Source organism: Urocitellus parryii, chromosome 4 (genome assembly GCF_045843805.1).
Source record: "Urocitellus parryii isolate mUroPar1 chromosome 4, mUroPar1.hap1, whole genome shotgun sequence".
Taxonomy (NCBI): Eukaryota; Metazoa; Chordata; class Mammalia; order Rodentia; family Sciuridae; genus Urocitellus; species Urocitellus parryii.
In genome coordinates, this window is record NC_135534.1 from 30,267,374 (window position 1) to 30,411,552 (window position 144,179).

General features: G+C 44.5%; 1 protein-coding gene across 2 annotated transcripts; it reads left to right on the forward strand.

Moving 5' to 3' along the window:
• The first annotated feature begins 25,147 nt into the window (after positions 1-25,147).
• Positions 25,148-101,720, forward strand: Pamr1 (peptidase domain containing associated with muscle regeneration 1). 2 transcript variants are annotated; one of them, XM_026404587.2, is made up of 12 exons: positions 25,148-25,340; positions 46,339-46,515; positions 53,738-53,866; positions 67,404-67,521; positions 69,023-69,240; positions 71,837-71,944; positions 89,474-89,524; positions 92,234-92,446; positions 94,142-94,208; positions 97,172-97,404; positions 98,353-98,645; positions 100,701-101,720. In XM_026404587.2, the coding sequence occupies exons 1-12, from the start codon at positions 25,268-25,270 to the stop codon at positions 101,235-101,237; spliced, it is 2,217 nt and encodes a 738-aa protein (XP_026260372.2). In that variant the 5' UTR covers positions 25,148-25,267; the 3' UTR covers positions 101,238-101,720. The 2 variants fall into 2 exon arrangements, with proteins under 2 accessions (XP_026260372.2, XP_026260378.2); XM_026404593.2 differs by lacking the exon at positions 89,474-89,524.
• The last annotated feature ends 42,459 nt before the right edge of the window (positions 101,721-144,179 follow it).

The following is a 144,179-nucleotide window of genomic DNA, read 5'->3' on the forward strand; positions in this document are numbered from 1 at the left end:
AAGGCCCCAGCTTAAATAGGCGCTCACACACTGGGGGGAATCAGAGAAGGCTCCTGGAGCAAATGGTGCCTAACCTGAGCCCTGAAGGATTAGAGAGAAAATGGAGCAGGAAGAGAATTTGGAGGAAGAAGCAGGCAGCTGGTGCAGAGGCCCAGGACAAGTCAAAGTCAGCTTTTTTGAGAAACAGAAAGGCTGGGAGACAAAGGGCCGAGGCCCCAGGGGATTTTAGCTATGTTAATGCACTTGGACCACAATCCTGGGGACAATAGGAGGCCTGGAAGGATTTAGATTGGGAGGATTGAGGATTAACTGCTTGAAGGTAGAGAAGGAAAGATCTGGCCCTTTGGAGAAGGAATGGGGGTGGGGCTGAGGCAGCCGGCTGGGAGACCAGTTGTAGGAGTCAGGTGTGAGATTATTTCAATGAACCTAAAATCAAAGTCTAGTAGTGCCTACTGGGGGAGAAACCTCTCTCCCTCCACCCTTGGTAGTTGGCCTGGGCTTATCTTCCCCAGGCTCCCATCCTTTCTCTTGGTGTCTGCAGAGGACTGGTTTCTGGACTCCCACCCCGACCCGACCCCAGGATACCAAGATGCTGGATGCATGTATAATGCATGTATAATATTTGCACATAATCTATGAGCATCCTCCCCAGTACTTTAAATCAACCGTCGATTACTTGAAATACCTAATATAATGTAAATGCTTTGCAAATAGTTGTTATACTGCATTATTTGGGGCATCGTGATGGAGAAGAAAAGTCTATGTTTGGCACAGATACAAAATTTTTTTTCCAGATATTGGGGCTGGGGTTGTAGCTCTGTGGTAGAGCACTTGCCTTGCACATATGAGGCCCTGGGTTCACACCACATAAAAACCAGTAAATAAAATAAAGGTATTGTGTTTATCTACAACTAAAAAAGATTAAAAATATTTTCTTTTTTCCAAATATTTTCCATCGGGGGCTGGTTGAATGGAAGGATGCAGAACCGTGGACAGGGAGGGCCTCTGCCACCCTTCCCTCCTCCCGGTTCATCCCCCTTCCCACACCTCAGTGGCCTCCAGCCTGATCACCATGTATTTCATCCGTGCCCCCTCATTTCCCTCCTGACTCCCCTCTGATCTCTTGACCTCCCAGCGGCAATTGTAGAGATAAATCTGTGGGCTTTCTGGCTGGGGTGCTGGGGGGCTGGGTCTTCTTTCTGGCTCTGACCTGATACTCTCCCTGAGCTCAGCAGGACAGAGACGGCAGCTTCACCCTGGCCAGGGACAGGGAAGGGCAGCAGTGAGGAGATCGGTTTGTTGGAAGGTCTTGTAGACTTGAAGCAGGAAAGAGTTCTGTCTTATCTGACAGCTGTCAGCTGTCGTCTCCTCGGTTCTCAGCCTTCAATCACCTCGGGGCTTTGCTTGTTTGTTTTAAGTGCTTGCTTCCTACTCCTAGAGATCCTGATTTAATGGCTAGAGGAAGAATCCAGGCCTCCTTTATTTAGTTCTCAAAGCTGCCCTGGTGGTTGTCATGTGCAGACAGGATGGAGACCCACAGCTCTGTTAGCACCAGGATTCGGAGACATGCTGCCATGTGACAGGGTGTCCGAGCTATGTCAGCTGTGGCCGTCTTGCTGGGCGGACTGTGGGCAGATTGTAGCTTCTTTGAGTCTCATCTGTTTATTCCCTTGTGAAATTCAAGGGGGGGTCAATGTCAAGCACGCACTTGTGTCACCTGGTACCTAGTGCCTGCTGGAGTTTGGAGAGTCCTCAGAAGTCCAGGTCTTAGAGGCTTGATCTTCAGCTCTGTTTTAAGGGGAGGGGGTGACCTGGGCATAATCCCAGCAGCTCCAGAGACTGAGGCAGGAGGATTGCGAGTTCAGAGCCAGCCTTAGGAACAGCGAGGCACTAAGCAACTCAGTGAGACCCTGTCTCTGAATAAAATACAAAATAGGGCTGGGGATATGGCTCAGTGGCCAACTGTCCCTCAGTTCAATCCCTGGTAACCCCACCCAAAAAAAGTGGGGGAAGGTGGTGAAATGTAAAGAGGCGGGGACGAGTGAGAGGTTTGAGGCCATTGGGGGCGTGCTACGGAAGGTGATTAGTGGGACCTGGTCTCCTCCCTGTCCTTCTTCTTTTTCCACTCATAGCCATGAGGTGAAGAGTCTTCCTCAACCACATTTTCCCACCATGATGTTCTGCTTCACCACAGGCCCCAAAGTAATGGGGCTAAGTAATTAGCCATGATCTGAAACTAGGAACCTAAATCAACCTTTCTTCTTTATAAGTTGATTATTTCCTGGTGTTTGTTACAGTATTGGAAAGCTGACCAACACAGTGCCTGGACATGTGCACTGACTGGTTATTTTTCTTCGTATGTTTTCAACTCAAGCCTTGCTCCGTCCTTCCAGTGTTCTTTTCACACCCAGCTGCTTTGGTCTGAGGTACATGATCAGATTTCTTACACTGGTCTGTGAGAGGACATGTACTAAATGAGGGAGAAAGTACAGGGTTAAAACTTTTACAAAGTGATAAAACAGATTAAATTTGTCTCCAGGATATTTCCTCTTCCTGTGTCCTAAGGTTTATAGACAGGATTTGAGGCCAATGGAAGTACTTTAGTACCAAGCAGGCAGCCCTAGGGAAAATGGAGAGAGAATTCTTCTGGAAAAAATTTTCCTTTAGTAAGTGCCTTCAAGCCCATTGTGAAGTCAGACTTTCTGCAGCTTTCCTGTTGGAGTGGGTTCCACTGGGCTCCAGGCGCATGCATGGTCCTGGGGCCCTGTGTGGTCTTCTAGGAGTACGCTGGGTCACTGCTGCTTTTCTTCTTGCTTCCTCTGGGTGTGATTAAGGAGGTTAAGGATATCCACCATGCCAGGAGGTGAGTGGTTCCTCCCGCTCACAGCTCTGCCAAGAACTCCAGCCCCATATTCCCAATCTTGCAGATGTGTTTTGCTGGGCACAGTGGAAATGTCAGCAGAGAATGGAAAAGCCAGTGCACACTCATCACCACTCCAGGAAAAATAGCTTGCGACACACTTTCACGGTGAAAAGAACGGTGTGTGTGTGTGTGTGTGTGTGTGTGTCTTTAAAGATCTGGGACTCAGCTGGGTGTGGTGGCACAGGCCTGCAATCCCAACTACTTGGGAGGCTGGGGAAGGAGGATTACCAGCTTTGGCAACTTAATGAGACCTTGCCTCAAAAAAAAAAAAAAAAAAAAAGAAAGAAAGAAAGAAAGAAAGAAAGAAAGAAAAAGGGCAGAGGATGTACCTGGGTGGTAGAGTGCTTGCCTAGAGTTTGTGAGACCCCAGGTTCAATCCCTAGTATTTGAAAAAAAAAATGGGGGTCTGGATGAGACAGGATGCAGTGCTTTAGGACTGCTTAAATAGAGTCCAGAGAGAGGCTCAGAGAACCAAGTTGTGGTGGATGGGGGCAGTCTAAGCTGCAATGGAATTCTAACCCAGAGAATCTTGAGGTGGCTTTTCATGAAGATGGGCTCTCCATCAAGACAGAAAATAAACAAGGGTTTCAAAGATGAGCCCTAAACGGATAAGTCAAAGGATCTAGCAGCAATTCAACTTCTGAAAGTTAACACTGTTTTAAGAAGCAATACAATTATCCCAAATTTTAAATGCTGTGACAGCACCTGGAAATTCTACACATTGAATCACTTAATTCAACAAATGACAGCCATCCGAATCAGCATCTGTTATGGTTGGAATATGAGGTGTCCCCCAAAAGCTCACATGTGAGACAAGGCAACCTTGAAGGCTTGGAAGAGAAATGATTGGGCTTTTGATTTAATCTAATCAGCTAGTCTAATCCCCATGGGATTAATTGAGCTGTGGCTGGAGGAGGCTGGTTTTGGCTGGAGGGAGACCTTCATTGGGGGCGTGACTATGGGTATGAATTTGAATCTGGTGAGTGCTGTGTCTCTACTCTGCTGCTTCTGATCATCATGTAGCTGCTTCCTTCTGCTGTCTATGGGTGGAGATCTCCGAAACTATGAGCCCCTGAATAACTCTTTCTCCTCTACAATTGTGCTGGTTGGATCCTTAGGTCGTGGCAGCAACAAAGCTGACTAAAATAGCATCTATTTGTCACGTTTCACCACTAATCAAAGGGCAGACCTCCTGTATTACAGTGTTGATTGATGATTGAATCATTCCTCACTTTATGTAGGAGACTTTATGTAGCATGATCCAGGGCAGGTAGCCTCAGGGATTTAACTGGGTGTCCTGGTGAGTTGAATGACCCGTTCACTCTACAAAGAAGATTTATTGCAAAATTAAAAGCTATCATAGCTTCATATTAATTATTAACAATTATAAAAGTTATTTCAACTTTAATTTTTATTGTTTCCATTAAACTGTGTTTAACGATGGTTAATCATCTTTCCTGACCCAATCTGGCAACACAGTGAATGGGGTAAAAGATGTCAAGTGTTAAGCACAGTGTCAAATGTTTAGAAAGCAGACAAGAAACCATGGTCTTCATTTTATCATGGGGAAACTATGGTTTTCCCAAAAGACAAACGCATTTGAAAAAAACTTAATTTGTCCCAAAGAGGAATAAAGATGGCGTTAGCATTCTGGTTTGTTGTGATTATCTGGGGAGGACAGTGATGACAGTATCCATGAAGTCCAGGTTTAGATAATCATTGGCACTGTTGTCTCTGATTGGTTTTGTCCTTCCATGAATGAATGATATCAGCAGCCACTGCTGAAACTATTATTAGAAATGTGAGTACTGGCAGGAATAGTGGTAGGACTGACTGTCATTAGAGTTGGCATGAATTGTTCCGGCTTGCCCAAGGTCTCAGCTGCTCCCTGCTTTTGGTAACAGCTAGATTTTCTTTTGGAAAATTGTTCCCCTCACTGGATCTGGTCTTGGTAGGCATGTGGAAGTGTACACCTTCCTCTGGTGAATGACTAACACATCTCCCTGATGGAGCTGATGTTTCCTGAGAACCACATTGTGAAGATAATATCATTAGTTCCTGAGACGTATAGCTGGGGCCATTCAACTCACTCTCTGATTCTATCACTCAATAAATTTTGTTTTTTCCTAAGTTACCGGAGGTGATCTGCTTTGCTTAGTAGTCAAAGGACCCTAAGTAGTACTTGGGAGGTAACATTAGTCAGAGTAGCTATAATTGTCATTGTTCTCATTTTCAAAGCCACAGAAGTACTAACTTTAGTATTTATCATGAGATGGGCATATTCCAAGCATATCTTACTGCATTCTCCTAAAAACCCTGTGAGGTACCAGACAGACACACATCATGGCCCCCCACACACACACACCTTTTTTTTTTTTTTTTGGTACTGGGGATTGAACTCAGGGAAACTTAACCATTGAGCCACATCCCCAGACCTTTTTTGTATATATATATTTTTTTTAGAGACAGGGTCTCACTGAGTTGCTTAGCGCCTTCCTAAGTTGCTGAGGCTGACTTTGAACTCACAATCCTCCTGCTTCAGCCTCCCGAGCCCTGGGATTACAGGCATGCACCACTGCACCCAGTTTATCTCCCCCTTTTGCAGATGAGAAAACGGTGGCTTAGGAAGATCAAGTAACTTATCTGTAGCTGGTAAAAGAAGAAGCCAAGATTCAAATATAGCATCTCCAACTGTGGTCCTTACGTTCTCCATCACACAACTGCTTCTCTATTAAATGATGCGATGCAACGTGTCTGGCCCTAGTCACCTTACGCCAGTCATCTTGTTTACCTTTCACAAAAACGACTAAGTTTTGGTATGAGATCAGATTGCATCTGTGCAAATGAGGAAACGGGCTCAGGTGGGCTAGGTACTTTGGGCAGGTTCACTCGGCTACTAAAATCCCCCTGGAAGCCATCAAGCCCAGAAAGGTCTGAGCCTAGCAGGAGAGGAGAGGATGAAGAAAAAGACCTGGTCTGCTCAGTCTTAACCTCACTCACTTTGTAGAAGAAAAGAAACTTTAAAAGATGCGGTGAATCCAGTTTCCCTTGGAAGATTCCCAGGAGGCTTCTGCAGAAAGGGAAAACTTCCTTGTACTGAGATAACTTTGAAAACCTCGTATCTAGGCCAGCATTTTTTTTCTTCTTCTTCTTCTTCTTTCTGTCTTTCTGCTTTGAGAATTCCAGGCCTGATTAGGTCATGCTCTGGACTTGAGTCGGCCAAGGGCCATGGTTTCAATCACTGTGCTCCCAATGACCTTACAAGAACATCTTAAGAGGATAAATCTATTTGTTTTACACTGAGATAATGGAAAATAAAGCTACTCCTGCTCTGCTCCGGGAGACCTTGCCTGCCAAGCGGGTTTTCATAACATACTTCTACAGTTGATTTATCTTCTCTGAAAAGTGAGACTTCAAAACCAAAAAATAAGAAACATTTAGTAGTACTCATGCCAAAAAGAATAATGAGAGCCATGAGTGTTGTCCCAGACCCTGTTACCAAAATAAGCAGCTGATATGTTTCCAGACATGGGGACAAAGACCCCAGATTCCAAGAAGTCTGGAGGAACTTTCAGTCACCATATTTATAGGTCTTTGTCAGGAAATGAGTGATTGGAAGTCACTTCTGTGGCTGCTGTTTGGCCTCCACCCTCCCCACCAGATCCCACTGGTATTTTTGGATCCCACCTCCAAACTCCTTGGTCAAGAGGAGTTGGAAATTGGAAGTTTGGACCCAGGAGGTGGACAGGGGCCATTTGAGAGATTATCTGGCCAGGATGGTTGTCTAGAGGACGCTGATGGGGGCGGTGTGATGTACAATCAAGGAGATGGCAGAAGAGTTATGTGGTTATTGCCTGGTCCTCTGTAGACATTATTTATAGACTGTTAAGGTCTGTAAATAAGTCAAAAATAACACCTGGTATTTTGCCAGAGGAATGTTGGAGTTCGTAAACAAGTTTGGATGGTGCCTGGCAAAATGCCAGAGGGAGTGGTTTGAGAAGTAACAAAAGTGAGCCATTAAGTGTGGAGATTCCTTATTGGTTGATTGATGTATCTAGTTTATGCTAATTAAGATAAGCTGTGCAAAATGTATAAATAGCTCTGTTGTCCTACAATAAACGGCTCCTATTCCTGCTGCATCAATCTACAGAAGTTATTCGTCACCCCCGGCTATTTTGCTGCAGCCGGAATGCGGCAATAGACTGAAACTTTTTTTTTTTTTTAACAGTGTTTAGAAGCATAGAAGAGTGCAATTGTCATGAACTCTTATTCTGTTCTGTAAAATGGGGCAAACTAGTGCCTCCCTCAGATTAGAAGGAGAATTACATGAGATTCCATGCATGCAAAGTGCCTGGCTTAGGGTTAAGCGGTCAATATTTTCACCTTATTCCCAGATGCCACCATCTCTGCACACTGGTCTGCCTTCAGGGACTAATGACCTATTGGTATTATTTCTAAATTCTTTCCTGCACTACCATTCTATTGCCTAGTAGGAAATTCAATTCTGTTGCTACTCTTATGTATTAAGTATCTATTGCTGCGTTAGAAATTACCCTAAAACATAGTACCTCAAAACAATAAAGGTGTATTTCCGCACATGGGTTCTGAGAGTCAGAGATCTGAAAGTGGCTTAGCTCTATAGTTCTTTTACAGGCTTTCTCATGAGGTTGCAGCGGAAGGTGTTGCCTGGGGCTATGGCTTCTAAAGACTTGAACCAGGGCCAGAGGATCCATTTCCAAGATGCCTCTGAATGGCAGCAGAATATGCCACTCTGAACCTGCCTCTTTGGTGTATGAATTATTCTGAGCTGAAGGCAATTGAGAAACAGAACTCTGTGCCCTCCCCTATTTGCCTAAAAAGCAGGACATGAATTTGCAAAGGTGTCCTCCCGCTCCTCTCTACTAAAGAGCCATAAATTAATCACCAGAGACAACTCCAGACTTTTATCAGTCTGGATGGCAACCAGAGGAATCTACATAACAAAACTTACTAGCCCCTATCTCTCTCATTAGCTCCCTCCTATATTTTTTTTTTCCTACAATTTTCTACCACTGGGAACTCAAAGTCTTTTTCCTTTGTCTTGCCACTTCTCTACAAATATGTTATGCTTCAGATATGAGGGGGCCCCCGCAAGGCTCCTGTGTTAATGCAGGGATATTCAGAGGTAGAAATATTACATTATGAGAGCTGTAACCTCATCAGTTCATCCTAGTTGGAATGGGCTAACTGGGTGGTAACTGTAGGCAGGTGGGGTGTGGTTGGAGGAGTTGGGTCGTGTACTCTGGAAGCCTGCATCTTCCCAGGGGCCCCTTCCCCTTTCTCTCTGCTTCCTGGCTGCCATGAGTAGAGCAGCCTTCCTTCCCTGAGTCCTTGTGCCATGATGTACTACCTCACCTTGGGCCCAGAGGAATGGATTTGGCTGACCATGGACTGAGCCTCTGAAATGGTAAGCCAAAACGAACTCTCCCCCCTCTAAGTTGTCATTGTATTTTGGTCACAGCAATGACAAACACAAAATGCCAATGAACACAAGATGGGTAGAGGGAGGACAGCTTTCTTATCCCCTCCAATTTACTTGCCTGGTGGCTTTCAGGAGGCTGTAGTTCCTGGTGAGTCACGGTGAGTCTTTCCACAGGGCCGTTTGGGACACAAGGACCCCAGTGTGCATGTGATCTGAGAGCACCGATGGAGGTGGCAGTGTCTTTCATAATCTAATCTCAGAAGTGCTCTGCATCTCTGTGCAAGTCTGCGACTGGCAGGAGATGGAGATCACGGGACACCACCTGGCAAGCTAGCAATCCCACCCCCTTAAGTTATACCAGGTCCTTAACACGCCTAAGAGCTCTGCTTACTTCCTCAGCCTCAACGCTGCATAAGATGCTCCCCAATGACCTCCAGCTTCAGTTGACACTGGTTCTGTCCTCATTTCATCCTCTGTACCTTGTTCCTTCCCAGCATGCCTTTCAACCATGGCTCTCTGTACCTAGACACTCATGGCTCAATGAGTCTCGTCACCCATTATATTATCTCATGGATTCTTCTTGTTTGTATAAAGCTCAGCTCTGCCAACACTTCATCCAGGAAGACTTCCTGGTTCCCTAAAATGGGTCCAGACTTCTGATCACACGGGCTGTGTTGGTGACATCTGACACATCCACTATTAAGCAGATGCCTCCCTTAGAGGAGTGCATGTTCTGACGCCCTCTCTTGGGGTTGCCAGCAGGGAGCAGAGACCATAAAGTTAGCCTCAGATTTCAAGTTTTTTTCACTCAGAATTCTGGATCCAGACTCTTCTTCACTGTCACCACCCCCTCCTCCTTCTCTTCCTTTATTTTTTTTTTTTTAAACTGAGGATGGAATCCAGGGGCACTGTCTTAGTCAGCTTTTCATTACTGTGACCAAAACACTTGAAAAGAACAACTTAGAGAAGAAAAAGTTTACTTTGGCTCATGGTTTCAGAGGTCTCAGTTCATGGTCAGCCAACGCCATCACTCTGGGCCCAAGTAAGTCAGAACGTCATTGTGGAAGGGCATCGTGAAGGAGCACTGCTCTGCTCATGGTAGCCCCCAACAGAGAAACCCCAAGGGCACACCCCCGTGACCCACTTTCTCCAGTCATGCCTCACCTGCCTACGGTTAGTCCATCTGAATTAATCCATCAAATGGATGAATCCACTGACTAGCTTACAGCTCTAATAATCCAATCACTTCATCCCTGGACATTCCTGTGTTAACACAGGAGCTTTCGGGGGACATCTCATATTCAAACCATTAGCAGGCCCTTTACCACTGAGTTATATCCCCACCCTTTTAATTTTTTATTTTGAGACTTATGCTAAGTTGCCGGGGCTGCCCTTGAACTTGCAATCCTCCTGCCTCAGCTTCCCGATTCACTGGGATTATAGGGGTGCACCACAGCGCCTGGCTAGGGTCCAGACTCTGAATGACCACCTTTACTCTTCATTCCTAGAGAGAGAAAAATAGCTGTTATTGTGCCTTGTGCTTATACAAGGCGCTTTTGATTAGTTCTAAAAATAGAATCAGACACATTTTCCAGACTGAGCATCTAGCCTATAATTTTGCTTCCAGGCACCCTACATTGATTACCAGAAAGCCCTCTTTATTACTTTTTCCCTCATCAGTTTGATTTCTTTCTTTCTTTTTTCTTTTTCTCTTTCTTTCTTTCTTTTTTTGATAATAAGCACAGAAGTTTAAAAGTCACCAGCAACACTATTTGTCACAGGGTTTCTTTGACAATTGAGATCTGCTTCTAGAATTCATTGGGGGAGAGACATTCTTATTTTTACCTGGAGCTGTGGTTTGGCATACCAAAGGAGCTGCTCGGAGTTCAGCTCTTATTCCGGTCCTCTTCTCCCCTACTGAACACATATTTGCCATCCCCACCTCCCTCCCTCCCTCCCTCTCTCTCTCTCTCTCTCTCTCTCTTACTCACACACATTATTTTGATGTATTTGCTGCAGTGGTGTGAATTACAGTTCATAGATATATGTGTGCTTGTATATATGTTGGGGGGCTGTGGAAAAGTCTTAGCTTGAGCCTAAAATGGAATTCCCATCTGTAGAAGTGGCAGGGGGACCATCAGGAGGTGATTTGCAGGAAGGCTCTCCCACCCCGCTAGCTGAGAGAAACGAGAGGGCCTGGACCAACAATGAAGTCAGCCTTGCAACGCACCTGAGTCCTGTAAATAGGGGGCTTGTGGGGAAGAAAATGAAAAAGTTTTTGCACCATAGACTGGGATCCTTGAGGGCACAAGCAGGGCCTTTTCCAAGTCTGGACAATCCCATGTGGGGAAGAGGGACAATTTCCCCCTTCTGAATGGACCAGAGGAACCTCATGGCATCTGGAGGCCCAGCAGCTGTGGGAGTAGGGCAGGCAGCACCCTGACCGTGGACTCTGGCACAATAGAGATGGACTGGGGCCAGCAGCAGCTGGGAGCACACATTGTGAACTTTAGCTGTAGGCGACACGGGTGAGTGGGGTGGGAGAAGATAAAAGCCAGTGACTGCCTTGTGTCTGTGGTGACTGGTGGTTGATGATCCCTGGGGGATCAGACATAGATCTCATGGCAGGTTGGTGTTCTCTGGGGTCCTATAGGAAAAAGAGCCAATGGCATGTGGGAATGGCTGTGATGGGCCACTGGTTTCTAGGTTTCTATCTACAGATCAGAGAAACCTGAGAAACTCAGGTGTACACACACACACACACATCGCGAACAGACTCAGGCGGTACCTGAGATCAATGGTCCACTTCACTCCTTTCCTTTCCTTTACAGGAAGGACTAGGCAGGAGCCCAGACAGAAAGCCTGGTTTTCCCAGGGTAGACAGATGGAGAGCTCTCAGATGAAGAGCTGAGCTGTATCCTTGCTACTCCTGGTACCTAGGAGAGTCTGGGGGAACTTACAAGTATCACTGACATTTCCTCAAGCCCACTGTGACCGAAGGCAGATTGATGCTTAGAAAAAGAAAAAAACACACAACAAAACAGGGTACCAGGTTGGCTGACGACATGTGGTGTGACCAGAGGACAGAAGGCAGTCAGCCCACCTGAGATCTCCCCTGAGGGCTCACCCTGGACTCAGGCATGTTTTCCACCAAAGGTATCTTTTGGCTTGAAGCTGCGGACGTAGCGATTATCCTTAGCAAAGAAGGCGCACTCCCAGGGACCCGGGTTCCTCTCGTGAGAGCTGGGAGGGAGGTTGGAGACGGAGGCTGGAGTTTACAGCACTCTCAGCGATGGCGTCATCTCTGAGTGGGAGAGGACTAGAGGGGAGGTCCCTGGGATGGCAAGAAAGGTGAACATGAAGTGAGGACGGAGAGAAAGTGGAAGGCAGTGAAAACATGGGCCACTTCCCAGTTTTACCTGGAGGTCCCAGCCTATGTCCCATGCTTCCTTCAGGTAGGGGACCCTGGTTTCAAATGGTCTTATGGCCATCAGTTCTGTGCTCAAAAAACCCCTTTTCCTGTTTAGTGACTTTCTTGTCTGACCTCATGTTTAGGTTCTAGACCTTGGTTCCCTGTAGAAAGTAGAGGGGAAAGAGGAGAAGGAGAAGAAGAGGGGTAGAGGTGACCAAAGGAAAAGAAAAGGGGAAGAGAGAATGAGAGAGGGGAGAAGAGGAGAGGAGAGGAGAGAAGAGAGACAAATATGTGAAAGAAATTGAGAAACGAACACACACACACACACACACACACACACACACAGAGAACCATAGACCTGCAAAGAGAAAGAGCAGGTGAGGGCAGTAAATTGCTTCCAGGGTGTAAGGAACCAAATACACCCACTTTAAAGACCTTCTGGGGCCACTGTTTAATGCCTCCAGCCTTCTGGCCTCTTACCTAACTCCCAGGAGAGCTCCTTGCCTCTGGAAACCAGCATGATTTACCAGCCCCCCTGGGCGCCTGGCCAGACGGCCACCCTGCAATCACCGCATACAGGCTGACCCCAAGTTGCCCTCCTTTGTGCACATGGCCCAGCAGGTGGATCTGAATTTCTAATGACCACAGGCACCTGCATTTCCTTGAAGCACTTGCCATGATGATGGAGAACAGACTCAGGCGGTACCCAGGAGGAAGGGCCCAGGGAGGAAATGGGAGAGATGGACTTGGAGGCATGAAATATCATGGAAAGTGTAGACCTTGTTAAATTTCATTGACTGTTTACATTTCCCTGGCTGCATTCCACTGGTTACCTGCCCAGAAACAGGATTGGAAACACAAATCTTAAATGAGATCAGATTTTCCAATGAAATATGATAAGGGGGAAAAAAGAGTCCACAGGCAAATCTCAGGTAAATGGATCCGGTCCACTGGGGGACATTCATGAGGAGCCCGATGTCAACACTGCCCTGGTCCGGTCTGACTTATGGGCCTCCTGAGGTTCTGGGGAGCCCACTGTGAAGGAGGAGGGGCAAAGGAGGTTTGAAAAACCCAAGGGAGGCATGCACAGAGTTGGATTTATGGGGACCCCTGCCGGATCCCTCCTGACCTCTAACTCCTTTGGAGAATGGCACACTTTCCTGGTGACAATCCTGTTGCAGGTCATGGAGACTCAAGATTGAAAGTTTCAGGTCCATGATCCAGCCAGCAGGCAGAGGGAGAAGAGAAGAGGGCTGCAAATCCTAAAGCCCTCAAGAGGCAACACTACTCCTGCTGCTCCTGCTAAGCTGTCTAGCAGAGAGTAACCCTTTCATTCCCAAGGAGCAGGCCTTGAAATCTTCCTGAGTAAGCCAGGTCCGTCTACAGATGCCAGCTCCCAAGGGTCCCTTGTTGCTGCTTGAAGGAAACACTGTTCCCTGCTAAAACTCTTCAGGATTCTCCTTCAGAGCCCATTGAAAGACTTTTCCCCTCTATTAATATGTCAGCCTGTGACTTTACAGGAAGTGACATCTGTTCCACTGAGTCCTTACTGTTCAAAAGGGAGTCCACAGACCAACATCATTGGCACCGTTTGGAATCTTGTTAGAAAGACAGATTCTGTGGTCCCCATCCTCTCGTGACCATGTGGCTGACGGGGAGCTGTGGCTAGCTGCCACCGCCCAGCGTCACAAGAGAGTATCTTACTGCATATCGCCAGCACAGGAGAAGATCCAAATTCAAAATTTGAAGTTTGGGGTCCAGTGAATTCACATCACTTTCACATCATCATCATCAAGTCAAAGTGTTGTGAGTCGAAACATCCTAGTTCAGGGGCCACCTGTCCTTGGCTGTTCGTGCCTCCTCCAGGAAGGCTGCTTTCTTTCCACCACTGTCACATTCTTTGGTCTCACTTGGTGCCCACTCCCATCTGCTTCTACTCCCATCCATATTCCTCTTCTCAAACCTTCTTGCCTCCAACCATTCAGTTCATGGCAGGCTCCTGATCAGCCAGCAAGGCCCCTCACCACTGCCCAAATGCCTCTATGCCTATCTTGCCTCAAGCCACTTCTTCTACTCAAAGTGGGTAATGAGGGGCACCTCTTAAAGCCCCACCCATTGGCTCAGCACTGTCTTCCAGCCCATTCTGAATGTGGCTGTAATGCACCTGCCATCCATCGCAGCTGGCACTCACATACTCACGCCTAACCCTTAAGCCAAGCTTGGGGTTTGCCTCCTTCAGCTGGTTGTATTGGGAACTCCCCAGTGGTATCATCATTGGTACCAGCTGAGAGCGGGGCTCTGGAAAACACTGGAGGATGGCCTGGGCCAAGGGTTTCTGCTTATGAAATTTGACTGTGCCATCTGGTCTTGCTTAGGCTCAATTCTGGATGGACCATTTCTATCTAAGGATGGGCTACCTACTGTGGGTCTGTGTAATTTTATGACATGGAGAACCTTCTGGAACTCAGTTCATGATGGGAAGTTCCATACTTAAGGTCACTTGGTATCGAATGTCAAGGTTACACCAGTGCCAGAAGCCATCTATGAGCTGTGGGTAAACTGAGTGACGTTGGAACCATTAGTCAGGGAAGCCTGGTATCAGGAACTTCCCGTAGGAGCCCACTAATTCGAGGATGTCTGATTCATGTGGTGCCCTGCCTAGCTCACTGCTCAAGCTCTAACAGCCTCCCGGAGATGGGTGTGTCTTGCTAAAATGCTAATCCACCTGTTTGCTGCTAGACTTCTGCTACACGGAGAAGCAAGCATGGAATAAAGACTCCCCCGGCTGAACCATTATCTCTGCCTTTGATATACTCCCCCTTAAATAAAGAATCAGAGCCATTGTTCAGTTGTTCAGTTCAAGCTCCTATCAGGACTGGAAGACCTACCAGATGCTCCTCTTTTTATATCTAATTTCTGGCTCTGTCTTTATTTTTTACTGATTATTACAGACTTTTTAGTTTCCCCAAGCAACTCACTCACCTCCTGGGCAGGAACCTGCTTTGTTGGGGTGGTAGATACCTTGATAATCACCAGAGTCTAGTAACATTCCAAGATTTGTTCCTCAAAAGGCATATAATTCTGCACTGCAGAGGGCATGACGGTGGTCCAGAACTTCAGGTGCTCATGCTGATTCTCCCACTGGAACTTTCCATGAGATACATACTGCATCTCTCCCTGTCATTGACACTTTCAATGCCAGACAGTTGGCCCAAGCACATGCTCCAAGTAGCAGGCTATCTTGTACTTCAGCCTGGACAGATCAGGTCCAGGTTCCTTTCTTGCTCTAGGTCCCACACAAAGTTGTAACCTTTCAAATTTTCTCAAATAAGGGTCAGAGTAACATTGTTAGGCATAAAAAGTGTGTTTCTTTCGGAACCCAATTCAAAGAGGTCTACTTTGTTCTTTGTGATAGGAGATGCAAGTTACAGCAATTTATCTTTTACTCTGAGCAGGATTTCACATCGTGCTTCTCATCACTCAATCCCTAATAATTGTGTAATTGTGTCAGTGTGCCGTTCTCCTGCATCCTCACAGGATTTCTCTCCACCATCTGAAGTGAATTGCTTTACCCCACTGTGTTAGCCACCTCTTTCTAACCACCATCCTTCTGGAATATGATACTGAGTTTTTTTTTTTTTTCTATTACTGGGGATTGAACCCAGGGAGCTCTAACACTGAAATACATCCCTTTCCCTTTTTATTTTATTTTGAGACAGGATCTTGCTAAGTTGCTGAGGCTGGCCTCAAATTTGTGATTCTTCTGCCTCAGCCTCCTGAGTTGCTGGGATTACAGGTGTGTTCCACCACATCTGGGGTGATATTGGTTTTGATTCACTGTTTTGGGGAGGGAGTGACAGTTTCATAGGTTTTTACACTGTACCCTCACTGACGGGGCTGGGGGTCAGGGGTGGGGTGGGGGCTGCCTGGGAAGAATATGGCCTCAGCTTTAAGACAGGAGTTAGGTCTCTTTGGCGTTGGCTTCAGAAGGCTCACACACACCTTGGAATTGTAAGCAAAAATTAGTGTGTGTGTGTGTATTTCTCTAGAATCCATAGCTGCTCACTAAATTCTCAGGTGACTCTCTGATGCCCCGAAGCTGATGTTGCACTTGATATGCAGCTTCACTGATCTTCAGCGTTTCTCCGCTTGGCATTCTCTCTTGCTTAAAGGATTGTAGATGATGCACTCCTTGCCAGCTGCTCTGGCCTCCTTTGTGAGCCTCAAGCACACCAAAGCCATTCAGGCTCAGGGTCTTTGCATGTCTGTCCCCTGGGCCTGGAATGCATCCTTCTCAGAAGCCCCAGTGGCTGTCTTTTTTTTTTTTTTAACTTCAGGTTTCAGTTTATATGTCACCTTCTCAGAGAGGCCTGCCCTGATTCCACAAGTTATAGGATTCCATCACCTTCCAGTTTTCATCTGCACTGTCCCCAGAGGTCCATGTGTTGAAGGCTCGTTCTTCGCGCAGCATGGTGTCAATGGGAGGTGGTGGAGCCTTTAAGAGGTGGAGCCTAGGGGGAGGAAATTAGGTCATTGTGAGTGTTCCCTTGAAGATGTTGGAACCCCATCCCTTTCTTTACTCTGTTTCCTAGCCACCATAAGGTGAACAGTTCTCCTCTTTCACATGTTCCTGCCATGATATACTGCACTATCACAGGCCCAAAGCAACAAGACATACTTGTCCAAGTGACCATGAACTGAAACCTCTGACACTGTGAGCCAAAATAAACTTTACCTCCTTGTAAGTTGATTTACCTCAGGCATTTGTTACAGTAACGGAAAGCTGATCAATACACCCTGTTTCATTTCTAACATGGCACTTTGACCATCCTGTCTGTCTTTGCTATGTATCTTTGTCCAGTAGTGTGTAAGCACCATGAAAACAAGAACCATTCTGCCTTTTCCACCTGCTATTCCCACTGCCTAGAAGAGGGCCTGGCACATGGTAAATACTCAAAATATTTACTTTAATACATGAATAAGTGCTTGTCTTCTCTACCCATTGCAAAATATTTTCCCTTACATATTCCTCTTACGTCTTCTTTATAGCCTTATAAAATGTAGACAATCCAAACATACAAAAATGTTCAGACAATGATCTATGTACTTGCCTCCAAGATGAAACAGAGGTTAAAATTTTGCTTCAGTAACTTCAGATTTATCCTTTGTTTCTTTTATATTTTAACTAAAATTTCATACCCTGTGTTTAGCTCTGTCCTTTCCTTTCAGTGGTAGCTGCTATCTTGAAGGTGAAGAATGCCATTTTAAAATATGTTTTAATAGTTAAATGATATGTTTGTGTTCATAAACCATAAATGTGATTTTTCTTTGTTCTGAGCTTTTGGATAAATTCTTGCATGCATCATCTTTTGGTCATTTGGTCTCGGATATTGAACAGTGCTGCTGAGCCACAGAATTAAACAATGCTGGGACCAACCTTCCTACTTACAGTTACAGGACATAATAAAGTTACTTGTTATTTCAACCACGGAGTTGGATTTGCTGTTATGCATAGCTGGAAGCCTCCTGACTGTCAGAGTCTCACTCTCCTAACCTTTCCCAGGGTTGAGTCCTTAAGCTGTGGCCAGGCCAGCCGTTTTGATTTGACCGTGGGTCTACCCAGGTAGAGACAATTTTCTTTTCTCTTCTTCCACATTTCCCAGTTCAGAAGCTTTTGTATTTGTAATTGGTTGCTGTGTGCTCTGATCTGACGGTTTGTGCCCCTTTACATGTTGAAGTGGTTTTAATGAGATGGTAGGGGGAGGTGGAGATTTGGGGAAGTGATAAGGTCATGAAGGTGGAGCCCTCATGAGTGGGATTAGTGCCCTTATAAGGAATTGTCTTGTTCCATTTGGACTGATAGCACAAACACACCTGAGCCTGGGTAGTTTTTAAGCAATAGAAAAAATTTGTTGTCCAAAGGGCTGAAGGCTGAGAAGTTGAAGAGCAAAGTGCCAATGGACTCATGGCCTGGTGGGGCCCACTCTCTGCTGAGACAGTGAGCAAACCCCCTCAGGCCCTTTGGAGAGGGCACTGATCCATTCAGGAAGGCTCTGCTCTCAAGACCTCATCGTGCGCAAAGGCCCCAGCTCCTTATACCACCACCACATTGGAAATTAGGTTTCAACCTAAGAAACCTAATTTAGGAGGAAACAAACACTCAGACCACAACAGGGGTTGAAGAGATCAGACTTCTTCCCTTCCGCGGCGTGAGGAAATACCTAGAGGGGACCCGCCATGAACCAGATGTAAGCACTCATCAAACCCTAAATCTTGATGTTGGCCTTCCTAGCCTTTGGGACTGAAAGAAACAAATTTCTGTTGTTTATAAGTCAACCTATTTATGGTATTTTGTTCTTGCCACCTAATGGACTAAGACACTGTGTAACACATTTTAGTGGCATAAAACAAAGTGGATGATCTCACCCAGTTTCTGAGGATCAGGAATCTAGGAGCATCGTAGCTGCATGGTTCTGGCTAAGCAATCTCTCATGAAGTATGTTGCTGGCTAGAGCCATGGCCCAGGGTCATTCATGCGACAGCTTTCAGGAGAGTTCAGTTCCTTTCCATAGGGCAGCTCACACAACGTGGCAGCTGGCTTTCCCCAGAGCATGTCACTGTGCACCGGTCCACACCCTTGTGACCATTACACTGGGAGGTATCTAAAATGACTCTCACTGTCATGTTCCACAGTGCCCCTCAGATCAAGTCACTTCTGCCCACCCTATTGGATGGAGGATGCAGAAGGGGCTTATCCCCCAGTACAATCTGGACCCACCACTGTCTGCCCCTCAGATTGCTTCTCATGGCCCTTAGAATAAAGTTACTGTTTTCAAGGTTTGCATATAGCCCATCTCCAGAACATGTTCTATTCTAATTCTTTATTCTCTACTCTCTTCCCTTTTTTTTCTTTAGGTCTGACATTCAATGTCCCTTTTTCAGGGAAGCTTTTCTGACCCTCACACCCTGTTACCACCTTCCAGAATGTTCTGTCCTCTCTTGTGTTACTTGTCACATTTGCTTGATGTATAATTCCCATCCAGTCTGTGAGTCTGCAAGGTAAGGGATCATGTAGATTGTATTCAGAGCCCTATCCCCAGGACCTGAAATGATGCACACAGTAGGCATGCAGTAAACTATACTAAGTGAAGATGAATGATGTTTACCTGATTGATATTTTTTCTCAGTGTCCTTTACTTCCTTCCATAGATAGAGAAAAGTTGCTTTATATGCAAACCCTTCTTATCCCATTGAACCAGACATTCAGTGTGAGATCTCCTCAGGGGATTTTCTGGATCCTGGGCAGCTTCCAATTGGAACAGGCCTCTCAGTTTTATCCTCAAGTAAATTCCCCCCTCTGCCTCTGGACATCCAGCTGGAAGCATACATGTCTAAGGCAATATATTTTTCAGATGCGCATTTGCCTCATATCAATATAGAAACATAATCTAACTTAATTGACAATATCTAGTTTAATTTTGGCCAACTATTTGAAGGGAGGGTATTTTTGAAAACCCCAAGGTAAGATGTTCATAGATAACAGTAATAGTCAACATCGATGGAGCTCCTCCTGTATATACCAGCCTCATTTTAATATTTTCACCAAAATGATAAGGTGGCTATTATCCTTTTTATGGATGATGAAGCTGGGACCCAGAGGGCCAGTGAATTTGCCTGAGTCCACATGTCCAGTAGGGAGTAGAGCCCTGATCCATACTGGGTCTGGGACTACAGGGTCCTTTAGTGTATCACCATGCCCACCCCCGCAGCATTGCCTTCTCTGGGAGTTATTTTCTTTTTTATATCCTTCCCTCCCCCTGATGGATCACCTGGTTTTATCTCTTGGGCTTTCCACTTGGATCATGAACAAACTTTTTGCCAGTGTTATTTATAAAACTGTGCAGTTCAGTTGCATAACAGATAGTTTTTTTTTTTTTTAAATGAAGTTCATAAATATCCATATGGAAGCCAAGACCAGGTTTCCCCTGGCGATTCAGGAGCACATTGACTGTGAAGCATAGAAGCTCACAGACTTTTAGCAATTTGCATGAAGAATGACACACAGTCAGAAGAATGTGGCCAGAGAAAGAACCACAGACCTCCTTACCCCTTTGCGTGGTTCCCCAGTGGAAAGAGAGTGGAGCTGAGCCAGACCTGGAGGCAGAACATGGCTGCCTGTTGTGTAGGTGAACAGCCGGGATTCATTAGGGCTGGAGACTACCTCCGTGGGGCCAGCTAGGGCAGCTGTGGTGGAAGGGCCACAGCCCTTCTGTCTTTTTCACAGTGCCACCCTTCTCTGTCCCTGGCCCTGCTTGACTTGAGCTTTGTGTTTTGTGCAGTTGGTGAAAACCAAACTTAATTACCAGACGTCTGGGACGCCTCTCAGTTCGCAGACCCCTCTACCCAGACTCTTGCCTCCGGCTCTCCCAGTGTGCGGTTGCTGCTAGCTGCTGATCTGCAGAAGTTACAGCTGGGGAACCGTTGGCATCCACAAAGACCGCCTTCTCTGCTGTTCTCCCTGGGAAGCCACATGCTACCAGCCTCCCTGGTGGCAATGGAAAAGAGGACAGATTTTTTTCAGAGTCTCATCCTTTCAAGTGAAAATTAGTGAGTATTATAACTTGAATTAAATGGGTTCCCTGACTCCATCGACTGCAGAAATTGTTGGTTTCTAGATGCTGATTGTAAGGGATAATTCTTAATTCCAGGTATCAGTCTCTGCTTCCCAGCATGCTTCTTGGCCTTTCCCACCCATAGGCTTTCATGTGATTTGCTCTTCCCTGGAGTGTTTGTAGGAGGTAAAGGGAGGAGGAGGAGGAGATCAGCATCAGGGAAACAGCTAACATTGACTGAATATCTATTCTATTTTAGGTACTGTTCTGAGCTCTTTACTCCAACCTTATACAGGCAGGTACCCTTATTTTTTCCCACTTAGCAAAAGCAAAAACTAAGTCCATCATAGGTGAAATAACATGCCCAGGTGTTTGTAAGTGGTAAGGGGTCTGTCTGGATTCAGAACTAGCTAGCATGTGCTAATTAAGCATTCGGGAGAGTCCTGCAAGTGTGCACGGTGCAGGTTATAGCTTGGAGCCAACAACTGTACGTATGTACAAAATCACTTTCCCCAAATCTAAGAAATACTTCGTCAATTTTTCAATTTTATCTTATGAAAATGAATGAATCTAAGAGAGTTGGAGTTTGCCCGAACAAGGCTAGGGGATGCCTCTGACTCCACAAACTGCAGGCAAAAATGTTGCATATAATTTTGAGAAGTTCAAAGTCCCTCTAAAGTACTTCTTCTAAGGGACCCCATGGAACTCCCAGATTAAGAAACTGTGACTTGGAGCAATATTAAACTTGATCAATATGAGAAACTGATTTGATATAATAGGAACAGAGGAAGCTAAAAACTCAGGTAGGAAAATAGAAATTTGTGTAGGATTGTATGGCTTCAGGTGGACTTTCCTGTTTCAGAGTCACAGCTTCCCTGACCCTCTCCCAGCTCAGGGATTATTTGGATTTCTACAAAGTAATAGTAGATCACTGCTTTGAGTTCTTTGAAGAGATGAGTCCACTCCTTTGTAGAGTATCTTTCTGACAGTTTCCAGGTTGCCTAACCCTAGAAAATTTGCAAACTCAAATTAGTGACACAAACAGCAAGCAGACTCCTGTGGAGATTCCAGGAACACAAGAAAGGGCCTGATTTTAGGTCTCTAAACCTGGGACTTTCTTAGCCAATCAGCTTTATAGGGGAGGAAAAAAAAATCCTTAAACATCTGTGGTTTACTGCAATCCTGTAAATTAGACTAGCAAAAGACAGATTAACAAGAGAAAAACATTAATTTAGAGAGGAACAAAGACTTTTATGCATGGGAACAAGTACTGATGAATAACTTAAAAAGGTGGTGAGGATTTGGGGTAGCATCTTAGCTTAACAATAGCATCTTAACAAAAGAACAACATTTGTAGAGAGGTGGTAAGAGAAGGAAAAGGATTTTGAACTTCCTGACAAATATATGGAGAACTCTTGGATAATAAGTGCTAGTCAGTAAGGTTTGCTGTGTAGATTCTTCGTGGGCTGATAAAGGGTCCAGAGTTGTCTCTGGTGATTAACTTTCTTTCTTCCTAGTGGAGAGAGAAGGTGCGGGACACCTTTATAAGTGATGCTCTAATTTTAAGCAAACAGGGAAGGTACAAGGGCTTTTTCTCAACTGGCTTCAGCTCAAAAGAATTCTAAAGCCAAAGTGGCATGTTTTGAGTGACATGTTCTGCTGCCCTTCAGCAGAAGTCACCCTGTCAGGGGAACGATTGCCCCAGGGATGAGGCTGCTGGGCACTGATGCCAGGAGGCTGTGTGTGGAGGAGGTGGGAGAAGGAAGCAATGCTCTCAGTTTGTGGTAGAGTCCTGAGAGACTATAAGTCCCACAGTGTTTGGAAACAAAGTCACCTCCAAATCACTGCCATCACCAAAGGACCCGGAAACGTTGACCAGAAATAAATGACCCTTTATCTCAGCTGCACCCCTTAGATGCCTTGTCTTTGCTATTTTCCTTTTTTTTTGAAGGCTACTCTTTGTGCTTGTTTTATTCAGATTTTCCCTGGACAAAGAATTTGAAGGTGAGTGTTATGGTTTGGATGTGAGGTGTCCCCCAAAGCTCACATGTGAGACAATGCAAGAATGTTCAGAGGAGAAATGATTGGGTTGTAAGAGTCTTAACCCAATTAGTCAGTTAATTCTGTGACAGGGATTCACTGGTAACTGAAGTGGTAGGGTGTGGCTGGAGGAGGTGGGAATCGGGGTGTGGCTTTGGAGAATATATTTGTATCAGGTGAGTGGAGTCTCTGTCTGCTTGCTGATCATGATGTGAGCTGCTTCCCTCTGCCACTCTCTTCTACCATGATGTCCTGCCTCACCTCCAGCCCCAAGGAATGGAGCCTGTTGTTTATGTATTGAGACTTCTGAAACTGTGAGTCCCCAAACTTTTCTTCCCCTAAAATTACTCTGGTCAAGTCCTTTAGTCACATCAGTGAAATAGTTGACTAAAACAGTGAGGATTTTCTCTGGGCATCCTTAGGACAGATAATACAGATGACAGTTAATATTTATTGTGATGGCACATGCCACAATCCCAGGGACTCAAGAGACTGCGGTAGGAGGATTGCAAGTTTGAGCTGAGTCTTGGTAATATATCAAGATTCTGTTTGAAAATAAATAATAAAAATGGCTGGGGATGTAGCTCTGTGTTCAGTCCCTGGGTTTAGTCCCAGTAGTGGAAAAAAAACAAAAAACTGTACAGCTAGAATGTGCTAGGCACTCTGCTACAGGCCTTCCATGCATAAACTCATTTAACTTTTCTAGTGACCAAGAAAGTGGGTTTGATTATTATTTCCATTTTGTAGAGAAGAACACAGATTCAGAGAGTTAGTTAGCTTGCTTGAAGTCACGCAGTCAGATAGTGGGGACTTCAGGATTTGAACCCAGGGCTCTGAGTGCTGAGTGCTTGCTTCTGGTCACTTCATTGCAGGGTGCTCCTAGCAGGACTGGGAGTTTAGCAACTCCTCCTTAATGAAGCCATTTGTTTCAGGGTTCCCACCTTTCCAAACCTGCCCAGAGCCCTGGGCTTTCACCCTCCCTCAGGTTTTTCTTACTTTCTTTTCCATTCCACTTCAAATGCTTGCTCTTTACTTTGGACCTTCAACAATAGTTGACGATCACTTACCTTCCTGGGGGGCTTACCTTGGGCTCACTCCTAAATCATCAGCACCCTCCAACAACTTAAAAGAATAAATTGAAACACTGTGGTGGCACTCAGAATCTTCAATCTCTACATCCATTTGTCTCTAATCTTCAGTTGGCTTTTGTCTATGGTTGGTTTTGTTCTGTATGTCTCTATATAACTGTCTTTTATCATCTATCTGTCTCCTTATTTATCAAAATTGCTTAAAAGGCATTTTAGTGGTAGGTCTTGCCATGGATCTTTTGGGGGAAAGTACAAATGCAAATTATGACCTACACTTATAAACACCCACCATTTACTAGTGGCATCAGCCAAGTTCCTAGATAGTCCTTTTTTTATTCCCCTCTCTGGCTTGTGATAGGTCTTTCTTAGACTTCAGGCCAAGCCTCTCTGCTCTAGGAAGCTTTCTCACTAGTCCTGGCTTGAAATGGTCACCTGCTTCTCCTGATTTTGGCTTTTAAATCTGGTAGTACAAACTGGGACCAGCTATGGTCCAAGGCCCAATTCCACATTAGACCTGGGCATATCTTGCTTTGCCATGTCCAGCTGAGTGATATTGAGCAGGTCAGTTAATCCTCTGAGTCTCCATTTCTGCATCTGTGATATACAGATAATACTACCTACTGTACATGACTATAATGATTAAATACAATTCTGTATAGACAGAGGTGTACCTAAAATATTTGAATACAATTTTATAAGGGCAACATTGTAAGAATCTGTATAGCCCTAGTGGCTTGGACAACAGCCTCTGGATCTGGTTGCCCTGCGTGTTCCTATCCTAGCTCTACCCCTTACTAACTGTGTGACCTCAGATGTGTTATTGAACTCAGTGGCTCAATTTTCCTACTCTTGTAGAAGATAGGTTTACTGTGAAAAGACAGGAGGTAAGGCACCTGGCACTGAGAAGCTGATAAAAATCAGACATCTTGTAAACCATTCTTTTTACTCACTTCAAGATGCGGTTTGCAGTGCAGGTACCTAAACTGAGCTCCCTCACAGTACAGTGTCCCCAAGCTCCATGACCTGCCTGACATGTGCTCAGGAGTCATCTGTACCGCTGAACTCACTCACCGTCATAGGAAGATGAGCAACTGCCCCTGCAGCCTACAGATGCAGAGAAAACCGTTTCCAAACTAGGATCCTTAGAGCAGAGGGAGGGGAAAGAACTTAGAGGTAAGAGTGTTGGGAGGGGAGGGGGGTGGGCGCCTCTTCTCCGCCCATCACCGATTCCCTCTCCCGAGGCCATCGGGTTCCACGTGTGCCGTGAGGGCAGCCGCGGCCAACCCGCGTGCCAGGCGTCCACGGCGGTGGGGCAGTGGGGTGAGAAACCACCCCTGCCTCACCTGAGTGGCCCCGTGGCCCCGCCTACCTGGATACCGGTCCAGGTGCTGAGGGACGGGACGCACCCTCCATCCAGGTGCGGGATATCTGGAGCCCAGAGGACCCGCAGCGTCCCCGCCCGCCCCTGTCCCCGGCCTCGGGGCACCGCCACACCTTCCCGGGCCCCGCAAGGGTTAAGGCAGCGGAGAGCAGAGGTTTGGGCTGACGTCGCTCTGGCTGAAGGTGGTTTCCCCGGGATGAGGATGGGAGAGCCCGGCGGCGAGCTGAAACCCGAGCTGCCGCTCAGCTGGGGCTTGGGGAGGTCCCTGGAAGAGCCGCCAGCCCGCGGGCCTCCCGCGTCCCTCCTCTCGCTCCCCCGCAGTCGCTGGGCTCGGCACCACCGCGGGAAAGATGGAGCTGGACCGGTGGACGCAGCTGGGGCTCACGTTCCTGCAGCTCCTTCTCATCTCGTCTTTGCCAAGAGGTACTGTCACCCAGAGGGTCCAGGACCCCTGGAGAAGGGGGTGCATTTCCCTCCAGGGGGCTGACCCGGAGCAGGACCGGGAGTCTGGGCGGGGGACTTTCTCTGGTGATAATCTCGGGGCTTTACTGGTGACCCTGGAGCGTCTGTTGCCTTCGCTGAGAAGGGGATACAGTTTTGTCATCGGTAATTGTGGGACTGGACTGCCTCAGGAAGGGGGGAGAGCTCCAGTATGATCTGCTCAATTTTAGTTTATCTGCTTTAAAGCATGAAATGACCTTGGGGAATCAATTCAGTCTGAGTTGCAAGCGTTGATTTGCAAAAGCAAAGTTTCCCCTGGAAAGAGCTCCCGCAGAGGTGAGCTGGAAAGAGAGGGGAATAAAGAGCAGGGCTTGCCTGGGTGTTCCTCCTGGTGAATCTTGCTTCATGCTGTCTGACAACAATGTATCTGAACAGATTTCCAACACAAGAGATTTCTTCATCCAGCACAGACACACTTTCTGATAAGAAAGAGAAAGAAGAGAAAGAAAGCTGGGGTTAAAAGTGCAAGCTGTTTCTGGGGATGTTTGTTTTGAAGGAATTTTGGGTTCTTTGTTTTTCACATGCCATTTTTCTGAGCCACAATTCCCAGGTCAAATGGGCTTCCAGGAGAAGTGAGGCTGGGACGTGACTCAGAGCTCCTGGAAGCCTGTTGACCTAGCAAAGGACAAAAGCCAGGGAGTGGAGGGTCTTCTAATGGCTTGCTGCCAGGCAGGGAAGCAGGGGCTTCTTAGAAGCCTCTGTCCTTATATGGCTCCAGGGATGAGGTGTCACATCAGGTGTGACTTATGAGGTAAAGGCTTGAGATGTACAGATGTGACAAAATAGGGCAGCTTTGTGCAGAAGCAGGTATTGTGAACCTGGCTGCTGGTTCCCTGTGCTCCATCTCTGCAGGTGGCCCGAGTCACAAACAGGATAAGTGGGGTGGTGAGGATGCTGAGTGCTATGGTCTGCTGTAGGGAGGGGGACACAGCCTAAGATACATCCCTCATCGTCAACAAAAAAACCTCTCCCCCACTTGGGCTGATCCTTTTCATTTACTTGGAGCCTGCCTGCCCCCAGGTAAATCTTCCTTAGTGATGTGTCATCAAAATGGTGAGAGTGTTTCATTTGAATTTTACCTCCAAACTATCTGGAGCAGCCCAAAGACTAATGAAGGAAGGAGGAGACCTTCAACGGTGGCTGATAACCCATAAGCCTAAACACTTGACCAGGGCTAAATTGAGGACTCCTCCCTCCTTGATCTCCAAACTTCCAGGCTGTGGTAGCCTTCCTTAGACCAACTCCAGGGGACCCTGGTTCTTGTCTGAGTGCCAGGGCTTGGTGGATGAGATTACTCACTAAACAAACAAACAAACAAACAAACAAAACAAAACAAAGCTCAGCTGCCCACGATCTGAAAAACCCATTTCTTACAGACCTGAGAATCTCTTTTACCTTTTGCTATGGAAAAGCATTGGGGAGGGTGTGTGATTTGTTGTCAGCCAAGCTGTTGATGGAACTGGAGAGCTGTTTCATGTGTTTAACAAGGGTATTTCAGTTGTCGAATGTTCACATTTGGAGGGAAGGCAGAGGAATAGAGTGGAGAAGGAAAATATTTCTTCATGCAGTGAACGAGTCCACTCCCTGCTGGAATTTTGAATCTGGCCCCTGACAAGAAAAGCTTGGAAGCGTATTTGTTCTAATTCCTTTGCTAAAAAGAGTGTCGGATAAAACGTAAACATCCACTGGGATGGGATGGGTGATTGTTGTTGCTCATGAGCATGTGATACATGTTGGAGGATGAGAATCCAGACACTGGGCCAAGTGATAAACCTAACATAAACAGCATGTGAGAAGGGAAACCCAACTCCAGTGACTTCACCAACAGCAGTAGCTCTGCCAGAGTGACTCTGCCTAAGAGGAAAACCTCATTTAAAATATGGGTCTCTTGGGAAATGAAACCTTAATATGGATAACTTCACAAGTGTTACTTCCAACAGACGCTGGCTTGTGGGGAATGAACGCAAACGTCAGTGGGGGAGATAATTTGAAGCGCAGATATTCAGTGGGTAGGAGCAGCCAGCTGAGAAGGGGAATGTGGAGAGGAAGCTAGGGAGAAGGAGTGGTAAGAAAAAATGAGATGTTAGTTTATAATGGGATGTGTTAGCACATTCCAGGGTCAGAGCTAGGAAAATTGGGCCTTCTTGGCAGGGGTGGATTTTTGTAGGGACCAGGAAGAGGGTGTTCACCCCAATATACTCTGAAAGTTTCTGGCATCCCAAAAGGAAAATAATTTTGTGGTGGGATCATAGATTTTTGGAGCTGAGAGTGACTTTAGCGGTCAGTTTAGTTTGGGTCCTTTGTTTCCAAAGACAAGGAGACTGGACATCTAGCTGACATCTAGTGACATTTATGATCCAAAGGCTTTAGTGCATTAATTATGAGATTCCCCCACTTGATAAAGTAAGGTATTATGGCCATCCCTGCTTTACAGATGAAGTTCAAAGAAGCTCTGTGATTGGTTCAAGGATACACACGCATGATTCTCAAAAAATTAAGCCTAGAATTGCCATTTGATCTAGTGATTCCATTTCTGGGCATATACACAAAAGAATTGAAAGCAGAGACTTGAACAGATATTTGTAAACTGATGGTCTTAGAATATTATTCCCCAAAGTCAAAAGATGGAAACAACCCAATGTTGGTCGGTGGATAAATAAAATGTGCTACAGGCATAGAATAAGATATCATTCTTATTTAAAAATGAGGGAAACTTTGATACATAGTATAACACGGCTGAACCTTGAGAATTATATACTATATGAAAGAAACCAGACACAAAAAAGACAAACATCACGTGATTCCATTTATGTGAGGCACCTAGAATAGTCAAATTCATAGAGACAGTGGGATGGGAGTTGTCAGGATCAGTGGAGAAGAAGGAACAGATGTTATTGTGCAGAATTTCAGATGTAAAAATTCTAGAGATAGATATGGGTGATGTTGTACAACTGTGTAAATGTATTTTTTAAAAATTTATTTTAGTTGGGTGTAATACCTTCGTTTCATTTATTTATTTTTACATAGAGCTGAGGACCGAACCCAGTGCCTCACATAGGCTAGGCAAGCACTCTACCCACTGAGCTACAACCTCAGCCTCTGTGTGAATGTATTTAAGGCTACTAAACTATGTATATAAACTATGTGCGTAAACATGGTTGGAAAGATGGTTTTATGTTATATACATGTTGCCACAATAAAAAAAAATATTAAAATCTACGTAAGCAGATTAGGGGAGCCTATGGTGAACTCCACTGTCCAAAGTCTGAGCCCAGGTTTGCCTGTTAGCTGATTGACTTACACTCACACATTTAGCATGTGGGTAGATGGTGCTTATGCACATCTAACCTTGACAAAGTTCCAGGACACACAGGAAGCAGGGGGAAAGCCCTTGCTAGCTCCCTTGTTGCTCTGTCTTGGCTGACTGTGGCAAAGAGGAATGTTTCAGAGCTGAGAACTGCAAACTGGCAAGCTTCAGGTCACATGGCTTGCAGAAGTATTTAGCAGGACACCGTGCTTGGAAATGTGTGAACCTGAATGCCTTGAGGGAGTTTGGATCCTCTCTATGGCCTAACACTCATCTGCTAGTCTCCACTGGCATTTAAGTTTATGACCTCCATTCCTGAGAGGGACGGGGTAGAAGGCCACATGCTGAATGGGGACATCGTGCAAGTTGAATAAAACTGCTTAGGAATAATTGACCAACAGGACTTTTAAAAGCATGTTCTACAGGAGATTTTTATAAGACTGGAATATATTTGAACTTGTGTGTTTCGTGAAATGTAATCTCACCTCTCTCTGTGACCTCCTACTCTTTGGTACAATGCTTTATTCTCATGAATGACTACCAGTGTGACCTTTTGGTGGAAACTGAGGACAAAGCTGGGTGCTATAACTGGGCTTCATAAACTGTGAGTCAAGCACTTTTGGACATGGAAGCCCAGAAGCAAAGGTGACTTTGAGCATGTAAGTCCTTTGGAAATACTCAGAAGTCCTGGGGAGGTCTTTGGAATGTCACTGGCACAGACTGTGGGTTTGATTTAATCTTCCCTACATCTGGGTTGCACTGAGGAGATAGAACTGGCCTAGATAATAATGTCTGGGAGACCTAATGATTGGCCTTGAGTCAGAAAATGATTTCCATCTGCCTCAATGAGGGTGAACAATCCTGATACAGTAAAAAACTTCTCCCCTGATCCCAACTCTAGAAATTGCAGTTGATTTGAGGCATGTGCACATTGGGGAAACTGTCATTTCCATGATAAATGAGGGAAGGTGTGCACCTCCCTTGTCCTCCAAGGGAGAGGGGTGAGCAAGGGAACTGTCACCCTCACCATATGGATATTTGAAAGTCACAAGCCCTTCCCTCCTTATTTTAATTTAAAGAGGAGAGAAATACTGTGTTTATACTTTCCAGTTCCTGAATTCCAGGGCAGAGGACCCAGAAGCCAGCTGGAACATTGAATGCTACCAGATCAGTGGCAGAACGTCTACCAGATTCCAAGCCTGGTCTATGTTTAAGGAAATCTGTTTGTCAGCCTTCACAAGATGTAGGCCAAAACCATACGTTTAGAACGGAGAGAAAGAAGTAAAAAAGTGCAGGACAGATCAGGTTTTGTAACTGTGAACAAAATGACTCAAAGAAGGCAGGGGATTAAGAGTTGGCTGGAGATGGTCCACTCTCTGAGGAATTGAGACTTTCTGCCTTCTCTCCAGGTTTATTTCTTTTATTTTTCTATGTTGTGATTACCTGTGTGGCAGACTCAGTGCGCGCCGTGTGGGTTGAGAGGGGTGTAGGTAGGGGTCGCACATCAAATTCTTCACGTCCATGATAGAAATTCCAAAGGTGGAAGCACACCTTCATGATCTAATCCCAAGACTGGTTACAAAGATAGATAGTTGATGGAATTGTGATAAGTGCGAAGCATTCTTCTATATGCCTTACATGCATTTACTTACAGATCTAGGAGGTAAGTACTGTTATCATGAGCTCCAGGTCACACACAAAAGCACTTAGACAAAGGTTCAGTACTTATCAGGTCACATGCCAGATGTTTGTGTTTTAAGTCCAGGCAGCCTAACTCCATAAGACATGTCCTGATACCCTGTACAATACTGCCACAGTAAGTGGCTGGACCAATTGTGGCAGATATGCCGGCTGTATTTTGGCTAAATATGACCTCAGTATTAGTAGAAAAGTTTGATTATCCCTTTGACATTCCAGGTGCTCAGATTGGCCTATGTAAGGTCATGTTTGCCGTTATGGGGTGATAGATGCCCAGAAGGAACAGAGACAGTAACCGTGGTGGGACCATGTGGATCTTAACAGGAGACATTTGCTCGAGGAAACCAAGGTGCTAAGCAGACCCCAAATCCAACCAGTCTCTGGGATAACTGTCCAGTATCATGCATCTCACTCTGATTAAACTCTGGACATGGAAAGTTCTTTGTTCCATGGTCAACTTTTATAATCCAAGTCACGTGTCAGTTTGCATAGGAACAGAATTAAGGATGAGACATATTTGAAGTCTGGCCATGACACTACGTATCACTGCTCCTTTATGGATTTCTTCTGTCAAGTTCATCAATGTGTGCACTTTTAAGCCATGGGATTGCAGGAAACCGGTCCGGAATGAATAAGAGAAAACTATCCCCTTCCTTCTTTTTTTGGCATATTGATGGATATTGCAGAGAACAGACTTGATCTCCCTTCATTAGTACTAGGATGGGTTTTAACCAATTCATTTCAACCTTGAATGAGGACCTACTATCTGCAGATACCAATGACCTGGGTCTTATATCAAGTAGGTAAGATCAGTGCCACCCTTGGCTGAGTGGTGAGTGAAGATGCCTCTTTTGGCCACCCTTTGGCCTCTGGAGTTGGCTCAGTGCCTCAGTTCCTGCAGGCTTGGAGTTTTGATCACCGCCTCTCTGAGGTTCTGGCTGTCTCAGTGTTGAGTTAGTGGTTTGGCAGCCTGCATCTGGGTAAGTAGCAGTCTGGTCAGTTGGTTTGGTGATTGGAAAACCAGGACTGCTGCTGTCAGAACTCAGTGAGGAACACATACTGCCAAGCTGAGCTCATGGGGAGATTGCAATTTTCCTCATAAGCTGAAATCACATTTGGCTTAAAAAAAAATCACAGCCATTTTTGCACCAAAACTCTGAATGGTGGGGTGCGTGTGTGTGTGTGTGGGGATGTTGGCTGCATTTACTTCAGATCAAATGAATTGTTTGGGGACTCTGACAAACTAAAATGTCAATGTTTTTCAAACCCAGTTCCCCTTGCATGTACTTGAAAGGATTCCATTGAATGTTATCAATAAGCCCCAGCATCATGGGGTCACTCCTCAGGAGTTGACAATGATGGTGGAGAACACCTAAAGTGTCCTAGGACAAGTTTTCTGAGCTGAACTTTTAGTTGGAAACATCTGCTCCCTTGTTTCCCAATGTGCTCCTGGCTCACCTGGATGCCAGCAGAAGGGAAGATCCTGCTGGTGATCAAGAGTATCTGATCTGGTCTGGTTTTCTGCCACTAGGGGGTGAACTGCCTGCTTCCAAATGGTGTTCAGCCTCCTTTAGGGCAAGCCTGGCTCCTGGGGAATCCAGTGGTAGAACAGAGTGGGTAGGTCCTGAGTCCTTGTGGAAATGAGCTACAAACTGCAGTAAACAAAAATATCCAGCAATAATGGACCCCAAGGTCTGCCCACACTGCACACTTGAGACTGAAGACCCACAGCAAGAGAGGATGCTCACACGTCTCAGTCTTCGTCACAGGTAGCCTTCACCTTGGCTTCACTTGCCTCCCAAGTCCATGTCCAGGTATCTACGCAGCAGTATTTACCCAGCACCTGTCAGGTGCTCAGCTTGTTTCTAGGGACTGCACTGCCTTGGTGAAAAGAAGACAAAGTCCTTTTCCTTAAGCCCTTGCAATCAATTGAGAGAACTTAAGGCCCAGCCTGGCATCTCCCTCCCAAAGTGGGCCTTGGGGATTGCTAATCCTGGGAGATTTTAATCAACAACAAACAGAAAACAGGATGTAATGATGAAATAAGTCTGGGAGAGGTAGAGATTGACTATACACAAAGCATAGATAGATCTGCAAAGTCCTGCAACAAAGAAAGCCGTAATTAGCATTTTACAAAGATATTTGATCCCAGAGTCTTTCTTTTTCCTTTTCTTTCTTTCTTTCTTTTTTTACATAAGACTTTGTACTTTCTAGTGGAATTAGTGCTCCATGGAACAAGGTTTTACAAACTCTGGTCTCTTGTTCTGAATAAAGCATTGAAGAATACCTCAAAAACACAGGATTGGATAAGAAGGGCATTTGGGAATCTGCAAAACATGAGCTTCTCTTCAGACGTTTGCTGAGAGATGGGCAGGAAGTCTGCTGTCCTTGTCATTCAGTACTCGCTAAGGTATTGGAAAGACCCTAGAGACGATGGCTCATCCCTGTTGCTGTGCACGTGCAAGCCCTCACCAGCACTGACCTGTGTGTGTCATTCAGAAGACTCATTTCCTGTTTTCAAGTTGCTTATAGTAACATGATTGGCCTGGGACCATTGGGCAGATGAAATTGTGACCGATAAAGTGTGCTTGCTCATGGTGACATGGCCATTCTAAGGCAAGAGCTGTGCCTTGACTTCCCAATTAGATGTATCCTCTCTTCAAAAATGAGGTCAATATTTGATCACCCTTCTAATCCCGGGGGACACTGAGTCCAAGGTCCTTTATCACCAACTAACCCCCTCCCCCTACACACACAGGCTTGTCTCTAATCTCATGTTATTTATTCTGTCAGTTCTGGTGTAGCTCAGTCACCACGACCCTGATTTGCACAACCTAGAAATGGTCTGTATCGCATAGAGGTGTGCATGAGTTTAAGTCGAGGGCTGGGGATGCAGCTTGGTGGCAGACTGCTTGTCTAGCATGCATGAGGCCCTGGGTTCATTCCTAGTGTTGCCCCCCCCAAAAAAAAAAAGTTGTTCAGTGAGCCCTTGTTTGCTCTCTCTGGGACCCACTTTCTTCCTGCCTTTACTAATATCATTCCATTGTCACGCATCACAGTTTCTCTCTTGGCCATTGCGTTTGGCCTGCCTTGTCTCTCTGCCCAGTCTTATTTCAGATGGAATGAATACAGTGACCTTGGGTGAGGAATAAAACCAGCAGTTTCTATGAAGGACGTCCTGACTACGTAGAATATGGGAACGCGTGTTCTTCTCTGCAAAGATTCAGCCCTACTTTCCCTATGTGTGGGATCTGTCTTGGATGTGATCTCTTGGTATGGATGTAATCATGTTTACATGTGCAGGAGAATACAGGTGCAGATGTGAACGTGTACATATTGGGCATATGTATGAATGTGTGTGTGCACGGGGTATAGAGTACTGGGACAGGCCAGGGTTTGGATCCTACCTGTCTTTTATGGAGAGTTTTCTCGGGCAAATTGATTGACCTCTCTAATGTAGCCTTATCACATTCCAATCTGCAGGCTGAGTCGATTCGTGTTTACATCACAGGTTTATTGAAGGTACTAAATGAGGCAATTCATTTAGAATACTTAGCTTGATGGAAAGGGAGTATTCAGGAAATTAAAGTCTCCTACTCTCCTCCCTTCTTCTGTTTTTTCCTACGAGCACGTTTCATGAGGAATTTGAGCAGAGGCAGTACCAGGAGTTTCAGCCACAGTAGGATAGACTTGACCTTGAGGCTTACTTCATCAGTCTAGGGTCCTATCCTATCGACAACCCTCAAGATTCACCTTGTGTTTATCCCTCAAAGCTTGCTCCCTTTCCTTGGTTACATCGTTCACCCGCCTTCCAGCCTTAGAGGAAATGCTTTCCACCTGCTGTGTTTGAGATAGGGCCGGGGGCAGGCTTTTGCAGGCTCCTGTGGGACAGTGGAGGTGATTCTGGGACAGTGAAGTTGCAGCCTGAACACGGAGGCCCCCTTAAAAGTCTGCAGAGGGGAATGTTGTTAATGATGGTGCACTTGGGCTTCAAGGGTGGAGCCAGCAGAAATCTTTGTGAAAGGAAGTTCCCCTTCATCCTGACCTAGCCTGCAGAGCTGGGGGAGGTAATCGTGGGGAAGACTTGCCTGCCCTAAAATGCCACCAGTCCAGGGATTAGGGACCCAACGACATACCATTGCAAGTGCAGAGCTCTTGCTGAGCATTCCATCACTCTTTGACATCTGTTGTGGCCAGCTGCCTTCAGGAGAAGGAGAATCTGGTTTCTGCTTGGCATCAGTGGATCTGGATGTGAAAGCGGTGCTAACTCTGCAAGCTCTTGGCAGAAGTCGTCTCCGGTAGACTCAGGCCCAGTGAAGCCCTGATGTACTCTGACTCAGAGGACATTCGAGGGTGGAAGACTGGGAACGTGTGGGGTGATCTGCAGACTGCCTGGGCCTGAGAACCTCTAGGTTGGGTGTTTAATGTTAAAGGTGGTCTTATTTTTAGTGTAACCATTCTTTGTTTGGTGCCATGTTTGCTGGGTTCTCTTGTCACGTACGTGGAGGTGCATTATTCGATGACTTTCTCAGCAGCTAGTGCTGGTAAAAATAAGATCTATTAAGTTCATGTTCTCATATTTGAAATAACTCACAAACAGCTGTTCTTCAAGGATTTTCAGTGCCACAGCTGTCAAAGAAAATAGCAACTGGGGGCTCCTCCATGACACTGGAGCTTGAGTTTTGTTCCCCTTGGCTACTGATGTGGTGTGTCTATTTCTGAAGAGAAGCAGCAGGAGGTGAGGTGTGTCCTATTAATTGGTGTCAGAAGAGGAAGTGCTAAGGTTTGAGCCCCCCTTCCCCCAATTTTATGTGTTGGAAACTTAATCCCCAAATGCATAGTCAGGTGGCAGTGGGACTTTGGAAGGTGATTGTCTCTGCCCTCATGAATGTATCGATCTATTCATGGATTAATAGATTGATGGGTTATGGAGAGAGCAGCTTTGTTTTAAAAGTGAGTTCTCTTTGGCACACTTATTCTGTCCTGCCTCGTGATGCCCTCCACCACATCATGCAGCAAGAAGGCCCAGATACTGAGCACCAAGTTCAAGTTGCTCTTGAACTTCCCAGCCTCTAGAACCAGGAACTCAATAAGTATCCATTCTTTATAAATTACCTGGTCTCAGGTATTTTGTTATAGCAACAGTAAACAGACTAAGATAGGATGGATTAAAGAAAAGAAATTAGAACCCCGAAGAACAAATGGGAAGAACCCAGAATTTCACCATAGAAAGGCAAACAGCCTACCTGAAAATTCTCTGGATGTATGGGCCACTGAGGACACATTGTTGCTCATCCCCCTTTTTTTTTTTTAAGTCATCTGCATCTTAGCCAAAGATGTGATTTAAAATAAAAAAAATCTGCTGAGAATAATGGTCTCTGCTGAGAATAATGTCTGACAAATAGGGAGTCTTTCTTCCAAAGACCTTTATGGTTATTGTCATCTTCAAATGCAGCAGCAGCAATGATCTCATGACTGTGTCTCCTTCCTCTTGAGGCTTTGGGGAAATACCGTGTCAAGGTGTCTTGTCTATGGTTCTCTGGAAGCATCAGAGAGGGACGGATTCCCATGTGGGTCCAGAGTATAGCCCAGAAGGTCAGAGTACCTTTCAGAGCCGCTAAGAGGGCAGCGAGTTATTAAGTGGGAAGGGAGAACCAATGCAAAGCCGAGCTTCCCAGGGCCTGGAGGGCGGCTGACTTAAGCTGCAGGACAGGACTGTGCTCCTCAAAGGAGGAAGCTTGCTCAGAAGGCAGAGAATTAGCCTCCAGCCACAGGGATTCTAAGGGAATAGGCTCATTAACAAGCATCTCAGGTGGTTTCCATGCAGGTGGTGATCTAGAGGAGAACACGGGCTTCTGATGCACACAGTTTCAGCTCTACCCCTTACTGTGCAAATCGATCAAGATATTGACCTTTCTGTGCCTCAGTTTCTTCAGCTACAGAATGCACATTCCTAATGCCATTGTGAATTAAAACGACACCACCACCACCACCACCACATTGGAACATATAAAAACGTATGGGAAACACTCGGCATGGTGCCAGCTCAGAGCACGCTCCCAGAGTGTTTATGGATGTTGTTGCCACTTAGAATTACCAATGATATCCCTGAGAACAAGGCCACGATGATGGTTAATGCTCTGATTGTGGAAACAGATGGCCTCAATTTGAATCCTGTCTCTACAATTTACTACCTGTGCAGTCTTGGGCATATTCCTTACCCTCTCTGTACCTCAGTTTCCTCATCTATAAAATAGAGGCAGGAATCGTCCCTCTACTATCGGATTATCGTAAGCTCTTGGGTTCCATGGAGAAGTACAACTCTAGAGAGGTACCATCAGTGCCCACATTTCCTAGATGAGGAACCCGAGACAAAGAAATTCAGTGGCTCATCCAAAGTCACATGGTCACTGCTGGAGCCAGGGTTCAAATTCAGGGGATCTGATGCTCAAATATTTTTATTTCATGGGTGCCACTTTCTTCTTACCAGTCGGAAGTGTGAACTCTGGTACATGATACAAGTGCCCTTCCTTGCATTGGTAAGAACAAGGCTTTTGCCCCAGTAAGAGCTGGGTTCTGATCTTTCTTCTTTTACCTGAAAGCTGTGTGTAACCTGGATTCATTTGTTTTACTCTGTTTCCTCATCAATTAAATGCAGAAAACAATAACCCACTTCCAACGGGTGGTGAGGATCCAATGAGCTGGACACCAATACGGTTAGGACTCAGAGACGGCCCTCGGAGACGGAGGTGGGATCAGCGAGCAGAGGCGCGTGACGCAGAGTCACCCCGAGCAGTGTGCTTGGTAAAGGAGGAAGGAGAAAGGAAGTCACAAATCTATTTCTGTTCCCCTCGCCATCCTCTTTGTACAGGATGTTTAACACCAGATATTTAAGGAATCCCATGACAGTCCTGGCGTCTAAAGTGGGGTGACAAGGTCTTTGCTTTCTAGTTGTCATTATTTTGCTAAAATAATAATTGGCAGGACTGAGATCACCCAGGGGTGAGGACCAGCCAGGCTGGGGCTGAGGATCTCTTGGTGACAGGATGGCTCTCAAAGGCTCAGGAGGGAGGATGGAGGATGGGCCCCCAGTAAGCACGCCATCACCTCTGACTCAAGTCTTTTTTAGTGTGTCCTCAGCTTTGTGTGTTCATTAGTCCTTGGAGCTGGTGGTGAGACCCTCCAGCAGTGAGGACCACTGTGTGCTGTTGGACATCAATACAGTGAGTTCAGACGGCTCAGGAGGAGGGGCCGGGGAGCAGGGATGAGTGAGGAGCTCAAGCTGCCTAATTATACATCCCTCTGATTCTTGCCTCTTTTTTCCTCTCCCTCTGGTCTCAGAAGACTTATAAAATGCAAGATAGTTTAAAAAAGAAAAAAAAATCCCTCAGTAGAAGTTTTAATTAAATGAGGTTAAGTGGGAGGGCTGTGGGATTTTGGGTGGATTCAAAAGCAGAGTCTAACATCAAGGAAGAGGATCTGGTACATGATACAAGGGCCCTTCTTTGCCACCTTCAGGGGTGGTCTTGACTTGGGCCTTTGCTCTGGCAAGGGATGTTTCCATCAGGTATGGAACAGGCTGCCCCTTGTTCTCATAGAGAATCCCGAGTCTTCCAGCTGGACCTCACTGGCCATCACGGCAGTATGTTTCTCAATATATGGTATTGAAGACCTTGGGCTTGGAGACCATGCTAAGGGGCACAGAGGCACCTCCTCCCCCTGCCTCAGTGAGCCCCACGTTGGAGGCACTGTCCCTCCATCCTCTGAACAGTTGAAGCAGATCAGGGCCAGAGAGCCTTGAAGTGAACTGCCTGCATGTCCCTGGGCGGTTAAACTGTGTGCAAAATAATGACAGTGACAGCAAATACGACAGTCAACCTTCTTTCTCTCCCTCGTTCATTCATTCATCAAGTACATGAAACCTGTGCCCATTCGTTGGCATGTCTCCTTGACTTGGTATTCTCATTGATAAAACTGGGCTCAGAGGTTAAGTGATTCACATTTTTTTCAAAGTGAATTCTGGAAGAACCAGGACTGGACTGATGTAACTAGATTCCCCATTCTGGATAGGGAGATACCAGGATGGCTGCTACTGAGCATGGAAGTCAGGGCTTGGGTGAAGCTTATGGTGCCCCAAACGCTCTCGATTATTTGCTTACCCTGATTAAAAAAAAATAAGTGGGAGAGGGGAGTTTAGGGGAGCCCTCCCATGTACAGGGTAATTATGTAGCAATTTAGAATGACTGGCTTTTGCCCCGCACAATAGTGCACACCTGTAATCCCAGTGGCTCGGGAGGCTGAGACAGGAGGATCTTGAGTTCAAAGCCAGCCTCAGCCAAAGTGAGGTGCTAAGCAACTCCGTGAGACCCTGTTTCTAAATAAAATACAAAATAGGGCTGGGGATGTGGCTCTGGGGCTGAGTGCCCCTGAGTTCAATCCCTAGTACCCACTCCTCTCTGCAAAAAAAAAAAAAAAAAAAAAAAAAGACTTTTGAAAACCTTTCCAATTCAAGAGAAAATAACCTATGATGAAAGTGAAGGGGGAAGAAAAGCACAATTTCTAAAACAAATCATGTTACCAATTTTGAGAGGCTGGAAGACTCTGGGTTGACACATCCATTGATACTCACAGATAAATATCATGTCCACTGGAAACAGAAGACTTGAGGTTAGATGCCAAAATGCTATTTTTGTGAATACTTTTTATTCCCTTATTTATGCTTTTCTTCCATTTTCCAAAGCTTTCACAAAGAACTCTTTTTTTTATTCTTTCTCCTCCTCCTCCTCCTCCTCCTCCAAAAGTGCATTGCTTTGGTTGGGTAAGAGGCACAGGCAGAATGCAGAGGATTTCTAAGGCAGTGAATGTACTCTGTGTGATACTGTCATGGTGGACACATGCCACATACCCGTGTCCAGTCCCACAGAATGTGCACCTCTGGGGTTGAAGCCTAATAGCTGTGACCTTGGGGTGAAAACTCTGTGTGGCTCCAGGTTCATCAATGGTAACGACCATTGATGTTGGTAACGGAGGAGGTAGCCCATGGATGGGGACAGAGCGTGCATTGGAAGTCTCTCTGCCTTCCACTTAATTTTGTTACAAACCTAAAATGGCTCTGCTAGTGAGGTCTTAGAGTGTTTGATAAAGAAGAAATACATATTTTATCCAATGGAGAAGTCGGCAAGGAGTCGACCGTGTGGCACCCAGCACTCCCTCCGTAAGCTTGATTTTGCTACATGATCACAGCCTGTGCTCCATGGCCCAGTGCCTCAGTTTATCCCAGGATGAAGTTCATGGGCTTTTGTGCTTCATTTATGCTCGTTTTACTGGAAGCATTGACAGTAGAAAGCTCACCGGCAGCTTTTGTAAGGCTGTTTTATTTTTATTTTTTAATTGATTTTATTTTTTAAATACATAACATCAGAATGCATTACAATTCTTATTACACATATACAGCACAATTTTTCATATCTGCTTGTATATAGAGTATGTTGACACCAATTCGTGTCTTCATACATGTACTTTGGATAATGATGTCCATCACATTCCACCATCATTTCACCCTATACCCCTTCTCTTCTTCTCCCACCCCTCTGCCCTATCTAGAGTTTGTCTATTCCTCCCATGCTCCCCGTCCCTACCCCACTATGAATCAGCCTCCTTACATCAGAGAGAACATTCAGCATTTGGTTTTTTGGGATTGGCTAACTTCACTTAGCATTATCTTCTCCAACTCCATCCATTTACCTGAAAATGCCATGATTTTATTCTCTTTTATTGCTGAGTAATATACCATTGTGTATATATGCCACATTTTCTTTATCCATTATTGTACTGAAGGGCATCTAGGTTGGTCCCACAGTTTAGCTATTGTGAATTCTGCTGCTATAAGCATTGATGTGGCCGTGTCCCTGTAGTATGCTGTGTTTCAGTCTGTAAGGCTCTTTTTAAATGTGGAAAGCAAAGCAAGTTTGCTCGGCTCCTGTGGTTGGCAGAACTGGAGGCTGGTCTAGCCTCTTCCCTGTCAGGAGCAAGCTTGTTCACCTCCCCACATCCCTGGAATTCTGGGGACCACTTTTTTCCCCCCTCAGAATTAATTCCCTCAAAAAGATTGGCATTTCTCTTTGCCTCCATTAAAAAAAAAAAAAAAAAAAGTCCAGCTCTTTCCTACTTAGCTCTTTTCCTCACTGGTAAAGTGAAGGGGTCCGAGTAAATGCTTTTAATGGGGAAGAAAATGTATTACCAACCTCATTGGATCATTTTGAAGATGAAATTGCACAAAGAATATAAAGTACTTTCTCTACTGAAACATGAAAGTGCTTTAGCATACATATCAGAAAACATTCCATAACTTTTACAGCTGTTGTTGTTTCTCTCGGTCTTAGTTTCTGGAACTGGCCCTTAGCACCATATTGAAATTCCCTGAAATTTGTACAGCTGAAGCCAAATGGCCAACGTGCCCTTTCCACAAATGTAATTCTAATAAATGGTGGGGGAAAAAAGTCCAGAATGTTGCTCTTGTCTGCTTATTGCATTTTAAAATCTCTTTAGCTTGTCAATTTGAAACATTTCTCATGGGGTATTTTATGTGTCTATTTATTTCTTACACGTCCGTTTTGGGGACACTTTCCTGTCTCGGTTCCAGCTGGGGGAGTAGGAAGGGTGATGGCCTTGTTAGATCAGAGGGGAAAAGGCCAAGTCACAAAATCATCAAAACCATCATCCTTCCCCATCATCACCACATTCCTGGAAGTGGTCTTATTTTTGCCAATGGATCAATTTCTTCCTGCAATTTTTATTTAAACCTCTCCAACCCTGTGATGTCAGAAGATTCGATGCTAATATCCTTTATGACTATTCATCATTCTCACAGCATCCTACACTTTCCCTACTTCAGTTTGTGATTTTGTATTTGTGGGGCCATTTAACAAAGGTCTGTTCCTCTACTAAGCTGTGAACTCCGTGAGGTCAGGGTTGGTGTTTGCCTCTCCGTTGTATTCCAGCGCCCAGCCTCCTACCTGGGACACAGTGGATAGTAAATACTGTGGAATGAAAGAATAAGTTCATTGGTTCACCCACATTTTTGGAGCTGTGTTCAGTGGAGGAAATGAGGAACAGAATGGCTGGATGGCTTCTGTGGGTCAGCCTTTCTTTTGAGAACACAGTTAGTGTTAGTATCTTACTGATGCTGTAACAAGTTACCCCAAATGTAGTGACTTAAGAGCATACATTGATTCCCTTCTAGTTCTTCTAGTTCTAGAGGTCAGAAGTCAGATATGGGTTCTACAAGGCCAGAATCAAGGGGTTGGCAGGGCTGTATGCGTTCCTTCTTGGGACCAAGGGGAGCATGTTTCCTGGTCTTTTCAAGCTTCTGGAGACTGCACACATACCCTGGGTCATGATCCCTGCCTCTGTCTTCAGAGCACAGCACTCCAAACTCCGCTTCTGTCTTGACATCTCCTTCCTGAACTCCAACCCTCTCTGATAAGGAGTCTTCGCAATGACCTCAATCCCAATCTGGATAATATAGTATAATTCCTTCCATCTCAAGAGTCTTCAATCAGTCCCGTGTGCACAGTCCCTCCTGGAAGGCGTTCTTGGGCTCATTTCCTTAGGCTGAGATGGATCCTAACTGGAAAGTTAATAGCATAGTCTCAAGAGGGTGGAGGTGGTCTTGCTCACTGAAGTAAAGAGACCTATCAAAAGTATTTTAGGGAGGCTGATTCTTGGGTAAAAGGCTGTGGATATTGTGCAGACGGGCTGGGGGTGAACAAATCTGCTTCTGGGGGAGGGCGGGGGGCGGGGACTAGGCTTCAGTTGCTCCAGTAGAGCACACCTTACTTGGCCTTCCAGGCTGAGGTTCAATTTTTAATAAAAGTTGCAAATGAGTTTTATTCTGTAGTGAGCTCCCTCAAGAAGTAATTAATATCTATAAATTCCTAGAAAACCTAGAAGGATGTAGTGCTTGCCTCAGAATGAATAAAGGGAGAAGGGGAGGCCTGAGCCACACCCCCTGGGTGTATTTGCTATTTGGAGAGTGGAGGAAGCCTACTGTGGGGCAAGGCAGGGGCTGGAGGGGAGGAATATGGGTTCCCAGCAGGCAGCCTGGACCCCCAACAGTTCCAAGCACTTCACAAAGGGAGGAAAGTGCCCTCCTTCTGACATCAGCAAATCAAGGGCAAAGCCGGCTCTCCCACCTTCTAGCTCCCCACTGGGTCCAAGGGATAGAATATTTGACTCTCAAAGGGAGGGTAGCTCTCGGGTTAAGACCAGATTCATCCACCAAGGAATTTATTCAGCGTCTCTTATGTGCCTGGCCCTGTACCTACCTGCCTCTGTGGTTTAGTGGTGGTTCCTACTGATTTGTGGTCACGCAGGAGAGACAGACAATGAGCAAGGACATCAGCCCCTCAGTATCAGAAGTCGAGGGGTCCCAGGGCCTTCTGCAGATATGAAAATCTGCCTAGGTTCAAACCCCTTATGTAAAGTGGTATAATATTTGCAAACAACCCCCAGGCATCTAGTTGATCTCTAAATAACTTACAATACCTAATACAAGGTGAATGGTTGCCGTGCTGTTTAGGAAATAATGAGAAACAGGACAAGCACGGTATAAAAACTATTTTTGATCTGAAGTTGATTGAGGATGCAGGACCTTGTGGGTGTGGAGGATGATGGTCAAGGAACACAGAAAATGATGGTCCCTTATGATAAGGTGACAAGGCAGTGAATAGGATGTTATAACAGAGACCCTGGGTCGGGGTTGTGCGGTGTGCATTTCAGAAGAGAAGGCCAGGGAGGCCCTCTCTGAACAGGTATTATTTATGCTGAGGGGCCCAACAGCTGGGACAGAGGCTGTGGCTAAGCAAATGCTTAGGTCTGGGGCAGGCAAAAGCTTGGTGGGTTGAGAAGCTGATAGAAAGTGGGAAACAGTGGCCAAGAGAAGGATGGAGCAGTGAGGAGGGAGCAGGCTCTCCAAACATACACACACACACACACACACACACACACACACACACACGGTGCCACCTTATCCACTTTAAGTGTGTAATTCAGTTGCATTAATTATATTCACTCTGTTGTACAAACATCACACCTATTTCCAAAATGTTTCCATCACCCCAAATAGAAACTCTCAATTATTAAGCAATAATTCTCCCTTTCCCCCTGGCCCCCCAATCGAATCCCCCTCTAATATACTTGGTCTCTTTGAATTTGCTTATTATAAATATTTCATATAAATAGAATCGGACAATATTTGGCCTTTTGTGTATGGCTTCTTTCACTTGGCTGAATGGTTTCAAGTTCTTCTGTGCTGCAGTGCGTACATACTGCATTCCTTTTTTGTGGCCGAATAATAGTCTATTGGCTACATGTACCTCATTTGGTTTCTCCATTCATTTCTTGGTGAACCCTTGGGTTGTTTTAACCTTTTGACTGCTGTGAATAAATATCAGCATGCTAGTATGTTTGAGTCCCTGTTTTCACTGTTTTATTTAAATACCTTGAAGTAGAATTGCTGGGTCATGTAGTGATTTAGTGTTTAACTTTTAAAGGAACCACTACATTGTTTTCCACAGCAGTAGCATCATTGACATTTCTATCCGCAATGTAGGAGAGTTTTAGTTTCTCTACGTCTTTGCCAACACTTTAAAATAATTTTTTTGGATTATAGCCATCTCAGTAAGTACTATCTCATTGTAGCATTGATTTGCGTTTCCTAAATGACCTATGATGTTGAACATCTTCTTCTGGGCTGGTTTACTTACCCCTTGTATCTCTGTTCAAGCCACTTGTCCATTTTTAAATTGGTCTCTTTGTGGCTGAGTTGTAAGAGTTGTTTTTGCAATGTTCTGAATGCTAAACTTATCGGATAAATGATCTGCAAATATTTTCTCTCGTTCTGTGGTCAGTCTTTTCACTTTCTCGGTAATGTCTTTGATGCTAAAGGGGTTTTAATTTTGATGAAGTTGAATTTATCTAACTTTTTGTTGTTGTTCACGCTTTCTGTGTCATTTCCAAAAACCCATTGACAAATCTAGACTCATGGGAACTCACATCTAAGCTTTTATTCTGTTTTCTCTCTTTTAAACATTCAGTTCTTGTCTAGATTTTAGAGGTCAGCCACTTTGGCAGGTAACGAAGCCTGTAAGCTCAGCTAGTAAGTCCCCTGTGACTACAGGGGACTCTCTGGAATGGAGAGGGAAGCAAAATCTCAACAGTGACCAGGCTGTGGTGACCTGTGCCAATCTAAAGCCAGGGTGAGGGTCATTGCTGGTTCAATGATATTTGTCCAAAATGATGAAAGAAAGTAAATTTTTCATAAAACTAGATTTATCCAATTTAAGAAACTGTCCATCATCTGGGTGGTTCCTTTTCATGCTATTAGAATCTTCTTACGACCCGAGACTGAGGCTAGATGGTGATAGTTTCTTTAAGCAGTTGCACTTGGCAGACTTAGGAGTGATCAACCTTGTGTCAGAATTCCAAGTTTAGGGGAGGCAAATAGAAAACTAAACTCTGGAGTCAAGGGTTTAGAGATCCCCACAGACACTAGGGTTTGTTTTTATTGGCCTGTGAAGCATCTCGGGATCTCTGCCTGATCCTTCTGTGGAGGGCTTCACAGGACCTTGCCCACGTTCACTATCTTCCCCAAATATCTGACCCCTTTCTGCTTTAATCATCATCTTTGTTCGAGGATTTTTTTTTAGAAATGGAGAGTGGGGCACAAAGCAAATCAAAGCTAGAAGGTTTTTGTCTGACTTCCTCTGCACAACCTCCAACCGATTCCTCTTCAAGATTTTTCCAGATGGTTTTCTTTTTTTACTTAAGGTATATAAATATCAAAAAAGAAAATAAAAAACAAGAAAGGAAAAAAAATCCCACCCCAAAAGAGAACATTGCTTTCTCACGGGAAAGAATGCTCAGTTGTACTCGGGGAATTGAATGAAGTTGGGTTAATGAGTTCACCCTTGTAAAACATTGAAATTCTCCCAAACATACTAATTAAGGTACTTTTTGTCTTTTCTGTTGGTTTTAGCTTTGAAGATACTACAAACTTGGCATGCTGCAAAATGGAAGAGCCAAGTTTGGAAGCAATAACCTAGTCTGTACTTGGCCATCAGCCTTGCACTTGAACGGGCTCATCTACAAAGTAGTCTCCGAACTTTTTTTGATGGCACCATGACTGCGCTGCATCCTATAGTTCTGCAGTTGAATGATTTCCCCTGGAGTTGTTCAGTGCACAATCTATGCAACTATAAAAATACTCCAACAAAAATAGAAATGAGGTGTAGCTCAGTGGATAGAGAGCTTGCCCAGCGTGCATGAGGCCCCGGGTTCCATCCCCAGCACTGAAAAAATTAATAAATAAATAAAATGAACACAGACACCTAAGAAATGTGTATGTTTTTGTAAACTGCATACATGTTCTACTGTCAATATATTTAGATGCTATATTGCTGAACATGATTTTTTGAAATAAAAATTCTATTAAAAAAGAACAGGCACAGTGGCCCACACCTATAGTCCCGGTAGATGGGGCGGCTGAGGCAGGAGGATCACAAGTTCAAAGCCAGCTTTAGCAACTCAGTGAGACCCTGTCTTTGAATAAAATACAAAAAAGGGCTGGGGATGCGGCTCAGTGTTTGAGTCTCCCTGAGTTCAATCCCCAGTACCCTGTTCCCCGCCCCCATTCTATCAAAATAGTTGAATAGCCCTTATAATAAGTTTCCTCTGTGTTGAGTGCATGGCTCTGAACACCCCTGGGGTAGGTGGTCTCACTTCCCAGACTCTGGCCCAGGAAGAATCCCACGGTCTTCTCGCACACTGGACACGGTGGCCTCCTGACAGCCGAGTGTTCCCAGGTCTGTCCCTTCCTGCCTGGACCCACGGTCGCCCGTTGGTTTTCCGTTTCAGAATACACGGTCATCAACGAAGCCTGCCCTGGAGCCGAGTGGAACATCATGTGTCGCGAGTGCTGCGAGTACGACCAGATCGAGTGCGTCTGCCCCGGGAAGAAGGAGGTGGTGGGCTACACCATCCCCTGCTGCAGGAACGAGGAGAACGAGTGTGACTCCTGCCTCATCCACCCAGGTGAGCGCCCGGCCACCAGCCCAGGTGGCCTTCGGGGTCCCGCAGGCGGCCCTCGGTGGTGCCAGGATTATTAAAAGGGACACAAGTCAGCCCGTTCTCACTACGGGCAAGGGAGTAGAGGGGTTTGTATTCTTCTCAGTGTTAACGTTGTACATCTGTGAAAGCATCCTCCACTCTATATACCAGGTCAGTTACCGGAAATAGAGATTAAAAAAAGAAAAGATGTGTTCTAGCATTTCCAGAACTCGGACCCTGATGGAGGAGATGGAGGACAGGCAGCTACAATACTGTGCTGTGTAAGTGCCACTCAAGTGCCATGATAGAGATGCCCAGGGGACTGTGGCAGCATGTCCCTTCCTAGAGGGAAGATCAGGGAAGACTTATTAGAAGAAGTGATGAGTACGCTGAGGATGGAAGTGACAAAATGCAAAGGGCCTAGGGCATTGGGTATAGCATGTGCCAAGACCCTGGGGCAAGAGCAAGCATGAGGTTTTAGGAACTGCAATTAGCTCGGTCTGCAATTAGGAGAAACCATGTGTGATGAGAGATGTGGAGAGAAGGAGAGAGACAGACAACAAGAGGAGAACGAAATCTGAAGGAAGAAATGGGGGGGGGGGCAGATCCAGAAGGGTTTTGCAAGCCATGCTATGAATTTTAAGCTAAATCCTGAAGATATTTTGCTAGCTTTGGAAGTGTGTGTGTGTGTGTGTGTGTGTGTGTGTGTGTGTTGGGGGATGCCAGGGATTGAACCTGGGGTACTTTACCACTAAGCTACATGCCCCAAATAATATTAATAATAAGAAAAGAGAACATTTTAAAAATTTTGAAATGGGTCCTCACTAAGTTGCTGAGGTTGGCCTCAAACTCATGATCCTCCTGACTCAGCTTCCTGAGTCGCTGGGATTATAGGCTTACACTACTGCTCCTGACCAGCCTTGGAGATCTTTTAAAGAAGAGGTGGGATGTGACTTGAGGCAGGAGAGAAATAAGAGGACCTTAATAAAGGTAAAAGTCGGAGGGGTAAAGAGAGGTGGAGGGATCTGGGTCATCCTGGGTTGGCTGGGTAGAGAAGGAGAGAGGGGAAGGAAAGAGCAGAAGTCAAGGAGGACGCTCTTAGCTCTGAGTGGGACAGCTGGGAGGTGGTCCAGTCATAGGAGAGTGTCTTTGGGTGGGATGGGACCTTCCCAGGCCCTTTTGTCCCGCCCCGCCCATTTTTTGCCTTTACATAAAGCTGAACCTGACTTTTGTACCACCACTCTCTCCTGCCCCCACCATAGAGGGGACTGAGATGTTCTTTTTATTTCTTTGTTCTCTTCAGAGATACACGACAGTAGAGTGTACTTGGACATATCCGTACATGGAGTATAACTTCCCAATCTTGTGGCCGTACGTGATGTGGAGTTTCACCCGTCATGTATTCATATGTGAACATAGAAAAGTGATGTCGGATTCATTCTGCTGTCTTTCCAATTCCTATACCCCACCCTTCCCTTCATTCTCCTTGAATTTTTATTCCAATGAACTTCTATTCCCCTCTCCTGTTTTTGGGTGTTAGCATCCACAGTATCAGAGAGAACATTTAGTCTTTGGTTTTTTGGGGGATTGGCTTATTTTACTTAGCATGATAGTCTCCAGTTCCATCCATTTACTTTCAAATGCCATAATTTTAGTTTTCTTTATGGCTGTGTGATGTTCTTTTTAACGGTTGTAGATTTGATAACTGCATTGAAGTTCTCAGCTGGGTAGGGGCCAAGGTGGACTGAACGTCATAGTGCATAATGTTTTCGATGTGATTGGCAACTCACTGAGCATTTTCCTGATGCTTGAAAAGCAAGGAAATATTGCTTCCTTATGCTTCTTGCACCTCCCGTAGTCTCACCTTTCCCCATTTAGGCCAGGTCAGAAGAAGGACATTGAGATTTTCTTTTCTATTTTTTTTTTTAAATTTTAGTTGTAGATGGACACAATACCTTTATTTGTTTTTATTTTTATGTGGTGCTGAGGATGGAACCCAGTGCCTCATGCATACTGGGCAAGGGCTCTACCACTGAGCCACAACCCGACCTGGACATTGAGATTTTCAAATGAGCTTTCCAAAGGCTGATGAATGCAAGGATTAAAAAAAAAAAAAAAAAGAAAAGAAAAAAAAAAGGGCTTTGGGAATTTCTCTCATTTCTGTGTTTTCACTTGTTTAAAAAACAGAGAATGAGGCCCATTTCTGCCAGGGACTTCGTTTCATGCAAAGCTATGGAAGAGGAAAGAAAATAGGGCTCAAGTCTGCAAATGATCCTTCTAAGTCCTTTCTCCTTGGAAGAGAGTCATGCTGGGCTTTAAATTAGGAGTGACTTCAGCATAACTTTTGTACATTTGTTTCCAGAAAAGAAATCCACTGCCCCAATTTCCTGATGGGTGAGTTTGGTTTGCAGGGAAATGGTTGAGTAATGCCTTCCAATATTCTTGGAAAATTTGAGAGTAAAGCCTGGGTCTCTCTACTAGGTGTCCTTGGCAGTGATATGGGAGTCTTTGAACAATTTTCAAAAGCCTTGTGGTTACTTTTGGCTAACCACTAGCATGGACTCTGCTGTTACAAGATGACCTGAGGTCAGCTGTCTGATAGGCAAGAGAACCGCGTAGATGGTGCATGGGGGGCTCCTGTCCCATCATGTAGGAGGCACCCAAATCTGCAACCATGACGCTGGGACTGATCACTGGTTCTAACCAATGAAAGACTATCCAAATTAACCATTTGGTTACCCTGAAGGGAAAGGCAAGATGAAGAAGAAAGGCCGTCTTTTAAAACTAAATTATAGAAGAGTGAGTGCGGATGCCCTCGGCAGTCACCGTTGATGAAAGGGGATTCTCTGTGTGTCATTAAGAAATTCTCCATTTTTATTTATATGTGCAATTGAATCATTGTCAGTCAGTATCCATTTTAACCCATGAACCTTCAGTCTTAGGACACTGGACGCTCCCTCATGTCCTTCTGTGTGCTTCTGACATGACCACACTGGTTGTAGGTTTCTTTGATTCTCCCAAGACAAGGCATTTCAGACTTGTATATTTTCTGCCCAGGTCTGGAATTAGTCATTTCTTCAAGGAACTCTGACCCGAGACCACAGTCTGGGACCTCAGGAGTGTTTCTGATAATTGGATTGTCATTGTTAATAGGTGGGTTTTTTCCCCCAGTGGATGGAGCTAACAAATCTTTTTTTTTTTAAATATTTTTAGTTGTTGATGGACCATTTTATTTATTTATTTGTATGTGGTGCTGAGACTCGAATCCAGTGCGGCATGCATGCTAGGCAAGTGCGTTACCACTGAGACACAACCCCAGCCCCGACAAATCTGTTTTTTTAAAAATGGATCTATGTGAGGGGCTGGGGTTCTGGTTCAGTGGTAGAGTGTTTACCCAGCACATGTGAAGCACTGAGTTTGATCCTCAGCCCCACATAAAAATAAAATAAAGATTTTGTGTCCACCTAAAACTAAAAAATAAATAAATGAATCTATGTGATATTCAAGATTATTTATGTCTTTAATTTTTTCTCATCTTAAGACTGATTTCTTATTGATACTAACCTAATTACTTATTGGCTTTATCTTATGACAATAGAATTGTGCAAAGTTAACAGCAGCACTATTAATACTAACAATAGGACCACCGAATGAAGTTATGATTTCTTTATGATTAATATTGACCTTAGACTATGTCCCATGAGGCATGTGCAATGAAAATACTACATTTAAAAAAATCTACGTTGGGTTTGGGATTGTAGCTTGGTGGTGCTTGCCTAGCATGTGCGAGGCCCTGGGTTCAATCTCTAGATGCCCTCCCAATCAAAATCAATTGAGGTAGCTAGGCATGGTGGGGCGTGCCTGTAATCCCAGCTACTTGGGAGGCAGAGAAAGACAATCACAAGTTTGAAGCCAGCCTGGGCAACTTAGCAAGACCCTGTCCCATAAAATAAAAAAGGGGCTCAGGGTGTAGCTCAGTGGTAGAGCCTTAGCCTAGCATGCATGAAGCTGTCCTGGGTTCAATTCTTAGTACCACTACCTATTTGATGTATAGAGTGGCTTACTGTTTTCCATGTTTGAAAAAACATATATTGTATATGTTTGTATTATTGTATGTATATATATATATATAATATATATATATATATATATATATACATACACACACACACACATCTTTCCCCATTTCACACAAAAGATATTTTACCATAAACAATGCTATCTTCCTTTTCTCATGAAAAGCTAGAGATTACTCCATATCAATATAAAGCCATCTTCACTTTTCTTTCTTTCTTTTTCTTTTCTTTTTCACAGTTGCTATAACTGCATTGTATGGGTGACCATCATTTATGAACTTTTGGGTTGTTCCTAAACTTTTGTTATTATAAGTTGTATATCCCTTCTTCAAAACCCTTGGGACCAGAAGTATTTTCAATTTGTTTTGATTTTGTAATGCTTGGGTCTACATGATGAGATATCTTGAACATGTTTAAATTTAAACATGAAATTCATTTTATGTTTTGTATACACCCTTTACCCAGCCTGAAGGTAATGTTACAAAATATTTTCAGTATGCCCGCATTTTGGCTGCTGTCACAGGAGGTCAGATGTGGAATTTTCTGCTTGTGGTGTCATGTCAAAGCATAAAACATTTTGGATTTTAGAGCAGTTTGGACCTCAGTTTTCAGATTAGGGATGGTCACTGTATGGGCAGTGAATACACTTTGCACACATCAGTATTTTGTAAGTGTATCTTGGAGATACAATGCTAGCAGAGGGGTCAGTGGGTCCCCTGGGAGTGCATATGTCATTTTCCGGCCTTCGCCAAATAGTTTTCTGTACATTTGGCCTTCACTCCAGCAGTGTGTGAGGGTGCTGTTTTTTTTTTCAAAGCCTTACAACAGAATGTGTCATTTTGGATTTTTGCCATTCTCATAGGTGGAACACAGAATCCAGTGTGGCTTTAGTTGGCACTTCTACCCTTATGGTAATGACGGTGAGCATCTCTCTGCTGGTGGTGGTGCAGGACCATAAAGGTCCAGGGACACCAATGACAGGGATGGCTGTGTGACATCCAGCAGCATCTAGCAGCACCATGGTCCTCAGTGGGCCGATGTGGCTCTAGGCTGGGCAGCCTTGCAGCGGGTCCTGTGGCAATCTGTGTGCTACCTCCTGTCTTTGATCATGGCCTTGTTCATCTTAATCACTAGACTGGTTTTTGTGGCTTGTATCTTAAGGACCCCGACTTGCTGTGCCAAGAAATAGACTTGGCAGGGCCACTGAGGGAGGGAGGGAGGCTCTGAGTCCCTTTACCTCCTCTGTAGCCTGGTGAATAGGGAGTTAAAGAGGAGCTTGGCATGTGAGGGGGGGGGTTGGCTTTTGGAAGGCACAGTGGTACCGTACCATGGGACTCCGTCACGTGCCATATGACTTACTGCAATTTGATGAATCATATTAGCAATTCGTCTTCTCCAGAAGGAGGGAAAGGAAACTCAGCATAGTGTGGAAAGAGGGCTACACGTCTCTTCTGTGGAACACACACACACACACACACACACATTGCAGGTCAATAAAAACCTAATTTCAGCTGACAGCAAAGAAGCTCACGGATGCTGAAAGACTTGCTGGCTATTGGGAGCAGTTCATGAGACATTCATTTGTTCACTCAGCCACTCAAGTAATATTTACTGAGCACTTGCTAGGTGCCAGCACTGTATGAGGGGCTGAGGATACAATATTGAGCAAGATATGATCTTGATTTGAGTCTGTTATAGGAAGACAGATCACAGGAAGTGAAAATTAAGCCTGACATTGGCCATCACAGGGATAAGCCAGGTGGGATCACGGGGAAGCAGAATAGTTAACAGTCTCACCTCGGGAGTTCTTACTGTATGCCAGGCGCTTTACCTGTGCTCATTTACTTTTAAACAATCCTAAGAGGCAGATCCAGTTTTTAATCCCAGTTTGACAGATGCGGGCTGTAAGGCCTGAGGACCTTAAAGAATTGGCTCCAGAACCCCAAGCCGGACAATGGAAGACTCAGAAATTAGCTCTGTTTTTGATAAATGGGTAGGGATTATTTATACCTTTCCTCATTATCCCTAGCCACTCAAGAGGCCATAATTTTGAAAGATTTCTGCCTGGGAATTGCTCGGCCCCTGTGCTCCGGCTTGCTGGTGGGGCTGCCTGGCACTTTTGAGGGTGAGAATTATGTCAGGCCTTGGGGTGTTTCCAGGGGCAAACTCTGGGTATAGAAAGATAGAAGAAAGAGTGTCTAATGGCACAAGAAGACATTTACTATCTGTTATTCAATTAAAAGGGAATTATAAAAAGAGAATGGACAGTATGTAGTTACAAGTCTAGCTTTTAAAATGATGTATGTATATGCAGGCAGAGAAAGTATTAGCGGTAGAATTCTCTAGGTCACAGGATATGTGTGTGTGTGTGTGTGTGTGTGTGTGTGTGTGTGTGTGTGTTGCTGGGATTAAACCAAGAGGCACTTTGCCACTAAACTATATCCCTCAGCTCTCTTAGTAATTTTTATTTTTATTTTTTTGGACTGAGGATTGAACCCAGGGGTGTTTAACCCCTGAGCAACATCCCCAGTCCTTTTAAAAAATATTTCATTTAGAGACTTTTATTTAGAGGCTTTGAACTCGCCATCCTCCTGCCTCAGCCTCTGGAGCAGCTGGGATTATAAGCATGTGCTGCCACCATGCCCGGCTCCCTGAGTCACACTAAATTGCTGAGGTTAGCCTTAAACTTGTGGTCCTCCTGCCTCAGCCTCCTGAGTTGTTGGGATTATAGGCATGTGCCATTGCCCCTGGCTAGATGTTAGGATTTAAAGGTTTTTATTATTATTATTATTATTGAATTCTTTTTGCTTGTCATAATTTTCTAAATATTTCACAGTTAACGTGACATATTTATATAAGGACAAAAAAACACTATATTGATTGATTCTCTTTTACTCTAAGCGATTTCCTGTTACCTTAAATATCAACCACTAACTGGGAAGACGGTTCGAATCAGTTCTAAACTCTCTAGATAAATCCTGATAAACCTGGCATTTTCCAGCTTTTCCTAAGGACTGTGCTACCTTTCTCTGTCCTGATGTCCCATGAGAGCCAGGTGCCGGTGTGTCTCTCATGCGGACCATCAGAACCTGCATGCATGGAGTCTGAGAATCTTCTTGGAAATGTTTCAGGTTGTACCATTTTTGAAAACTGCAAGAGCTGCCGGAATGGCTCGTGGGGGGGCACCCTGGACGACTTCTACGTGAAGGGCTTCTACTGTGCAGAATGCAGAGCCGGCTGGTATGGAGGAGACTGCATGCGTAAGTAGACCCGGAACCAGCTCTGTCGCGAATGCATATGGTTTTACAGTTTCACTGTGCAAGGACTAAAGTTCATCTTGTTGGAATCTGAGTTTTGGAAGGCGTGGGGCCAGCGGGCTTTCTAGGCAAGACTATAAAGCAAAGCTATGTTTCCATCTGCTGGGTTGTGGACATCTGTTCATCCCGGATTGTTGGCCCCGGGAGGTTTCTATCCGCCCTTTGAGCTCACCTCTCTCCTGGATGAAGCCCAGGCCATCCACACACAGCATGACCCATGTCCCTTCCAGAGGCAGTGGTGGTGGCAATGGCCAGCAAATGTGAATAAGCCTTCAAAAATGTTGTTTTTGCTGGGTGCGGTGGTGCACGCCTGTCATCCCAATGGCTTGGGAGGCTGAGGCTGGAGGATTGTGAGTTCAAAGCCAGCCTCAGCAACTATGCAAGGCCCTCAGCAACTAGGGAGACCCTGTCTCAAAGGGTTGGAGATGTGGCTCAGTGCCCTTGCGTTCAAACCCTGGTACCAAAAAAAAAAAAAAAAAAAATTATCTGTAATGCATTTTATTTTTATTTTTTTTGAGGGGGGTTATGGGGATCAAACTCATGGGCTCTCAACCTCTGATCCACATCCAGCCCTATTTTGTATTTTAATTTAGAGTCAAGAGCTTACTGAGTTGCCTAGAACATGGCTTTTGCTGAGGCTGGCTTTGAACTTGTGATCCTCCTGCTTCAGCCTCCCAAGCCGCTGGGATTACAGGCATGCACCATTTTGCCTGGCTGTAATGCATTTTATTTTTTTTAAATTGATTTTTTAAAAATAAATGACAGCAGGATGCATTACAATTTTTATTATACATATATAACACAATTTTTCATTTTTCTGGTTGTATATAAAGTATGTCCACACCAATTTGAGTCTTCATACATGTACTTTGGATAATGATGTCCATCACATTCTACCATCCTTGCTAACCCCCTGTCCTCTCCCTTACCATCCCATCCCTCTGCCCTATCTAGAATTCATCTATTCCTTCCATGCTCCCCCTCCCTACCTCACCATGAATCAGCCTCCTTATATCAGAGAAAACATTTGGCATTTGGATTTTTGGGGTTGGCTAACTTCACTTAGCATTATTTTCTCCAACGCCATCCATTTACCTGAAAATGCCATGATTTTATTCTCTTTTATTGCTGAGTAATATTCCATTGTGTATATATGCCACATTTTTAAAAAATCCATTCACCTACTGAAGGGCATCTAGGTTGGTTCCACAGTTTAGCTATTGTGAATTGTGCTGCTATAAACATTGATGTGGCTGTGTCCCTGTAGTATGATGTTTTTAAGTCCTTTGAGTATAGACTGAGGAAAGGTAAATTTTTTGAATCCCAGGCTAAATTCCTGGAATATACCAACAAATTGCCAGTATAATATTTGTCCTAAGAAAAGGATTCTTTCTGGAAGCGACTTTATCTCAAAGAATTACTTAATATTTATTAGAGTTCCCTCCGAGTTTCAATGATTCTTTGAAAATAGATTGGAAATCTAGCCTCTCTCTCTGTCTAAAATTCCCTCTGTGGTGCTCTTAGTTGAACGTCCCTCTAAGAGTCTGAATCTGGAACAATGTGCACATTGCTTTCATTGAGCCTGTTTTTTTGTGCTACCTATTTGAATCAGAAGCAGTTAGGATGGTCTTACCTTTTGACTAGTTTTACTTCCAGGACTTATATTGCCAATTTATAGAGGTGCTGGTTGGAGTGGGATTGATATTCTTTGCCCGATCCCACCTATAGTAGAATACTATGTGTTTCAAGTGTCTAGGGCAAAGGTTGAAAAATTCAATCACAGTCAGAAGAAAAGGGCTCGGTCAGAATGTCAGGGTGAATTTGGGAATTCCAGAATATGGGTAACTTTTGAAGTGCTGGTCTCTCAGTCCGTACAGCAGAATTGAGACTTCCAAGGGAGGCTAAGGACTACCATATGTGAATGTCACAATGAACCCCACTATTTTGCATAATTATAGTGCAGAAATAAAAACATAAAAAATTAATTTAGAAAAGTGAAATTCTGAAAAAAACAAAACAAAACAAAACAAACAAACAACAACAACAACAACAAAAAAACCCAAACCAAAGTGCTAATTAATCTCAGGTGCAGGTTTAAAATTTAGAAGCCATTTTAGGTGGTTTTAGGAAACTTGATTTTGGAGTTGGTAGACTATCTTCCAGGTAGGTTAGCTGTAAGATTTAACCCTGGTCTTCCTCTGCCAGCTGCTCTGGGTGTGTATGTAGAACATCCATCAGAACCCAAGATCTGAATGACACAGACCTGGGCTTAAGTATTAGCCTTGCCTATACTAAGTGACCTTGGCAAGTCATTTAACCTTGCTAATAGCAATATCCTCTCTAAAAATGGGAAATAATAGGGCTGGTTGAAGGATTCAATGAGACAGATACATGTGAAGCATTAGTTGTCTTCCTAGCAATAGGAAAAACTCCATGAATACAATGTACTTATCATTATTTTCCATATGCTCCTTAGTTATTGAGTTAATAGGAGGTCCAAAATAAAAATACTTTCAAAAGGAGTTTAAGAAAGAGTTATAGTGCATGGCTTTTGATTTTCTGTTGATCTTTGGAGTCTATAAGAACTTCAGGATTTTCCTTGCTTTGGATCCCATAGAAGACTGCTCTTTGTCTTTGTGCATGGATGGGGTAGGAGGATGGGAAGGAGCTGAGGGGATCAGCAGGGGTCCAATCATGCATGGCCTTGTAGGGACAAAAGTTAGGTAAAGAATTTAGATGTTGGTCAGGTGCAGTTGGAAGCCTAGGAAGAGGTGTGAAGGAGGCTTGAATTAAGGGCTCTGAAAAAATAAGAGAACAATTAACCACACACAGTGAGGGGTGGGGAAAGCTCTGGGCTATGCCTTTGCCCAGGGGCTGGCAGAAGGGACAACACTGCAGAGAGAGGGAGCAGGATGATCATGGTGTGGAAATGAGTCTTCAGGGAATGCCTAGATCTGTGTGGCAGTATGAGGGAGTGGTGGGAAGTGAGACTGGAAAGGTAGGTGAGACCAGATGCAAAGGGCATAGGATGCTGGACGCAGACCTCGGAGCTCATTGTGAGGATGGCATGTGATGTGCATTGAATGGTTTGACCTGGAAGTGACATTGGAGCTCATGGTGGGTTCATGGGGTGGAGTCAAGAGCATGTCAAAGGTGGTGGTTCGCAGTGCTATTTCAGTGGTTCTGCACATGGGGTGTTGGGGGGGGCAAGATGTGAGAGAAGCTTAAAGGAAGAAGTAACAGGACTCACTGACACACTGAGAGAGGAGTGGGGCACCTCGATGGGTCATGAGTTTCCTAGTCTGAGCAACTCTGTAGAAGTGGGTGCTTTTGAGTGGGTAATAGAGGAGAAGAGGTGTGTGGGGGAGAGAAGGGGAGTCCCACTTGAGATCGGTGGGAATCTGAGCATCTGTAAGAGACCCCACAGGCATTTAGAAACAGGTTCCTGGAGCTTAAGAGAACCGTGGAGGGTGAAGACACACTCATGGGAGTTAGCTGAGATCCCCCAGGGAGCCTGGAGCCTCAGACAGCAGAGAGCCATTGACAGAGGAAAGAGAGACCAACGGCAGGGAGATAAGAAGAGGTGAGAAAGAACAGCCAGAAAGGTGGGAGAAGCAAGAGGGAGCCGTGTTTCCAAATAAGACAGAAGGAGAGCAGGACATGGATAGGAAAGAGGTTTTTGTATTTAAGAGCTGGCAGGTGACTGGGGACCTTACCAGGAGCGACTTGGGAAGGGGAGGAAATGGAGGCCAAGGGTAGAGACAGCTTTTAAATAAGTTTTACAATCGTTTTTTAAAACTTTTAAAATAAGGGACTGGGGTCATGGCTCAGTGGTAGAGCGCTTGCCCAGCATGTGCGAGGCGCTGGGTTCGATTCTCAGCACCACATATAAATAAATGAATGAAATAAAGATCCATATCTTAAAAAAATTTAAAAAAGCAAATAAGGTAGAGATGGGAGATAAAAAGCCACAGTCACAATGCTTCTGGAACATTTCCTCTGAAGCACTGGGATGGTCACCAAGTAATATGATGAGCTCTTAAGGAATATATAATCCATCCATGGAAACCTAGGAAGGTTGACCCCAAGAAGATATCAGTGTGATAAGGTTATGAGGTTCTTACGGGCACTGCCTAAGTATGAGAATTCATAGGAAGATGTTATTCATTTCACTATTTGTTGAATGTCTTCCTGGAGCTGGGCATTGTGGTGCCTTCTGTGTTAAAGACAACTGAGCACATGGGTGACTCATGGCTCAATCACAGCAAGGATCACATGGCAGTACAAGCATTTGACCAGTAGATGGCGCCCAAGCAATCTTTTCAGGCCTCCCTTTATCCTGAAGGAGGAAGATTTATTTTTGTTTGATTTTAAAAAATATTTTTTAATTGGTGCGTTTTAATTATACATAGCAGTGGGATATGATGTGACATAGTCATAAAGGCACACAACATAATTTGGTCAATTCCATTTCCTGGGCCCATTGGTAACCCCGGGGCAGCTTGTATTATTCAAGGAAATGGGCAGAGTTCCTGAGGCCAGAGCCCAGCAGAAGACTATTCACATCTTCTAGCCCAGCAAAGGTGGGTTGAGTGATCTCAAAACACCCAGGAGCTGGAGATATTTTATTATCACAAGAAAGAACTGTTTTTTCTTTCCTTCCCAAATTTTTTTCATTTGAAAAATTTCCTATCTACAGAGAGATCCCAGGAAGGTATACATCCGTATACTCTATCTGGATTCATGTAGGATTATCATGTTTTCAAGGTCTGGTTTTCTTTTTTATCATACCGTATTTTTCTACGTTTCATCATGTTATCACGATTCTGTCTTGGTGTTCAAACTGTCCCAGATTTGGCCAGTGAAGACCCTCCAAGTCGGCTCAACCACATCATTCTTTGAGCACATCCCTGTTTTATTGTTCCCTGGAAATGCAAGTTCGTCTTTGCCCCTGTTTCCCAGCTTCTGGAACCAGTCATTTCCCCCCATGAAATCTGGGCTCCTGAGTCTGAGATCTGGGTGTGGCCATTAGAGGTACCAGTTTCTGAAGTCAAAACCAAGGCTTCCTCTTAGTGCTTCCTAGGCTGGAAAGTTGAGTTCTTAAGTGAACCCCTCTGCTGACCTCCACTGCTGACCCCTGGAGGGGTGTTTATTTAACTTGGCCTTCAGGCTGAGTTCCTTAGCCACAGAAGAAATGGGCAGGGTGAGGGTCCAGGGCCACCCAGGATGCTGCACTCACAGCTCGCATCCTGTGGTCCCAATCGTTCAGTCCCTGAAGGATGTTGGGGACCTAAGAAGGTTAGGAAAGCCACCCAGATGAGAAGGGATTTAGGGGGAGAGATTACAGGGCCCTTAATACGTTTATCTTCTTAGTCATATTTTGGACAGAGGCAGAGGAGCAAGAGGAATTGGCTATAAGCCAAGCCCCCAAATGTTTGTGTCGTTAGAATATCAGAGAAGATGATCTGTGCCAGCTGCCACCTGGGGAAGGATGAAGAGCCAATTTGAGAAAGGGAGGGAGGGCTAAAGGCTCAGGGAGAGGTGTGTCACAGACCCAAGGGGCTGTCCTCCAGGGAGACGGTGGAACCACCTGGGGGAAGTCAGGCAGGCGGGCTCCTGTCACTCCAGCCTTTTGTGACCTGATTTCTAGGAAAAGAATCATACAGAGTTGGGTCCAAATTGAGGATGGTAATATGCGGTCCTTGGCTGTTGGGCGTGGAATCATAGGGCCTGCATTTGAATCTCTATGCCTTCTGTGACTTTGGATGGACTTACTAAGTCTTTGTCAGTCTCAACTTCCTCCTTGGCAGGATGGGGATGATCATAGTGGCCCCCACAGAGGGTTTCTGTGAGGACCAGAAGAAGCGCTGTCTATAGGTCTCCCAGTAGGGGGTCTGGTGTGGAGTGAGACTACCTATCAAATAGGCTGGACGAATGGTGAATTCTGTTCTTATTAGCAAAACAGAGCTGCTCTTTTGTTGTTGCTGGTGTGAGTTTTATCTCAAGGTGGGGGGATGGAAAAATTAATATAGGGCTGGACAGGAAAGATAGGAAAAGACAACTACCTAAGGGAGAAAAAATAAATATGAACATGATGAGGTAGTCTTCCCAGGACAAGTGTTATATGGTAAGTGATACCTTGTTTTCTGTCTGAGAAACTCTTTGACTCCAGGGAATTAATGTTTGGAGCTTTGTAGATTCTATGTTGTCGAAGAATTCCTGGGTCAAAACCCAGTTTCTGGGGAGGGTGTAGAGTCATAACAGAACTCTCCTGCTCCAATAGTAAGAAATCACTACATAAAGAAAACCACAATTTTCTTTAAAACCATCAAATATCTGTGAATATGGAATCAGAAAGAATCTAAAATTCAGGGGTGTGTGTCCTTCCTAGGTGAACGGGGGAGCAAGATGGTTCCTCCCTGCTTAGTTGCTGCAGTTCAGGAGCAGGGCAGAGAAGCCAGTGGACTTTTGCTGCCCCTCTGGCGTGGCCTGTTGAACTGAAATCTAGAGGAAACCCACAGCAAAGCCATCCTTTCCACCAAGTACTTTCTGAAATGGAATCTTTCTGAGCAAGCAGAGGTGGAGGCAAGACTAGAAAGTAGGTCTTGGATTTGGCATAAAGACTATCTTGTAGCTTCAAGAACTTGTGGCCCCATAGTTCTGTAACTGCAAAAGCTCGCCATTTCCCAGTCTTGTAGTCATGGAGTGCAGGAAGTTGCTGAGACGAGAATTTGAAAGTTAGAGATGCATTTTTTACTGTGAAAAAGCAAGACAATATAATCCACAAATCGCCCAGAGAACAGTCAGTCAAAAGAAATAGACCCTCTGTGACCAAAGGAATTTTCAGACCAAGGCTTTTGGATAATTAAATGTAGGAAAGAATCTCTAGGAAAAGAGGAATATAATGAATGGAGGCACAATGAATTTCAGGAGAGATTTGGATAGTATTATAAAGAACCAAATGGAAATCCTAGAACTGATAAATATATGACCTGAGATTTGAAAAAAATGAAAAGGATTAAGAACCTGTTATTATCAAAAAGAAAGGATCAGAAAACTAAAGACAGGATGATAGAAATCAGCCAGGCCAAAGCCTAGCAAAGGTACTGCAAGTAGTCAGCAGACTAGACATTTTGTACCACCCTTGCCCAGACCCTGTCTTTTGAGCTGGATTAGCAGAGCTGTCTTAGTGTGCATTTGTGTGTGTGTGTGTGTGTGTGTGTGTTTGTGCGTGTGAGGACCCTAGCAACTTTGAGGTGTAAATACTTTCTGCGCAGAGTGGTAGACACTATTCTTGGTGGACATTTGTTTCAATTGAATGGATGGATCATTTGACATAGGGAAGAGGGGCTTTAAAAATGGTTCGATTGGCAGTGACCTGAGAGGCTGAGGCAGGAGGATTGCAGATTCAAGGCCAGCCTCTGCCACTTGGTGAGACCCTGTCTCAAAGTAAAATAAAAAAAAAAATAGTAATAATAAGGGCTGGGGATGCAGCTCAGTGGTAAAGGGCTTCTGGGTTCAATTGAAAAAAAGGTTTGATTGCAGGGAGATCTTTATTTGGTACAGTTTTTCATTCAGTCAACAGTTGAAACAACAGCTTAATGCATACATATATTTGAACAAGACAATGTCCCTGATCTCATAAGAACTGTGTCATGGGGGAGGCACATAATTTAATAATCAGTCATTATAAAGAATCAACTGATTGAGGTTCAGGCCAAGCCTTGAGTGAGCCTTTTACTGTGTCACTCGGGGACCTCTGCTAGTTTCCCTGCAAGGAACTGGTAAGAGCTGTCACTTGGCACTCGCTGGGAACTGAGCATGGTTCACATACCTTCCCTACTGACTCACTTAACCCTCCCTGCAGCCCCCATCAGAGTCTGTTAGCAATGGTGACACTGTGACACTGGGGCTGAGTGACATTCCTGCTGTCACACAGCTTATAAGCATCAGGGCTGAGGTGCTCATTTAGAGGCTGAGCCCTGGCTCCTCTCTGCCCTCCCAGTGGGACCACCCCTGGGTCACTTGGAGTGCCTGTCTGAGGGCTGGCAGGTCATGGGAGGACGAGCCAAACCATGTGGAAGGGCAGGCTTCCATCCTGCTCCTGGCCCCGTGCAGGGGACAATCCCACGTCATCGTCCGGGCCTTGGCTTCACCAGCACTGTCTGGGCGGTGGGGCCAGATGGGTTTGGGCCTCCAGCCAGAGATGAGGTACAGCTCTGAAGAGGCCTGGGCAGTGACCATCCCCTTTGTTTCCTGTGCCAAAATCGTCCGAGTCTCCGATCAAGACTCAAGAAAAATGACAGTATTTGTTGTCATTTATTGAGCATTCTGTGGCAAGTGCTTTAAATAGAGCATCTTATTTAATCCTTAAAACCAGCAAATAAGGCCACGTGGCAAAGACCTACTGTTATTCTCATTTCCAAATGAAACACCTTGGCTCAAAAAAAAAAAAAAAAAAAAAAAAAAATCCCAGTGAACTCATCTAGGGTCACACAGCTAGGAAACAACGGCCTGAGGTTCAGCCCCTGTCTGGCTTCATAGACTGAATCTGCTTCCTGAGTCATCTTTGAAAAAGGAAAGAAAATGCAAATGGCTCTCCCTTTGAATGGCTTTTTAAAGTCCTTCTTTTCTTTCTAAGAGAGATTAAAGAAAAACAAACCTAAACCACTTCTCAGAAGCATGGGGTGCCTCTCTCCTGCCATCCCCTCCCAACCCCTGATGCTGGAGATAACAGGATTTGTGTTGTGAAGGCGGAGGACGGGGTGGCTTCATTTTTGTTGGGAACCTTCCAGCTCTCTTATTAGTTTAGAAATTAATGAAGATTATGAAGATTTCCTTTCGACTCTGTAGAAGCAGGCTTCATCTAGCTAGCCCTCCTGTTTGGACCTGTAGCAAAAGAACAGGAGACGAGTCCTGGACTTGAGGACCCCGGGGGATGGTCTGGATTGATGGACAGATCCCCTTGTGCATGCACGTGTGTGTGTGCGTGGATATACACACACGCGCACACACACACACACACACCCCTTTCCCTGTAGCAAGACTGTTTTGGGGAATCCAAGCACGTCTTCTGGGCCCTTTGCCTGCTCTCCTCTTTCGACTCAGGACCACCTGCTTGGTTGGCCGGCAGCATTTCCTTGGCAGGGACATTGGGCTGTGTTCACTGTTCTGCCCTGGACAGAGAGGTGCAGTGAGCCTTCTCTGCACCCAGGCCCGCCAATTCCCCGAGTAGAGGCAGGAGTGGAGGGGAGGGGAGCCTAAGGAGTCCCTTGATGTGGGGAGCAGGGGGCTGCCTCCTCCTCTGTCTTTGGCCTAATACCCCTTCCTCCAAGCCCATTTCCAAGAAGTGGCCTCTTTGTCCCCATTTGGTTGGAAGTGGTTCCCCATCTCAGGGCCAACTTGGCCCTCCTCTTCAGACTCAGAAGAAACGATATGATGAAGCACCGGGGTACAGACTGTGTTCTAGAATCCGGGCTGCTTCTGAAGGACAGCCTCTGAACTTGCAGGGACACATGGTCCAGCCTTTCACTTGGCCGGCTCCCAGGTGGGGCTGGGGGCTCTGAGCCCTCCAGAGACGGCACAGAACCCTGGAACCGAGCCCAATGAACTTGCCAAGGAGACCTGAATGGGATGGCCACCAGCATCTCTTAGATTTGGGGAGGGACCCAGGGCCATGGCTAACTGATTCCAGCTCCCATATGGAGGGAAGAAACCAGAAGCAGACTGGGAGCATTGGCTGCTGGTTCTAACTTGGGGTTCCCAGCAGGAGGTTTGCTTGGGGTGGGGGCTGGAATTTAACACCTTGCCACCAGGGAAGCTGCCAGTCCTGGAGGGGCGGGGGCTGTGCGGGAGGACTTCTTTTTTCGTCTCTCACACCCAGCGTAGCACTTCCGTAGCCCTGCAGCAGATGGGCAGATGTGGGCGATGAAACGCGTGAGGTGTGCAGGAAGAAGCAGAAGCCGGGAGAGTACAAGATTTCATGTGTCTCTTTTAGAAAGAGGAGAAAAAATCTTCCTGCTTCCCAGTGGAGAGGGAGAGGGCTGGTCAGCAAGTCCCTAAGACAGCTCATTGTACCAGCCAAGACCCAGCATCAGGACCAGACAGGGCAAGGTTCAGCCCCCTGCTTTGCACCCTGTAGCAAAAGCTAACATTTACTGATTTTTTTTCTATAATGGGTTTTTCATGCATACTCTGATTCAAGCCTTGCAAATCATGTGAAGTAGGTGCCACTTCAATTCACAGGTGACTCAGGTGAGATTCTGAGAGGTAGAATAATTTGCCTAAGGCTGCACAGCTGGTGGAGAGAAAGCTGGGCTTCAAACCGAGGGTGGTGTTTTAATAAGCGTTGTTGCTGCTGGGACCAAAAGGAACTGACAAGAACAATTAGAGGAGGAAAGGTTTCTTGGGGAGCTCATGATTTCAGAGGTCACAGTCCAAAGATGGCTGACTTGATTCCTCTAGGCTTGGGATGAAGCTGAATATCATGGTGGAAGATATTGGGAGGTGGAGGAAAGTGGCTTAGGACATGGCCATCATGAAGCAGAGAGAGAAAGTCTAAGCTCAGCTCACAAAATATATATCCCAAAGGCATGTCCCCCATGACCACCTCCTCCAACCACACCCTACCTGCCTCTAGTCACAATGCAGTTAATCCCTATCAGGGGATTAATACATTGATTAGGTTAAGGCTCTCAGAATCCAACATTTCATCTCTAAACTTTCTTGCATTGTCTCACACGTGAGCTTTCGGGGGATACCTCATATGTAAACCATAACAGATAGTCAGACTCCAAAGATTCTGCTCTTCACTTTACAACGAGTGCAGCAATTTATAGAATCTCTGACTTCTTGGCCATCTGAATTTGGGGAAGTCACCTAACTTCTCTGTCCTTAGTGTTCTGCACCTGGGAAATGGGGAGACGAATGTTGTTTTCCCAGGTTTCTAAGGAGGATTAAATGAAATAACGTTGGTAAAGATTTTAGCCAGTGAATGGCTTATAATAAGATCATCACTCATTCATTCAATAAATATTTATTGAACACCTGTTATATGCCAGGTACCATGCTAGGTATATAAGCTAGAACATGTCTCAGCTCTACCAAAGGATGTAAGAAAATAGTCTCAAATAATTTCAGCTAGTGATGTGTGTTGAGAAGAAAACACAAGGGGTCAGGAGGGTGACTGTAGAACCTGGAGGACCTACCTCAGCTGGAAGTGCACGGAAGGTCTCATTGAAGAAGTGGCAGTGAGATTAATTCCCGGAGGGAGGGGAGGTGGAAGAGCATGAGTCTTCTGGTTTAAGGGAAAAGCAAGTTCAAGGCCTGAGGCTGGGACCAGAAAGAAGGCTGGCCTGACGGGAGCAGAGCAAACAAGTGGGTAGTAGACAGGACTGAGCCCAGCGTGGGTCTGGATAGCCCGTGGGGCAGGGCAGTGGACAGTGTGGGAAGTCCTTTGGAGGACTTGGATCAGGAGAGCATAATGCCACCTGATTCATTTATTTATCTTACATGCAGCTTTTGTAGCTGTATGGAGAATAGAATTGGGGGGCAAGGATTGACGCCAGGAGATCAGGATTATAGGGAGAGACGGGCAGGCTGGAGCCGGAAGAGAGTAGTAAAACCACACTTCTCTAAATGCACACTTGGGTTTCAGATGGTTTTCTCATTTTTAAAAATTATTTTTCAAAACTTTTAATTAATTTTTTATTTATATATGACAGAGGGATGCATTACAATTCTTATTACACATATAGAGCACATTTTTTCCTATCTCTGGTTTTATACCAAGTATGTTCACACCAATTCCTGTCTTCATACATGTACTTTGGATAATAATGATCATCACATTCCATCATCATTTCTAACCCCATACCCCTTCCCTTCCCCTCCTACCCCTCTGCCCTATCTAGGAGTTTGTCTATTGCTGCCGTGCCCCCCCCTCCCTACCCCACCATGAATTAGCCTCCTTATATCAGAGAAAACATTCAACATTTGGTTTTGGGGGATTGGCTAACTTCACTTAACTTTATCTTCTCCGACTCCATTCATTTACCTGCAAATGCCATGATTTTATTCTCTTTTATTGCTGAGTAAAACTCCATAGTGGATATATGCCACATTTTTAAAATCCATTCATCTATTGAAGGGCATCTAGGTTGGTTCCACAGTTTAGCTATTGTATTATGCAACCTAGTGGTAGTTTTCACAGAAGTCCTAAGCCTCAGGGCTCCAACTTACCAAAAGTGGAGTGTGCTCTCTGCCTGACACTGTGGGCATGTTTCTTCTGTCATCTTGACATGGAGCAATGTCCACTGATATTAACAGTCTTCTTTTTAGCTATGGGATTTTATACCTTTTCGAGGAAGGGTTGGGATATTAACTGTACATCTCTATTTTACGATGTCAGTCTGGATTTCTGTATAGACCTGGGGTAGATAAACTGTTTTTTGGTAATTGTCTAGATAAAAAAGATTATTTCTGTGGGCCTCCTACCTGTTGTCACAAATACTCAGCTCTGCTGCTATAAAGCAAAAGCCGCCATAAGCAATACATGAATGAATGGATATTCTGTATTCCAATAAAACTTTATTTATAAAACATTATTACAAAAACAAGAGGTAGGCCAGATTTGACCCCTCACGGTTTGCCCACCTCAGGTAAGGAATACAATTTACGCACATGACCCAAATAATTTTTTCCTATAAAATCACTTGAAGACATTTTCCCCACTCTTTTGTAAAACTAGAGTGCATCTTCCATATATGGCTTATCTGAATACAGGTAATTCAGGGGACTAGGGGAGGTGAGGGTGGAGGGCCTAGGGACCCCGCTTCTTCTTAAGCCAGGAGTCCTTCTTTGATCCATGTTTTCAATGTTCATTTTTAAAATTGGTGTTCTTCAGAAGAGTCTGAGCAAAAGTACTTGGGAGCGAGAAAAACCAGCCTGAAAACCATCAATCCTGTCCAAGTGGTTGCAGATCATCTCTCCCTCCACACGTCCATTACAGAGGCACTTGTTACATAGTGGTCATAGGAGAGGTTCACAGAGGTTTCTAACTGGATGGCAGGGGGCAAGGGAGAGGAGTAGTGGGAGAGTCTACTTTTTGAAGCGGAGGCAGCTAGATGGTAGGTCAGGCTCAGTCTTGGAGAGGTGGGACCAGACGGTGGCTTGGACTTTATATTCAATTAGAGTTGAGTTTCCACTCAGTCACCTATAGACCAGATTAGTGATTGATTTAACTGGAGAACTGGGATGATAGCACTTCCCTTCCCAAGCTTTTGGGTGGATTAAATGAATTGATTTGTGCAATTGGCCTCATACATGGATAGATGCTTAAAAATATATATATATGGGTTTCCTTCTCCCTTCTCCCTCTTTGTTCTGTTCTAAGGGGTGTGGGATGAGTTCGAAGACTCCTTCTCCCATCTCTTTTGTGTTGACCCCAGTCTCCCCATCCCAATCCTTTTTCTCTTCTCAGGATGTGGCCAGGTTCTTCGAGGAGTCCCAAAGGGTCAGATTTTGTTGGAGAGTTACCCCTTAAATGCTCACTGCGAGTGGACCATTCATGCCAAACCCGGGTTTATCATCCAACTGAGGTAAGGGTTGGGGTCACAATTGAGGAGCATCAAGGAGACCATAGTGGCATGGACCAAGTTCACCATTAACACTTTACTCTTCACCCCTGAAAAATACCTCCCTCTTTTCTTCCAGGGTAGCAGAGTGGCTGCATCACCCCTAAGATTTCCACTTAGTTTTTCCCTTCTCTAGCTGTGGTGAGGCCAGAGGTGATTGAGATTCCTGATTCTGTAGGGTACAACTTTCAACAAACATTTTTCTGGGGGGATGAATGTCCCCTGAGGTTCCCAGAGGCCAGCTCTGCCGTCCAGGAGGAGCAACATGGTACCCTGAATTGGAAGGACCCAGCAAAACCTTTTCCATCCTTATCAAAGCTGGCCTTGGTAGCTGGTGTCCCACACCATGAGGATCTGGGGTTGGGATGAGGCTGATTAATTGGGCTTTCTCAGAGGAGGGCTGGCTCTAGGAGAAACTTAGGGGGTCACAGTCTTCTGCTTAAGGGGCTCAGGACTGGGTCTCCCAGGATGCTAAGGCAGGTGTTAAATGCTACATATTAACATTTCAGCAGCTGAGGGACCAAGATAGATGTTCTCTCAGAGCCTCCAAAAAGCTGCTCCAAGATCTAGGAGACGATCCAAAAAGAAATAGCCCCCAAAATAAAATGACGAAGGATTAAGAAGCAATTACCAGCCCAGGAAAGCGACCTGATTTCTTTCCATATTTAAACTTGGGCCTTCTGGCCCCAAGTAATGATAATCATGAAAACACTTGGAAGCATATACACAATATTTAGCTTAAAAGCTCATCAGTCATTCCCTTTCTGACACCTGCCAGGCGACCACAAAATCTATTTTCTTGCCTGGGAAATAATCTCGAGGCCACCCACGTCCCTCTGTCCCCAGAGCCCTCCTTCTACTCAGACCACGCGTCTCACTGGGATTCTGTCCAGGCTCTTGACTGGGGTTCCTGCTTCTGCTTCTGCCTGCTCTACCTTCTCCTCCTCTCAGAGTGGCTAGAGTGGTCATTTAAGGTCCTAAATCCCAATAGCACCTTCGTGTTGAAACCTTCTAGCGGCTTCCTGTTGAGCTTGGAATCAAATCTGAACCCCTCACCAGGCAGCACGCTACTGTCCCCTTCACTCAAGGATGTCCCCTGGCGGTATCCTGGATTCTCCTTCAGTTCCTCGTGCCAAGTGCACTCACAGATTCCTCTGCTGGGCCACTCTTAGGCAGGACATTTACAGGTCTAGCTTCAATCGCATTGCTTCGTCTCTTCTAGGGTCTACTAAGTCCCTTGGAAAGGTCTTCCTTGACCACAGTGTCAGAGAGGAGACGCTGTTCATTGTATTCATGGCGCTTAGCATTCACTGGATGTGCCTTGTTTTTTTTCTCCTCTCTCATTGCTTATTGTCTGTCTTCCAAAGCAGAGATCCATCTCCGTAAGGGCAGGTCTTGAACAGGCCCCAGGATCTTAGCACTGCCCAGGGCCCATCTGTTTCTTCTGTCACCTCTCCACCCACAGGTTTGTCATGTTGAGCCTGGAGTTTGACTACATGTGCCAGTACGACTATGTGGAGGTCCGCGATGGAGACAGCCGCGACAGCCCCATCATCAAGCGTTTCTGTGGCAATGAGCGGCCGGCTCCCATCAGGAGCATGGGCTCCTCGCTCCATATCCTCTTCCATTCGGATGGCTCCAAGAATTTTGATGGCTTCCATGCCATCTTCGAGGAGATCACAGGTAAAGACCACAGAGACAACTGTAGCATTTTATGGTTTGCTCCAGTAAAATCTGCTCTGGGTAAGTCCTTTCTCCCTGCACAGACTTATTAAAACCTAGCATGTTGCATTCTTGGAAGCAACCTACACACTGAGAAAAAAAAAAAAAGAGAGAGAGAGAGAAATGGCAAGACATATTTTGGAACCAGAACTAGAAATTTTTATCTTCTTCATATAAATAAGGTGGGTAGAGCACAGAGAGACTGTATAATGTGTCCAGGTCACACAGCTATAATGGTGCAATCAGCAATTTGTATGCAAGCAGTTTGATGCTAGAGCTTACGGGGGTGGGGGGGGGGGCGCACTATGGTAAAGAATATTGTCCTTGGATCCTTGGCAGATCCAGCCGTGTGACTTTGGGAAAATTCTTCTCTCTCTCTCCAGGCCTCAGTTTCCTAATTATTGTTAAGGAGATGGTAATAGGTGCTGGTCCTTAAGAAGACTCTAGAATAGAGGGAGTGGTTACCACAGTGTAATGCACAGTAAGCACTCAGTAGCTGCCAACCCAAGTGTACCCTTGGCCTCCATTAGCCATCTGTGAAATAGGTCTCGGAAGTCTTAAACGACACTGGCCAATGTCATGCACTTGATGAGGAACTCAAGCCTGACTTTAAATCCTGCTCTCTTTGGTGTATTTGGAAGTAGGATTTGGCCAAGATGAAGTACTCAGTCCTAAGGAATTAGTTTGGTTCTCATTGTTCTGAGATCAGATTGCAGCAGGTCTTACAGAATAAGCTCAGGCTCCAAGGTCAAGTTTTTAAAAATACTGAATAATAATGAAAACAAACTAGCGATGGCCTTCTCCTCCTCATGGCTCCCTTAGGAGGAAGTTCTGATGTGAGTCTTAGGAAAGCGGGGGTGGGGTGGTTGGGGGGGTGGTGGAAGAGTCAGGGTTTCTGCAGTCCCCTCCATTCATCTGCCTGTGCCTTAGCAGGATGCCCACAGCAGCTCTCAGCTGTTGTCCCTGTCTCCAGTCCATGCCGGGCCCCATGGGGCTATGCAGGGCCTGAGAGTTCCAGATGCTTTGCTGCCATGGGTGGTCGGTCCTTGTCCCTGATGACACCCTGCTGGTCCCCTGTGAGGTGGTCTGTCAGACAGGGCTAGCTGTCAGGGAGGCTGGTGGGGGGCAGTGGTGGCTCACCAACCTGTGTGCCTGTGATGGACGGAGGGTCTTCCTCTTCTGAAATAGGCTCCTCGACTCCTCACTCCCCTGAGAATCTAGGAAACACTAGCCTGCCCTGGCAAAGAGCCAGCACCATTTCTGCTCCTCACCTACCCCATTCGTCAGTTTATATCCATTATTGCCTCTGGCTAGGGTCACCTGTCTCAAACCTGCATTTCACACAACCCATGCTTCAGAATCCCTATCACCTTGTCCATCCTTGGCTAAACCCTTTCTCTTGCTCCAGTGAGCTGTGACTTTGCCCTTTTGTGACCGCCCTGTAGCACTGTCTCTTCTTTTTTCATAATACACTAGCAGCACCGTGCTTTGAGTTACAGTTGTATATTTTTCTTTACATCACCTTGACCTGGTAAATAGAATCTCCGGTTTCTCTTTGTGTCTCTCCGGTACTTTTCACAGAGCAAGCTCTCAGTACAGATTTGTTCCGCTGAATCGAGGGATGCATTTCTTCCGTGAACGTAGGAATGGTGGTAAACACGCATAGGGTTTTCCAATGTCTTTTTGTAGAAAATATAGTCCTTAAGATGCTCTGTAAAGAGCAGGTTATGAGGTCAGATAAGCTTGGGGAAGACTGAATGTTATGTGCATTCTTAGAACTTCATAATGCATAGGGCGTTAAACTGAGAGGTTCTACAGCGAAGCAGTTTGGTTAATTACCATTAATGCCAGGAGCCGTTCCCCAGTACATCTGAGGCCAGAACCCTTATTGAGTTGAACTTATATCAACATCACAAGGACTAATGGCTACAGAACATATGAGTACACCTTTAATGGTATCATAAAGATTATCTTCCAGTGACTGTCTCTCTATATCCAGGATGCTAAGGTGTTCTTTTTTTTTTTTTAATTTTTTAAAGGTGATCTAAAGCTACCCAACGATGCTTACCTCTCCAAAAGATGCAAGCATGATTCTGCTTTCATCTATTTAATGCTCCAGTTTATTTTTTTTGGTACCAGGTATTGAACCCAAGAGTGCTTAACCACTGAGCCCCACCCCCAGCCCCTTTTTGTATTTTATCTTGAGACAGGGTCTTCCTAAGTTGCTGAGGCTGGCTTTGAACTTGGGGATCCTCCTGCCTCAGCCTCCTTAGTCACTGGGCTTGCAGGCTTGCACCACGGAACCCAGTGCTCCTGTTTATTTTTTTGGCTTATGTACCTCAGACTAGCATTGCCTTCTGGGGGTTTCAGAAAGATCAAATAATCAGCAACCTCTGACATGTAGTGAGTACCTACCTGTTTTAGGCATTATCAGGTCAGGGTAACGTGAATTCCGTAAAAGGAATAGAAAACCACCAAGAAGTCAAGAAGCCTCCAGGCCTGGAGAGGAGGCACTTAGGGATGCACAGTGGCACTTAGGATGCCTTTTCTCTTACAGCCTGCTCCTCGTCCCCTTGTTTCCATGACGGCACCTGCCTCCCTGACAAAGCTGGATCTTATAAGTGTGCCTGCCTGGCAGGCTACACCGGGCAGCGCTGTGAAAACCGTGAGTATGCCTCCTGGGTGGAGCTGAGGAGCCTCTTGGGCTGTCCTTGGAGGGCTTTGGGACTCTCGGGGTTGCTGTTTCTTGGTGTCTAGGACTCTCTGTCCAAGATGGCGCAGGGCGTGGATACAACTGAGTGGCCTCAGAAGGGCAGGGCTGCTGGAACTACCAACGTTTGCCCCTTGACATTTCTAGCCCAGACCTATTGCAAATACCTCTCAGAAAAGACACAGCAGTCTCACATCGTGTTCAGAGCTCAAGAACACCGAGGAAACAGCTGTAGAAAGCCACCGTTGTCAGCTCTCCTGTGGTTCAGAGTTTGAGCTCCCTGACCATCCTAAGGTCCGGAGTTTGGAGTTGTCCTTCAGGGCACCCATGTGCTGTGGGATAGTCTGAAACCCTACATGGAACATGGTCAATGTGTAAGGTGACCATAAGCCCCAGTTTTCTGGGGACAGTCTCAGTGTAGGCATTTTGTCTAAATATGATAACATCCTCACTCACACTCAAAGCTTCCTGAATTGGGTGGCAAATCACATGGGTATCCTATAAGGATGAGATGAGGTTTGTTGAGGCACAAACTAACGTTTTCTGAAGGACTGCTGTGCCTTGGGAGTGTGGAGATGCAGGGAAAGAGGACGCCTTGTCTTTCTCTGAAGCAGCTTCCCCCGAGTTGGTGAGACCCATTTCATCCTCCTTTAGTAGTTCTTGGGCAGGCCTGGAAAGAAAGGGGGTGCAGGGGGTGGGACATAAGAGAGGAGGATCCAGCTGGTCATCTCCAGGACAGCTCTCCTTGTTCTCAACCATTCAAGCCCCGGCCCAACCTTCTGCCTGAGCCAAACTCATTCCTTTCCCTTCTCCTTCCCCTTCCCCTCCCTTCCCTTTTGTTCTAGGATCAAACCTAGGGTCTCCTGCCTGCTAAGGATGCAATTTACCACTGAGCTATACTCCCAGCCCCTGAGTCATGTCTTGACTATAACATTGAACCACTCAAGTTCTCTAGTCTTATAGACAATAGTCAAAAGCTGAGCAATAATAACCCTTAGTCATCCAAACAGCAGAAACCAACTCAAGCAAATAATTCACTCCCCAAACAGGAAATCAGCAGGTGATTTTCCTCCACTATTAGACCCAAGAAGAGATAAGAGAGACTTGAATGTGCTGAGTGTGAACAAGCCTCTGTCAGATCTAATCCTTGTCCTTAGGAAGCATCATGCTAACGGCTGCATGTGGTGGCACCATGATTGTGCAGCCCCTTTGTGTGGTGCCAAGGACTGTGACATTGGCAAAGAGGAATTCTAACCCAGTAACCAGAAATAAATTGGTCGGGGTATCTGATAACTAAAACCGTGTGTATGTCCTGTGTGCTAATAGAAGTTTGAGACCCAAAATTGGTGTCGTGCACTGAAACCATCACCCTGGAATGAGAGGCGCAGAACAAGAAAAGTCAAAATTTGGGGAAGAGCTGAAGGAGTACAGTTTATACCCTGGCCAGGGTTCCTCCAAGCAGATCCTGAGACGGGAATGAGTGTACAAGTGAGGTTTCAAGGTCAAGCTCCCTGGAGAAGCTCATAAGGGAGGGGACAAGGAATCAGGAAGGGGATGAAGCTAAGTAAGTGTGAGGTTTCTGGTGAAATCCCAGCCCCAGTGTTGAGTGGTAGTGAGATCTGGAATACAAAGGAAGTGCAGGCTAGGGGACTGGGCTGTCCTGTCCACACAGCAGTGAGTCATTGGCTAAATTCCATGGGGAACTAGGGGACATGAACTGGGCACGCTGGCTTTCTGTGCAGGTGGATAATGTGGTTCTCATCCCCGTGGGCAGTTCTCTGAAAGTAGCAGGTGCAGACAATATTGCAGAATGGGGAGGGCTCCCTGACTGTGCCACTGAGTTCGGCTGAAAGCATCCCTTGCTCTGGAGTGGCACGGCTGGTTTGAGTGGGACTCTGGGAGAGGCTTAGAAAATGATGCTCTGTGGTCCCTGCCTCATTTGAGGCTGCTGTGTTGTGTGCAGGCAAATCAAGGAACCATGTCTTTCTCTTTGCATCAAGGAATTGTATGGGGTGTGATTCTTCTCACAGCAGTTCTGGACCTTGACCCTTTAGAATCAAAGGGATATGGTGGCAGCTATAGTAGCTGAAAGGGAATGCTTAATGAACTCAAGGAACTGACTGCACAATATGAGGGCTTTGATAAACAGGTAAAATTGCAAAGAAGTGAAACATCACCAAATAAGACCAGATGCCTTTAAGAAGCTGTTTTAAATCAGGGGAGGAAAATAATCCTTCCCAAAGTTATGACTAAAATGTGCATGGATAGCGTGTGAATCAAATATGGATTTCTCAGCATGATTATTCCACCAAGAAAAAATAAACATCATGAAAAATGAATGTAAAATAAGGCATTTTTGTACTGATTTGTAACTTGATTCATACAGTATCTGAAATCACTTTAAAACACCAGCATAGATGGGCAAGAGAATTCTCCCCTGCCAGTTTATATATACATATTTCAAAAACCATAATTCCCCAGCACTGTGAAGTTACAGCTGGGTGAAGATATTCGCAGTGGAAATCTGATGTCATTTGCTAGCATCCTTATGGGGGTCTGAATGTTGATTATTTCCTATAAGATGCAGGTTTATTTTTTTTACTATAAGATGCAGGTTTATTTTTTACTGTTAGGAAGTTTGGCATGAGTTCTAACGCACTCCGTGGGGGAAACATCACAAAAATTAGCTGTGGCAGTTTACCTTATAATTTTTGAACAGATCTTCATCATTTTTTTTTCAGAGCAAATTGTCAGTTAGAAAAGCAGAAAAGAGAAAAAATATTAAGTCTGTTTTCCTCATGAGGATATCAATGTACTGGAACAATCTCTCTAGAAGGAATTCTTTCAAAGTGAAGAAGAAACCCAAGCACTCTCAGATTCCCCCACACTCTCAAATGCCCAAATTGGACTGGGCAATTATTTTTAAAACTAAGTTTTAAGAGCACCGAGCTCAGGATGCACAAGATTTCTGTCTTTGATTTATGTGATATCAAATTTGATAAGAGGAAACCACTTCTAGATGCTGCACTCAAGTCTTTGTGGAAAATTAGATGCTCCTTTTTGCATATGAAAGATTCAAAGCAGAGGATGCAAAATGCCATTCCTCATCAGATCCAAAGCCAGAAGCGAGAACTGCACATTTCCCATGTCATTCATCGGTGGCTCTTGCAGGGTGGCTTGGTAGGACTCCGTCCGGGTGATTGAGTGGTGAGCTCTGGTGACCACTGTGTCCCATGATCAAGTCCTTTCAAAGGTCTTTCCTTCCTGATATGGCTCATCAGTCTCTCTATTCTCAGGAAAGTCCTTGATACAAGCTAACTTTGTACATGTGCATGTCCTTAAGTAGGGTCCAATAGAAATAGGTTTTCTACTTCCTTGCAGAAGAAACCAAAAATCAAATCATACAGAGGTGTGTGAAATAAAAGGAGAATACTATTTTCACTGACCAGTCCTGGTTTCCAGGGGAACCACTGGTAGAAACTGTGGACTTCTTTCTATGTTGCTCCAACCTAAGTCATGATTTCATATATCCTTATTTTAAGCCAGTTGTTCTGAGCTGGGGGTGATTTTGCCCTTCCTCTCCACCCCTGGGTGGCACTTGGCAATGCCTTAATCAATGCTGGTGGTTATAACTGTGGGTGAATGGGGCAATGCTGGCCTCTAATAGGTGGAGACCAGGATACTGCTAAACATCCTACAAGGAGCAAGACAGCCCCACCACAGTTATCTAGCCCAGAGCCAGTGGTGCCAAGGTCAAGAGTTTTACCAAAGTGGATTCAAGTATACATACAATCATTCAACTCATTTTCAATATCCATGTCATGGATATTTTTTCCAGATGGGTCCATGAAACGATTTCTGAGTATTTCATTGTATGCATGAATGCGCTATCATATATTCATCACATCCTCAAGATGGATTTGATATTGTTTAAAATTTTTTTTGCTATTATGATGAGAACTGCAATTGATATCCTTACATGTTATTTTGTTCATATGTAGACATATTTCTGTAAGATAAATTTCTAGATGTTGAACTGTTGGTTCAAAGGGTACATGTATTTATTTATTTATTTGTTCTTTTTAGATATACTTGACAATAGAATGTATTTTGTCATATTATACATACATGAAGTACAATTTTCCATTCTTGTGGTTGTACATAATATGGAGTTACACTGGTCATGTGTTCCAATATGAACATAGGAAAGTTATGTCTAATTCATTCTGCTTTCTTTCCAATTCTCATTTCCTCTTCCTTCCTCCATTCCCCTTTGTCTAATCCTATAAACTTCTATTCTCCCCTTCCACCCACCTTATTATGGGTTAGCATCTGCATATCAGAGTAAACATTTTGGACTTTGGTTTTGGGGGATTGGCTTATTTCACTTAGCATGATAGTTTTCAGTTCATTTACCGCAAATGCCATAATTTCATTCTTCTTTATGGTTGAATAATATTTCATTGTGTACATAAACCACACTTTCTTTATCCATTCATCTGGTGAAGGGCACCTAGGTTGGTTCCATAGCTTGGCTATTGTGAATTGAGCTGCTATAAACATTGATGTGGCTGCATCATTATAGTATGCTTCCTTTAAGTCCTTTAGGTATACGCTGAGGAGTGTGGTATAACTGGGTAGAATGGTGGTTCCATTCCAGGCTTTCTGAGAATCTCCATCCTGCTTTCCAGAGTGGTTTTACCCAATTTGAAGTCCCATCAGCAATGTATGAGTGGGGGTACATGTATTTAAAGATTTGAGAATGATTGCCAAGAAGGTCATTGAAAAGTTTTACCAATCGACGAGATGAGCCATTTATTTATAAGCTCCAGACCTAGAAATAAGAATTGGGATCTGCATTTCAGAAACAAAGGTCTACTCTTGTCAAAATGGAAATGGGTGTGTTTTCAGGGGGTTCCACTGGTCTGAGGAGAGAGAGTTCTTGTTCTGGGAAGTGGTGGATTAAAGGAGAAACAATCAGCAAGGTTTGGCCTCGTCCCAGTGGTCAAGAGGGTGTGAAAGGCCTGGGACACTCATCAAGGGCTACTACACCCCCACCCCCCAACCTCAGCTTCCCTAAAATGTTTTCCAAGGAGGTAACACTTTGCTCTGCTCTTGAGTGACCTCCTCAGAACCCTGACAAGGGGAGTGGCCCTTCCTCAGCCTTGAGGCCAGACTCACCCCCTGCCAACACCCTCAGTGACCTCCAGCCTCCCTGGGCCACCATATAAGAAACTGAGACCCCTTCTTTCCTCTGAAGTTTCCTGTTTCTTTGTATGGAACACAACGACAAAATAAGTCCTCAAGAAAATGGTCAGAGTCTTGTTTTGAAAAAGTGGAGAGCAAGGGATTCATCGCCTGCTCCAGTTTCCATGTTGTCTTTGTTCCTCTGGCCCAGTTGACGAGGCCGGGCTTTCCCCCCTGCATCCTAATGAAGGACGATGAAACGGGCTAAATCTTGGGGGCACAATGCTCACACTGCAGGCTCTGACGCGCCTTTGAACAAAACAAACCGGGCTCCACCAATTAAGGGGAAATGGTGAATCTGGATTCATTTGGGTTTTGGAGACCCAGAAGGTTTCCCACTGGCCTGTCCCAAGGACTGAGAAGAAAGGATGAGAGGCACACTGTCTCCTTGTGCTTCAAAGAGGTGCCCCGCAATTCTCATCGGAATAAGTGTTTAGGAACTTTTGAGATTTTCATGGAAACATTAATGCTGATGCAAATGAGATTGTTTGGAGACCCCTAGTGGGTGGCAATCATCTCTCCCACGACTGACAGGTAAATAAGGTGCTGTGTGCCCACTGGATTAATGCAGACGGTTCTGACATTTTTCCAATAAGGTATTGAAAAACTGCCTTTGTCTCAGGTCCAAAGACCTCTCTTAGCCTCAGTATCTGGAAGACAGGCGCATCTCTGACTTCTGCTAGATGGTGCTTGGAATGTGTAGTCAGAAAGATCTTGGATTGACACTGAACCTGAAGTTGACCAGCCAGATGGTCTTAAAACAAGTCATTTAACTTCCATGAGCCTCAATTTCCCCCATTTACAAAGTTTGGCAAAATAATGCCAAATACCTCTTAGGGTGTTGGTGGGGACCCACAAAAGGCAGAGTTGAGGAATAAGAGCGGTGAATCTTATGACTGCTTCTGGCCCTGTCTTAAAGTTGTTTGAAAATCTGGCAGAAAGCAGAGGATTCTCCAGATAAGGCATTATGGCAACAACACTAGTTTCTACAAGGTGATGACTATGACAAGCCTTTTTCAGGGTTCCATGGTTTAAGAAAATTCCCTTAAGACTTTCTGAGTTTCCTCTTGAGTTGACCTTCACGAGTCATTGCTGGACCCTAAATATTGCTACCACTGCATCAGCCCACAGGCAAGAAAGACCTGGTTTTAAAAGGACAAGTAGATGTTGCTGGTGTTATTGTCATAAGAAATCCTGGGTCCCAGGGGAAGTTTGCCCATTGAGTGTGATGACTGGGGAGCCTTTGCCACCAGGACTGCCTGGAGAGGGGGTTTTCAGACATGATAAAGGCAAGAATGTCAGAAGGAACTGGATTTGGATACTCCGGGGAAGGTCACCCAAAGCATTGTGTTGTCTGACCAGCCTCTGTTCTCTCATGGGGTTTTGGTAGTCATCATTTAACACACGGTGGTCCCTGGTGGTTATTTTGGAGACCTGGGTTTTAGAGCATCAGTTTTGTTAGAGGGACAGGGAAGAAAAAGTAAATGAATAACCTGACATAAGAAGGTATAAGAGTTATGAGTGTAATTCCATGGAGAATGGTCTCAGGGATCCATAGTTATTATTCACAAGCACTTAATGATCCAGAGCCTTCATTGGAGGAGCCCCAGGCAGACTATTAGCTGATAGACTGCTGACTTCGTACCCAGTACCTGGGGCTCCCACCCACTCATTCTTCCTAACAAGGCAATGAACTTCTGAACTCCTCTTGGTATATTCAGAGGGACACCATCCATTTGGATTTAGATCCAAAACACAAGAACTGTTACTGAACACAGTAGAAGCTGCCCTTGAACAATTGGCAAGGGGTGTGTGTGTGTGTGTGTGTGTGTGTAGCTCAGAGGGAAATTTTTCTTTTTTCTTTTTGGATCAATGCTTGTTCCTAAGTCTACACAGACCAAGTGACATCTAAGTTATGAACTCTGCTGGGCTGCAGAGACCCTGTGGCCTCTTAACCAAAGCATTGCTGTTGCATGCAGGGTAAGGTGCTTGGGGTTTTCTTGTCAAGGGTGCATTTGGCTAGTCAGTGAGTATTTTAGCATAGCAGCATTTCTCCCAAATAACAAGAAGGCAGGAGAGGCTGTGTAAACTGTTCTCTAGCCTGCATGCCTCTCAGAGCATGGGAGGGAGCCCCCTGCAGCATGGAAGGGCCAGAGCCTCCATAAATTCTACTCAAGTTTTGTGTTCATCTGCTGCTCCTGGTCAAGGCCCTCTTGGCTTTGCTTTAGCAGATGAGGTCACTGAGGCAGGGCTTAATGGAGGAGGCCGATTTTATTTGGGTCCCAGGTTAAGAGGTAATCCATTAGAGCTGGGAGGGGCTGTGTGCCCACCGCGGGCTGGGAAGAGGGCACAAGTTATAGATGAAGGATGAGAGCATTGCAGAATTAACTTCTGATGGAAACAAACATCCTGCTTTAGTTATTTTTTTTTTTTTTGACGCTGTGACTATAAGACCCAGCCAGCTCAATTGTAGAAGAGAAGAAGTTTATTTGGGGGCTCACAATTTCAGAAGTCTCAGTCCATAGACAGCCAGCTCCATTTCTACAGGCTTAAGGTGAGGCAGAACAACATGGCGGAAGGAAGCAGCTCACATGATGACCAGAAAGGGGAGGGGGAGAGAGAAAGAGAGAGAGAGAGAGAGAGAGAGAGAGAGAGAGAGAGAGAGAGCGCACCATTTGCCAATACAAATATATACCCCAAAGCCAAGTCCCAAATACCCCACCTCCTCCAGCCACACCCCACCTGCCTTCAGTCACTGCCCAGTTAATCCCATCAGGTGATTGATTCATGGATTGGGTTATGACTCTCACAACAAAATCATCTCTCCTTTGAACCTTCTTTAATTTGTCTTACACATGAGCTTTTGGGGGACACCTCACATCCAAACCATAACATCCCAGTCATCACTGGCCCTAAGATGAACCCCAGCCCTTTGACAGAGGCTAGGGATCCCCTAGTTTTCCTTAAAGGCTCCTGCCTCCTGGATCCTTCACTACTTCTCTCTCTCTCTTGCTCCAGAAGGTGAAAGCTTCCTCTTCTTTAAGAACAGGACGTTCTTGCTGGTATCCATGTACAAAGAACAGCAATAGTCATTATTCTCTCCATTCCTAATATAGACCAGGCTCCGAGCTTCATGGGACATTGCCCGCTTAGTTTGTCCACTTCCGGCATGGTAGGTACTTCTGTCATCTCCACTGTACAGATGCATCCAGCCAAACACTTCTGAGTGTCCATGAAGTGTACCAGGCACTGGGGAAACATGGCAGAGCTGCATGGCCTATATTTTCTCTGCCTTTGGGCAAAGCCATAAAACAAGCCTAATCTTAGAGGGAAGGGTCACTTGTTGCATAGTTTCTGGCTACAACTTCCTGTAGTGATGGCCTTTGGTGGTGGCAACTGGGTGGTGAGGATTACTGAGTGCATCTTGTAAGCCAGACATTCGGAAGAATCTCCTCAAAGGACTTGGATGTGCCCAGCAGCCGAGGAACCTCAAATTGAAATAGACAGAGTTGTGTAGCTCAGGCCATTTTTTTTTTTTTAGTTGTAGTTGGACACAATGCCTTTATTTATTTATTTATTTATTATTTATTTTTGTGTGGTGCTGAGGATTGAACCCAGTGCCTCACGAGTGCCAGGCGAGAGCTCTACCACCGAGCCACAATCATTTCCATAGCGAACATTTCTTATATTTCAATAAGTTAACTATGATTACCACAGGGGGACATTTCTTCCGGTAGTTTAGAGTTGCCCTCTACCCTAGAGCTGACTCAGAAACCTCTGAGATTTGAAGAAACCCCCAGGAACACTATTATTACCAAGCAGATGTAGTAGGTGGAGAACCACTAGGTTTCTAGCACTCAGGTATGTTACCTATCCTACCCATTCACTCTATCAAACAGGGATGTGCCAGGTTGTCTGGGACCAAGGAATAAAATGACTAGAGCTTTCTGAAAAGTTGTCAAAGTTGACCTGTCTCTCAGGCACAGGCAGTGTTAGCTATCCAATTAAATAGGCCATCCAAACACCGGAAAAGTAGTGGTCGAAAGACACAGTGTACCAGAGGCCCAAGACAATACTGATTAAGATCAAATAGCTAATTGTAAGCCTCAGCCTCCAAATTGCTGCCGGATGAATAAATAGCAGTGTGTGCAATCCAAGCCTAATTTCACATGGGTAGTGTCTCATTCACACCCGCAGAGGGCTGGAAAGCATCACCGAGGCAGAATGCCATTGGCTGGAAAGGGATGAAAAGAGATTTCAGTGCAGATGACATCATCAGTGGGTGTCATTATTCCTCGTGGGTGAAGACCTTCTTGTGAGTAAAAAGTATTTGGTTTTGTCTAGATACAATTTGAACTCAAATATAATTTGAACAGGGGAAAGTGAGGAAGAGTTAAAAAGGCCATCTGAAGGTTGTCTCTGAGCACTGGCCTCCTGTTCGGTCGGGTTTCCAGAAAGGACAAAGCCCTAATGAGAAAGTTAATGCCTTTTCCAAACAGAACCAAAATTCTGTCACAAGTGGTTCCCTTGATTTTGGTGATGAGTGAGAATGAGTAGATCCCAAGAGTATGCTAAGAATAGAGACGAATGTCCCTCCGTCCCCACCCCTGCCACCAGCTCCATCTTGGGGTGATGGGCTCTGTTGACTTTGGCCCTGTTTCCCTTGCTAATTCTCAGATAATCTTACAGCCCCGAAACTCAGCTCTTTCTAAAAAGGCAGAATAGAATCCTGACTTACTTTTTCCGCTCAGCTGGTTATCAGGCTGACATAAATATTTCATTAACATACAATTTGCCCACAGAAATGTATGCTTTTTACTCACAGTTTCGTAAATCGCTGCAAACCATTTCCAAAATCCAAGAGGACATAAGCAATCATAACTAGGTTAAAATTATTTAGAAGCAGAAATAGGACAATCCCAAAGAGAAGACTAGCAGATGGAATAGAGATTGAAAGAAAGCAAACACACAAACCTCTTTAGAGTTGCAAAGATTGTTAATTTTATTCTGACCTCTCCCTTGCTCTCCTGTGTCTAAGGGTGAGTACTGGGGAAACGTTGAACATTTCTTTTTTTGTAAATTATAGAAATATTAATATGCTTTGTTACTAGATATTTCTAAAAACTAGATCATTCCCCTTCTCATACAAAAAATTTAAAAAGTGACTGGTCTTGTTTATGCTCACACTATTCCAGTGGGTGCCAGCTCAACCGGCTCCTGCCCTCCTGTTCCTTCAACCCTGCCTGAGATCTTCTCCAGGTGTGAAGACCCTCTGGCCTACGGGCATCCTGGAGGCATGTAGAGTTAGTACTTAATCCCATCATCCTTCAACAGAGGATTGATGGTGTTCCATAGGTGAGAACTGGTATCTTGCTCCTTGAGTGGGATAACCATGAGGCATGTCCCATTGTTTCCCAGAGTTGCTAAATGGCACTGATTCTCAGTTGCCCCCCAGTGATGACTTGCCTGATGACTTAAGAAATTCACGGTCTTTATTTTCCCTAGTCCACTGTTGGCCCTTCCTGGGATTGCCACCAAGATAAACTGCTTGTACTCAAAACCTAGTCTCACATGCTACTGCTGGGGGAACTTAACCTCAGACACCTCTCTGAAAGTGTATTTCTTGAAGAGCTAACTTAGTAGAGCCTAGAGAGCTATGTTAGCCCTGGTTCTCCAGAGAAGTAGAACCAATAGGAGATTCATCTAGGTATAGGCTCACCTGACTATGGAGGCTGAGAACCCCCATAACCTAGACCCAGGAGAGCTAGTAATTTGAAGGCTCTAATGTAGAGAGTCAGTGGTGTAGATTCCAGCTCAGGTATGAAGGCCTGGGAATCAGGAGTCCTGAGGACTGAGTGTGGATATCCTGCTCAGCCAGTCAGGCAGAGAGAGAGAACACAATGTTCCCTTCCTCCATCTCATTCCTTTGTTCTATTCAGGCTCTCATGAATTGCATGCTGCCTACCCACATTGGAGAGGGTAAGCCCTGTACTCATGATACCAATTCAAACACTGGTCTCTTCTGGAAACACCTTGGGAGACATGTCCAGATATAATGCTTAGGCAGGTGTTGGGGAGCCCAGAATCTAGTCATGTTCTCCCAGAAGATCAGTGATCACATTCAGCTAAATCGCTATTTGGTGGCTTCTCTAAAGTTTTAGATAAATCTTTGATCAATGATGAATAACATAAATTTTAAGGGTTAGCCTTATCTGAAGGTTTCTCAAAATATGAATCATTTGCATTGCTGATTAAAAAAGTGTTAGACTCAGGAATTTATTTATAATCTGTGTACACCCCCGCCACACACACACACACACACACACACACACACACACACCTCTTCTCTAGGGTCAGGGAGTGAGTGGAGATACCAGTGATGTTTGGAGAGAGCCAATAATAAAGATTCGTTTGAATGCTCATTTAGCCCATTGAGACAGCAATTGAAGCATGGCTGCTTCCATCACGAAGAAGCATCTCTCTTCTGATTGTCTCATCTTTGGCTTTATGCTCTAATGTACTGGCCACACTGCCGTAGCTTCACCGTGTGCCCTGGTTGAGTGGTGATCTCTATCTAGTGACTCAGGGAGAACACAAATGTGATAAAACTGGGAACTCCAATTCCAACAAGGCCCCCGTGGTTAAACTCGGCAGCAGCCTCTAGATTAGAACCTGGTTCCACCTCACCCGGCTTCCTATCGATAGATAAGTGGTTTTCTTTCACACAACACAGCAGGCTCAGAGGTATCAACTCAGTTCAATCAATCACACCCAGGGACATCTTCATTGCAACCAAGGCCACAGTCAAATTTCATGGCTTGACTAGTATTTGCTGAGACCCCCCACCCCCTTACCCTATTGTAATTTATTTAAGGACCCTGTGATTACCTTTATTTTATTCTTGGGTTAGGGTCCTATCTTCTGATGTACTTTTAGAAGCACAGGTAAGAAAGGCACTAGTTAGGATAAATTAATGCTAATAAAAAACGTTATGTACATTCCTCCCCACCCCACCCCCACCCCGCCCCCTGTGGGTTCTCTCTGTTTTTGTGTGTGTCAGAGTGAGCTGAGTCATCCTGAGGAAATAAAACTGGATTTGTTATAATAACATTCCTTAAAATTCTAATTAAACTCTGAGGGATTATTTTGATTAAGATTCGTTTTTTGGACCAGGGATAGAACCCAGGGCGCTCAACCACTGAGCCACATCCCCAGCCTGTTTTATCTTTTTTATTTTAGGACAAGGTCTCACTAAATTGCTTAGGGCCTTACTAAGTTGCTGAGGCTGACTTTGAATTTGTGATCCTCCTGCCTCAGCCTCCTGAGCTGCTGGGATGACAGGTGTCACCACCATACCTGGCTGGTTGAGAAAGATTTTGTCTGGTAAGATTCTGATCTGAGGAATAAGTCGCCGGGAGGAAAGTATCTATAACTGCCTACAGGAGGCCAGGGAAAGCCTTGAGATTATCTAAAGTACTTTAGTGTAATCATCCTGGACTGATGTCACTTGTATTTCTGGGTTTAAATGAAAAAGTCCTATGTTCAAGATAAAGAAAAACCTCTTCCCATGTCCTGTTCTGCCGGGAACAGAGGAGGTACTCATTAAACATTTCATGTGAAGGCAAAGGGATCAGTCAAATCAATAGGCAGCAGCACCTCCCCAGTCCTTCTCTGAAAGGTGGACGTGCTGGCTTCCCAAAGGCAAAGCAGCAACTGGATTCTTTAGTTCCTAAGGGGTTACAAACAGCTCCTGTCTCCAAATATGATCTTACAGCTTGCAGACCTAAATAAAAGGAGAAAACAAATATGCATTGGGGGTGGGGGGCTAGTGTATCATATTAAGATTTTAGATTCATTTAGGAAAATGTATCACTTTTACGGACGGGAATATACTGGTGAACAGAGACATCATGGAAAAAGAGGTCTATGGTCTTTGCACAGCCAGAAGGTGGGTCCACTCCCTGGGTTAGGGATGAAGAATGTGGACTTCCTTTTGTCACATTCAATATTACTTTTCTGACTAGAGGGTACAGAAAAGCTAAATTATCAGTGTGCCCTGAAGAACCACTTTTCCTGAAGACACCTGCGTGTTGATCTGACAGGCTTTCTGAAGTCCCCATCGCCATGTCCCCTGCTCGCAGACCTCTGGACCTAGCCATCTCCTCTTGGTGCCTTTGTAACGGGTATTGCCTCTCACTGTTCCGTTCAGGGGAGAAAAAGATAACATTTTAGTTGCTTTACATCATCTTAAATCCAACTCTAAGCCCCATAATCCAGGGAATCATGAGAAATTCAGTTTCAATTATTGTTCCATCTTCTTTGGTACCCCAGGATTGTGAAAAGAGTCTTGTACCTAGGCCATACCAAATCCTCAAGGAGACTCCTCTGATAGTAGATTCTGGTCTGCACGGTTTGGTCTGAGGAATCTCATTGCCTCAGATCATCTGTTCCCTTCAGGTACAGCAGACTGGCTGCTGTGGGGCTGGGCTGGAGCCCAGGAGCCAGCATGAGGCTGAGTGCAGTCTTAAGGACCAGCCTGTAGCTGCCTGGCCCAACAGCCTTCTCAAGACCGTATCACCACCCAGGAATGCCGAAAGGCAGGTAGGCTCCGTATTGGGGCTGAGCCCGCTGCCTCTCTGGCACCTCATCACAGACACCTGTGCCATGGAGAAGAAGCCTCAGAGGCCCTGATGCCCAGCTGAGAAATCGGCAGAGCTGTATTGGGTTAGTTTCTCCCCCAAACAGAACCCGAGTCAAGCCTATGGGCCCAGGCAATTCACTAAAGGGATGACTCCTGTGATTAACCAGCAAGGAGTTGAAGAATCAAGATGAGAAAGAGGAAGACATCAAGCAAGAATATTTTCAAGTCATCTTCTACTCAGCCCATCCCCCGTGGGGGTTCTGGGAATGTAAATCGAACCTCAAAGAACAGGGATTGGGTTCTTCTATTTTCACATATTGGCTACAGGTGAGCCTGGGGTGGGCCTGGGAGGAGGACAGAACTCTAGGTACTTTTTTAGCCCTCCGTCTGGATAAGCGGATGGCCATGCCCCAGGGCACCCTCTGCAGGCGGCAGGCCCCAGCTGTCACATGTCGAAGGTGAGGGATGGGTGACTTGTGAGTATGAGGGGACGTGGCTGGGACACCAGTGATGGTCATGACAAGAGCCATCACAAAACCTTCACGTGAGCAGTCACGTGTGAAATCACGTGGGAAGTGCACTCACAGTGAACTCCCTCATTCTGTGACCCTGGGAAAGAAAAGAGGGAGAGAGAAGGCTTTCTTGAGATGGTTATTTGAAACAAGACCCCAGAGAAATGTACCTCTGATGACTGCTGTTGTTCATGCCGTGGCATGTGGGGGCATGCTAAACTTAGTGTGTTAATGTCCCCAGGCTGAGTTCCAAAAGTAACAGGGCAATGGGCTATTTATTACTAATCATGCAATCTTTTATTTAACAAAGCAGGAGTCTGGTGCTCCTTCAGGCCAGGGATGCAGATATTTAAAATTCTCAATTGGCTTTGCCTGAAAATATCCATCCCGCTGAGGAGAAATGAAACCTAAAGTCCTTGAAAAAAATCAAACAGAAAGAATCATGAATCTGTTCAATGGGGAGATACAAAGGTTTCTAAAAAGAGAACACATGGGGAGGAAATCATTTTGAAACCTAACCGCAGGGAGGAGCTCTGATGAGATGCAGATAGTCTATGTACCCACCAGGTAGATGTCAACTGGGAGAGAGAAGGAAGGATGGAGAAAGTTTTAGAATTCTCTTCAAAAAACATCACAAGGGAGTATGCAGGCTTTGGAAAGTACAGAAAATGAAAGAGAAAGAATAACACGCAGGGGTTGTTTGAAATAGGAACATAATTTTAAGGCTTTATTGTGTAAGATTAAACAAAATAAATGAACAGACACCCTGGTTGGTACCCAGAAGTCTGAATCAACACAGTTTTGGAAGTTCATCACGGGTAAACATTACCAAAAGCCCAGGAAATAGAGCGGAAGGCTGTGTTGTGCTTGAATAGGTCTAATAATGAGCTATTAAGATTTCTCTCTGGAGTGCTCTTTAAGGTGTATTAAGTTTGGGGAACTGGCTTTTAAAGGCATTGGGTGCTTTGTAAACAAAGGCAAATGAGGGAAAAGGAAACTTTTTTTGTTATTTCTGTGACTCCTCAAAACCAGCCCAGCCAGGTAAGTGTTATTATTTTGTTTTATAGTTAAGAAAAGCAATGGGTTGGGGAGGTTTACTAGTTCCCAGCTCTTAGTTTCTTAAGTATAAGATTGAAAAACTTTCACTCTTTGTTCCTTCTACCCCTAACAAATATTTATTAAGTGCCTGCTGTTGTAGACTCTGGGGAACCAGATGAATATTTGAATTCATATCTATCTGATCCTAGAAGCCAGTATTTTTTCTACCAGAGTCTAGTTACAAGACTTATTTAAGAGATTTCATGCAAAATTGTATAATGTGAGTATACAAAATATTAAAGAGATTTGCATGGACTGAGAGACAATTGGACCAAAAACAAGGTATAAAACGCTTTATGCTAGATTTAGATGTTTAATGGACAGCACTCAAAAATATTTTGTTTGATTTTTTAAAACAATAATAACTGGGGCTTGGGTTGTGGCTCAGCGGTAGAGCGCTTGCCTAGTATGTGTGAGGCCCTGGGTTCGATCCTCCACACCACATATAAATAAATAAATAAATAAATAATAAATAAAATAAAGGTATTTTGTCCAACTATAACTAAAAAATAAAATATGTAAAAAATAATAAAAACAGAAACAACAACAAAATAATAAAAAAACAAACTTTTATGATTTTACTTTATGATTGTAAAACTTGAAAAAAGTATAAAGAAGCAAAATCATTCTTAATGTTATCAGTAAAGAATTGTTATTTTATTTTAATTTTCACTTTTTTGGGGACTAGAGATTTAACCTAGGGGTGCTTTACCACTGAGCTACATTGTTAGCCACCCCTGCACCCCCTGCCCTTTTTAAAAATTTTGAGACAGGGTCTTGCTAAGTTAGTTTGGGCCTCACTAAGTTGCTGAGCCAATGATCCTCCTGCCTCAGCCTTCTGAGTCTCTGGGATTACGAGTGTGTGCCATCATGCCCAGCAATGACTTCAAGTTTCGGAAAGTATGTTTTTCAAATCCCTTGGTCTGTCTCCACTTTGGTTGCTTTAAAACATTCCCATGTATCTATTTTTTCATTTTTGTCTGGTTTGGGGCTTTATGAATCTGTAGGTCAAATTCTTCCATGAGTACAGGAAAGTTTTCATCTATTATCTCCTAGCACATTGTTTCTACCATTGTCATCTCTCTTCCTCCTCCTCCATCTTCTCCTTCCTCTTCTCCTTCTCCTCCTCCTCCTCCTCTTCCCTCCTCCTTCCTCCTCCTCCTTTTCTTCTTCTTTTTCTTCTTCCTCCCTCCTGTTCTCCCCACCTCCCTCTCCCCCCCACCTCCCTCTCCCCCCCACCTCCCTCTCCCCCCCACCTCCCTCTCCCCCCCCACCTCCCTCTCCCCCCCCACCTCCCTCTCCCCCCCACCTCCCTCTCCCCCCACCTCCCTCTCCCCCCCCACCTCCCCCTCCCCCTCCCCCCCCACCTCCCCCTCCCCCCCACCTCCCTCTCCCCTCTGTCTCCTTTCCTGGAATGTTAATTATGTATTTCTTTACCTTCTCACTGTGTCCTATGAACCTCTTAGATTTTCGAGTACATTTTCACCTTCTTGTCTCTTTCAACTTTATTCTGAAAGTTTTCTTATAAGCTACCTTTCAGTTCTATTTAGTTTGCTATTAAATCCATCCACTGAGTTCTGTTACTAAATTTTTCAGTTTTTGATTTTTTCTTAGGTTATTTTTTTTTTTTTGGCGTTTCTGGTTTTCTACTGAAGTTCTCAATCTTGTCTTTTATTTCTGGAATGTATTCAATGGAGTTATTCATTTTTTAATTCATTTTCTTCATTTATATATGACAGCAGAATGTGTTACCATTCTTAGTACACTTATAGAGCACCATTTTTCATATCCCTGGTTGTATACAAAGTATATTCTTAAGTAGTGTCAGATGACCACTTTGCTGGACCCTTTATAAATCTGATTCTGTTGTCTATATTTCCCTTGATTTTCAGCCATAGTCTTGCCTTCTGTCTTGGTCAGTTGGGGCTGCTACAAGACAATACCATAGACTGAGTGATTTAAACAACAAACATTTATTTCTCACAGTTCTGGAGGCTGGGAAGTCCAAGATCAAGGCGCTGGAAGATTCACTGTCTGGTGAGGGCTGCTTTCTGGTTCATAGAGGGCTGTCTTCTTGCTGTATCCTCACATGGAGGAGGAGGGAGAGAGAACTCTCTGAGTTGCCTTCAATAAGGGCAAAAATCTCACACACCAGGGCTCCATCCTCACGACCTGATCACTTCTCAAAGACTCCCTCTCCCTAAGACCGTGATATTGGGGCTTAGGATTTGGACATCTGAATTTGAGGGGGAACAAGCATTCAGTCCCCTGAACACTCCATTGGATCCTAACGTAGAAGCATTACTTGCTCTATCCTAATGATGACATTCCACAAGCAATAACTTAAAACCAAATAATAGTTGTCATAGTTCTCCATTCTAAGGTATTGAATTTAAGTTGTACAGAAATTTCGGTGTGAAAACTACACTTATGACCTGATTTCAAAAATGTCAAGTTATAAAATTGTTTGCATTTAAGAATTGCAGATGTTTAGTGGCATCCTTTACCCTTGAACAGAGGTATTTGTGTATTCCAAGTTAATTTCTCTTTAAGTCTTCTTTTATAGCCTCCTGAGTGAGAGAAACAAAGGACCTGGATTGTCCTAAATCTTTATCTCCAAGGGCTCAAGAACTCTCCAAAGTTCCTAGTATTTAAGCCCACTTTAAATAGTGTGTGTGTGTGTGTGTGTGTGTGTGTGTGTGTGTGTGTGTGTTCCATGAGAACCCTGCTGTGGCAGCTCAGGGCATGGAGTCTAGCAGACCATGGAAGAGCTTCCTTTCAAGGGGAAGACAACCCCACTGTCAGGCTCACCTATCAAAACCATCAGTAGAAAAGATTTATCTTTTGCTGAGGCTGATGTAGCTGCAGTCTCGTTCATTTTCTCCCAGTATTCCAGGAATGGCCTTAAATATCACCCATTCTTTTTTGACCACGAGCTGTAGTAAAGCTCAAAACAAACGAGGACCTACACTTGAACTGCATAAATCATAGCCTCTCCATAGACAACTGGCCACAGATTCAAACACTTGCCAGAGCCAGGCAGCCTGGTGAAGAATGCAGCTCCCAGGTGAGCAGAGAGCCATTTCTCAGCTCCAGGTGGTTGTCATCTGGTGGAGGCAGGCTGGGAGACTGAAGATCTGAATTGTGTGAAAAGCCAGTGAGACCTATTTTTGTGAATTCTCCCAAGTTTTATGTTGGCAACTAGTTCCATTATTTTAAACGTACAGGCAGGATACACTACGTTTTTTATTGTGGTCTCTGAGCCCCAGTGGTCACCCTCTGGGATATATGTTCAGACTGAATGCATCTACTAAAAGAAGCTGGGGCCATCACGGAGGTGATATGTACTGCTTCCTCTCCCTCCCCCTCCCATCAGAGAGGGATTCCTGAAAATACAAGCACGAGGGTTTTCTGAGACCACTTGAAGCATAAAAAAGCCACATTGCCCTCTTTATACCATTTTAATATTTTAAACAGTCTCGCTCAGTGAGGTCCCTTTTTTTACACTTAAAATAGGAGTTTTGGATTCACCCACCAGGGAAATCACTCATATTACATAATCCCCAAAGCACACAGAGTGTTATTGATCATCTGCCACATGGGCTATGGATAATCCTAGAGGAGACAAACCAGTCAGTTGGCTAATTGCAGCAATCTTGCCAAGTTGCACCCGGTAAAGTTGTTTATTTTTAATTCTTGAATGTTTTAAAAGCGCTATTTGAAAGAAGATTCCTTTCTTGCCTGGGGGCAAGCAAGTAAGTTGCTTGGAAGATAATTGGGACAGTTATGGGAAGGAAAGTACGTCAAATGCATAACTGCATTACACGAGAACTGTTTTATAGGAATGAGCCTATGTCTTAGAAGAAATTATTAAAAAGAAACCAGGGAAGCTGATAGATTGGTGCCCAAATTCAGTTGAATTCTTTGGAGGACTCACTCTGTTTCCTTAGACAGGTCATATTCAGTATTGTGCCATAATCTGTATGAGAAAAATATGTTACCTATTTAATAGAATTTTTCCAGATTAAATCTAAAATCCTGTTCAGTGCTCAGAATGGCTGGGGATGCCATTTTTAATTTAAGTCATTAAGAATATTAAGAATATTAAGTATATAGATAAATAGTTACATTTGGGCATCAGGGGGAATTTGTAATATTTTTGCAATGATATTTTCCTCTAGTAGTTTTAACTAAAACTTGAAACACTTTTTTTCTTGATATGAAATATAAGATCTAAATTTATTTCATATATTTATTCTTGTTGTTAAGCAGTTCTACTTTTTTTGTATACAACATAAATAGGAAACTGAACAGTCTAATTTAATTGCTCAAGCGATAGGAAATGAGGGAGATAATACAACACTGAAAACTAATTATGCCTGAATCCTGATCATAAACTAAGGTGAAATATTTTTCTTGTCCAGTCTTGCCCAGCTCCAATAATTTGAACAACAACAACAAAAAAAAGAACAAGATCATATAAGAGTCAGATTTGTGTCAAAGTTGTTTACATTTAGAATGAAATATTTCTCCATCTAAGAATAAATCATTAAGACAAGGAAAGACGTGTCTAATACATGCATTTTCTATTGGGAGATTTCTCTTGGTAATTTGTTTGTGTACACTGTTAGCAGGCTTGTTATCACTGTATTTTTAAATTCAATGAAATAATGAAAAGATTCTATTTCAAAGTTAAATGACTCAGACTTTTAACAGTTCTTCTTTTCTCTTGTTTTTCATTTTTAGTCCTTGAAGAAAGAAACTGCTCAGATCTTGGGGGACCAGTCAATGGGTACAAGAAAATAACAGGAGGTCCTGGATTGCTCAATGGGCGAAATGTAAAAATCGGCACTGTGGTGTCATTCTTTTGTAATAACTCCTATGTTCTTAGTGGCAATGAGAAGAGAACTTGCCAACAGAATGGAGAGTGGTCAGGGAAACAGCCCATCTGCATAAAAGGTAACTTATGGGTGTTTCAGGATCCTATAGGGGTAGATGGAGTTACTGTGCTTTTTGATAGCTTTAATGCATTCTTTTAAGCCCCTCTGTGTGTGTGTGTTGGAGGGTGGGGGGGTCCCTTTCTCTCTTAAGTTTTCTCCCGAACCACATTATCTATTAGATTGGAAACCATCCCTAAAAATATTTGCTTCATTTTTCTGGACTTAGGGAAGACCTGCTTACTGTAATCACAGCGTCTTGAGTTGATGGAGGAGAGTGATAAAGTTATCAGAACAGTTCAGGAAAAAACAATAGGGCTGAGGTTTATATATGCAGATCCAAGGTCAAAACTGAATGGACTCATCTTCCCTGGCTGCCTATGTGAGACCAGTTAAGATGTTTCAAGACAAACATAGTAGACCTTTGAACATTCAACAGACAGCTATAGGAACTAAATGGATAGTTCAGGAAAAGGAGAGAGGGAATTTCTTGAAATAGAGATAATTGCATGAAGCAGGTAGAATTGGGGCCTGTCTGGAAAGCTGGGGAGGATTTGTAAATGTGAAGAGGAGTCCGGATGACATTTCAGATGGAAGACAGAGGGAAATTACAGAGGCGTAACTTACCAGGCATTGGTAAAGGCAAAGGGAGGCAACCCAGGCGGTAAACTGCAAAATGTAAGTTGGAGCCAGAGAAATGAAATGTTATAGAGAGCAGCGGTTGGAACCATTTCTGTTGCAGTGGGGGTGCATAGTTTCCAGCTGCTTCTGGTTAGCGGCACCTCTGTTTTGGGGGACAGTCACAATGATCTGGCTGTTTACTGGGAAGAAAAGCGTGTTCTTGTCCTAGATTATCCAGATAATTGCCTCAGTCCTCTACTTTCCCTTCTGGGTGTTTGTCAACAACCTGAATCATGGGAAAAGGAATGAAAGGGAATGATTTGTGAAAGGAATAAATCACTTTAGACTTTAGCCAGAAACGACTTTCATCCCCACCAGCATAGATTTCTGATGTTTTATTTCATTAAGTATGGGAACGGCGTTACATATGTCCTTGGAGATTTTTGTCAACTCTTCTCTTACAAATTAATACAACTAAAGTACTCTAAGTCGCTAATTAGACAAATGTTGGCTGCTCTTGATTGGGAAAGTGAGATGGGAAGGACTCCTTTTCACTTGTGGAAAAAAAAAAAAAGGAGACTTCAGAAAAATTAAACTGAGCTTTGAGTTGTCTCCTAGAGATTTTTTGGGGTCCTTAATAGCAGAGAAAGGACTTGGAAAAAATCAATTACACAAGACTTATCTATGATTGACATTGCTGCCTGGTTTTAAATGAGAACCTTCTAATTCCCAGTATGGGCTCTATATTAGGACTCCATTTGAATTTTATTCCATTCTGATCAAGTGTGCTAATGCTAGACGCATAAGCAGATAGTCCTATCTTAATCGTCATGGCCCCAAATCACCTAGGTGGAGGAGTTTCTCAGAGGCATCAGAGTTCTTCAGAGAAAGCTGTCAATTTAGGAGAAAGGCAGCATGCTTTTTTGCTAAACGAACTATTCGAGCTTGGCTGACATATCTTGCTTCTGAGTCTGGGGAATGAGCACGTGGTATCCAGAAAGGGGGTTAGGAATGAATCTGAACTAAGCCATGTGAACAGTGAGTCTGAAAACAGATGATGCAACCCTGTCTTTTTTTTTTTTTTTTTTTTTTCCAGCCTGCCGAGAGCCAAAGGTCTCAGACCTGGTGAGAAGGAGAGTTCTTCCAATGCAGGTCCAGTCAAGGTGAGACTGAAACACCTGCACTCTGTCAGGAAGGGTAATGGAGATTTCCTCTCCCATTCCCTTTCTCTACTTTGTGTTGGGGTTTCTTAGGGACATTTAGTGCTAAATGGTCATGAAAGAATAGGGCTTGTTCCATGGAAGCTCATTAGCCAGCTGCCTTTGGCCAAGAGGTAGCAATGGTTGGAAGATGGACAAATTTTATTGGATCGTGGGAAAGTAGATGATTGGTGAGAAGCAAGACACTCGGATGGTCTTTGAGGAACTGGGTTGTCATACTTGAGTCTTCTGCATTGTGGCAGCTCCTAGGCGCTGGCATCAGGAAGAACACCTTCCTAAACCCCAGCTGGCAGTCAGAGGTTCTGGTAGTGGAGAGAGGAGACAGTGGAGTCCAGAAACCAGAGATGCATGGCCAGTCGCCATCAGGGATGTGAGCTCTGGAAGACAGAGGTGAAGACCACCTTGGGGGGTGGGGGCAGCAGGCCCAGTTCTATTCATCTCTTTTTCACTGTGGCTGCTCCAATAAGGAAGGCTTCCTCTCTCTCTCTCCAAGCACAGTTCTGCTGTACAACTTTATTCTTGTGCCTCCTTTGGTCTGGAAACTTCTTCCACAGGATCCCATGGAGGCTCACTACCTCCCTTCTTTCAGTTCTCTGCTCAGTTTTTACCTGACAGAGAGGCCTCCCTTGACTGTCCTTTTAAAACTATCCAGCTTACCACCCCCGGCTGCCCTCCGACTCCTTTACCTGGTGTTCTCTGGCCTTGTTCATCTCAGCTCCCTCTCCACCAGTTGCCTTGGTTTACGTGTTCAATTTCTGTCTCCCCATTCCAAATACAGAAGTTACAAGTACAGGAGCATTATCTGCTTTGTTCTAGTGCCTGAGACAGTGCCTGCCATGTGGAAGACAATAAATATTTACTGAATGAATACATTGGAATGACAGTCAAGGGTTCCTGAGCTGGTTCTGCCCCTGTTTAGTTCTAGGTATGCCTAGGAGAGTTCCTAAGCTTGCTGAGCCTTTTATTTTTTTTCCTTCTCTTGAAAAGCAGGAATAATCATAGCAATCTCTGGGAATTGCTGTAAGGATTAAATCCAACACAAATAGCTAACGCTTATTGCATGTTTGCTGTGTACAGCTGCTCTTCTGAGTACTTTACATGTCTTGGCTCATTTAATTCTCACTATAGCCTCTGAGGAAGGCATTATTCTTTTTATTACAGATTTTTATTACCGTTTTTATTATAGATGGGTAAACTGAGGCTCAGAGAAGTAAAGTAACTTGCCCCAGGTCACACTCCTAGAAGTGGCAAAACCAGGATATAAATTCAGCATCTGGCTCCAGGGTCTGCTCCCTTATGCACTAGACTAACGCTCAGCAAAGCACCTTGCACCTACAAGCACCTGTTAAAGGCAGCTATTGTTAGGGTTAGTAATAATGAGTTCGAGTGACCAGGCTCGCCCTGGAGTGTTCCTTGGTGAGGATGCCTGTCAGCCTCTGACCCTTCCTCTCTCTCTCTCAAGTCTTTCCCTTTTAGGCAAGACATTTCCTTTGGAATGGTGGCAATGGAATTCAAACTCGGCCCTGTCTTCAGGTCTCTGTGATTCCCTGGGCTGGACTCTCCAATAAGTGGAATCCACCTGTTCTTCCCAAAGAGACATCTTGAGGAGGAACCCCTCTCAAAAAGAACACAGTTTTTAAGACAATTTTAATGGGAGGTTAGGTGGCAACGTGCCTGCTGTCTCATGTAAATGAGAAGCAAACCTGAAATTTGTTTTTTCAGTATCTTTCTGGAAGGCAGGCTGCTGAAGTGGGGGGTGGGGGTTCTGCCTATCTCCAACAGCCAGGCTCACCTGGGGAGCCCCCAAAGGCAGTGTGAACCTTCAGTGGCCTAGAGATAAGCTTGTTAGCAAGTGCAGAAGCTCCCAGAATCACAGACCTGGTTAGAACCATGATAGGAATACTTGTTGAGTGAAATCAATATAGGTGGAATATTTGCTCTGATCCAAGTTCTGTAGAGAGGCATGAAATAATTTCTTGCAGTGATATCAAATTGATGTGGTAGCGACACCACGTGGAAGTCATGATGGCTAAGCACGGTGGTCTCAGGAACCATCTTCCTTTCCTGTGTGCCCGCGAGCACTCTCACTTACCTCTCTGGGCTTCCCTTCTCCATTCATCAAATGGGAATGAAGACATTGATTCCTAAAGGGATTTCAGCTTGTCACTCAGTGGGCACCAATATAAAACGAACACAAGCAGAACAATGTGTGCATATCTCCCCCAAGAACCCCGGAGTGGTCTCTGGGGCCTTCACCTTCAGGGATCATTTAATATTCCTTTCCACATTTACACACAACACTTCATATTTCTCCCAATCAATGTGCCCTGAGAGAAATTTCTATTCTCCGAGGTGAACTAATTACATCTGCTAATTGCTAAATCAAGCTACTGTATCAACACAGTTTAGTTCAAGTCAATTCCTAATATTGCCCCATTATGATAATGTTTGGAGGGAAAAAAAAAAGTACGCCTGCATTCTCTCATTCAAATTAACTCCCTTTTCTATTTAGTTTCGCAATTAAATTTGTGTGTGTGCGTGTGTGATGTCTTTGCATAGCAGCTATTATGTCAGATGTAGTTCTCTTTGGTTAAAATCCGAGGCAGTTGGAAGCATGCCAGAAATGGAAATGGAGGAATGAAAAGATTGAGGCGTACAAGAGAATTTGCTCAGTGGTAAGAGGTGAAGGGTACAGTGTGTGTGTGTGTGTGTGTGTGTGTGTGTGTGTGTGTGTGTATGAGAGAGAAGAGAAAGGAAGCGAAAGAACAGATATAGAGACAGAGACAGGACATTTTCCTCTTCTTCTATAACCACATATCTACATGGGACCTGGCATGGGTGCTAAAGGGACCACGGTGACAGTCTCTTGCCCTTCCCTTTCTCTGGCCCCATGTGCTCTGACCCAGGGAGACGCCATTACACCAGCTCTATTCATCAGCCTTCAGCAAGGAGAAGCTGCAGGTTGCCCCTACCAAGAAGCCAGCCCTTCCCTTTGGAGACCTGCCCCCTGGGTACCAGCACCTGCACACCCAGCTCCAGTATGAGTGCATCTCACCCTTCTACCACCGCCTGGGCAGCAGCCGGAGGACGTGCCTGAGGACCGGGAAGTGGAGTGGGCGGGCCCCATCCTGCATCCCTAGTGAGTCAAGGCTCATCTTTGAGTGGCGGTATCTTCCAGTTTCCAAAGCGGCCTGTGTAAAGCCATTCACCTTGTTGTCTGGGGAGAGTCTCATTGTCCAAAGGAATGGTCTTGCATGGCTTTCCCTAGTTTGGTGATACCCGGAACCCCACGGTTAGAAGTGTCTGCCTTTGGCTTGAACTTACTTCCCAGGAGAAGCGGAGTCATGAACTCCTAGGGGCATACTTGCTGTGGATAACTCTACCATATTTACTGGGAGAAGAAGAAGAGAGCAGGAACTAAACAGCAAGTGGGGTAGGGGTTAGAGGTGCTAGGCAGCCTCGAGTTACGTCATCTGGCTACCCTAAGCTCCATTTCACAGCCACCCTGCAGTGATTTTAATTAGGTAATTGTTATTAATTAATGAAATATTAATTACCTCCTCTGTTAAGATGGTGATTACTGAGATAATATATGGAAGTGTCTAGAACAGGAACCAGCTCCTTTCTCCATTCTCCCCTTGTGAAAGGAGAACAGCATGGTGGTTTAGTTCATGGCAGTCACGTTTATCATGACGGTCATGATATTTTTGAGTGTCTGTATACATCATCTCATTCAGTCTTCTGGAACCCTATGAGACCATTATTATTGCTCTATCCATTTTACAGGTGAGGAAACTGAGGCTCTAAAAGATTAGGTCACTTGACCCAAGTCCTATTGATAGTAAGTGCCTGGGATCACAATCTGGGTTTCATTTTACTATAAAACCTCCAATTTTAACCTTCGCCTTTATAACCAACGGTATCTAGATTAATATTTAAAGGGAGAAGAAAACCAGGTGAGATGGCTTAGTGGTCATTGGACCCATGGGACCACCTTTCCAGTTGGTGCTCTCCTGGTAGAGAGACGCATTCCCCTTTGGATGGAAATATCTAAGTTGGTTTTACTGAACTGGTGCTTTCTCCATAGTCTGTGGGAAAGTCGAGAACGTCACTTCTCTGAAGACCCAAGGGACGCGCTGGCCATGGCAAGCAGCCATCTACAGGAGGACCAGTGGGGTACCCGATGGGGGCCTGCACAAGGGCGCATGGTTTCTGGTCTGCAGTGGCGCCCTGGTGAATGAGCGCACGGTGGTGGTGGCCGCCCACTGTGTTACTGACCTGGGGAAGGTCACCGTCATCAAGACAGCAGATCTCAAGATCGTCTTGGGGAAGTTTTACCGGGATGACCACCGGGATGAGAAGACCATCCAGAGCTTACGGGTGAGAGAGGAGGAGGGCTCAACTTGGAAACCAGAGCTTGGGCTCAACTAGTTCTAAGCCCAGGAGAGCAGGACCAAGTCAGCTCTGTCAACTTGGCATGTCAGTACCAGTCCCGGGCCTGGCACCTACCAGGGGCTTGGTGTTACCTATCGACAGGTACTGGAAAGGGGCATTTAGAAAGACCATCCTGTCCTTCCCCAATTTGCTTCTTTTACAAGTAGGAGACAAGCTTCATCTATCATCATGGTTATCAAAAGTCAGTTACTGGGCTGGGGATGTGGCTCAGCGGTAGAGGGCTCACCTACCACGCTCGAGGCTCTGAGTTCAATCCTCAGCGCCACATAAAAATAAATAAATAAAATAAAGGTCTTGTGTCCAATTACAACTAGAAAATAAATATTTAAAAAAAACAATTCAATTACCTCCAAGTAAAATACACATATAATTTGTCTAGTAGCTCATAATAAATTAAAAATTAGTGAAATTATTTGTTTAATACCTGCTTGGCCTAAAACCATCTACTCCATAAGCATTCTATGTCACGGGACCCTCACAGCCTAGCACAGAGTCAAGTTCAAAGTAGATTAACAAATAGTTTGTGAATAAAAGAGAGTTAATCACTCAATACATTTGGGCGTTATCCTGGTAGGCTTTGAGGACATAGACAAATCCTATCCAAGACAATCCTCATCACTTTACAGAATGCTTTGCTCTTTCCTGCGTCCCTCCCTGCCTTCTATTCACCCATCTATCTGTCCATCCATCCATCCATCTATCCACCTACCTATCTGTCCATCCATCCATCCATCCATCTCTCATCCTATCCTTCTATCTGTCCATCCATCTATTTGGGGGATACAACAGTGTGCCCTTCACTGAAACTAGATACAAAAAAGAACAAAGAGTGGTTTTCACTCAGAAGACTAGTGGGAGAGAGACCCGTATATCATGATGAGTGTGACATGAGGTTTCTCAAGGAAATGGGCTCAAACACAGTTCCAATAACAGAACATCAACCTTAAAAATTATAAGGTATCACAGATGTGAGCTCTTAGAGGGCTCTGTCAGAGTGGGTGATCAGCAAGACTCGGGAACATCATGAAAGAGTGTGAAAAAGTCTATGAATGTTCTTATGGGGAAAGTATTATGGGATGTTATTACGGAACACGGCTCTATCTTGCTGGCATGTAGGCACGTGAAATGTTACAGATGTAGCTTTTGGGCTTTGTGTGTTGATGATGCTGATGTCTGTTTTCTTCATTAGTTACTTACCACCGTTAAAAAATTAAGATGTTTCAATTAAAGATCTGGAGTCCATTCTCTGGCAAATTTAGAATGCTGACCCATTTCTGTACGGCAGTGATCAGCTGGAATGAAGTGGCCTCTGCCCACTTATTTTATTTAAAAATTATTTTTTTTAGTTGTAGATGAACAAAATACCTTTATTCTATTAAATATGTGGTGCTGAGGATAGAACCCAGGGCCTCTCATGTACTAGGCGAGTGCTCTACCGCTGAACCCTAACCCCAGCCCTATTTTATTTATTTATTTATTTATTTATTTATTTATTTATTTATTTATTTATTTAGTTAGTTAGTTAGTTATACACATTGGGAATTGAACCCAGTGATATTTTACCATCCAAATTCATTCTCAGTCCTTTTAATTTTTTATTTTGAGACAGGTCTTGCTAAGTGGCTGAGGCTGACCTTGAATTTGCAATCCTCCTGCCTCAGCCTCCAGAGTCACTGGGATCACAGGTTGCTGCACCCAGCTTTCTGTCCACTTTAGATGGTGTGTGTGCTCCCATTCTCTGTAGCTTCACCTGAATACTCCACTTATTTAATGTCGTCTACCAGACTCCAGTAGTCATTTCAATTTGCAGTCCTGGAAACAGAGCAGTTCCTTTCTAAGATTTCTTGAGCAAAGTATGTCAAATAATGGTACCTGGTTTTTGGATAATTTCTCCACAATAATTTAGCCCCCCAACTTGACTGTCCTTGTCTGCCATGGAGCCGGATGCTCACCATTGCTGTCCATTCCTTGCATTGGTAGATTTCGGCCATCATTCTGCATCCCAACTACGACCCCATCCTGCTGGACACTGACATTGCCATCTTGAAGCTCCTGGACAAGGCCCGCATCAGCACCCGGGTCCAGCCCATCTGCCTCGCTGCCACTAGGGACCTCGGCATCTCCTTCCAGGAGTCCCACCTCACGGTGGCTGGCTGGAACATCCTGGCAGATGTGAGGAGCCCCGGCTTCAAGAACGACACGCTGCGCTCTGGGGTGGTCAGGGTGGTGGACTCACTGCTGTGTGAGGAGCAGCATGAAGACCACGGCATCCCCGTGAGCGTCACCGACAACATGTTCTGTGCCAGCCAGGATTCCAGTGCCCCTTCGGACATCTGCACGGCGGAGACAGGGGGCATCGCCGCGATGTCCTTCCCCGGCCGGGCATCACCCGAGCCACGCTGGCATCTGGTGGGGCTGGTCAGCTGGAGCTATGACAAATCATGTAGTCATCGCCTCTCCACAGCGTTCACCAAGGTGCTGCCTTTCAAAGACTGGATCGAGAGGAACATGAAGTGAGCCAGCTGCAGGCCTGTCGGGGAGCTGGTCCATGCACCTGTCTGCACCTGGGCTACAGGACGCAGTGTGGATCTGAAGTGTGGATTTTGCCCATGAACTTGGCGCTGCCAGGGCTTCTGATTCCATGGACACAACTCAGTGGGGGGGTGAGTCGAGCTCAGTTTCTGGTGGACGCTGCCTTCTTCCCGCCTGCTTGGAAACCACCGGGAAGATCCTAGAGCTTTCAAGACCTGAGTTTCTTCAAAGGACACCTTCCTGTTTGACTGACCTGGTGGCCGTCCCCACCTTTCAGTGGGGTGGATGTCATGGTCACCCGTGGTTGAGGGTTGACCTCAGGAGTTCTGGGCTTCACAAAGCCTCTGTGGAGGCTGCAGCCAAACCAAGTTCCAAAGAGCTGCCTGCAGGACGTCGGGCCCGGTTGAGTTAGGATGTGGCACAGGCTTTGTCCCTTGCCACAGTGCAGCCTGGTCCTTTTCTTTTCCAATCTCCTGTACACATTTCAATAAAACAAGGGTTGGCTTCTGACCTACAAAACAGGTGTGCTCTGCTCTCATTCCTGCGTACTGTGTCTCTGGGCTACGTGTCTCAGAGCCACGTCTCCCTGTAGTCCTTTAATATAGAACTAAGGGTACCAAATAATGTGTGTGACAAAGACCATGCTGTCTTTTCAAGACCAACTCTTGGAGCTTGGTGAGCCATCGATTAGGAGAAAAAAAGACACAGGTGCCATCAGGTGACACAAACAGGAAAATACCAGGGACTAGCTGATTTCCGTGTGCCCTTGGTTCTCATGTTCTAGATCCAGTCTAAAACCCTTCTTTGTAAATAAAATAAATCTTTGTAGTATGTTTTAGAGCAGTTGGATCGAAGCCACATGTTCGCTTACGTCAGATTTAGGTATGCCAAGGAGCTGTAGCCTCCCTGTTTTCCATAATACGTGGGTGTTTCCTCCTAAGCCCCAGACCTGCTTCCCACTGGATAAGGGAGGAAAAACGTGAATTCAATCCTGTCAATTCTTTATGTGATCTTCCCATTAACACCTTCTTTTTGGGGTGACTTACTCTTTTATCTTTTCTCCTTGTTATGATTTGGATCTTAAAGGTCCCCTCAAAGGCTCATGTGTTAGAGGCTTGGTCCCCTACAGGTGGTGTATTGGGAAGAGGCAGGAACATTTGTATTTGGGGTCTAGTTGGAGAAAACAGGTCACCAGGGTCATGACTTTGAAGAGTTTATTTTGTCTCTGGCCCTTTCCTTCCCTTCTCTCCTCCTGGCTACCATAAAGTACAAAATTTTACTCCACAATGTCATTCCGCCATGATATTCTGCTTCACCACAGGCCCATAGCCATTGGGTCAGTTGACTATGGACTGAAAACCTGAACCGAAATAAATTTTTCCTCTTTCAGCTAATTTCCTCAGGCTTTTTGTCACAGCAACAGAAAGCTAACTAGCACACTCCTCCTTGCCAGTTTTCTCTTCTACAAGATGGTGACTTTGGAAGCTCAAGTGCCTTTGAGCATTGGGACCATGAAGGGGACTCCTGACTTCATGCTGGTTCCTGGGTGCATGTAGCATGTCTTTCCCATCCTGGGTGTTTTGTTGATACCCAGGATGCTAGGATCTATAACTAGCTAAACTTGTGCTGTGTTCTCCTGCTTCCATGGGAGCTCAGAGGTTCTGCTGATTGGCTCCTCCTCAGCTCTGTGGGGACTGGCACTCCTGAGATCTGGTGGTGATTCCTATTTGACCCTGGCTTGGATTACTTGGCCTCATGGCCACAGAGATGATTTCTATGGTGGTTGAGCAGCTAGACCCTTAGTGACCCTTTCTTCCTCCCTTGGGGGCTTGTGGGAACTTCTCAGTCTTTTCTGTACCACATGAGAATGGGGAACCCAGACCTGTTACAGGGCATCTGAGGAGATGTTCTCTGCTTGTAGATCCAAACAGGAACTTTACTGTTCTTTCAACTTGTCCCAGAGAACTTCAGCCTCAAGGACTTTAGCCCCAAGGTTGGCTTCATACAAGAGCAATACATTATCCATTATTGTTGAGGACAAATTACCCAATACTCAATGGCTTAAAACAATACATATTTATTCTCTCACAGTTTTTTTGTGGAATTAGACAGAGGCTTGATCTGAGGTGGCAGTCAACTGAAGCCTTGATTGAGGCCGGAAGATTCGATTCTACGGATATTTATCAGGTCACCCAAAGACTTGGTTCTAAGCCCCGAAGACCTGGGCCTTGAAAGGTGTAATGGAAGTTGAATCAAAGAGATCTGAATTCAAATTCCTGTCTTTCAACATTTTTTTTTTCTCAGTGATCTTGGGCAAATTGCTTAAGCCTCCCTCCCTCCCCTTCAGCAGGTGTGAAATGGACATGATAAGGTCCTGGGATTTTATCTGGGTAGCTGCATGATAGGGAGGTACTGTAGAAACCAAGGGACTCGTACATGGAGTTGTGGTTGGGATCCCAGATCTCTCCCCAAGGCCCACACGTGAAATGCTTGGCCACCAGCCTACGGCACTGTTGGGAGGTGGTGTGGGAGGGCGTGAGGTCATGAAGGCGACGTTGGAGTCCTGGCCCCTCCTCTCCTCTCTCGGTTTCCCAGCTTTCATACCACTGTGAAGTGAGCAGCGTTCTCTGCCAAGTGCTCACGCCGTGATGTGCCATGCTGTCAGGACCAAAGCAACGGGGCCAACGGATCGTGACTAAAACCTCTGAAACAGGGAGCCAAAATAAATCTTTCCTCCTTCGGGGCCATCTATCTCAGGTATTTTGTCAGAATGATGGAAAACTGACTAACACACACGGCCTGTGGTTGGGTGCCCCCAATACTGGCAGGGCCTGAGTTATCCAGCTGAGCACAGCACCCCAAAGTCTCCACATCTGCCTCCATAGGCACTGCACACATGGGGGTCCATTCTCCCATTCTCCCGCCTGACTGTTCTGACTCCCCACCTAACCATCATGCTCCCCACTTTCTTGACACCTTCTTCACTTGCATAGCATCATTTTTCCATTCTTGCCTTACCACTCAGATCTGGGTCACATGACTGTCATCTCTGCCATGACTCGGATGCTCTTAGATGCTTCATCTGGCCCCATATCCTGGGAATGTGGTTAATAGCCCCATAGCCATTTGCTACGACCCCTAGATCTTCCTCCCCCAGCCATGAGTATTGTATCTCATAAGACTCAAGTCAGAACAAAACAATCAGATAATGGGCCAGTCTCTTGGCTGTATCTGGATGCTGCTGGAATGTCTCCATCTCTCTTTATAACATCCACCTTGCATTCTTGGATAGGACTCACAGCTGGAAATCTGGTGTGTACGTCAGCCAGAGGTTTGTCAGACAACCAGAACTCTTAAGAGTCACAGAGAGTGAGGGATTATGATCACCACATAACACTAGGCACTTGTGGAGAAGACTTTGCTCCAGGTGGGACCTGAATCCACCAGGCCAGCAGTTGGGAATGAAAACTGGATGTGAACTTGACAGAGCAAGGACAAACTAGAACCCGTGAGGACAAACAGAAACCCATGTGTGCCTCTTGCTGTCCCCAACCTCATTGGTGTGAGTGACCTGCAGGAGAAGTTGGTACCCTTAGCATGTGGCCGAATGCTCACCTGATTCAAATTCAGAAGAGCCAGAACAGGATGCTGGGAAAGCTGTGGGTTTTGTTGCTGTCCCATCCCAGCAGAGGGAGTGACATGGAGTGACGTTGTGTATGAACTGCCTTGGTGTTGGATGAGCTCTACCAACTTCCAGAGTGTGAAAATAGCCGTTATTTCACTCTCCATTCCAAATCTCATGAGAGTTTTTCTTGTTTTCTCCCCACCCCCTAATCCAGAAACATATTGGGGAGGAAATTTTGCAGCACGGGGTCCAGTGTCCCTAAGTTGACATGGAAGACACCATTGCAAGTGCTGGGAAAGTCCACGAAGGATGGCTTTGGAGAGATTCAGAGAATCTGAATAGCTGCCATCAGATGACACAACAGGAAAATACCAGGGTCTAGCTGCTCCTGCTTCATCTAGAAGAGTTTGTTTATAATTCCTTTCGTGGTTGTTTTGTTTGCATGTGTACACTTGTGGCCCCTGACAAGTGACATTCTATCAGCTAGGCTTTGGTGTGTAGGTGTCCATGGTAGGCCTAGTTAGGCTGTGGTGTTCTCCTCTTGAAGGTAAATATTTTCACAGATATTAGTATCCATGCCAAGTTATCCTTCAGGGTCATTCTGTGACTGGGATTGATCAAGACACAAAGAATACCACTTTCATATATTGTGTAACCACTTTGCAAACCTCAGGAATACCAATTCTCTCCCTTTCCAGGGAGTTAACATGAGTCACTGCTCCTTCTCTGTCAATTACAGCTTTGGTCTCAGTCTTCTATTAAGATGGCCAATTCTAGAAGTACCCCTACTTTCTGACAGCTTCCAATCCAGAACTGAACCCCACTCCTCCTTCGAACCTCCCCCAAATCATTTAGAAGTCAAAATCCTGTAAGTTATTTCCAAGACACTTTTGATGAGATCCCTCTCAGTTCTCCATGGTGCAACAGTGTCCCTCACTGTACGGAGAAGCTCATTCAACCACAGGTGTTTCTAGTGGTCTTTGGATAGAGGCTGTGTACATATATATGTACATAAATGTCCTCCCTAAATCATGTAGATTTTGCTTATATTTTGTGTACCATATGATACAATTTAAATGACACCTAAAATCTAGATAAACTACAATTTAAGAAAGACCATTCCTTGGGAATGATAGGTTTTATACCTGAGGTGGTCTTTAACAGGTAGTTAAAGTATTATAATCCTTCCTTATAGTAGCAGAGGAACCAACTCTCACTGTATTCATAAATGCTAACAGAATCGAGAGGAAGGAACTAAGAAGACAGATTCTGAGTCCACTTTTTATTTGCAGTGTCTCCCAAAGACTTAACCTGTCACAGTACAGTTAGAACTTCAAATCTCTGGAGTGGTGGACAGGAAAGTAGAATAAGTAAGGATAGAACTCCGGAAATTAAGTATAAAGGGGGCTGTGTTGGAAAGGGTCTAATCATTCTGCACCACGAAACCTTCATTACAGTGACAGGTCAGGCCTGTCAGTCAAGGCAAAGCCTGTCAAAGTGGGAGGCCATTGGTAGTGGATCTCACATGCTAGGATTAATAATGTGGCTTCTTATTGCTCATTTGTGAACATTCAGCTCATGCTGTCAGGACAATGAAAAAATGGAACTGGAATTCTAAAAGGAGTTCAGGAGGACTGTATGGGACATATGGCAGCAGTCAGAAAACCCAGCCTGAGCTCAAGTCTCAGCTCTGTCACTACCCCACAGTGTCTATCCCACAGTGGGTCCTCATCTGCAAATGGAGTGCAATGATGTGACGCTCCAGCAGGACCATGCACCTGATAGTGAGCAGTACCTGGCCCACACACTCTGCTGGCTGCTGTGTGTGTGGTGCTCTCCTGCTGTTCTCCAGGAGGGGAAGACAAGAGGTCAAGAGCCAGCTATAAGAAATGTTATGAGGAGTAGAGAGAGAAAAGAGAGTTCTAGAATGTTGTTCAGGTCCAAGCCTGTAGAAATAAGTTTGGAGTGCAGTTAGCCATAGGAAAGGATGGGCACAGAAAAATGGGGACCAAGGGTTAAAAGAACCAAGAACATTAAGAGCAAGGAGCAATGGGATTGTGTGAGAGTCATCTGGATACATTTCTGAGGCAAAGAGACAGGGCCTATGTGAATTTTAAAATACATTTTCCTATCTGCACTTGAGTGGGATGGGGCAAAGGTGATACAGGTTGAACTTATCAAAAAGGACCAGGCTCAGCTGTACCAGTAGGATATTTGCAGCCTTTAATCCTCCCTCATAGTGCCATATCCATTATACCATGGAGTTGTGAGTTTAGGGTTTGAATATGAATCTTCCCAATCCTTTGGGATTTAAGGATTTTCATGTTGTCGAATTCATCATCTGCTCAAAACTTAATGACCTTCGACATTGACTTTATGTATCAGAATGTTAGTTGATAAAAATTTCTCCCATCCTGAATTTAACCAAGAATTGTGATTTCATTGACTTTCCACCTGTTTGCCATTCACTCATCAACAAAAATTGAGTGCTGTCTGTGCACCAAGGACTGGGGACGTTGAAGGTGGCCAACAACATAAGCAGGTGCTTGCAATCAGTCCCATAATTCCAGACTTAGTGCAGAGTCAGAAAGCATGGTAAGTACTGGGGAGAAAAGTACAGTATGTCTAAAGAATGTATCCCAGGGAAACTGACTTAATCTGAAGGGAATGGGACACATGGTTTGTTCCCTGAAAAGGTGATGGCTGAGTTGGGGAGTTAACTACTAGAGCAAGGATGTGCAGTGAGGAAGAACATTCCAGACAGAGGGAAGAGCATGTGCAAAGATCTTGAGAAGGAGGGCTCCTGGCATGTCTGAGGATTATCTAGAAAACCAGTATGGGGGGCGCTGGGGTTGTGGCTCAGCAGTAGAGTACTCGCCTAGCGTATGTGAGGCCCTGGGTTCAATCCTCAGCACCACATAAAAATAAATAAATAAAACAAAGGTATTGTGTCCAACTACACCTAAAAACTAGATATTAAAAAAAAAGAGAGAGAAAGAAAACTAGTAAGGCTGTGGGGTAAAGTGTGATCCCCTCAGTGGACTGAAGTTGGAGATGGAGCCACTGGTGAAGAGCCAGGTTGGTAGCTGGGAAAACCAGATGAGAAGGCACTGCTAGGACCACACTGTGCATATCAAACCCTGTGGATTCCTAGAATGTCACTAGGAATTATTAGTGAGGCCATCAAGTCATCAAGGATAGCCCTTGGCTTTGACCTTGGGTTTTGCCATTGTCTAACCTGGAACATGAATGAAGACCACCAAGACTCCTTGCATCGACCCAAATGCATGTTGTTCTAACAGGGAATTATCTTAAATGAAGCAGAGAGGAGAGACAGGATGAAAGCCAATGGTCAATGTCAGATGCAAAGTAAGACATTTATCTTCATTCCTGCCTGCATTTTTTTTTTTCTCCTTCTTTAGGATCCTGTGAAAATTTTGAGTGAAATACTTTGAATCCCTAGGGCTTGGGGAAGTTTATCTTTTCAGGGCTGTTGGAAAGATGAGAACATTTTGGAGTGGTTTGGTAGCAATTTGTGGTCTCTCTTTGCTTTTCTTGGCAGCAGGGCTTGCTTTCCCTGGCAGAGCTCTGCCCGGATGTGCAGCGGAGGCTCAGCATTTTAAGAAGACTGTCTCAATGGCTAAGTTTTTAGGGCTCACTTCACGTTTGTATCCCAATTCACTCAGTGTTTATCCAGTGGCTTGGGCTAGGTTTGATGGAGACCTTTGTCAATTAAAAAAAAAAAGGAATCAGTAGATAAAATTAGGGGACAGCTTCTCAGGTGAAGAATAAAATAAAAGACTGAATTATTGGGGGACACAAAAACTGCTGTTATATTCCTGCACTTGGGGCTTCTAGAACCAGGTGATTTCACACAAAAGAGAAAGAATGCTATTAATCTTTAAATATGCCCAGTTCAGGAAAAGCTGTTTATTTTTAGTGGAAAGGGATTCAGAGCATTACAAATAAACTACTGTTCAGGTGCTAATAAATGATACTTTGAAGTGAATTGGGATAAGTTCCTATTTACTGTAGTTATGTAAATACAAGCTTCAATTCTTCAGCCTTTGACTGAAAAAGAATCTCTGATTCTATAATCTCCATCTAGAACTAAACTGACTGGCTTCTCCCTCTGTTTCTTATTAAAGAAAATAACTTCATAAGGATGATCCTTTTGGGATTGGATACATAATCTCTCTGGATATCACCAAGTCATCTTATAAAGAAGCGAACAGAGAAAGAACAAGGATCATGTCATTGGTTTTTCTGAGGTCACCAGAGCCTGGTTTGGGTCCTTGATTCAGTCTTCTATCCAAATATCCTAGCATTTAACAGTGAGCTGATGTCAAGCAAAGGAATCCCCCCACCCCAAGATAAACCATCCACCCTTTTGTTCATCATGAGGATGTCACTAACGAATATTGTGATATTCCGATGAGACAAAGGGAAGAGGAAGGAAGGATGCGTAACTAATAATGGTTGCTATGATGAGGAGGAAATAGGGGTACTTATTAAAATGCCAGCAACCACTCTCATCCCACATTATATAAGAATTAAGCTACTGTAAAGAGACACTCTAATTCAAAATGCTGTGGCTTTTTTTTTATGGCGGGCTTAAAGAATTTTCGTTAACCCTGACATCAAACCTCAAGCCATCTTGTACTAGAAATGCTGACGTATGGAATGATCGGCTGAGAACTCACAATTCATCTTTTCCCATTGTCTCCTCTCCTCCCTCATCTAAACCGAGTAAATGAAACGAATCCACACTCTATTAGAATTAATCAGCCACTAAGCGTAACAATCGAATGTTTCAACATTCTGGAGCTCTCTGCTTAATGAGATGGTTTCTGCCTTAAGAGATTATATTTAGACCCAGTTCTCAGTCTGAATTGAGATTTCTATGAAGTAACATCTCTTTTTTTTCATCACTTAGAGAGTGGGGTAAAAATAGAACATCCTTACTTTTCTTTTGCTAATGCATCTTAACAAGAAAAGAGTGAATGAACTCACCTTATATCTGAAAGCTCCAAACACACATGACATGGATGATTTCCTTTATTCCTATTCAGTGACCACAAGCAGACAAATGGGTACGGGCTGCCTAATGCCTAGCTGTACTATGTGGCTGTGAGCAAAGCAGTGCCACCAGTCATCTGAGAGAAGGTGGTGGCAGCCAGGAAGCTGACATAGTGAAGGTAGTGGTAAGTATCACATTTACCAGGAACTTGTGCTAAATGCCTTGGGTGACATTGCCTTATTTAGTTCTTTTAGGATCCCAGTGGACAGGGTCATTACTGTACTCACGGATGCCCAGAGGATCAAATGACTTATTCAAGGTCCTGCAAAAATGGAAAGAGAGAATGATGAAGTCAGCTTGAATCTCATTGTTCCACACATGGTTAAGCTGGTTGTTCTCAGGGTGGACTAATTCTGAAAATCATATTATAACTTCTGTGTCCACCCGAGCATCCTGAATATGATCATGATGGTGTCACCACTTAAAATTCTCCTACTCATCATCATTCTGAACTCTTTTCTCTTTCTAAATCCTTTTCACTTTCAGCTTAATTTTCAGGCATATCCAGATTCTCTCTTGCATGCTCTTGGCTTCAGAGCTAATGCTATCTGAGAATAGTTCAGTATCTTTCCTCTAAAACAGCAACACTGTACTATAATTTTCATTCATGTATTTCATGCATCCCAAAATGGTTTCAGATATTTTAAAATTAGCACACTTGCGTCAATTGTCTTATGAAAGGGCTCCTACAGTTCCCTCTGTTGGGGTGGGGTGGGGAAAGGTGTCTAGTCTTGTAGTCCAGGTGACCAGGTGACTGGGTCAAAGTTTTAAAGATAGATCCAGACACAGAGCTTATAGATTCTCAATTATTTGGGAAGGCCAGAGCACAGATCTTTAGTATGCCCAAACTATATGTTAGGTTCCATGATGTCTGCTTTACAGAAGTAAGTTTCAAAGCTATAAGAATTATTTCCATTTTACAGAGGAGGGAGTTTAGGATCAATAGGTTTTGGTGATCCATTCAATATCACTTGTGCAGCAGTTGGGATTCAATATTGAACTGCTTAGACTCCAAAGCCCAGGCTTGCTTTACCAGGACAACCTGCTGGGATGGAAACTGGGAAAAGACTTAATTTGCTCCCTGGATGGTTCTGACTTTGCAGAGAAGAACCACAAACATGGATGTCTTAACTAATGAGCTGATGGTGGGTGATTTTCTCATTACTGAGTTCTGGAGAATGACTGTCATCTTGAAGAGCAAGGCAGATGAAACAGTAATTGCATCTAGAGGGAAAAGTCGAATTTGTATTTCTCAGACATTACAAATGACAGTCCCTTCTGAGCGGGTAACCCTGGGGTCACTTGGCCGTTAACTTCTCTCTCTAGGTCATTTTCTTCTGATAAATTTTGAACATTGAAACATTTCTCCTCTGTTGTCATCGCAAGGGGGGAAATGGTCTTATTTAGCAGCCTTTTATGGGAAAGCAGTGTAGGGCTTTTCCCCCTTGCTATATTAGGAGTCCCCCAACTCCTTCCCCTTTGGAGTTTCAATAACCAATCTCAAGCCATCTGAGGGAGAACCAAGGCAGGGCATGGATTTGAAACAATGGAAGAAGAGAGAGATTTTGTCTCCTCTTTGGTTTAACTAGGTTCCCATAATAATTGGAGAAGAATATGGAGAATTACAGAATTTAGAACTGGAACTTCAGACACCATCTAGTCACTTCTTCCGTGGTCTAAATAAACCCTTTTCTGATCTCTGGTAAGTGTTCTGACCAAGTCTGTTTCTCTGCCAGAGCACCCCATGGTGGAGAGGTTCCTGCATGCTATGGGGCCAACCTCTTCCAACATTAGTATCACTGTAGGTTACACAGTGGAACTTTTAACCTACACAGTGGAAGGGTTAAAAGCAAGGTCCTGCAGGAAGATGTCCTGCCCTTGAACCCTGGTCTCTGCTCTAGGCCCTGGAGTTCCCTTCCCCACTGTTTTCCCATCCTGGTGTATTTCCAGCAAGGGGAGTTGCAAGGGCTGCCTGTGGATTGTTTCAATGGTTTTTCTGTCCTTCAGCTTTCAGCTGGGTTTGACCAGTAGGGAACCCCGGAGGGCAAAGAACAGGAGGCAACTGGGATTATGCTACTTGCAGGTTCCCTTCCACTGGGTTGCTTTGGCCATAAAGGTCTCAGCTCATGTTATAAGAATTCTGCATACAGGACCCACTCTGAGTCCCTATAACTTCCCTTCAGGTCCAGGCTGGGTACTGGGGCTCACTGTTAACAAATCAGGAAGTCTGCCCTATCCCTTAGGGTTTCCCCACATCTTTTTCATACTCTTCTAAATGGTCACTTTATTACACTTACCACAATTGAATAGATCATCTTTTCTTATCTGGGATCCTGATTGATAAATCACTATTTGTGTGGCCTTGATCAAATTTCTTAATCTCCCTTAGCCTCAGTTTTCTCCTCTGTAAACTGGGATAATAAGTTTGTTCTCTGTAGGTCACTCAAAGAGTCAAACAGGGTGAAATATATAAGGTTCATTGTGCACATAGGGAGCATTCAGTGAATGTTATGGTAATACCACAAATCCACAAAGTTGCTTAAACACTACTTTAGCTCTATAGAACTTCCTCCTCCTCCTCTCTTCCTACACCCCCACCCCTTTCTTCTTCTCCTTCTCCTTCTTCAGAGATTGAATTCAGAGGTGCTTAACCACTGGGCCACATCCTCAGCCCTTTTTATGGTTTATTTTGAGACAGGGTCTCATCACTAAGTTGCTTGGGGCTTCACTAACTTGCTGAGGGTGGCTTTAATCTTATGATCCTCCCGCCTCAGCCTCCCAAGCCGCTGGGATTATAGGCATGCACCATTCCTTAGAACTTTTAACTTGGGTTGGGTGTTAAGTCAACAATCAATAAGACAAAAAAGAAAAAAGTTCCCTAAGGTCAAATTCATTTTTAAAATCCTATCAGATTATAGTATATTGACTTTTTGGTATTCAGTCCTGTGGAGTAGTTCTAATTCAAGCTGATGTTTGAGAACCAGTGAGCTAGATTTAGGTAAATCTGCGTGCAAATGTCAGAACACCTTACCTCTTCCGCTTTTGCCATAAGTGTTCCTAGAGGAGACTAAGAGAGGCTAGAAAGCTCAAAAGCACAAAGGTGGCCTCTTACTGTTGTCACATCCACTTACTGCTGGCTGGGAGACTCAAAGTTTATTGTGAGGATTGGAAGGAGACAGCGGGGTCATACTTCAGGTAGGAAAGCTAGTGGCTAGATAAGTGGTAGATAAGTTGGGTGCATGCTTCAGTGCCCATGTGTCCAGGGTGACCTTCATTGAGCACTCATGTCATGCCAGGCAATATATTAGCTAAACATTTCCCATGTTATTCTGTTAAATCCTCATGACAACAATTATTGTCTTCTCCAGTTTCAGAATGAGGAAGCTGAGAATCTGAAATGCCCAGACTAATGTGACACAGAGTCTAATCCATGGCAGGGGGTGATTTAAGGCAGGTCTGTCTAACCCAGACCTGAGTCTTACCCAGCGGCTTACACTTCATGTTCCGTGGGCACATAAGAAGAAAGGTCTGTGTTGTTTTTATAGCTTTGTATATTAGTTGTCTAGAATAACACACAAGTGTTGGACTGAAAAGATTTTAACAGCTTGTATATGAAGACAAGAGGTTCAGCTTGGTAGCATATCTTTCTAAGTTTTCTCTTTTCAGAGGCTAAATACCAACTTACTCCAACGATTTTTTTTTTTTTTTGAGTCCTATTTCTGGACTCTTCTCCAACTTACTGAAGTGCTTCTAGTCTAACCATTCCTGACTTTAGCTTCATCATAGAATTGATCACCTGGGGATATTTTTTAAAAACACCCAAGCCAGAATCCCTCCAATGGTGTAGAAATCTCCAGCAGGAGGCCTTAGCCTTGTTACATATCCAAAAACTCTCAGAATATTTTAATGGGCAGCCAGTTTTGGAAATCACTGCTCTAGTCTGCGTTAAAAATGAGCTGGTGTGAACGATGGCAGGAGCCCTCTGGGACCAAGAAAGAATTTCTTCTTAGCCAGAGTTGTTTGTGGCGTAGTCCATATGATTTAATAAACCAGGTTCCCCAGGGCAGCTGAATGCAAATGTCTCTTCCATGTAGGAGGTGATTTCAGGGTTCCCAAACACTGTCATTTATAGAGAAGGTGGCAAGCTGAAATTTCTACTCCCATCTATATCTGAATTTCCTCAAACATGGAAAATGTAATTGAGTGGGTTTCAAGGGGATGTTTTAAAAATTGAAAACAGCTCCAACTTCTTCCTTTTCTGTCCTTTTCCTTACCCAGGGTTTATGTGGCCTTAGGAGCCTTGCTGTGGGCAGGGAGTACTCATGAATGGCACGGCTCTGCCCTTTGCTGATGCAGATACTGAAGGATTACACGGAGCGGCTCACTCAGGCTCAATTTAAAGGGGGTGCTGGTAAGAGAGTAGTGCTGCTGGGGTCATTAATATCTAGGCCTCCTGGGAGAGATCCTCAGGGCTTTGTTCTCCAGCTGCCACCTCAGCAGAAAGGGAAGGAAAATCCCTAAATGGTGAAGGGAGAATGACAGGTTGTACATGTGACAACTTCAGATACAAAGTCACACATCTATAGGATTTATGGGAAGGCAACTGTCAAGCATAATAACCAAGGTGCAAGAAGCCCTTTTCATTTACAAATTATTTTTAAGAAACACATTGACTAAACAATACCTAAATTCTTTGGGAGAGGAAAGTACCCAAAATTAAATGCTCAAGGATAAAGGATAAAGACGTGGTTAAAGCACTCTTTCCCCCCTTGAAAGACAATGCAGAGTTTGAAGAATTCTGAAAAGTGACTGAATGTGATGCAGAAAGAAAAGAGATGAGGGGAGGAAAGATGGAGGAAGATTTTTGGACCCAGATTATGGGAAGGGAGGTGAAGAAAAGAGGTACATGGAGAGATAGATTTATTTTTAACTTCTGTAAAGCTTCTCCCCCCAGTTGCCTATTCATCCTTGGATGTTTTGCCCAAGAAAATGATTCTCCAAGGACCCTTAGAATTCACTGATCATTTTTTTTTTTTTTTGACGATTACTGGGCGCCAGGTTCTAGTTTAAAGAGATTTTCCTGTCGCCTACATTTCATTTAGTTAGTTCTCCTGCTCACTGCTAGGCTGGGGATGATCTCCCTATTTTGCAGAAAGGCAGAAGTGAGATCAAGGAATTTTTTTTCCCAGATTACTGGGGGAAGATGAAGATTACTGGGAGATGGTGAAGAACTCAAGCTCTCAGATACCAGCGCCTGACAATTAACCACCAAATCGTAGTGCGGGGACCCTGTCTTCCCAAACACCATCTCCAGGGCCCACTCTGCAAGTTTCCACGTGGTCCTCGGCAGTCCATTTTATAATCGGTTCAGCACAATGGGGCACCAAGGAGTTCCTTTTCCTGGCAAGAAGATTAAAAGCGACGGGTGCAGAGGATCGCCACCAGGGCGGTAGAGTTTTGAGGTCTTTTCTGGAGGAGCCTGGCAGGTCCCAAGCGACAGGCTTACTCCGCTCACATCTTCCAAAAGCGTTTACACGTGGCAAATCTCTTTTTCACAGTCTGTTTAATTCTCACCGCGGCCCTGCAAAAGGGGTTATTTTGAGTCCCATTGTCCAGCTGAGGAAATTGAGCTTTTGCCTTCCCGCCGGCCACGGGGTCCGCAGGTGGCAGAGCTGTAGACATGTGCTGTGTTCCTGTCCCAGAGATAATAAAAGCTGCACGGGTCTCCTCATTATTATGCAAAGCTGGCCAGGAGGCTTGGACCCTCCCTTGAAGCGAGCCCATCTGTCTCTGCGCGCCTCCCCCGGGCTCAGAAGCCGACTGAGTGCAGAGTCGAGGGGGTGGAGGCACGTCCCCAGCAACTAGCCACGACAATCTCTCCGCGCCTTTCTAGCCTGCGCCCCCGAGGCCGACCTCTTTCGGTTAAAACAAACAAACAAACAAACAAACAACAACAACAAAAACCCTACAGCTTTCCCTTCACCCCGCCCTTCGCCCCCAGGGAGCTGCATTAATATTAATCTTGATGAATAATTAAAGCCCAGAGATTTATGCGGGCCCCAGCCGAGGAAGGCGCGAAGCGGGGCAGTGTTTCGGTCGCGCAGCGTGCGTGTTTGGGCAGTTGGAGTTGTGTGAGGTTCCGTACCGCAGACGTGGGAGCATGAGGGTGAGTGTGCTCGCCGGTGGCGGGTGATTTGGGGTTGAGCATGAGCTGGAACAGAGATGTATCAGGGAGTGAGGGTGAGCGTCGAGGCTGCTCCAGGGATTGAGGACGGAGGGGCATCCCGGGTCTCTGTGCTGCCGCCTGCGCTTCGCCCAGCTTGGGGTGACTTGGGGCCACGAGGACTTGAGGGGAAACAATAGCTACTCCTTAGATTCTGGGCTCCTGCCACGGGCTGCCCAAGCCTTCCGGATGACCGGCGGGCTTCTTTTCTTATTTGGCTAATTTATGGCGAGAGGCTAAGGGGCGGGATGGCGGAGGAGGGACCGCGTCTCGAGATGGGGGCTGGGGGTGGCGGTTAAAGGAGTCGCTCGAGGCTGCGGTGCGGTGATGTCAGCTCTCGACGAAAATAGAGAGGGATCGCCTGTAAATCCTCTGCTCCGGCGGGGCTAAACCTTGCAATCCCTCCCCGGTAGGCGCCGAGCCAGGGCGCCGAGGCCTCCACCACCTCCCCCGGCGCGCACACACCGGCACACGCGCGCACGCACGCACACACTCCCCCACACAGACATTCTCTGTCCTCCCCCCTGCCACCACTCTCGGTGCCCGCCACTCGGCACGCCAGCCTGCCCCGCAGCAAAGCACAGGTGGTAGCAGCGGCGGCGGGGGCGCAGCGTTGTTGCGCGCGCTCCTGTAGCCCCCGGGACAGCGCTGTCTTTGGGAAACCGTTCTCCGAGCCCTGCAAACCCCCCAGCGCCCAGCCAAGCGCTACTGCAACCTGCGGCGGGGAGCGCGGGACTCGCGCAGTGGAGAGCTAGGACGTGGATTAGCGCCCGCAGGAGCCTCCGGCGCGCGTTGAGGCGCTAAAGGGCTTACCCGGGAGGGGGGTGGAAGGGCGGAGAGAGGCTCCCCCTTAAATACCGCTCCCCCGCACACACGCGCTCACCCCAGCGCCCGCTCGCTCCCTCGCTAGCTGCTGCCGGACTGTGCCGAAGAGGAGGGGGCGTTCCCCAGACCATGGCATCCACTGAAGGGTGAGAGGGCCTTTCTCTATCCTGGAAGGGAAGTGGGAACCGCTCGCGGGGTGGTGCCCCCCTATCAGGGTTGGAGACCGAGAGAGATCAGCGCCGGGCCTCTGAGATGGTGGCTGAGCCGTGGCTTGGCTGTAGGTGGGATGATGGGGAGGCGGTTGATTTTCTTTCGTGGAGCTTGCTGCTTAACGCTTTGAGGAAGCCGGGGACAGAGGGTTGTTTTAATTAAAAGGGATAAGATATGATGGGGGTGTGAAAAAGTAAGAAGAAAAAAATCTCTTGGGGTTACTTTTGAGATTTAAAAACAATGAGTGATCGGCCGCGGTGTGAGCAGACACTAGCTGGACAGGCAGCGGACGAACGCCACTGGGGAGCGCGACGGGGGCTGGAAGGTGGGGACCAGCCGGAATGAATGAGCCTGGACTGGGACCGGGGCGGGGCGAGGATCAGCGCGCGCGGCCTTGAACTCCAGATTTGCAGTCTCGGCGGAGGTGCTGGGACCCCTCGGATCACTCCTTGTCTCTGGATACCGGAATCTCCCTGGCCAGCTCTAAGGAAGAGTGGAAAGATTTGGGTGATTCCCGGGGAAGGCGGGAAAACCTGTGGTTTGGGGCAGAGCAGGAGTCCCCAGACTCTTTGCGGATCAATGTTGGTTTTTCTATTCTGCCTGCAGCCCTGGAGTCTCCCTTGTCTCCTGAGGCTACACGTGCCTGGAGGAAGCTTCCAGTGATAAATAAGGGCAGTTGTCTTTCCTGTGAGAGAGATGGGGCTGCAAGGGACAGAAGGGCCTGTTAACTACACGTCAAAGGAAGGGTCTTGAATCTTTATCTCCCAGGAAACTTTTGAGGTTTGCTGGAGTCCAAGTGGGAATAAAAAGACTAGTTGGGGAACTCAGCCCTTGGATTAATTAAAAAAAAAAAAATGGTACCAGCCACTTGCAAGAGATCACTGATTCCATATTATGTAAAAAGAAAATATCAGGGGTTCCTTTGGATCCAAGTGGAAAAGACTTTGGTGCTGGTCCTTTTCAGAGTTTCTGTAATAAATCTAACCAACTTGGCAATCTCATTTTGGGCAATGGATCTCTAAGCAGAAGTGAAAAGCTGGTGTCCAAAGACAGGTCTCTAGACTCCAATGAAGAGAAAATATTTCTAAAACTGTCAGTCGGTGTCCAGGGGAAGGAATTCACCCTTTTTCTGTCCTTTGGAGTTCCTCCAAAGGGGTCTGGCATCTTACATAGCATGACATTTTTTTGTTTCTTTTTTATCTAAAGGTTTAACAGCATGGATGATTTCTTCTTCTCCTTCTCCTCCTCCTCCTCCTCCTCCTCCTTCTCCTCATTATTATTATCGTTGTCATCATCATCATCATTATTATTTTGCTAAAAAGATGCTTGGAAAGACACCTGTGTACAAGAAGGGTGGATCTTGTGCTAAAATATATTTCTAGAATTAAATATTAAGAGCCTGTATCATTCAACATCAGTGCCTCCCCATGTTTAATTTAAAAGGTTTTCATATTAGAAAAGCTGTGAAGGCATTTCTGGCTGCCTCCAGGAGACCTCTAGACTTACCCCTGCTTCTAAAGGTCAGGTTGGAAAATACCTGGGATGATATTGGTAGTAGGTGGGTGATGGTAGTCTTCTGAATCCTGCTCTCTTCTAGTTTTGATGGCCAGATAGAAGAGATAGAGGTTAAGATAACATCAAAACTCCCCAAACTAAGGGTGATTATCTCACCTATGTCTTAAATGAGAGCTGCCAAATGATTGTTCATTTAAATATAGAGCAGAAGAGATTTTTAGCATTAAAAAATGATATATAACAAATGTTATCTTTATGTGTTGTGTGTATTTAAGAAAAGATTGGCTAAAGGTACTTGTATGTGAGAAGTGAAAGAATTGAAAAAAAAAATCGGAAAGGCTGGGAAACAAATGTAGAAAGATCTATGATCCATTGTTATTTAAGAGCAGTAACTGATGGGCAGGAGACATTCTCAAAGTCCTTCTGCTTTATTCTAGGAGCATTTCCTGAGTCCTTCATGTTAGAACATACATCCTGGGATCTCTGGGAGTGGGGGAGGGGGACACAGACATAAACAGACTTGAGAGCTGGCTTATAGAAGGTTGGTTCCAGCAGAGAACTTTCAGTACTAAATTGTTCATGAGGAGTGATGCAATTCTTTCCTCCTCCTGATACATTTGGTTAATGCATTTGTAAAGGAAAATTCAGGAAGAATCCCTGGGCTGGTCTTCTTTGTTAGCTTTTGCCATCTAACAATATTAAAGCTATTTCCTTGAAACACACATTGCTGAGAAGGATTCGAAAATAGCGATATAATTATACGCTTTCAATGTATGCATTTTCAGTTCAACTCTAACCCGGAATGCCTGGGGAATGGGGCAATATGGTAAGCTGACATTTCTGGTTAACGCTTAGGCGTTGATGTAGTTGCCATCAACAACATATGTTGATTACTAAATTTTAAAGACTTATTAGAACCAGTGACATCTAATGTTTATCACTCCACTTTCAAAGATTATTCATGTACATCATAGGGTTTGATTCTTCTAATAACTCTATGAAGTAGGTAGTCCAAAGAAAATAGAATAAAACTATATGGAATATAATGCCATCTTTCCAGGAAGATTCTAGGATGTGGCAGAGCTTTAGAGTTATCCTCTGGAATATTATCTTCAAATGTTTTCCTTAAGGAGTATGTAAGCATGGCTGTGCTAATTACTGGCTTTCTATCAAATCTTTGGCATGTATGTCCTGTGAGTTGTCTTTTAGAATATTCTTTTTATAACTTGCACTTGTCTTTTGGGGAACATCCTTACCACTGTCTGATTATTCAAGTTTTCTGATTATTTGGAATTGAGATTTTTTTTTTTTTTTTTTGGAATCTAGTGTCTATAAAAACCAACAGTGACTCTTTGGACTCTTTGATGGCACTAAGAAGTGCTTTCCTACATAGCATGGTCTAATTTGATAGTTTAACTTTTTTTTTTTTTTTTTTTTTTCTCCCTGAGTCCCCTGTCATGGTTAGAATTACTGAGATGGCTTTTAGGTCCCTGACCCACATTGCAAAAAGATTACAAGTAGTTGGTGGCAGACAGGCTCAAGTCCTTTATTGACTGGGTCACAGTGGAGTGTTCAGATGCTGAAGAGAGAGGCATTTTAGAAATACATTCTTAGGAGTGGGGGACAGCTAGGTCACTACATATATCAGAGACTCAACGCGATCTGTCTTCTGATCAGCTCCCAGGAGCCAAGGGGTCAGGGCGAAAGACAGTCTCTAGGGCTTGGGTTTCAGTTTGACTCAGAGAGCAAGTGAAACAGAAAACTGCTGATAGCAAAGACCCTGGTGGAGGAGACCCCTGAATTTATTATTTGAAGCAAAAGAAAACAAAATGTAACAGTTGCTTTCTCCCTTTTTCCCTGGGGAATGAAGTTGAGGTCAGCTGGGGGAAGAGCCCATGGAGTGGGCTTATTTCGGGGGTGAGTAGAGGACATGGGGCTTCAGTTCTAGAGGGGTTTCCATATTGTATGCCTCAGGCTGCACTGGGATTTCATTTCTCATTTTAGAAATATAGAAATTGTTCTCCTTGGGTAAAACAGATATTAGTAGAGCTATAAGAAAGCCATTTCATGTTTACCAAGACAGTCTCTTGTGAGCAATTGAAAGCTTAATTCTCAAGAAATAATTTCTAAATCCAAATGAAACTTGCAAAGTGTAAACACCAGGTTATTAAAAACCCAAACACATGTCTGCACATTAATATCAATGGTTGCTTCTTTTCCTCTTTTATGCAACACAATTAGATGTCTTCCTTTTGGCTTTAGCTTTGAGGGATGTGTAAGACAAGGACAAGTCCTCCAGAGATGACACTTTGGCTGCAAAAATAAGCAACATTTAACAGCGAAGTGTGAGATTTCTGGGTCAGTATGCCATAAATCTTACAGTTCCAGAATTGCAAATCTCTTTCACAGTCTGAAGCTCAACACAGGTTGATTTCAATGAAAATTCCCTTCTGACATTTCCCTCATGGCTGTACCCACACAATGCCCACATGTCTGTTTTCCTCCTTTTACACAGGAAAACTAAATTGTTCTCCATATCGAATTTTCTTCCCCAGTGGACTGGCTTGCCTCTCAGAATGAACCAAATCTCCTCTTTATTTCAGTCACCTGCTATAATTATTTTAATCTAATAAAGCACTAATAATTTAAAATCCTCTAGCAATCGTAGACATCATTCTCAAGGTAAAATTTTAGTTTTGTTTGCATTTTAAGAACTTGTCCTCACAGTCTGGAAAAATAATTAATAAAAGCCAGACATCATCTTCCTTGCAATTTTTTGCTTTCATGCCCTTAACAGCTTGTTGGGGGCAGACAGGATGCTTCATAGAAAGGGTTTTAGAATCCAGATTATGGCAAATCTCTTTATTTACCAGGATTGTAAGCTTGCTCTCCCCTCCCTCTGTCCGCCCCTCACCCTGCAATACTCCAAACGCCAAGTCCTTGGGATGAATTAATTAATTTAAAAATATTAATTAATTCATAGTTTTAAAATATCTCATTGCTCCATCTCCATGTGCCCCATCATTGATTGGAGGCAGATGGCTGCATATTCACTAGTAGAATAGAAAAGAACTGGCATTGCATTATAAACCTGTCTGTTTGACTTTAAGTAATGGCAGAAAAGGCAATGGATCAACAGTATTAATGGAGAATGAAGGGTAGACATTTAGTCTTTTAAAAAGAAGAACTCGTTTTCTTAATGCTTTCTCTGTGTGTGTGTGTGGGGGGGTGCGTTTTCAAGGTGTTTTTCAACAATGTTGATATTTACTCATTTTTTCTTTCATTTATTTACTTAATGTCTCACTTGGATGGGCAGCTGTGACTGCTGCCTGCTGATCCACTGTCTGGTGTCTCGGTAACCTTGCCAGCTGCTGTGGATTATAGACTTGTTGAGCAAGAACTGTCCTTCGAAAATGGAAGGAAGGAAATGAATGCCATTTTGGCAGATAGACTTGATCTGTGTCAATATGGTTCCTGTCTAGGATGGATGATGGCAAATGTTAAAGACCTTGAATGAAGTCCATGGGGACAGAGATGGAGACGTTGTCCCCATACTCCACTGTATATTACGGACTTCATTTACATTGTGGAGAGTGCTCTCTTCTGTTACATTTGGCCAGGAGGGCCATCTGTCACTGGCTGTTTGCAATTTGGCATTTCCATCAGGTGCTCCTGCTACTCCTAATTCTCAGCCACTGTGCTCTTGGGATCCCATTGCTGGCGACAAAGTTGGAAGGGGAGGGGCTGAGACCTGTCTGTCACCTCAAGCTTTGCTCTGTGAACAACATTGGTGTTGAGCTCCTGTGGACTTTATGTGGCCCACAGGAACATTCTTTTTTTTTTTTTTAATTTAAATTTAATTTAATTTAATTTTTATTTTTTTGGCTTTCTGAAGATTTTGAAAATGTTCCAATTATTTACTAACTTAAAAATATTTCACCTAAAAAGAAATTCTGATTCTGGATTTTCTTAAAAATTGGGACAACTGATGACCAAGAACCTGCCTTTTTGTCTTAGTACCATTTATTGAGTAATTACCCAGCCCAGGATCTTTAAAAGTACACTGCATGCATTAATTTAGTTAGTCCCAGCAACAGTGAGAAACAGCAAGTGCTATTATTAGTCCCATTTACAGGAATAGAAACCAAGGCACAGACTGATTAAGTAGCTTACTCAAGATTTCACAGCCAGTGAGTGGCAAAGTCTGGCCTTTAACTCTGGATGCTGACTGCTGGGGTTATGCTTCTAACCACTGGCTGTGCCTTTTAGTTCCATGGAGCAGCATGTAGCTGAGGCTAAGGAGTAGCTGTGTCCAGAGGCAGGGCACATACTTTGCAGGTCGGGCACTGTCATTGGGACCATTCCAGTTGTGTTTCTCCAATGCAGATATTCTGAGAGCTTGGATTCCATGCTTAAGGTATGCCACTGCCTGGTGGTTTTAGATTGAAGAATTATTCAAAACCCCATTTCTATGTAATGAAAGGTAATTCATTGCAACTGTTTCTTTGTATCCTTGTAACCACTTCTTGTTGTTTCCTTTATCTTTGCTGTGGGTTGTTCTTAATAGAGAGTTCTTTCATAATTATTGATTGTCAGGAAGCTAATAGCATTGTCTCATCTTGATATAGTGTTTTTAAACAGGCCAGGGCCTGACCGCATGGAATATTGACTTGTGGGTATGTGTTCTTGGTGGTAAGTGTGGCTGGGAATACAGCCGCCCCTGGAACTTATGCTTTTGCAGTCTTCAAGTGCAGTTCTTTAGGGTTGTGATTTAACTTACCCATCCTTCTGAAACAGCTACTGACCCTGACCTTCTGGGAGTTGGGCTGATATTGTTTGTTTTGTAACAGATGCAAACAGTGATGACCTAAGGATACCTTTTGAATGGAGGAAGAAATCTTTCAGAGGCCATATTTGTCTATTGAAGAGTAGCACAGTTTGCTGATCACCCAACAGGGGGCAGTAAAGGTGGGCACTGGTGGTCTGACTCTCTTTGGACATTTTTAGGAAATCCCAGTTTCCATAGCATTTTTTTTAAATAATTTTTTTTCACCAAATATGTAATTTGGAAATAGTAAGATAATTGCAGTACATCAATAGTGTTCATTCCTATCACCATGCACAGATATAAATAGGACCATTTATTTGAACTTATGCCAAGGATATGTGACAATACATATGTGACATCACTGAATTCTTGGACAACTCCTAGGGGATAATATGCTCATTTTATAGATGGAGAGACTGAAACTTAAAGAGTCTATGTTTTGATTTTGTGCCATCACTGGGTTCTTTACTTTTCTGTGCCATCTAATCCTATGATCCTTCATTCATATTGTGTACGTTTTGCAATTTATCCTCATTTCCTGAAACTCTCACAGACCTTTCTTTTATTTTTGTTGTCTTTGCTCCAGTGATTGCCTCCAATCATTTTGATCAGAGAAGGCAAGGTAGCCTGTCCTTGGTGAGAAAAGAGTATGAGGAAATGAAGAGGTGACATATACGATGGAAAGCAATGGCTACAGAAGGAAGTTAATCTTTGAACAGAGATGGGCCATTGAAAAGAAAATACCACCAAAAAAAAATTAAAAAAAAAGAAAAGAAAAAAAGGTGGAATAAATTTAGGCAACTGAGAGGGATTGTCATCGCTCAGTTTGTTGACTTCAAATCAGAGAACTTCAGATGGAAGGGTCAGCTGTGCATGAAGGAGAACAAGGAAAAAGAGGACAGATAAAACAAGAGATGCATTCTTCTCTGTTAGTGTCAGGGAAAACCCACTGTTACAGACCAACCTGGTTTTTTGTTTTCACCTTGGTCTTGACTTAAAAGGACAGTTGAGATCTGACAGCCAGCTTCATTGAGAGAGTAGATGGGACTTAACATGACCTTGCATAACTGGATATACCTGTGAAATGGATGGGCATTGACTGACAGCACTCACCTTTACACCCCAAAGGGACTGATGGTCCCCAGGGGATTGGTTTAGCTGTTATTTTTTTATACTTATATGCAACCCATATGGCCTAGAAAAAGTGTCAAAAATAAATATTGGTCTTATTTCTAAGAATGGATTAGAGAGTAATGCAATCATAGCCGGAATCTATTTCCCCAGTGTCTTTCTGGAATTCAGAGTCATCAATCAGCACACATTTGTAAAATCATTATGGAATTATAGCACTGAAAGAATCATCGAGTTTTAGATCATGATTCATTGCTGACATTTCAAATGAAGAGCTAATCGTTTGTAGGAGTTTATCCATCTGAGAACACTCAGATTTGGATCCTTTTTTGTAGACATTAATACATTGGGCTTGGGGCATTATGGCTGGTTGGTCCCAGGAAACTTGATTCTGAAATGGAGACTTGTGGGTATGAAGTGTCTTGACAGTTTATGCACTCGGCATAAAGTGCCGCGAAGGAGGGAAGGAAGCAGTGGTGGACAGTCACAGCAAAGGTCACAACCCACCCACAGTAAGACCTGGAGCAAGGATGGTTCTTCAGATGGTGCCTGGTAGAGGAAAGGTGTGTGGCCTTTCTACCCTTGTGTTTACCAGCCATTGGATGCAGCTCTGCTGAGGCAGGGGCCATGGCCCAAGTGAGTATATGGCAAGGATTTGGAGAGGAGTGTTCCTAAGAGCTGTCACTTACCAACACTCCCAGCCATGAAGCCAGTGATTCTTTCTGTCCTAAGTGTGGAGTTCTGGGGTTGTAGGCAGCCTACCACACCATCCACAGACTCCAAATTCAATGTTTGCAAGACAACAAAATAAGGAACACAGTTGCCTTCCATCTGAATAGGAGGCCGCCACAAAGTTACCATCTGTAACAAGTGCTATACCTTCTGATTTAGAGGATACAAAATTTCAGTTAGATGGAAGAGGATATTTCAGAGGCCTATTGTACAACCAGGGATTATAGTTAATAATAACATGTTATAAACTTGAACATGCTAGAGAGTACATTTTAAGTGTTGTTTACATACACACACACAGACATACACACACACAGTATTCAAGGTAATAGATATATTAATTATCTTGATTTGGCTATTCCACACTGTATATATATTGAAACATTGTGTTGTATATCAAAAATACACAGAACTATCTATTATACATGAATAATAAATAAGGCTATAACTTAAAATAATGGTGTTGTATGAAAAAAAATGGAAAGGGAAGTGAATCCTTGTGGACAAGAATGGGAAGAATTAGGGATCACCATCTTCCTCCAGTTTAGTTGTGACTCACAGAGCCAATAAGGACAGGTGACAGAAGCCCTTCTTTCTGCTTCAACCTTTCTGAGGGATGCCTGATCTAAATGAGAAGATGGTTTTACCTTATCGAGTAAAGTCAACTCCTGATTTCTATCTGGTGTATTGAAATTAATGGAAGGGGTCAGAAAGTCCAGTAGATAAATATGAGGGAATCAGACCATAGCTATTATTGATATTTCCAGTGTCCAAAGCACCTGTTTTTATATTCCAGCTGTATTTATATTCCAGTATTATTTCCCATGGAATCCTTACCTGGGAGGAAAGTGAGCAATGACTCGATGGCCCTTTCTGGAATATCCATTGTATTGTTCTGTGATTCGAGAAGTCAGGCATTCTGTCAGCCTCTGGCCAACGGCGCTCTCGCATGTTGACATTTCTCTGCTCTATTTCATTGGTAAATATTAAGGTATGTTCAGAGATGAAAGAACACTTTTGTACCTAATCCAAGGCCTTGTAGATCATACTTCTATACGTTCTTTCACCTCATTTTTTCTTGTCACTTTAGTCTGCTTTCTGAGACTAGGTCACTAATTACCGTTGTTTGTGTTTTTATTAGCACAATATAATTCAAGAGGCTCAGTTAGAGAAATAGAAGATAAAGAAAGCAAACCAAAGTTTCATTAAAATTTCTTTTCTTTCCTTTCTTTACCAGTTTTAATAATTGAAATATGTTATTGTTTTGGCAGATGAATATTGTTCTTATTTCCAGTATTTGTATAACAATATTACTGATTATTTTCAATTGTATTTAGAAAATACATTTTGCACGTAGAATATAACTGTCAGCCAACTAAAAACCTCTAAAGGATTTGTTATTCACTGGAAAAAAATTGTTAACAAAAATTTTAACCTTATGTCTTTTAGACCAGTGATTCTTCCCATAACACAAAACATAGCATTGTTTAAAATAAAAATATAAACCTATTACATTATGGAATGGCACAAAGAAGTAAAAGACTATTTCCTGCCATACACAGTAGTGCACACTTGTGATTCCAGTGACTATGGAAGTGGAGGTGGGAGGATTGCCAGTTCAAGGTCAACTTTGGCAAGTAAGCAAGACCCTGTCTCAAAATAAAAAATAAAAAAATTGGGCCGGAAGTGTAGATCAGTGGTAGAATGTGTCTGAGTTCCATCCCCAGTACCACAGGTACCATACATACACACAGTCTCCCACCAGATCCTCTTGTGAAATCCTGTTCTTGTTTTGTCTGCACTTTGAAACATTTTTCTATGCACATGTAAACATTGTGATCTCAATATGCAAATTGCATCTTCCAATAGACTACCCTAACAATTTGCCTTTCACTTAATACTTTTATGTATATAAGCATGTGGCATAAATATGTGCATACATATTTAAACATATATATTTTATATGTAGGACTTGTAACACCTAAAACATATATGTATGGGTATATTATAATTGATTCAAAGAGTTCGTGATTGACTTAATTAGTCCTTGATTTAAGTTATCACCGAGTCTTCATTATTATAATGATGTTGGGTAGAATATGGATGGAGAGGGGGTGGGGTGTAGATGTTCCAAAGATAGCAGCAATAATTTAACTGCAAGTTAGTGGTATGAACTAGACCACAGTGACCAACATGCATTACCAGATATCAGGAGTATTAGAAGGACTCAGGGCCCAAGAGCATGTGGGGTGAGCAGAAGGAAGGGAGTAGCACCATCTCACAGGTTGCTGGCTCAAGTAAATAGAGGGTGAGGTGTTTTTTTGTGCAGAAAAATAATTCAGGAGCAAAATGGCATCTTTGAAGAAGAAAGAGATAATGGATTTGGTCCAGTAGGCTGGGTTGGGATTTTTGTGTATGCGGGATAGGAGGTGGAGATGTTCATGTGAGAGGCTGGAGAGTTTGTAGAATGGCAGTTGTAATTGTAGAAGTAAATGAGCTCACTCAGACAAATCATGAAGGCTGGCAGAAAGAACTGGGCTGAGGGAAGGCTCCAGGGGAGCTCTGTGGCCATGAAGATGAGCAGAGGGAGTGAGTCAGGATGTGTAGCCTACAGAGACATAAGGAGGAGAGTCAGAACAGAGCAGGTGTCCTGGAGTGGCTGCCAGTGCCTCATGATAAAGAGAGTAAAAAATGTCCCTGTTGCAAAATGATCATTGGATTCATCAATTTTAAGGCCATTATTGGCCTTTCTCAGAGCAGGGTCAGCAAAACGATGGCTTCTGTCACCATGTTGGTATAGATTCAGAAGTGGGTGGAGAGAAAATGAAAATGCACCAATAAAATAATTTTTTTTAAAAAATTATTTTATTGGTGCATTATAATTGTACTTAATAGTGGGATGCATTATGTCATATTTGTACATGTGCATGTACATGTACAGTTCTTCAAATGTGGTAGTCTTGCCCAGCTCAGGGCTGTTGTCTTTCCTGTACATTTCCTAGAATTCAAGTAGTCAAGGGCAGGATAGGGATAGGAAATTAGATTCAGGGGACACCAGGATTACATTTGGCTTATTTTTCTTAGTTTTAGGGTGTGTGTGTATGTGTGTGTGATCTAAGCACATTCATATGCTGAGGGGAAGGCTGGATTAATAAAACTGAGGTCTTGAATGCTCTGTGGAAGGTGCCGATGAAGAGAATAATTGGAACCAGAGGTAACTCATTGCTTGCTTTGGTGGTTCCTGAAGGGGAGGGCAGAGTGGGGCGGGCAACACTTGTTCAAAGCATCTTGCAGTCTTCCTCTTTGATCCCACAGTGTTGGGAAAGACATCTCAGAATGCAGAGGAAGGGAAAGGTCACCTGCCCAGTTGCCAGATCCACACCGTCAATGCTGCTGATCCACAGAGTGACAGACGGGGCAGTCCGCTCTTCTTACATCTCTAGCCTCCTTAGTTGGCAAGCTAGATTTGGGTATAGTTCCATGGTGGCTGCTATTTTCTTTAAGATTCACCTTCCTCCGGCTTCCTGTGTCTCCCTGGCTGAAATTCTTCCTTCTCCCCCTTTAACCCTTTTGTGTTGCTCTGTAGCTTGTGAAACTTCCCTGGACTGTCTTTCTTTCAATCTCCTTTTGGCCTCTACTTTCTCTTTGGATCCCTTCCTGGGCATTTACACCCCACATGTGTCCTGATAACTCTCAAACGTGCATCTCTAGCTCAGATCTCTTTTTATACCTCAAGATCAATAAATCCTATGGCCTAATCAATGTCTCCGTTTGTTCCATTGGTGACCTTAAAATTGACTAATCCATGACTCCCACTTAGCAATACTTCATCATTGGATCTCTCTATAGAACGAGTCATCCTTACTTCCTCCCAAGTTTTCCCTGTCTTAGTAAGTGGCGCTGCCATCTATCTAGATATTCAAAGTCAGAAATATAAATATTGGCCCTGGCTTTTTGCCCTCCCATTTGCCCCACCTCCAAGTCTTTTTAGTCCTCTCCATAGGATTCTTCATGTCTGGCCCTTTCTATTGCCACAGCCACCACGTTAGCCCAGGCAACTGGGCTAATGGAAGGCACACAGCTTCCTACCTTTCAGTTCTTCAAATGTGGTGGCCTCGCCCAGCTCAGGGCTGTTGTCTTTCCTGAATCTTTCCTGTTCTCCATCTCTCACCATTCTTCAGATGGCTAGTGTCCTCCTGTCACAGCGTCCTTCCCTTCTCAGCTTACATGTCACTTCTCAGAGAGGCCGTCTCTCCCCACTCTATCTAAATAGGTCTCCCTTTCTGAATCCTACCTCGTTCCCCTCATTTGCACCAATGACAGCTTTTAAATATTTTCCTTGTTTATCCTTTTATTCATCTCCTCCCTTGCGGAATCTGAGCACTCCGAGGGCCAGTTCACCATGGTAGAAACCCCTGCCTCCCATCACCAGGCTATACTCAGTAAACACTTGCCAATTGAATTCTCAGCCCATCAGCCTAGGGAAGGAGGGATGGAGTCTCAAAAGAGGTGACATTTGAGCTGGACCTCTTCCAGGGAGTCTGTCCTCATTACGCTTTGTTCAGACCTCTCTTTCAGTACTTTCATTAGAATAGAGTGTGCTAAGTGTTATTGTGTCTGTGCCCTGTTCTGGTATCTCTCTGAGGATCAGAACTACAGTAATTTATTTGTGCCTCAACTTATTATCATTGTTACAATGAATGTGAGTGTCATTGGATTGTCTACTTTGGGAAGAGACAAAGAAGGGCACAGAGAGGACAGAGGGAACAGGTTTAAGCAGGCAGTATGGCCAAAATTGAGAAAACATATTCTGATGCTTTTGGGGACATGGTCATCTTTATAAGGTTCTGGTGGCCAGTGGAACATTCCTGCCGATAGTCAGTAAACCAGCTTTTTGTTAAAAAAAAATTGGGGGGTTGTATATGGACACAATACCTTTGTTTATTTATTTATTGTATGTGGTACTGAGGATTGAACCCAGTGCCTCACATGTGCTAGGCAAGCGCTCTACCACTGTGCTACAATCTCAGCCCCAGTAACCAGCTTTTTGATTGCTGAGTGTTAACAGGATTCAAGGAAGTTATAAGAGCAATCAGTTGGGTGACAAATCCTCTTGTGAAGCCAAACATGCAGTTGTCATAATCCATCATGTCTCTGTCCTGCTGCCTGAGAAAGATTTCCAACTCCTATACCTGTGGTTCTTTTAAAATGCAAAGAAGCATAATCAATCAGATGTGCATCTCTGAGCCTCCCAGCTTTCCCAAGACCACTTGCCTCCTCCCAGAATCACCTCTCTCTATTTTTTTTCCTTGTTCTTTGTTAAAAAAATAAATAAACAAGTGAGGAGATGCTAGAATGGATTTGACATTCAATTACAAAAGAAGCAATCTAAGTCAAAGATGATTTTCACATTGCATCAGTGAATAAAACCCAGGACTTGACAGTTTAACTACTTATAAAAACTGATTTAGAAAAAGAAAAGTTGCCAGGATCTGACAACATTGTTTTTAAATCTTTGCTTTTAACGATTAAAGAGGATTTTTAGTGCATTGAATCATTCCCAATAGAGTCCCCTTACTGTGGCTTTCTATAGGTCTAGGAGTAATGTCTGGAAGTTGGTGTGTGTGTTTTCTGGTAACCAAAATAAAAATGATAGATACTTCTATTTTTTGAAGAAGGGAAGTCCCCTCCCCTTGCCCCCCATAGTTTTCTGGTGACTGGACATGACTGGGGAGGTACTTGTTGGGTCCTGTAGGGATGAGAGAATAAAACAATGTCAGATATTCTCCCTTTGGACTCTGAGGCCCTTACTGTGTGGGTCCTATGCAGGGAAGAAAGGCCAGTGTATGGCACCCCCTTCCTGAGCTTATAACCAGTCCTCTTGGATTGAGAATCCAGGCACTCACACTGCTATATTTGAAGGAAAAAGTAGTCTCAAAGCCGAGATTCTGCATTGTCTTGTCTACTCCATTATCAATGTCATTGGCAGTGATGTCCTTCAAGAGTGATGGCTTACACGATTTTGTTGGTACTTCCTTTGCTTTCTCCCTCCCTCTGAAGACTCTCCGTGGGCTTCTCCACGGGCTCCAGATCTCAACACAATGCCTATGTGATTGTTCAGCAATGGGGAAGGCCTAACCAATTTCTCCAGCAGGGGGCGCAGTGGAGCCACAGTCTACCAGCAGCTGGGCAATGGGGATTTTTTTTTCGTGCAGCTCTGAAGCAAGAGCCAGTGGGTGAATCGTTCTTTCCCAGACCAGCACCAGCTGTTGCCTGGAATTTTAAGAAGGGAAGCCCTACCACTTTGATTATTTACAAACCAAGTGACCTGGAGTTGTTAAATCAACCAGAGGCCCAGAGCTCTCTGGAGGCCAAGGCCACTCTGGGACACCTGGGCCAAGTGAGGCTGGACGTGCCGGTAGACAGCAGTTACCACCTTAGCCCTGGAACCTCTTCCTCAGCCTTGTCCTCCTCTTCCTCCTGGCCTTTCCCTGGGAGTCAGCAACAGGGTTGGAGCAGTTCTGGAGCTCAGGTAGGTCCAAATTGGTTTCATCTGGATTATTGACAAACTTTTTAAGGTGAAGGGACAACCATGGGTTAGGTGGGGGGGGGGGCCTTTAAAAGCAGGAGGGAAAGGTACTTGAGGGATTAAAGAGAATATTATGAAAGGGTTGGAAGAGCCCCAGAATAAACACACAAGAATGGAAGCAGGAAAACAGATATTCTTTTCAAAATGACCAACCAGCCACCCTAGAAGTCCAGCTTGTGTTTCAATCCAATTGGCATCAAAATTAAAATAGGCAGGAAAATGCCACGTTTTTGTTAAAGGACACTGTTCCTCAGGATTTCGGGGTTGAGTTATGTGTCCATATGTTTGTCTAAGGAGATCTTTTCTCTTTGCCTTGAGCTAACCTGCTAAGGCCAGGGAGAGGATGGCATGTGCGTTTTCAGGGAGCAGAGAAATCGTGATTCTGTCCAACTGTGGTTTCGGTGCTTCACCAGGAAGCATTTTAAAATTACCTTGGAGGCTCTCAGCATCACTGGATCACAGGCTATTATTTGTTCAAGAGCTCACTGGATGAGTTCTTTACCAGAAGAGTTTCTGGTTTCTCCTTCAAGGCAGTCTTAGATTATTTGGGCATAAACAGAGGAACACGTGGAACACAGTGATGTCTTCATGGACATGTGACTTAGGCAGTCTGTGGTTTAATGTTGGCTGTTGTCATGTTGGAATTTTTCGTAACAAGAGGCTTTGAGTTTTCATTTTGCACAGGACCACAAAAATTATGTGGCTGGTTCTATTGCAAAGCCACACATGAATGAAATAGTCTGAATGGTGACTATGAACTTGATAAAGATGAGATGACCTTGAGAATATGTGCACTAAAATGTTCCAGTAGTGAGCTGCTTAGCCCAAAACAGCTTCGGAGAGCCAGTGTTGCACAGATGTTAAAAGGATGTGTTGTATACTCAGAAGACCCCAATACACACTTCCGGTTCTGTCATTCACTAGCTGTATGACTTCAGAGAAATTAAATGGCCTCCCCCTGAGACTCAGTTTCCTTGTTAAATATGAGCACTATCATCTACCTGACAGGATTTTGGAAGGAATTAAGCAAGACAGGTGTGAAGCTCTCAGCATAGTTTCTGGACAGGGAAGGTTCCCTGTGGTGGTGTCTATCATTCTTGGAATTGCACTGCTGTGTTCCTTTTAGTTGGCTGAACTGGGGTTGGTTTTTCCTGAGCCTCATGACTGTGCAAATTATGTTGCTTGGTGCATACCGAAAGGTATGTTTGCTCAGTTTCTCTCATAGAGTCGCAGGCGATAAGATTAGAAACGAGCTCCTAGCTTCCTTGGGTCATATGAGTGATATCTTTGCATTAGTGAAGGGCTGTTCCACGATTCTTCTCTTATGTGCTTTTAACCATTCAACTGTTTTTGAATTGCCACACTTCTGACTTCAAATGCATGGGATTCCCGCCCCCCCCCCCAACACCAGAAAGGTGTCCTACATCTCAAATTTCCTTCAGGCATTAGATACCTGGAATTAGCATCTGCTCTCACAAATTCAGGGCTCAGTCCCACAAGTCTGTTCCCACTTCAGATGCTAGTCCAAAGTCACAGGATGTCTCTGGTTCTTCTGACTGTCACGCTTCCCTCCTCGTGTTCCATAAGTCAGGAGAACAGCTCACAGAATGGACTGAAACGCTTTACCTGTGTTTGTTAGTTGACTCTAAGGGATACAAACTCAGGAACAGTCTAGGAGAGATGCACAGAGCAAAGAATGGGGGAAGGGAGCAGGTCTTACTTAGAAACCCCTCAAACACCATCATTTAGAGATTTTTTGGAGTTTCAACATGCAGGCATGACGGATTAAATCATTGGCCATTGGTGACTGACTAACCCCATATCTAGCCCTTCTTTCCTCCCTGGAGAATGTGGGGTGGGGCTGAAAGTTTCAACCTTTGATTTTTCTGGTGACCAGTCCCCATTCTGAAACTTTATGCAGACCTCCAACCACTGGTCATCTCATTAGCATACAAACCAGCTATCAGTATCCAAATTGGTGACACTCTTATCAGTACCGTGGGATTCCAAGGACTTTAGGAGGTGCCTTCGTGCCAGGAACTTGGGACTAAAACCAAATATTTAGTCTTGATTATATTGTAAGCCTGTAATATCAGGTTTCCCCAAGCAAGGAGTTCCCTCTGCCCCACTTGTTCATTCATTCTTAGACTAAAAATACAACTGATTGTATAGGGAGAGGTTGGTCCGAGGGACAAGAAACAGAAGAGTTACATCCAGGCTTTGGTCAGGTGGCCATGAGGCAGGGGCACCATAGAGGGACCCGAGCCTTGAATGACTTGATGGCTTGAATGACTCTTGTTTTTAACGCTGAAGGGCTACGGCTTCCTTTCTGTGAAGTTACCGCCACCTATCTCAATAGGTTCAAGATTTCCAACACCTTAATGTACCTCAAGGGATATTTGCTTAGTAATTCCAGTGAGATAACTGAGTTTAACTGAGAAACCTGAGTGTTACAGTTACCAAGGGATTAGGGCATGGGGTCAGTGGAACCTGTGTGTCTTTAGAAAAAGAATGCATGCCTTTTCTTAAAGCATAAAACATAGCAAGCAGGTAGGCACCGAAAGATTTCTAGACCACTATTTTTCAGAGAAATCAAGTAGTTAGAAAGACATCTGCTTTTGCTGTTATTATTCTCATATTCAATGTTATCTCTCAGCTAAATTTTATGATACTCTGTTTTTTTTTTAGGGTTGTACCTATATATCAAAGGGATGAGTCATATTAAGGAATATTTTATAAAGGTGGAGAGTTTATCCATATTCAGTTTTAAGGTAGACATATTAAGTAGATATAACCAAGATTTTAAAAGCCTTAACACTAACTCTCTTGCTAACCAGCAAATAAATGTCTTTAATAGTGGAATATTTCAATAGTGATGCATATTTAAATGTTGATACTTTTTATATAAAAATAGGAGTATAGCTTACAAATTGTCTTATAACCTCATTTTTTTTCACTTGACATGAATGTGTTGTGAACATAGGTTAATAAATTAATCTATATGCTTGCTTAATGGCCACACAGGCTATTCGTTTTGTTTTCCTGTTGTTGGATATTTAGCTTGTTTCTAATCTTTCTCTATTATAAATGTCTTGTTTATATACCTATGGTAGCCCGTCTCATTACCTCCCTAGGGCTTATTGCTAGAAGTGAAATCATTGCACACATTTCTCATTTTGACACATATTGCCCAATTAGGCAGAGCCTGAGGGTCTGGAGGTTCCCAAATGCAATTGCTTTTTGGGTCCACTCACTGCAGTGAATCGCAAAATGGAATGGCTGTATGGTTAACTTTGAATTCTTCATCATGTGGCAAAACCCTGAGCCAGCTTTAGGCTAAGTAATGTGTTTCCCTAAACTTGGTAAGTTGGGGTTTTTTCCTATGCTGACCTCATATTTTACATATCCTCTCTGACATCCCGTATCAGTTTCACTTGAAACTGCTGGTCACATCCTTCTGAATGGGGATTTTATACAAATTGTGGGACATTCTCTGAAGTACATCTGTAATTATGTAGAGATGACACTGTATTCTAAGGGTTTGCTCTCTTCTATTGAGTGCTTGCTGTGAAAAAGAAAAAGAAGTATATTAGTCCATTTTGTGTTGCTGTTAATAAAATACTCAAAGATGGGTAACTACCAAAGTAGTTTGTTTGACTCATGAGTCTGTTAGTTGGAGGTTCCAAAGAGCCTAGCACCAATGCTTTGGCAAGTGCTCCATTGGCTGCCTTACTCAATGTTGAATTGGGAAGGGAAATGATGGCATGCTGCAGAGACCAGGCATGGAGGGTGGGTTTGCTTTATAGCAATCTGTTCTTGAGAGACCTGTCTCCCCAGGGCCAACCCCAGTCTGAAGCCAGTATTAATCCATTGGTGAGGGTGGAACCCCCCCCCCCCATGACCTAGTGACCTTCAGGCCCTGCCTCTTGAAGTTTCCACCATCACCACACCACCACACTGAGAACCAAACCTCTGGGCCTGTATTTTATTTATTTATATGCAGTGCTGAGAATCGAACCCAGTGCCTCACACATGCTAGGCAAGTGCTCTACCGCCGAGACACTATTCCAACCCTATAGGAACTTTTGGGGGACAAACCTCACCCAAACCAGAGCAGAGCAGCTCCTGACTTATTCAGGGCTGGGTCCTTCCTTTTGACCCTATCTTTTTGCTACAGATGAAAAGAACTGAGCATCCTCTTTATTTGGAGTAGGAATGGGTTATCTAACAGGCTACATGCAACTGGAAAAGGTCTCTTGGCTGCTGGGTTTGCTTCTCTTGTTCATAACCATCCTGTGTCAAGACCTAGTCCTGCCCTGTCCCAGGGCACCTCACTACCTGCTGCGGTGGTCATCCAGAGTGTATATCTGAGCTCTCCAGTGGTGCCATCTGCACCGTGAAGGGAGACGGAGAATTGAGGGCTCTTCTGGATAAACTGAACAGGGAAAATCATCCAGTCTGGCTTAATTGTCTGTGTAGTTCAAAGGGAAGGTGTTTGGAACAAGTAATTAAAGGTACTTGCTTTAATTTCTCATATGAGTTAGGAGGTGATTACAGGAAGCCAAGTCTCTGTTTAAAGTCACACTTGACTATCCTGGGGAAAAAGGAGAGCTAAACTGAGCAGATGGCAAGATGGGGGTGGGGCAAGGGGAGGAGGAAGAAGAGCACTCAGGACTCGCGCTAAAGGAAAGTGTGGATAGGAACAGATTGCAAGCCAAACATTTTTATTCTGGAAGTAACTTGTGGGCTGATGCAAATAAACTCAAATGAAGTATGACCCAGCATGGACTGGTGGCCTGGCTGTGGGCAGGTGATGCAGTGCCTTCCCAAATAGGAGGCTGCTATGGGCTTCTCTGAAACGCCCCCTTCCTGTCCCACAGTGCCAGACAGTTGGTATGTAAAGAGGAGGCTAAGCCTTCTGCAGCTTAGGGTAAGATTTTGCCTGTATTTAGCACTCCTAAGATTAAGTAACTCATATCATCTTTCTGACCCAGTCAGGCGGTGGCATACTTTCTATTTCCAGGTAAACTGGGGACCCCAAATATCTGTGTGAGCAACCTTAAGTTAAGGCAGGGTGGTGCAGCTGTAGGCTTAGTATCTTTAAATGGACTATACGATGTGGGTAGGACTTCAAATTCGGGCTGTGTTTCCTTGGACAAGCTCAGACCATCTTTCTGTTTTTTTCCCCTTCAAAAAAGAGCGATCAGGGGATGAAAGTTGGAAAAGAATGCCAAATTGGCATGCAGTATTGTTTTAGGGATAATATGGTGTTTCTGCTTGTCACCGTGGATGCAGAATGTTCCAGGACATTTGGCCCAGTCCCCCCATTATTCCTGAGGTCCAAGATTGAAATGAGTAGAGAGTCTGGGTTTTAATTCTAGCTCTGGTCAGTGGTCACTGGACCAGAATTCCTTCTACTGTATCTCCAATTATGCTCTGGGAGTTTGAAAGACTGGAAGAAAGACAGAAAAGAGGTTCTTCTTGTCTTAGGCCATTCGTGCTCCTATAACAGAGGTCTATACTCTGGGTGGCTTATAATCATAGAAACTTATGTTTCTCAGTTCTGGAGGCTGGGAAGTTCATGATCCAAGTAGTGGCAGATTCAGTGTCTGGGGAGGGCGGGTGTCATCTCTAATGGAAAGGGAGAGAGAGCTGCCTTGGCCTCTTTGATGAGAACATTGATCCCACTCCCAAAGGCTCTAGCCTCAAGAATTAAGAATCATTTCTCAAAGACCCACCTCCCGACACTATCACCTCGGGGGTTAGGATTTCAACATAAGGACTGTGGAAGGACACAAGTTTGATGACCCTGGCCATCTAACCTAAGTCCCAAGACTGTGCCTCAGGCATATCCCAAGCTTTCCCTCTTTCTGCCCATGACATGTGCTTTAGAAGACAGATCACCTACATGACCTGTGACCTGGACTTCACCTTGGACATCCCCTTCCCAGATTCTGGCTGGGCTGGAGCCTCTGGGGTTCACCATGGCTTGCTGCTGCTCCCTCTGCTCCTTCCATGGAAAGTCTAGTGGCTCTTGGTGGTGGGGAGAGGCGGGGAAAGGCAAAAGTCCCTTTGCTGCCCTGTCCTCGAGTTTTCCAGAGCCTCGCACATAAAAGCAAGAGGTCACTGTTTGGACTTGATCAAAGACTAAAAAAAAATTAAAATTGAAAATTAACCATAAAATGGCTACACTCAGAGTTTGACAAGAGATCTCAGGAGAGGAAACTCAGTGCAGGTGCCTGGCTCTACGTAGGCTGTCTTCCTCAGAGGAAGCACTTCTCTTTCAGTCCTTCACTGGGCAAATCACATGCTGCCCACAGGGAAGTGGCATGACCCCTGGAGCCCCTCGCTGCACAAGGATAGTCCATAGTCGCTCACCGTGAGGTGTTCTTGAAGTCAGAACTCGTCACTGTGGACAGCACGGTCAGGGGCACCCTCAGGACAATGCTGTCTCGACTGCCGTGAGAGCCCCCTTCCTCCTGGTCTCTGGGATCCTTTGGGTAACTGTAGCCCATGACTGTCACTCAGCACAGGGAGTGCCCAGGCTCTGAGGACAGTTGGCCGAGGCAGCTCTCCTCCCCTTCCATTGGAGAAGACCTCCATACGTACCAAGGAGAGAAATTTTTTTTCTCAAAAACAGTATGATTGTCATCTGTATCCTCCATCGGTCACAGGGAGAACCCTGGACTTGATTGTGCACAGCCCTCTCCTCGTCTTCCAGCTTCCATGGAATGTCTAGTGGCTCAGCCATGAAACAGGAATGGGATTCAGTCCTCTGCCTCCTCTAGATCCAGGGCCATGCGTAGCTGCTCAATCCTACTAGCTAGATGAGATCTACAGCCTTCAGTTGACCTTGGTTGGCATCCTCTTTGGCTGGTAGAATGGAGATCTTGCAGCTGTGAAGGAGGAGCTGAAGGTAAGGCCATACAGTGAACACTCCAGAGAAAAGCAGAAAGGCATGGGCCTCTGGCTTGTCCTGGCTCTTTCTTCTGAGTCACCTAGTAATTTTCTGAAGGCCAAAGTTGTTCATTCCTTGTTGTGAAGTTAGGGAATTTTCTTTTTCTATCAGGAGAGTTAAATTAGCTATTTGCTCTTCCATATATTGGAAAAGTGACCTTTTACTCCAGCTTGTTCAGGGCAGGCTGCGGGTCCACCACCGTTGGGCACCAATAGCACAGATGCCCAGAGAGTGGAGCAGTTTCTTGACCTGAGCTGCAGGTTGAGGCTTTGGAGACTCAGATGGATGTGTCTCTAGTCCCTCCACACCTGGCCAAAGAAACACTGGGGGACAGGGTGTGGATCTCAGATGTAGGCTGCAGCTTCATGAGAAAACTAAGATGGGTCTGTAATGAGCATGTATAGACTGTTTCTTGTGTTCGATGAGTTTGCCCAGTCACAGTGTTCCGAGCATGTTTAAGGTAAGCTAAACTAAACTAGTCTCTTTCATAGGTTAGGTGTATTAAATATTTTTTTTTTTCAAATTACAGCGTTTTCAATTTACTAGGGGTTTGTGAGGGGGTAACTCCATTGTAAGTTGAAGATCATCTGAAATGTCCCTTTGATGTCCACGTGTTATTTAATGATGCTTACTTTCTTCATATTTTTAATGTTTTTATTTGGTTATTTCCCTGAAGGAGACACAAAATCACCGAAGGAAATGTTCAAAGCTCCGAGGGAAAGTGGTTGGCGAGTTTGTTTTCCACATTTGTGAAATGTCCTTGCACATTGACCTGAATGTCTCTTGCTAGTTGCCAAATTCTAGTTTGAGTCAAGGCTCGGTAATGGATACCAGTTTGGGAATTATTTTTGCCATCTCTGCCCAGGACAGCAAGACAGCAGAAAGAACTGAAGGGTGGGTGTCACCTCATGGGGCACGTGGCTGCTGTGATTCATTTGCAGCCATCTGTCCTTGAAATGACCAGGGGAGGGCCTCCTGTATTAACTGGGGTGGGGAGGGGGTGGAGATCGGTGACTGGGCTGGCCTCTGTCTTCAACGTGGCAGTTCTAGAATTCACAGGAGTCTCCTGGAATGTCATGTGGGCAGCTCATTTTATTGCCAATTGGCAATCAAACATGGTGCCAGTCATTCATTTAGCAGATGGTTACAGAGTGGCTGGCTCTCTGTTGGGCATTAGGACAGCCCTCTGGGAGACAGACACAGCCACCTTCTGGCAGCCACACAGAGCACAGCAGCCTCGTGCCCTGGGAGATACCGCGTCCTGGGCCTCTGCTACCTGATGGCATCACATGCTGACCACAACCTTGGTACAGGACTTGTGGCACTCATAAGGAACCCAAAGATGCTTGAATCTAGAACCAGATACTTACTGGACAAATGCCTTGGCCTCTGGGTCCTTAGGTCCCTTACTATTCCTGCTGTAAGTGGAGGATAAGAACATCTACCTTGGAGGGTTGTGATCATGGTCATCTATCATTTGACGGAGCCTGGGACATTTGGTGCTCCACAAAAGTTGGCTGATTTAAAACCTTTTACCATTTGAGCTCAGTTGTGCTTCTGGCTCCCTGGAGCATCTAAAATTGGGCCTTCTAGAAGTAGAATAATTTCAAAATGTTCCATTTATGCACCTCTCTCCCTCCCAACATGCACACGCACCTCGCTGCTGTTGCCTTCCAAGAAAAGGAGATCCCGAGGATGCCAAGGCTGGATGAACCCTGAGGGGCTCAGGGCTCCCCTCTGGTGGGCTTTCTCAGGACCCTCTGCTTGCTGCCCTTGGGAACAAGAGTGTGGGAACCTCGGGCCCTTTCTCTAGGCAGCCAAGGGTGGGCCTTGGGAGCCCCAGCTCTCTCAAATTTCTGTTCTGGCAAGAAGGAGTATGAATAAAAAAGTCAATAAGCATTTAATTACTGCTTGGCCCTGGGAATTCCTAGTAGTCTGTAAGAAATTGCCCAGCAAGGCCCCTTCCCCTGAGGAACAAAGAAGTCAACTTCTTCTCCTTGTTCCTGTGATTTCCATTATCCTGGACACAGGGAGGCACTGCAGCTCCACTTTTGCTGGAAAGACAGAAGGATGCCCTCCCCGTCTGACCCAATCCCCAAAGATCACCATTTTCTATTGTACTCGCATGAGGTCACATTCTATGTGTCTTCCCATGTGGAAATCAGTGGAAGGTTGACAGTGACTTCAGGAAACAAAACAATGTGCCTGTCTTCTTCAACCAGGAACAGAAAATGACTCAAGTAATGCATTTGTCACTTATACAAAACTTTAAAAATCAGTATAAGTAAAAAGACCTCCATATACATGTTCAACGCATGCGTGTCTACACGTGTGTGAGCATGAGCCACATGCATGGAGTAGAACTGTTGTGATATTTATTTATTTTCCAAGGTAATGTGTCACTCGACAAACTACTTTGTTAAGTGCTCTTTCACTTAAAAATAGCCCCAGTGAGCTTTTTTCCACATATTTTTTCCAAAGTGACTTTGGATATCTGAGATTTTCAAATCCTGGATTGGAAGCCCTAAGGTTTGAGGGTTGAACATGAAAAACAAGACATCTCCATGGAAAGTCCTAATGGAAATGGGAAAGGTGCAAATTGTTCTCATTTGGGCCACTCCAGGAACAGCATCTGAACAGTAGTTTTTTTGCCTGGTGGGTAGAAGGCAGGTCATTTTCCCTAAGATGAGAAGAGATGTCAACACCGGTCCATATCCCCGGGATGCCTTCTTCCCCAATCCTGCTGTGTACTTTATACTTAGGGCACATTTCCTATTTCCTTCTGGGCTGGTTGGCAGTCATGTGGGGGTGGGTTCTCCCAGCTACTCAGGTGGAACTTGGAACTCTCTCTGGGTAGGAGGTGTTTGTGGGAAGGGGAGGGGACATGCAAAGTGGAAATGGTGGTGTGTGTTTTGTTACAAGACTGATGAGGCTTCAAATCTCAGCTCTGTTACTTGCTACTCAGCAGGGTGACCTCAGACAAATTACTTTGAGCATCATTTGTAAGATGTGGTAATAAAACTCCTCTGTCAGGATTGTCATCAGTAGGAAGTCTCTAGCACATGCAATCAGCCCTCTTAATCTGGGGGTTTCACATCCATGGATTCAGTCAATTGCAGATCTAAGATATTCAAGAGAAAAGTTGGGTCTGTAATGAGCATGTATAGATTGTTTCTTGTCTTTATTCCCACAGTAATACAGCACAGCACCCATTCACATGGCATTTACATTGTTTTAGGCATTACAAGTAACGTAGAGATGATTTAAAGTACACTGGAGTGTGTGTGTTGGTTATGCAAAGTGCTAACGCATTTGATGTAAGGAACTTATGCATCCACTGATCTTGGCATCTATGGGGCTCTTAGAACCAGGATCTTGAAGTCTCAGAGAGATGACTGGGTGACCTGGCACAGTGACTGACAATAAAAAGTACTCATGCTCTATTATGGGATGCCTCTTTTTTTTTTCCAAAGAGTTAGATGGTGAATAATTTAAAGTTCTCAGGTAGTACTGTCTGTCACAACTATTCAGCTCTGCCCCTGCAGCATGAAGGCAGCCACAGACAGTATGTGAATGATTCTATGTGGATACATTTCAGTAAAACTCTACATACAGAAATAGAGGGTGTGCTGGATTTGACCTGTGGCTGCAGCAGGTCCACACTCCTCTCAGTATGCATTGCCCAAGAGAGACATACCGGGAATCACATCATAACAGTCCATTTTCTCACAGTCACACTAAAGAAGGAAGGAGAAACAGGGTATAGTTTATTTATTTCAGTGTATTCAAACTATTATTGCTCCAACATGTAATTGATATGAAAAATCTTTACTGAGGCATTTAATGTTATTTTTTGGTATTATTTTCAAAATTTGCTGTATAGTTTATACTTAGGGCACATTGCATTTCATGCTCAATAACAGTGTGGGTTACAGAGCACTAGTTAGTGCTTCTCAAAGTGCAGGACCTAGCTATTCAGTTGGCTGGAACATCCGTTTATGAGAAAAAGGTCTGATTTTTAAAATGGAATGGAGGGCCAGGGCTGTCGCTCAGTGGTAGAGCACCTGCCTCACATGTGTGAAGCACTGGGTTCGATCCTCAGCACCACATAAAAATAAATAAATAAAGATATTGTGTCCATCTACAATAAAAAAAAATTTAAAAAATGGAATGGAGACAAATAGAAATTCAGAATACAAGAATTCCCCCCTTATTTGGGTTTTGCTCTCTGTGCTTTGTTACCTATGGTCAACCAGAAGGAGAGTGACTGTAGTATCATCTTTTGAGAGAGAGACAAAAATGGTTAGATTCGCGTAACTGTTATTATGGTATATTATTACAGTTCTGTTTTATTATTAGTTTCTATTGCTAATCTTACTGTGCAAAGTCTATAAATTAGACTTTAACACAGGTACATATATGAGAGAAAATACAGTACGTACAGGACGCTGAATGTACTCAGTATATATGGTGCCACCTGTATCCATCAGGGATCTTGGAGATGTGCCCCTTAGATCAGGGAAACCATTGCACACTGTGTGCAGAAAGGATATAGATTTGTTTCCTGTGGTTCTTTTTGTGTGTGCATCTGAGTGTGCATATGTGTGTGTGTGTGTATGTGTGTGTGCATGTGAGTGTGCATGCTGGGTCTTGACAAGAAACAGAAGGCAAATCTTTCTTCCTGCAGGGGATGGTCAAATATGTTTGAAATTCAAGGCTTGTGCTCTCAAGTCAAGGAATTTCTTTTCTTTGGTTTTTGTGTTTTAAATCAGGCTGAGGTGCTTCACTTCTTCCTCGAACAGGCTGTGCTGATGCTGTGCCAGAGTTATCTATTGACCAATTGACTGTCTAAAACCAGCCAAACCAGTTACTGAATCATGGTGACCCCCGAGCAATACAAATTGAAATTGCAAACTTTCAACTTCATTCTCTCTATATGGGGTCTGGGGGAACCCTCAGAGAGCAAACTGAAACCTGGAGAGGTGAAATTCTTTATGAAGACCTGGAGATCTGGGAAGGAGCATTGGGAGAAGGATGAGGAACTGTGTGCGGCACCTTGGGGAACAGCCATTGGCTGGCACTCTCTACCTGTACGTGAGAATGGGAAACTGGGTCAGTGGTTTAGTTGTCATGAGTCAGTGTTGCTTGGCATATTTGAATGCGTGAGACCAAAGTTAAAGAGGTATTGCTTTAAATCGTGCATTCTCTTAT

What these genes read in the sequence shown, in the direction of transcription:
- Pamr1 (XM_026404587.2), top strand. Translation starts at nt 25,268, where the DNA reads ATGGAGCTGGACCGGTGGACGCAGCTGGGGCTCACGTTCCTGCAGCTC. An exon ending in CATCTCGTCTTTGCCAAGAG is followed by an intron (nt 25,341 to 46,338) that starts GTACTGTCACCC and finishes TTTCCGTTTCAG; the next exon opens with AATACACGGTCATCAACGAA. An exon ending in GCTGGAAGATTCACTGTCTG is followed by an intron (nt 89,525 to 92,233) that starts GTGAGGGCTGCT and finishes TTTCATTTTTAG; the next exon opens with TCCTTGAAGAAAGAAACTGC.